The sequence below is a fragment of the Anas acuta genome, chromosome Z (assembly GCF_963932015.1).
Source record: "Anas acuta chromosome Z, bAnaAcu1.1, whole genome shotgun sequence".
NCBI classification, from domain to species: Eukaryota; Metazoa; Chordata; class Aves; order Anseriformes; family Anatidae; genus Anas; species Anas acuta.
Window position 1 is genome coordinate 33,614,786 of NC_089017.1, and position 119,437 is coordinate 33,734,222.

General features: G+C 37.0%; 1 protein-coding gene across 1 annotated transcript; it reads right to left on the reverse strand.

The window, feature by feature from the left end:
* Positions 1 to 22,606: 22,606 nt before the first annotated feature.
* Positions 22,607 to 90,113, reverse strand: TMC1 (transmembrane channel like 1). The gene is made up of 20 exons (XM_068667795.1): positions 90,065 to 90,113; positions 87,021 to 87,086; positions 86,524 to 86,896; positions 80,711 to 80,851; positions 72,480 to 72,570; positions 71,084 to 71,165; positions 65,361 to 65,467; positions 62,725 to 62,823; positions 56,709 to 56,851; positions 51,977 to 52,121; positions 49,748 to 49,942; positions 44,871 to 45,050; positions 44,524 to 44,676; positions 42,954 to 43,082; positions 31,640 to 31,707; positions 29,915 to 30,154; positions 29,046 to 29,171; positions 25,592 to 25,670; positions 25,360 to 25,495; positions 22,607 to 24,321 (listed from the first exon to the last, which is right to left on the reverse strand). The coding sequence occupies exons 1-20, from the start codon at positions 90,111 to 90,113 to the stop codon at positions 24,056 to 24,058; spliced, it is 2,868 nt and encodes a 955-aa protein (XP_068523896.1). The 3' UTR covers positions 22,607 to 24,055.
* Between the last annotated feature and the right edge of the window lie 29,324 nt (positions 90,114 to 119,437).

Here is a 119,437-nt window from a genome sequence, read left to right on the forward strand (position 1 = left end):
TCTAGTTCATTTTTTTCCCCTCATCTTTTTTCCTCAACCTTTTGCCTTTTTTTTTTTTTTTTCACATATATATAATTATCATTACATACATATATATTTTTACTTATTCTCATTAGTCCTTCTTCAGACATACGGATCTCAAGCTGATCAAAACTTCAAAAGGTCCTTCAGTCTGTGCAGTTTCAGTGTCCAGTAATTCTCTACTAGCTCAGCCATCAACACCCTCTGACAGCTGCTAACCATCAGCAGCAACCAGGAAAAAATCTGTCTGCAGACACCACCTACAGAAGTTGCATAGCCTGCTCCTCATTAAGTCATATTTTGTTTAAGCCTCACTGAAGTCCAGTTCACCTCTTGTTAGAGTCAGCCATGCATACAACCTTACAGACTTATTTACAGGCTCTGACCACTAGTAAGAATACAGCACACCACAAAGTGCCACATATCAGCAAGAAAAAATCTCATTAGTCATGGCAAATAAACACTCCTGATTCCATATCATGAAACAGGGAACAAAATAACAGAAAAAGAAAAGGAAATACTGAATCAAAAGTAAAAAATGTACTGTGTCAGTATGTGCTGTGTACTGATTAACAGAGATTTTTCAGCAAAGGAAAGCATAGAGAAAGACAGAAATCAAAATAAAAGCAAAATTAGGGGGAAAAAAAAAAAAAAAAGTAGGAAAAAAAAAAAAGAAGAAAGAAAAAAATCCTAAATAGATAAGATGCAGAGAAGGCAGAAAGAAAAAAAAAATGCAGAAACACTTTAAAAGCAACAAGGACCACAGTACTACATAACATATGGATTCAGTGAAAAATATTTGAAAGAAATATTTGAAAGAAATGGAAAACATAATGTAGAAGATGTACAGGGCTTTATAAATCTCTTGCTGTCCAAATTCTGCTTTTGCTGAAGTCAGTTATGGAAGTCCAAATGGGGGATAAATAAATCAAATGACAGTAAGTCTGCATATGTAGTTTGTTCTGGATCAACAGTGAATTTCTTAAGTGATTTTCCTGATTATGCCCACCTATCTTCTTTGGTTCACATGAAGGATCAATACAGGGTAACACAACTAGATGTCTATTGAATGACACTAAGCCAGAAAATGCTCACTTGTGTTATGTCTGACATAGCACTGTCATTCAAGCTCTAACATCCATTCAGCTCATAGAACCAGACTAGCACTAGTCTGAAGCAACTCATATCTGAATTTGTCTAGTGTGGGCAGTTTATCCTTACCCTCCAACAGGGTCGTTTGGCAGCATAAGACAGCAAATTCAGTCCTACTCGGCTAGGCTGTCTTCTATTGCAAGCACAGGCAAAGAATGACTTTGAAGTTGTGGAGTCACCATCCCTGGGGGTGTTTAAGGAAAGGCTGAACTTGATACTTAGGGATATGATTTAGTGAGTGAGAGTCCTCATATGGTGATGGTTGGACCATCTTGGATCTTGGAGGTCTTTTCCAACCCTAGTGATACTAGGGGGAGACAAGAGGAAGATGTATGAGGAGCAGCTAAGGTTACTTGGCCTGTTCAGCCTGGAAAAGAGGAGGCTGAGGGGAGACCTCATCACACTGTACAGCTTCCTCGCGAGGGGGAGTGGAGGGGCAGGCGCCAACCTATTCTCTTTAATCACCAGTGATAGGATCCACGGGAATGGTGTCAAGCTGAGGTAGGGGTGGTTTAGGCTAGATATCAGGAAGAGGTTCTTCACCGAGAGGGTGGTCACACACTGGAACAGGCTCCCCAGGGAAGTAGTCACTGCACCAAGCCTGTCTGAATTTAAGAACTGATTGGACTGTGCACTTAGTCACATGGTCTAAACTTTAGGGTAGACCTGTGTGGTGCCAGGAGTTGGACTCAATGACTCTTTATGGGTCCCTTCCAACTCAGGATATTCTATGATTCTATGATTCTATGAATATATGAAATGTAACCCAAGGAAAGGAAACAAACAAACAAACAAACAAACAAACAACAATAAAACAGATAAATACTGGGATATATGAAAAGTATCAACTCTGCCCTTGAATGCATGCATATTTTATTTCTTACAATGCCCAAACAATATATATATAGTTCTCCAAAATATTGAAAATCTGGTTTACTTCTTATTTGACAATCTCTCATTTATCTGCAGGCAAAAGAAAAATGGCGATGTTCCTGTTTTGTAAATCTAAATGGTTTAATATGATCAAAATGTAACATCTAATAATGTCTTTAAGTTCTCATTTTTTCAAAAGTATTGAGTAAAAGAAGTGTGTCCATGTGTATATTGTGCATGAAAATAAAGGCAAAAACTGCCATTCAACCAAGGTGAAACACCCAACTTTTTCATCAGAGCAAAGTATATCTTTGGGTTAATCTGATGACACACTGACATTTTTCCCAAGAGATGACAATGTAAAGAGATACACCTTTTGGCATCTGATAGGTTTCAAGAATTCAATATGTGCGTTTGTCTAAAGTACTTGAAATATGATTAGGGGAGGCACACCAAGGCCTCAATAAGTTGCATAGTCCTGTTTGCATAACAAGAGAAAATCAGTTCACAGTGCATGACAAGAATGTACAATCCAAAGAATTTCAGAAATATGGTCCCATTTTTTCCTCAACCACCTAGTTATTAACACATAGGACTGGAGTGGATTTCTCTCCACAATGCACACACTGTTAATACTAATACAATCTGTCTGTAAACACACTCACACACACACACAGACACACGCATTTAAATGTGTTTTACCAATGAGTCTTTTCACAATTAAGAGTGTTCATAGCAGGGGTTATAGCACTAAATATTTCATTTATCTCAAGGTGAAATATCATTTCTTTCTTTGCATCATGCATGCATATGGTATGAAGGTTTGTGATTACCCAGTCAGGAAAGGGATAAATAAGGTTTTAAACTCTGCAAATATTACACAGGTAATTAATGAGGCCCTTTCTTTCTGGGCTTGAATCACTATCATGTTACACTTCTAATATGCCAAAGCAGCACCATTCAAATTTACTAGGATGAAAGATGAGAACAGCAATAGTTGATCTCTCTACAAACATTGCTCATAATGTTAGTGAAATTGTGTTTAGCATTTCACAGAGAATAAAAATTAACAAGAGGGGTGAACTTGCTGCACTTTCTTCTAGAGCTTCTGAAAACTGACTCTTGCAGTCAGTAGAAACTACTAAAGATATGTTTTATGTTTGGATTGAAACAGTGATATTTTTAGTATAGTTCTCCAAAGCAGTGGGTGCCTAAGTAAAAAATCTACAATAAAATCCCAGAAGAACTGGATAGGATGACTTCATTCACAGATCAAAACTTTCTGTCCCATTAACACTATTGAATACACAGTTAATTCTGTGAGGAATTCAGGAAAATTGGAAGTATGACCAGGGACATGCTTTTGCAGATTTCTTGGAAAGTTATCAGATCCAGGCTACTTTACACCATGTCTTTACAGCAAGTCTTAGAAACATGAGGTCTATAAAGTCACTGTCTTGCCATGATGGAAGCCATCCCTCCCTGCTTCTCCTGCCCCCAGTGTGCTAATTTTAAAAAGGAGGAAGGCTATTCAACAACAACAGCAGGATAGAGAGACCCTTAGGCTATTTCAGTCAAAACAGTGAAGCTGTAAGGAATTCTCATTCTGTCTCAAGAAATAAAATTACTGATAATCCTTGACTGCCAGATATTCAGGTCTTAAGACAGTCAGGAGAAGATATGGAAAAAGTATTCAGAGCAAGAAAGGCATCTGGCTTGGATAAGGAGTGAAAATTCCCTGATGAAGTAGGTTTTAGGGAGGAATTTGAAAGATGTGAGACCTTGGCAAGTAATGAGTTTTGAGGGGAGGAGAGTAGGATCTGGGACACAAAAGATAAGTGCAGAAAACACAAGTGCAAAAAAAAGAGTGGGAAAGAAAGGGAGGAATGATAGAAATACAAGGAGTGCAAGAAGGATTGAAAGTAAAGTAAAGCTGCAGGACACCTTGAGATTTTGTAAGATCTCACTGTAATTCTGTAAGAGTTCATATGAAGAGCTTTAATGGATGAAGTTTTTCCTAAACCCCATCCACATGTCCCTGTCACCGTTTGCTGTCAGATTGTATTTGTACTGCCTGATCCTCCTGCTCTCCTTGTTATCATTCAAGTCATTTTCCATTTCTCTTAGTGTTAAAGCTGTCTTCCATTTATCTTTCTACTGAAAACTGAGATTTAAGAAACTCCTTATTAGGAAGGTCCCCTTAAAAATAAAGAGTCAAAGAAGAACCTCTGAAAAATTGGGAATAATAGTGTCTTGTGAACTTGGTGGGAGGCCTTAAGGACCCTTCTCAAGGCTGAATTATAACCTTCACTACACTGAGAGAAAAACAGTGCCTTGATGAATATACTTCTCTGGAAACAAAAGTTAAAGATCTGGAAGTACAACATAAACTGACTCAGACAAATAAAATGCTGCATAGTCTTGTAGGAAGGACATAAATCACTTATTGCATGAAATATTGGACAGGAATAGAGATCCAATAAACAGAACTGAGTATTAGGTGGTTTGACTGTTGAAATTCAAACTTGTGTAATAGTCCTCAAAGGGCAATGACAAAGATGATTCATACACAGAATAATAAACTGGACATGCAAGAGGAAAAGACCACAGCTGCTTTTATACATTGCTAGCTGGCATTGCAGAAAGATCTGGAAGATGCGTTAACCAAAATACAAGATTATTCAAAATATAAGAATGTTGTCCTGGATGGCAGCAGAATGTAAGTAGCAAACACTTCCAAGAAAAAAAAAAAAAAATGCCTAAGAGGCATTCAGAATCAAGAAATCCAGAAGAGACAGCAACAAGGAGGAGCTTTTGTTGTTGCTGTTGTTTAGTAGTTTAGCTTATACATATCATATTGCTTATAGTTCTATGTGGAGTGTAGGGTGATGTCTAAATAATAGCACTATTGCTTGACAGTTACAAATGTTCAATATACCCCTTGCCAAGATGGCTGAAGACATAAAGAGCAATTTGACAGCTTCTGGCAAACATTTAAAGTTTTTATATAAAACACTGCAACCGAGCACAACCCTCTCACTGTCAGTGCAGAAAAAAATCATAGCCATGAATACTTCTTTCATGGAATATTAAGAAACTTTGATAATATAACATGATCTACACAGCTCATATCCAGCAAACAGGATAATGTCTTTGTATCATTGTACCTTGCCAAATAAGTATAGGCTGTCAAAGCTTTACTTATTAGTTCCTAGAAGGATGTTGGTGACTCTTGTAATATAGATTTTATTTTCTTTCTGAATAAAGATCCTTATTAGACATAGCAACCATGCTAAGGACCAAGTAGCACACCATGTAGTGACAGTAAGAACAAGACTGCAAAATTTGAGCAAGACTAGCGGTTTATTGTCATTGAAAGAAAGGAATGTCTGACAAGAAAAGTGATCCAAACAGGAATAAACAAAGCTGTCTGCAAGTAGCTCTAATCAATAACTAAGAAAGACTTCATATGAGTGTGGAGAAAGAAAAGTGTTATGTGAACGTTGTGTTTGGACTCTAAATATGTCCAGTGCATAGACACATAGATACATGCTACAGAACACTGACTTTGGACAAGCAGCATATATTGCTGAAAATTGTGCTTATTAGAGATCTATCTATCTGTTACTGATCCTGCTTCTCTGATGTTGTGGTTTTAGGGATCTAAGAAAATAATAAAATAAAATAAAATAAAATAAAATAAAATAAAATAAAATAAAATAAAATAAAATAAAATAAAATAAAATAAAATAAAATAAAATAAAATAAAATAAAATAAAATAAAATAAAATAAAATTGTAAAAAAAAAAAATTAAAATATTCTACAAGATCAGGTTAAACAGCAGAACAATAAAGAAGCTTTTGGGAACATGCTCAGTTGGTAGAGCATGAGACTCTTAATCTCAGGGTCTTGGGTTCAAGTACCCACGTTGGTCCGCAAAGGACTGTTGTGGTTTAGTTTAACCCAGCCGGCAGCGAAACACCACACAGCCGTTCGCTTACCCTCCCCCATCCACGGGGGAGAGAAACGGGAAAGTGAAGCCTATGAGTTGAAATAAAGACAGTTTATTAAGACAGGAAAATAATAACAATAATAATGATAATAGTACTACTAATAATTATGTGCACAAAACAAGTGATGCACAATGCAATTGCTCACCACCCGCTGACCGATACCCAGCCTAACCCCAAGCAGTCCCGCCCCCCCACACCGGGGGTGTCCTGGGTTTGTCCCCTCCCAGCTCCTGCTGCACCCCCAGCCTGCCGATTGGCAGGACAGAATGAGAAGCTGAGACGTCCTTGGCTTAGTGTAAGCACTGCTCTGCAACAATTAAAACATCAGCATGTTATCAGGATTCTTCTCATCCTAAACCAGAACATAGCACCCTACCAACTACTAGGAAGAAAGATAACTCTGTCCTAACTGAAACCAGGACAAGTACAAAACCTCCTCTATATGTCAACTACTGTTCTCGAATGATCACAACAATACAGTCCTAAAAAACGTAAGAAGGCAGAGAAGAAAAGCACTTCCAGTTCACACACCTAAATTTAATCTCATTGAAATTCACATATAGTTTCTTTGCTAGTCTCCCCATAGGGCATCCAGCATGCAATGGGAAAAGCAGTTAGGTTTCTCCTACTTCAACCTGCTTTTCTTGATATACATATTTCCCTGTGCTGCATGCCTGTTTTCTCTGTTAACACCTCTATAATGAAGTCGTTTACTACAAAGTTAACTTTCACAATGAATGCCATAACTAATAACTTTAATACGATTGAGGAATACAATTGTGGAATTATTTACAGTCGTGGTATTATACAAATATTCAAAACAACCAGTCCTCTCTATAGACCTATAGAAACTTCACAGTCTGATAAACATCTTGTTTTGGTATCTTGTATTTTGCTGATGCTGATGGGGAGGTTGGGTTTCTTTATGTTTATCTCTCAGCAAACAATTATAAGGAAACAGCTGACACCATTAACACTAAGGAGAGGTTAATCTTCACAAGGAAACATCCTGGAAACCTAAATGTTATGATCTACAAAGTAAGGTGTCTTTAGGGTGTGTGTTTCATTCACAGTATGTTTCCACATTTTGTCACTGTACCCCTGTACAGAAAGGTCTTCATTATCCTTAACAAAAGGAAAAATGCCTATGGATTACTCCATTCCCTGATACAAGACTGATCATGTCAGACAATATGTTGCTTTTGGAAGAATCACATACTTTTTTTTTTTTTTTTTTCTGTATGTGATGTACTAGCCATCATTAAACAAGGGAGATCTTTCAAAACCTTCAGCATATTATCTGTCACTTCTCTCTGCCTCCATGAACATAGAGACCAAATTGTTAACTTCCACTGGTTTATTCACTGCAAGAAACTGAACTACTTATGTATATGGATTTATATATGTCAGTTTTCTAACCTTATTTAATCAAATGATTAAAATTTTATGAGACATTTTAATTGCACATATTTAGTACCTATTTTACTTTTTTTTCCTTGTTTTTCATATAAATACTTTGCTTACACACACACACACACACACAAAATATATATATATTTCAGTACTAATCCTGTGTCACTGACACATTATATTGAAGTCATTGTATTATGGAGTGTATTCACTAGAATAGAACACAGCAGAATTTTATTTCATAATGGAATGTTTTAAAAATTCAAAACCTTGACCTACTGGACAGATAAGAAAAAAATTACAAGTGTCTTATGAATGACTTCTAGGTGTGAGGACACCAAATGTACCTGTTAAAATCAACTTCATGGCAGCTTCACTGTTACCTTCTTTGTCTATTTCCCTAGTACACAATTATCTACCTGGTACAAAAGTGGGGTGAGTCAGTTTAACTTAGATTTTTGAGTGTTTTTATGTCACCACCACAGCTGGAGAAAAAAGATTCACAGTTCATTAGCAGTACTTTCATGACACACTGAGAGCTGCATGGGAGAAGCTATCTGTATACTAAAGTGATGAATTCCCCCTAACAGACTGAAACTTTCTATAATCACCAAATCTAATCAACTAATATTATTTTCAAAGGTTAAATTGGGTATTCTGCATTGTCCATGCTGGCACTGACTTGCATACAACAGAGACCACCCTAAACATTCTATAACCTTTATACAAATTTCAGTGTCATCCACATAAGCAGTCTTTAAAATGAAGATTTCTGTGGTGTGATCTGTTGCTAGCACTAATTTAGACAACCCCGGATATCCACGTAACTCAGGTAAACATCTTCTTTTAGCATTGCTATGCTCTGAACAGAAGAACCAGTTATTCATTGTGGTCTGGTCCTTTAGTGCCTCAGAATTGCTTGTGTGACATTACTGTTTTGACTTCCCAAAACATATTTTATCTGAAAGATGCATTTTAGCTCTTTAATTTTTAAACAAAACAAACGGACATCTTTAAAGCTAATCTTTCTCTTGAATGCTGCATAGAATAAATTATTTTGAAGGTGAGACTTTTAATAATGGCATTCAACCAGGGAAATGTATAACAAATGTGAGGACAGAAAGAAAAGCACACCAGTTGAGAGAATCCAGAAACAAGTTAAATATTTAAAACTAAAATTCTCATTGTATAAATAAGACATTACATGATTAAACAGAAAATATCTGTTTACTTTTTGGTCAATGTTCTCTCTGTGTGAAAACTTGCTGCTCTAAAGCACTGATGCACAAATCTGTGCATGTATATGCCAGTATAAGTCTGCACACGGACTACAACCGCCTAGCAAAATCCATAATATCAAGGTCAAGTTTTGTTCATAATAATTAAAGGCATGAGGATTTCTTGGATGAGCAAGGTGAAGAAGATTTTAAATTCCCAAAACTTTATTGGCTTAAGAAGTAAACATGGTAAAAATAAGCAGAAGTAAAGATATAAAGTAAATCAATAATCTCTCCCAAGGAGAAACTTTATGGTAGCAGAAAAGTTATCAAAGTTAATAATGAGTTGATGTAGAAAAATACATTGAATCTTTTGCAGAGACAGAAAGAAATGTCTCAAATGATGTAACAGGAAATAAAATCATCTATAATATTTTAGCATTTGAAAGACTGAAGTTTTCATTTCATCATCTGAAATTGTCATTTAACTAAACATTTCATTCCATTTCATTTCATTTCATATTATTATTATTGTTGTTGTTGTTGTTGTTATTATTATTATTATATTCATTGGTCATCTAATATGTCCAGCTCCTAAGCTTTTAACTCTTCCTTATATCTTTCCTTAAGGAATATATATACCAGGAGGCTAGAGATCCACATGGATATTAAAAAAAATCAATTCAGGAAAAAAAATGTATAGAAAAAACTCAGTATAATGGAGATTAAGAGAATTCTTAGATAAAATTAAAAAATCTAAAGGAAATGCAAGTACACATGGCAAAAAAGATATAGCGTGACACCCAAACTTCTGTAATTTTACAGTGGTGTTCTGTACTAAGCAAAGGAGAAGAAGCCATTTGAGAACCTATGTATCCAGGTTAGAGAAATGAGTTTATTGACATTTAAGTTCTATCTCATCTTCTTGTATTTTCTCCTTTCTTGTTGATAGTTAAGAAACAGCAGTATACAAGAGCAGAGTCGTCTGCAGGTAACCTACTAATGAGTAGGATGTCGTTCAGCTTAATCTTTGGTGTAGATATTAGTGAGGATTTCAAGAAGGCATTAAACTGTGAAAAACTGTGATAAACTGTGTTTATCTGTGAAATCTGGCTCTAATGCTGACATTTGTGACAGATGGGTCTTGTTTTATCTTCACAGTAAACATATTTTTCCTTTGCCATAGTGCAAATGTAAATACTTTCTCCCTCAACATATCTATATATATGAAGAAAAACCTTCTGCAAAAAGAATACCTGCAGAAGGTTTTGGACAAAGAAAATGTTCTAGCCTGAAGGAAGTGATGGCAGAACAATAATTTAACTTGCCTTGTCAGTCAGTGAAATAGAAACACATAAATGTACAATTATATAGTTATTCTAGAACCATGAAGATTTTTATTTATTTATTATTTATTTATTTATTATCCCAGGATTGAAATATTCTTTAATTATTTGTCTGAGAAAAAAAAAAAAAATCATGCTTTTTATACCACAATGCCACAGAAATTGTGTGTAGAGCTACAGTTAAATTAAATTAAAGCAGTAGACATTTTTTTTTTAATTTATTTATTCTTCAGTGAAATTCTTCCACAAACACACTTGAGAACTTCCAAGAGACTGGCAAAATTCCATGGAATTTTCCCTGCTCAAGCCTGAGGTTTCTAACTCGAAGGTGCTCTGCTGCCTATGAACATTTCCAAGAGGTACCCTGAGATCTCAGAATCCAAGCCAGCCTAATAAGTACATTGAACTTAAATCTGCAACTAAAAAATAAAAAATCAATTGTGAACTAATAATCAATTATAAAATAGTCAGGAGTAACATTGCAGCTAAACATGGCACAGACTAGAGATCAGCTTCTCACATAGGCCCTATAATCAATGGGCTCTGGAGTCATTTTGGCTCACACACTGGTGTGAGGACTGCTTTGTTGCAAGTGGAATAGGAGAAATGGAGAAAGAGCCATCTTCAGAGAAGGCTACTATACAAACATATCTTGAAGAGACAATGGTAAGAGTCTTGTACCAGAGATTTGGAACTGGAGTTACATACAACAAAACCCATTCACTATCAGAACTCTAGAACAGAAAAAAGGGAGTACTGCCCTGACCATTCACAGTTTTAGTCATGCTCTACAATACATACACACTTACAGCTAGTGGGTTTTAAGCCTGAATCTTACTTTTTTACTAACAAGATAATTTAGGTGTTGGAACAACTGAGTGAATTGGCATTTGACATTTGTATCAATCATGTCTTAATCATGTCTGCACATGCCCTAGTAGACCCAAATGTCAGGGAAACTTGCTGGTAGAAAGATCTTACACAGGAACTTCAAATAAATTCAGGAAAGGCAGCAAGAAAGAGAATACTCTTATTCTGAAATTCTCTCTATAAGCAATGGAAGTGGAAGTTAAATGCTTGTCTTTGTTGGTGGATACACCTCCTTAATTTGTATCTCTCAGCTAAAGTGTATCTGATACATGAAAGGTGTACTCTAAGTCCTTGGCCATTCTGCAGATAGGTCTGAACTGAATCACTTTGGATGGCCATGTATTCATTTACAGACAAACACTAGAAAAATAAGCCAAACTTCAATGGCAGTTTAAGCAGCACAATCTCCTGCAGTCTTGCTGGGGTAAAAGCAAAGTTCACCACATGTGCAGAGACATCACCTGACATGTAGAATTCTGCTATACATCTTTGGCACATCATAAAACACCACAGGGAAATAGACCCACATAAGTAATAAAATATTGCTAGGAATGAATACAGTGTAGAAAATTATCCTGGTAAAGGGCTTTTTTTGTATTTATATTTCCCTGGATTTTTTTTTCCTGTTTTTTTTTGATTTCTGGATTCCCACACTATTTTAGTTTGTTTGTGATTCTTAGGAGACAAAAAAATTCCACATTGTACAGTGGCAGCTGGAGTTAAGGTGATATTTGTCTTTTATAGAATCACAAAATTCTTTGGATTGGAATGAAACCTTAAAGATCATCATGTCCACACACACCCCACCATGGGTAGGGATGTACAATATGTCAGGTTACTCAAAATCCCATCCAACCTCAACACTTTCAATGATGAGGCATGCACAACTTCTCTGGGTAACCTGTTCCAGTGCCTCACTGCCTTCATAGTGAAGAATTTCTTCTTCTATCCATTCTAAACTTATACTATTGCAGTTTAGAACTATTGCTCCTTGCCATGTCACTACAAGCCCTAGTAAAAAGTCTTTCTCCATAATTCTTATAAGCCCTTTTTATGTATGGAAAAGACACAGTAAGATCTCCCTGGATCTTTCTCTTCTCCAAGATGAACAACCCCAGCTCTCACAACCCTTCCTAACATGAGAGGGGTTCCAGCCCTCTGTTCATTTTCTAGTGCAATGCTAGAGGTTGTCTATGGGAGAGTTATTTGTGACTGTATGTGTATTTGTTGTGGTTAAATGAAATACAGTGTAGGAATTAGATATGCCACTGCTCTGCATGACTGCACCTCTGCCATTCATTGCATTGGAAATAAGATCTCCACAGCTTCATACTCATGTTTTGTGTTAGAAGAGGAAAGAAGGGTATCAGAAAACAGAAAGATACTCTTGTTCCTGTTCACCCATGATATAGGAAAAAGAAAAGGTTGGGGCGGGAGGAGGAGGGGGGTTGAGATGTACCTTTAATTTCCCGCAGTGAAATTAAATCTCAATGTTTGAAGCTGTGCTTGACTTATCTTCAGCTTGTGTGAGGCTGAACCATCTCTCTTCCATCTTATTCTTTTGTACTTTGTAAAATCCGAGACTCTTTTCATTAGTTTCTCTGAGTGTGAACTGTCTTTATTGTGGTATTTGGACTATTACAGATAGTTCATGAGATGGAATACTGTTGAATTCCTTGTAGTTGCTATCTTCCCTACGGAGCTAACAGTTTGCAGTTTGACCAAATATCTTTGCTTAACAAAAACTTTTTCCAAATTATACTGGATAAGACTTTTCTCTGTTTGAATATTACCATATATCTCTGCATTCTACCAGCGAAATGTAAAATCATTGTTCAGTTACTTTACATATAACATGTTAATCAGAGGATTCTTCTTCTGACACAAAAACTAAAAAGAGTTTGCAGATTGGCTTCTTCATGTACTCATAAATAACGTTTAGAGCTGTTTTCTTGAATGATTGTTACATATTGTCATGTTTGAAATGAGGAAACAGATAGAATATTTTGGCTTGCAATATACATATACGTCAGAGTATGCTCATGATCTTTCCTTCAGCAATGCCATTTATAAAAACAGAAACAAATAAACTTATTCCCGAGTGGTTACACTAGAAGTTATTATATCTGAAATATACACAAATATTGCAAAGATTATTTTTTTTCTACAGAATTTTCCCATGATCTGTTTCAGACAACTTATTAAATTATTTGTTTCCTTTTAAATAACCCCAGCACAACAAAACTTGTACTATTGGCACTAATCCAAAATTCAATAAATTTCTGGCATTCCCGTCAATTCCTAATTGATCTGAACCTCTACCTCTTTCATTAACTTTTAGAGGATCAAATGGTAGTGATTTATCTTTTTCTAAAGCAGCTGTTCACAGATACAGGACAGTATGTTATGTTATGGTGACCTCTGCTGGAGAATAGATCAAGGTAGATGCATTTTTTATTATTTATTTATTAGGCAGAGAGAAAGTAAAAGAAACTTACAGCATTTTTATTAGCATTTCTTCTTATTCATTTGAATACTAAATTAATTAATATCTGATGACACATATGAATGTGAAACTAATGGTTAAGTATTCATTCACTCAGGCATTCACTTTACTAAGACTCAAATATCCGAGTCGGATTTGCAGTAGCTCTGCAGTGGGAATCAAGCAAGCACATGAAAACGTTATACAACTCCAAAGAGTTTACAAATAATGGTGCAGTCAGTAAGTCTGACCAGGAAAAATAGAAGAAAAGGAAGTAGATAGGCAGATGAAGCCAGTAGTAACAAAATTGCATATTTATTTATTTATCTGTTTGTTTGTTTGTTTGTTTGTTTATTTTCCCATAGGTTAACATTAATTTCACTTATGCGATTATAAAAGTGAGTACACAATGTTAAGCCATGATTCTGTAGTCATTGAATCTGTTTTATATATTCATGCTTAAATGCTAATTTATGATATATGTAGCTATAGTGCATAGTGATAAAGCAAACAGGGCAGAAGTCAAACTATGAGCAAAGTCCACCATTAGTAAGAAGGAAAAGGAAAGAGCAAGATCTCAGGGTAGGATTGAAGGCTGAAAGAAAGACATAAGAATTCAAGGACACAAATTCAATAAACTCAGATACTGGCATGAAAAACATTATATATTTATCTTTCTTGAGTTAAAGCTGATGAACCTAATTCAATTAGGCTCAGACGTACCTTCTAATTAAAAAAAAAAAAAAAAAAAAAAAAAAAAGTTAATCAAATCATTAATGAACGTTGTTCAGTAAGAATTAGAGTCATGCAGAACACAGCATATAGTCTATAAAGGTAAATCTACCCAACCTGGGCTTGTTTGAGTAAAAGGAGAAGTTGGTCCTTACTGCTTAATTAAATCTACTTTAAACCTGTGGTTTATTTTTATAATTATTATTATTTTGAATTTCTTAATATGTGAACTGTAAGACAGTGAGGTAAACTTATACCTTAAGCAAGGAAATATAATTCTAGTCTCTGACTCAATTCACTTCTGCTGTGAACTGTAACACAAAACAGCAGACAAGGAACAAAAACAAGACTACCATAGCTTATTTCAATTGTTCATTAAAACAACTGGATTCTCCCTCCTGATGATGAGCTGGGTACAAGTGCAGGGAAAGAAAACACTATCTGGATGTGGCGGTAATAATAACAATAATAAATATAATGATTATATAATAATCATTATGTTATTATTATATTTATAATATTATTGTTATTATTATTGTTGTTGTTTTTGTTGTTATTATTATTATTATATAAAGTCAGAGTTTCTTGGTCAAAAAAACAGTCCTAAGAACTTCATTTGTTAAAATCATACCAGCCTCCTCTTTTCCAGGCTGAACAGGCCCAGTGACCTCAGCCACTCCTTATATGTCTTCCCCTCTAATTTGGTTATATCAGGAGTGTAAGCCTATTTAAGGTCCATCAACAACTTTAATATCTGTGTTCATCAGAAATAATGTGCATGTGTGCTGTTGTTATAAACTGGTGACAAGGATATGTCCTTAGTGTAGAATAAGAAATTGTAGAGGCTTTCTGTATTAGTTGTTTACAAGCAAAATCAAAACTTACAAGGTATTTTGAAAATTATGCTGAAAGTTTTAACTATTATTTCTATAAATAAATGAATGTAGCACATAGACTTTCTAAAAATGTTATTTATGGAATGCATCTGAAGCTGTTCCTTTGTCTGTGGAGCATTTTTTTTGAGCAATTTTATGTATTTATTTATTTATCTTAAAGAAATCAGAAAGAAATGCTTTTCACAAAAAGTAGCACAACACTGAGAAAACATTTGCTTCATCCCTCTAGAGCAAAGGAAGAGAGAAGGAAAGGAAAATGTTTTGAAATATAACATTTCAAATGCTTCTAACCCAACGTCTTGTTGGGTTAGAAAGTGGCTAGATAGCCAGCCCAAAGAGTCATGGTGAATGGAGTCAAATTCAGTTGGAGTCACTAGTGGCATACCCCAGGGCTCGATACTAGGGCCAGTCCTCTTTAATATCTTTATCAATGATCTGGATGAGGGCATTGAGTGCACCCTCAGTAAGTTTGCAGATGACACCAAGTTAGGTGCATGTGTCGATCTGCTCGAGGGTAGGAAGGCTCTGCAGGAGGATCTGGATAGGCTGCACCGATGGGCTGAGGTCAACTGCATGAAGTTCAACAAGGCCAAGTGCCGGGTCCTGCACCTGGGGCACAATAACCCCAAGCAGCACTACAGGCTGGAAGATGAGTGGTTGGAAAGCTGCCTGGCAGAGAAGGACCTGGGAGTATTGGTTGATAGTCAGCTGAATATGAGCCAGCAGTGTGCTCAGGTGGCCAAGAAGGCCAACAGCATCCTGGCTTGTATAAGAAGCAGTGTGGCCAGCAGGACTAGGGAAGTGATTGTCCCCCTGTATTCAGCTCTGTTGAGGCTGCACCTCTAGTACTGTGTTCAGTTTTGGGCCCCTCGCTACAAGAGGGATATGGAGGTGCTCGAGCGAGTCCAGAGAAGGGCGACAAAACTGGTGAGAGGTCTGAAGAACAAGTCCTACGAGGAGCGGCTGAAGGAGCTGGGATTGTTCAGCCTGGAGAAGAGGAGGCTCAGGGGCGACATTATCGACCTTATCCTTAAAGGAGGCTGTAGCAAGGTGGGGGTTGGTCTGTTCTCCCACGTGCCTGGTGACAGGACGAGGGGGAATGGGCTAAAGTTGTGCCAGGGGAGGTTTAGGTTGGATGTTAGGAAGAACTTCTTTACTGAGAGGGTTGTTATGCATTGGAACAGGCTGCCCAGGGAAGTGGTGGAGTCACAATCCCTGGAAGTCTTTAAAAGACGTTTAGATGTAGAGCTTAGTGATATGGTTTAGTGGAGGACTTGTTAGTGTTAGGTCAGAGCTTGGACTCGATGATCTTGAGGTCTCTTCCAACCTAGAAATTCTGTGATTCTGTGATTTATCTTCAGCTGAAAAGAATCTCACGTTAATTATACAAAACTGTGCTTCGTATTCTCACAGTGTAGAGACTGAAATACTATTTTTCATAAAACAGACATTAGCTTGAGAGCATCCTGATTGGGGGGTTTTGGTGAAGCTGAGGCTGAAGATTTAGCTTTTGTGCTTTGAGAACCCCAGGAAGGATTTTTAGAAGTTGTTTCCTTAAAATTAATACTTTTTTTTTTTTTATTTTTTTTTTTCACATTCATTTTCCAAGTCTTGTAAATGTTTTATCTAGTGGAAAAACAGAAACTCACTCCTTATCAGAGGTGCAAAGTAATGATTTTGATGTTCAGTTACACGTCTGACTCTCTTTTGATTAAATCATTGCATGAAAATGGCTTTGAGATTGTGGAGTCCATCACTTCTGATCAGCACAAGTATGTACAGTTTTGTAGTGAGAAAAATCAAAATATTATATTAACAGCCATAGTAAAGAGAATTTATATTGACTCTAAATTGTGTGGTCTAAGAAATCTGCAATTTAATTTTGTCCAATATAAATATTTTGCTTTCTGCTCCAGTGTTTTGTGATAATTTTTCATTATCAGTATTGACTACAGATTACATATTCGATTATTTTTTTCTGATCTAATTCCAAGAAAGAGAGAATAATTTAAGAGAGAAAGTTCTTCCTGCAGCCTCAGAGATCTGGCAAGAACACAGACAAAAGAGTCTTTAATTGATAAACCTAATCTATTGTAAACCTCATTAGCTATTGTATAATAGAAAGGCACATATGATAAGAAAGGCCTTAAGGTTAAAAATTTAAAAAAAAAAAATCAACCACAGTGTTACAGTGTTTTGAAATTTTTCTTTCTTGAGGACCTTCCAAATTAAATAGGCAATATTTTTGAAATGTAAATAACTGTGACAAGCACACAGTGTAGTATGTACAAAGACACAAAATATCTTCCAACTTCTTCCAACTGGGAAGGAAAAAAAAAAAAAGCCTTAGACAAAGTGTGCAATGCTCTTTTTTATTATTTTGTCAACACTTCTGCAAGACATGATTCACAGCATTCTGTGACAATGCACTGCAGCTGAGATGTTGTGCCTCAAAGGAAAGAAAAAAAATCCAATGTGGTGAGTTCCTTTTTCAGATCTTCATACAAAGCAGGACAAATGAATCAGAGAATGGAGCACAGGTCAGATGTTCAGATGTACAGCTCCTTACATAAGAGCCGAGATCTTCTAACAACATAAGTAGAAGCAAATATTACCAAATATATAAATATTGAGAATGTTTATACCCAAATATAATACTTCTGAGCTCTTAACCTTAGCAAAATTTCTATTTGCAAGCTGCCAACAGGGTCTGTAATCTATGATACATCCTTCCCACTATGTTTAGGAAATAAGACAAACACTGTCATAAAAATATTTTGTTGTTCTGTCTTTTGTTAATACAGATATGTGAATTTTCAGCATAACATTGTTATTTAGGGAAATGGTTATTTGTCATGTACAATACGTATACGGAAACTGTATTTGGCATCTGCATGTGATGGAGTGTGACCATGGGGAGAAAGCTTCTTGCTCATGGTACTGGGAGGATGAATATGAGGCCCCTGTGGAAGAGGCCTGCTGCTGAAATCACTCCTGCACTCTCTTAAGCCAATGGGCTGAGCCACAGCAGGGTTGCCAGGGAGACATGATCCTTCTGTTTAGGTTTGGTGTGGCCTCACTTTGAATATTGTGTGCAGTTCTGGTCTCCACAAAATAAAAAAAAAAAAAAAAAAAAAGGTGTTAAGATACATGAAAGCACCCAGGGGAGGGCAAAAAATCTGGAAAGCATGTCCTATGAGGAGAGGCTAAGAGTACTTGTGTTTTCCAGTTTGGAGAAGAGAAGGCTGAGAGGCGACCTCATTACTCTCTGCAATTTCCTGAGGAGAAGTAGCGATTGAGGTGCTGGTCTCTTCTCCTTGGTAGCTGATGACATTATGCACAGGAAAGACATAAACCTACACCCAGGGAGTTTCAGACTAGTTTATTAGTAAAAATTTCTTTACTGTGATTGTGGTCAAACACTGTTTTCTATTCTGTTCTGTTCTGTTCTGTTCTATTCTATTCTATTCTGCTATGCTACACTATACTATGCTGTGCTATGCTATGCTATGCTATGCTAATGCTGACAGATGACAAGTTATATGGCATGTACAGCACAAAGTTTATAGTGAATTCATAAGACCTAACTTTTTCACTAAAAGACAAACACAAAACAGATGTTACCTGCTTTTGAGTTACCCTTTAGTCACAATGTGTTTTACAGACAGCTTGTTCACAGAAGGCTAGAAAACCAAGAAAAGGATTATGCATAGATAAAAACTCCACCCAATTTTCCAGTGAGCATTTTGTGACTATTTTTATCAAGGTAGTGTAACAAAATGATTCCTTGTATTTAAAACTCTTTTAACTTTATATCTGTTCTAAATTTCCACAAATCTCCGTTGCTGTTATTACTGTATGCATTATGTATGCTACTTCCAGGTTCTGACTATCACTAATCTCGTGATGAAAAGGATATGTTATGAAAAGTCCTATCCCCCACTTTCTGTGAATTGTCTGAATTCATTCAACAGAAAAAAAAAAAAAAAGAAAAAAAAAAAAGAAAAAAAAAAGACAAATAGAAGGGAGATATAGTCAATAATTATATAGTCAATAATTATATTTTACAGTAATTATAATTTGCAGTCAGTGAGAAATTACATCTTTGGCAGTGACTTCAAGATGTTTTGAAAGCTGCTCTGTAATACAGTAGGAAAAATTTATTATACAGAAAATTATATGAAATGCTCAGCCAAAGTGCTGTGAAAACAGCATGTAAATTGTGCAGAGGAAGACATGGGGTGTGGGAATATGCACCGAGCCCTGACTTCACTGAAAGTAATTTGATAATAGAGCTCTGAGGTATCGTTAGCACAATTTGCTGATTGTTAGCACAATTTGCTAGTCTGACAACATAAAAGAAAGAAAATGTTATGTGTTTCAACTGAAAACAAAATATATTCTGTCTCTACAAGCAAGATCATTGTGCAGTATTTGAATCATAGTATTATTCATGTTGTTAAGAGTATTTGTTACCTGTTCAGCACAGTACAAGACTCAGAGGACTAGAACTGTAAGAGGATGGACGTTGCATAAGGTGTTTTTAAAATAAAAATAAAAATAAAAATAAAAATAAAAATAAAAATAAAAATAAAAATAAAAATAAAAATAAAAATAAAATCATAATAATAATATGAAGATAATGTAGTTGAATTGAAAGACGATATATAGAAGGGATGCACCTTGAATACTCTGTTTAGTTTTTGACACCTCACCACAAGTTCATTGAGGTACTGGAGTGTGTCCAAAGAATGGCAATGAAGTTGGTGAGTGTCTTGAGAACAAGTCTTATGAAGGAGATGCAGTTGTATTGATTGGAAGAAAGAAGGCTCAGAGGTACCTTACCATACTTTACCTTGAAGGAGATTGTAGCAAGGTGGGGATTGGGTTCTTCTCCTAAGCACAGAGTGCTTAGGAGGGGAGAGGAAATGGACTCATGTGCAAGGTGAGGTTTAGGTTAGATATTAGGATAAGTTTATTTACTGAAATGGTTGTGTTATATATGAAGTGGTAATTCATGTCCAGAAAAAGGTTGATATTAATCAAGAAGGGGGAGATGTGGGAGTGTGGCCATAGGGGTCAGAAAGCCCTGTGGTTGATGGTAACATTGGAATCTTAACGAGGAGGCCATCAGGAATGTAAAAGAGTTTAGAGGGAACAAAGAAGGGTGATTCAGGAGACTCCACGCAGTGTCAGGTTTCTTGTTCTCCAGCCCTTAAGACATGGAAGTTTCTGGGTGTTTGCTGTTGCTGTTATATGGAAAGTTGTTTGACCAATGAAAAGTTTGAAAAGAACTGCTGTGGGGAAAAGGGTATAAGAGGGGAGCCTGCCCTCAAGATGAACAAAGGCAACACGATAAAGTTATGTCATCAACAAGGAAGCAGAAAGAAGGAATGAAAAAGAACAGGCTAGAAGAACGGAGACCGGGATGGGAATAGGCACATTGATCGCCTCATGAAGATGGGCTCTGCCAGACTCAGCAAACCGCTCAGAGAAGCTCATACAGAAAGTCGCTGGAAATAGGTGCACCAGAGCTGGGAAGAAGCTTAAGCGGAGAGAAGCGGACCCGTGCACACAGCTCCCCTCGCTGCTAAGCAGCTGCGCATTATGGAGAATCATACGTCCTTAGAAACAAAGACTGTCCTGGTAACCTTACAGCTTATTCTCCTTATTAACAATCAGACAGTTTATGATCCTGAAACATGGAACCAAACTGATGTCAAGGTGTGGGACTCAGCAACTAAAAACAACAAGGTTGCAGTGGAATTGCTTGGCACCTGGCGAGCGATTTCTGAGGCCTTAAAGAGCCATGTGGGACCACAGTCAGAAACGTGTAGTGAGGGAACTGCGGGCTCGTTTACTGATCCTTCTGCTACACCACCGCTACTGCCATCTGAGGCCTTTGCCCCCTGGTGACCTGGACGTGCCTTTTGACCTAGGCCTTATTGGCTTTGAAAAGGAGACGGATATGTTTTTCTTCAATCCAGGAAGAATAAGATACATAAGGCCCAAAGGCCAAGTTGCTTGACAACTTAAAGCGAGACATATTGTTCCCACGACTAGCCCTGGAATTCTCCGGTGTTTGTAATCAAGAAAAGGAATGGAAAATGGAGACTGTTACAAGTCATGGAAGATATTGGAGCACTTCAACCAGGCCAACTATGCTACCCCAGTCATGGACATTAATGGTAATAGACTTACTTAAAGGATTGTTTGTTCTGATTGTACATGTGTATATGCATACTTGGGTTTAGTATGTAAAAGCACTTTCATGGAAGACATTGATAGTAATAAACTTAAAGGATTGTTTGTTACCTTTTCTGATTGTACATATGTATAGGTGTACTTGGGTTTAGTATGTAAAAGCAATGTTCTGTATATTTAGAAAGTTGATGTTCATGTGTGCATGTAGGTAGAGCATAGATTCCCCACGCACCCAGCACTGTTTACTTGTCTTTTATAAATATTACTAAATTCGGATTGAGGTAAGACTTCATTTATAACAACATTTGATGCTGATTACCAGACATGAGCAACATCTATCCATGTTATTGTTATACATGTTAGAGCTATCACATGCTAATTGCTGCTTACACAGGTGCATTCCAAGAATACATTTATTGTTGAAAATCAATACAGCATACAGGTCTAACAGAAAGTTCTCCAGAATAATTTCAACTGTTAGATTCTTGTCTGTGTTTCTTTCCCATTCATGATACAAAACAATTCTGCAGAATAAAATACCAAGCCAACTAATACTGATGAAGCCTTTAATGCCCACAGAAAATTTTAACTCCTAAAAGAACTAGGAATCCTTATTAAGGCCAGTGTATGTGGAATAAACCTCTCCTTATGTTTCATGGAACCAGACTTCATCATAACTAGTTTGCTGCTGTAATTTATTCCAGCAACTTTGAAAAACTTAGTTCTATCTTTTCTTCTCTTGATGGATCACCAGGCCACAGTGTCTTTAAAATTAGTTTCTTCACTCATTCTACAAAGCAGGATGCAATCCATGGTCTTGATTTAAGCCAGCATCTCCTTTTTTCTAAGCAATATCCAGTATTTTCTTATGAAATGTATGTTGCTGTTAACAAAGACTCTCTAAGCTAATTAGTGTCTCATTACAGACATTTCCCAGTTTGTAGGGAAATAATGTGTCTTAAACCCATGGATGAAGCAGAGTCCTAAAGCACTGGGGTAGTGTTACTTTGATGAAACTACTCACAATCTTATATGTTTCTAGGCTAAAAATACACTGTTTAAATGTTAGACATATCGGAAAAAAATATTTTAATATTCCACTTTAAAACTGCTTGAATTACTGTACCTTTTCAACCTATCTTATCAAACCTCATCTTCAAAAGATGAAACGATTTGCACTGCTCTTAGCTACACTTTGTCTAATTTACATTACAATACTCACCGCACCACAGATGCAGACAATTTAGGATCCAGTTTTAACCCATTTGTCCATTCATTTAGTAGCCATGTACTTCTGGTCTGTTTACTAAGAAAAACCTTCTCTTGTAGTTGCAATGCACTTATCTCTTGATTTGGCTAGCAGTACTTTGTATTGATATGCAGAGTAGTAGTTCTGGTACTGGCTAAAGGTCTGGCTGATCTATTATCTTATCTACAGCTGTTAGCAGATGCTTTTGGAGGCAGTACAAGAGTCAAGTCAAGTATAAAGTTAATTTTCCCTTGGTATATCCTCCTAGTATTTGGCAATTGATTTAAAGACTGCTTAAGCTGGAAATTGTATCTGGATGACTGTGTTTTATACACAGTTTATACTGATTTAAAATAAACCTTTCTCAATAGGTCCTATAATCCGATTACTTGGACTTTTTTTTTGTTTATTTTTGTGACATCACAGACTTGCTGTATACTGAGGTAAGATTATTTTTTTCTGCTGTTCAAAATGGACATGTATTATATAGAAGGAATTACATATAGAAGGAATTATATAGAATGGAATTACATTTCTTTTTTATAAGACAGTCTGTTGGCTGCTTTGTTGTTATTCGTCTTGTGAGTCTTAAAATAAATATCAAGTCACAATTTCTGGACAATGAACATAAAAATAAAGATGTCTCATTGGAATTAGTAATAACAGCACATGAACTTGTATTTATTCTGTGTTTCCACTAGACCTATTGTACGATGGATCTGTTCCATTCTGAACTCTATAGAGGTCAATACAAAATGACACCAATAAAACCACAGAACAGATTATATAGCACGTGTTCTTCTGCAGTAATCGGTAACTCTGTTTAATAGCAAATCCTGGTGAGTGTTTAGGAAAAAATATTGCATAACATTATTACCTCTATTCCTCAAATTCACTTTTTGCATAAAAATATCTTCACCACTTTGATTATTATTTTTATTTATTTATTTGTAGTCCTTCTGAATATAGGAAAATTCATTATTGTTGTATTGACTAAAAGCAGTACTATAATAGCAGTAAAATTTTCTTCATAGTAACAAGCAAAATACTGCTTTTCTTTTACCTTTAAAATACTTTCCCAAGGACTTTAGAAGTAATCATCCATGTTTTGAAGAAATGCCAGTTTTTCCATGCAAAACCTGAACTCTTTGGGAAAGCTTATCACACCTGCAGAAGACAAGCTATACAGTTTTTAAATACAACTGTCTCCAATATACTGTAAGAACTTATGTTTTCAGTGAACGCTTCTGAGGAAAAGGAAAATCTGTTAGGCACACACTTTCAAGCTTTTAAGAAAATAAGCAACTAAATACAAAATAAGTTTCGTTCTTCTAACAAATATCTCCCAGTAAATATCCTTCAGAATAGTAACGTAGCAATACAGATAACACATTTTTGCAATGTATTCAAACACAAGCAGAAAGATGTAATGTTTTCTCATGGAAGCTTTTATGCAGATGAAGATTTATAATGAACATAATGGAGTTCTGCACTTTAAGGAGTTTGTTTGGGGAAACACCACTCTTGCCTTCCTCAGCGTCCTTTACCATATCACAAAACACAAAGAAGAATTATGGACAGCCTCCTTATCTGAAGTGGGGCGGGCCCCTGGGCATTCCTGGCTGGACCCCTGGAAAGTGTGGGTGTCCAAGTGGATAGCCTGGTGTTGCAACCCCACGAGGTCCTGGTGGCCGTGTCACAGCAATGGGTGGGGGAAGGTTTCCTCCTCTGTTCTGCATGGGATGGTGGCCATTTGGGGCAGAGCCTGGATTCTGGAGTGTCTGAGAAGAACTTGCTTCCTGTGGCTGACCCATTTTCTTTCCTTCATTGCCACTCTGTCCTTGATTGTTATCTGAAATGTGTTAGGAGAACAGAGTTACAGAATGAAAATGCAAAACAGAAATTCTCTATGAGGGAAAGGCTGAAGCACCTTGTCCACTCCAGCATAAGATGGAAGGTCTGGGAGCTACCACACCAACAGTCTGAAAAAAGGGACAATGTGACTTCATGATCTTTGCACCATATTTTCTCCCCAGTTCTTCCTGAAAGGCTACAACAAAGGGAATCAGAAGTATTTCCCAAGTAGTTAAATTCACTGGCAAGAATATATCATCTATAAATGGTGATGAAGCTCAGCAGTTCAAAGCAGGCAGGTTTTGAGGCTGTAGACATGCCTTCCATGTGGTTCTTCCCCAAGTCGTCATCCCTAATCTGCATTTCTCTGCTAGGCTTAGTCTATATTGATTGCATGGCATGCATGATGGGGAAAGACTAGCAATATTCAGAGGGGAGGAAACAGTCTGTAAAATCCTTATGGACCAACTGAAACCTGCCTGACCAAGTTAGGTGTTCTGATGAGGGTCATTACCTCTTTTCACTACACCTTCTGCCATTGAACCTTGGCACAGAAGGCATATGCTGTTCTCAGCTGTCCAGGATGAAAGAAATATCAAGATGAAAGAAATATCAGCAGGATTTATTTATTATTATTATTATTATTATTATTATTATTATTATTATTATTATTATTATTATTATTATTATTATTATTATTATTATTATTATTATTATTATTATTATTATTATTATTATTATATTTAATGATTTATTGGATAAGTTGGATCTCTGACATTCAGAGAAGGTTGTGCCACATGTTTTACTAGTTTTATTACTTCGGTAAAAGGTGTTGCCTATTGTGGAGTGATGCTACAGCATTTCTGAAATTAGCCAAAGGAAGACAAATGGACTGGATATTAGGCTAATACTTGTCATTCAGTATTGTGAACATCTTTCAAGAAATTATTACAAAGGAAGCAGATAAGGCAGTGAACAACACTGTGGTATGGAATACAAATATTTCTCATCTTGAGAAATTCAAAACTGTCTTTACCTTTACTTGGAGTAGATTCATCTTGCTTGCTCCCTTTTTGCTTTGTCTGTGGTGGTTCTGTCTCAAATGGATTTTCCTCTTGTTCATTTGATTTTTGTGCCTTTTGTTTGTTTCTTCTTTTATTTTCTTCTGCTTGCTAACAATGGTGAAATAGAGAAGGCGTCTTTCAGTAACCTGAATGTCTTAGCTAATAATTAGTAAAGCCAAAAATCAACAATTCTTTATTCCTTACACTTTGTAGCTTCTTTTTAAGTTCCAAGTTAGCTTCCTTGTAGGATTTGGATGTAGCATTGAGATAATAAATACTCAGGCTAAATTTCAAGAAAAAGAATGCATCTTGTTAGATAATAATTTAAAGACTCTTCCTATAGCAATAACTACAGCTGTGCTAATATCAAATCTGTATTTTTCCTTGTTCAACATGCTTAAGCACTAGTAGTATTTTGACAGTGAGTGGACAGTGTTTCCTCAGAGTATGAAGAAGGTACTCATTTCAAGGTGTGTGTGGGGAGGAACAGAAATAAATTATTCTGTCTTTTATACTCTACATTCACTCTTATGGTAGTAAAGGAAGATGCTCAATTAAGGTATGTATGCATTGCTATGACGGGCGTTTCATTTAATAGTTTATAAATGTTAATTAAGTTGTATGACACACTTTAAAAATTAGTAAACTATATTTATAAAATCTTTTGAAGTAATACAAAATTCACAGACAGAGACATAGGTCAAAACAGAGATGTTGAATGCTTTCTTTTTCTCCATCTTCAGCACTGATGATGGGCTTTGGGACCCAGGGTGCCCTAAGCTGGAGACCATGATGGTAGGAATGATAAACTCCCAACCAACCCTGAATGTGTACAGGATTTGCTGCTCCACCAGGATCCATACAAGTCCATGGGTCCGGATGGGATTCATCCCAGGGTACTTAAAGAGCTGGCTGATGTCTTCACGGGACCTCTCTCAATTATTTCTCAACAGTCCTGGGAATCTAGAGACATCCCAGTAGACTGGAAGCTGGCAAATGTTGTACCAACTTTCAAGAAGGGAAGGAAAGAAGACCCCAGCAATTACAGGGTTATCAGTCTCATGTCAGTGCCTGGTAAAATTATGGAGAAGATAATCCTTGAAGTTATCGAACTGCACCCGCGGGACAATGCAGTTGTTGTTCCCAGCCAATATGGGTTAATGAGGGGTAGGTCCTGCATTTCCTTTTATGATAAAATCACCCATCTAGTTGATCAAGGGAAACAGAAACCAGCTGATAGGATCTTTTTGGACATCAGCAAAGTTTTGACACAGTTTCCCATAGGATCCTACTGGACAAAATGTCCAGCGTACATCTAGACAAAAACATCATCCAATGAGTGGCCAATTGGCTGATGGGCAGGGCTCAAAGGGTTTTGGTAAATGGGGCCATACCAGGCTGGCAGATGGTCACTAGTGGGGTCCCCAAAAGCTCCATTTTAGGGCCAGTCCTCTTCAATGTTTTCATAAATGATTTGAATGTAGGACTAGAATGTGTTTTGGGCAAATTTGCTGACACCAGACTTGGAGGAGTTGTGGACTCTGTTGAGAGTGGAAAGGTCTTGCAGAGAGATCTAGACAGACTGGAGAGCTGGGCAATCACCAACTGCATAAATTTTAATAAAAGCAAGTACTGGATCCTGCACCTGGGACAGGGCAACCCTGGCTATACATACAGACTGGGCAATGCTCTCTGCAGGACTGCAGAACAGCCCTGCAGAGAGGGATCTGGTGGTTGTGGTTGACAGCAAGTTGAATGTGAGCCAGCAGTGTGCCCTGACAGCCAGGAGGGCCAACCGTATCACTAGTCGGTTGAGGGAAGTGATTGTCCCACTCTACTCTGCACCAGTGAGGCCTCACCTCAAGTACTGTGGGCAGTTCTGGGCACCACAGTACAAAAAGGACATTAAACTGTTGGAGAGTGTCCAGAGGAGAGCAATGAAGATGGTGATGGGCCTAGAGGGGAAGACATACAAGGAGAGGCTGAAGTCATTTGGCCTGTTCAGCCTGGAAAAGAGGAGGCTGAGGGGAGACCTTATCACGGTCTTCCTCAAGATGGAGAGTGAAGGGGCAGGCGCCGACCTATTCTCTTTAATCACCAGTAATATGATCCACGGGAATGGTGTCAAGCTGAGGCAGGGGTGGTTTAGGCTAGATATCAGGAAGAGGTTCTTCACCGAGAGGGTGGTCACACACTGGAACAGGCTCCCCAGGGAAGTAGTCACTGCACCAAGCCTGTCTGAATTTAAGAACTGATTGGACTGTGCACTTAGTCACATGGTCTAAACTTTAGGGTAGACCTGTGTGGTGCCAGGAGTTGGACTTGATGATCCTTACGGGTTCCTTCCAACTCAGGATATTCTATGAATCTATGATTTTATGAATAGGCAAAGCCAAATACTTGTAGGAAAATAGCCAAAACGATAAGTTTTAATTTTTGTTCTAAATTTGGTTACACTTTTCAATGTATTGCATTATTTTTGTGATAACTCTATGAAATTAGTATTTTTTACTCTCATGATTTAATTAGAGAAATTCTCATATGAAACCCTTTATAAAAGTAATCAGTAAGTAATTAATCTTCATTTGCTGTTCACTCTGCTTTGCCAGATTTTGCCTTGCATTTTCCTTTTTTTTTTTTTTTTTCTTTCTCATTTATATTTTGGTGTCTTTGTCTTGGATCCTTGCAGAATAGGAATCCTGCTCAGAAAAAAAAAAATAAGTAGGAGCTAACCACATATTTCAGAGGACATTCTAGTCTTTTTGTTTTTCTAGCCAACAGTTAAATGGAACAAATTGTTAAGTGAATCTTGGTAAAACTTAATCTCAGAATTTCATTTTGCTCACATAAAGTACTTTGCAATTTCCATTATATTCTGTAATCTTCTCTATATTTTTGGCAATTCTACAATGCAGGGTTAAGTCCCAGCTCATCTATATATAGAATTTGCTTTTAGTTCAGCATTATGCAAAAATTATGATATATTTTAACACTAGTTTAAAATGTCTTTATGAAGGACTGAATACAGTTTTTGAGAAAGACTATTCAGGGGTCATTATTCTTTAACTGACTTATGAAAAATCCCACTAGCCCTGTTCTATAAGAAGGAACAGGACTCGAGGTGATTTAAGGCAGTTGAGACTGGAACATCTCCATGGTACATTTCTAGCACCCTTTCTCCCTCTAGTCCCGACAACATAAGGTACATCAAGGAAAGGTATGGGTACTCAAGATCAGACTCACTGAAGTTAATGAGAAATAGCTCTGCTTCATGGCAGTCACTGTTCTAGTTTCCTATTGAACTTGCTAAGGATTTATGCTGTTCTGTCTACTGAACAAACTGATCAAGGTCACAACAACATCAGATCCCATAGACTTTTCAATTTTAATAGTGTCATCGTTATGGTAGCAAGAGAAAAAAATTGTAAAAAAAAAAAAAAAAAAAAAAGCTGAAAACAGCTGAACAAAAGAGAGATCACCTTTTGTGAGAGTCACATTAATTATGTTCAACTAAAAGACCTGAATTCTTAAAGTCCCTCATCATGGGGGAATCAATACCATATTTAATTAGATATTCAGGCAATAAAGATTCAGAGGGAAAGAAACTTATCAGACCTTTCAGTAAGGATTAAGGTTTCAGTTAGTATTCTATACGTACACCATCAGTAATATAAAAGGTAGGATAAGTCCAGGGTTAGAGGCATAGCCAAATACCTTCCCAAACCAAGAAGGGAAGTCATGCTCCAGAGTTTCTGATATGACTTCAAACATTCTAGTTTTCCCACTGTTAAACAGAAAATGTGACAATATATAATATACAAATATTTTAGCAATGTCAATTCAGTACTCTGAATATATAAGTTAATAACATCACACCAAACCAGGGAAAAGTAAAAAAATAAAAATAAAAATAAAATAAAATAAAATAAAATAAAATAAAATAAAATAAAATAAAATAAAATAAAATAAAATAAAATAAAATAAAATAAAATAAAATAAAATAAAATAAAATAAAATAAATAAAATAAAATAAAATAAAATAAAATAAAATAAATGTTAGCATTCATTATTTAAAACATAAAACTCTGAAACTAGCTTTCATTAAAACAGAATTTATGTATTTTAAGGAGAAAAATAGACACCAACATTTTAATCTCAGCAGTCTGTAGAGGCATAATAAAGCACTGATATACTCCTTAAGAATTTCTAATTTAGAGAATTAGTAACAAATGTTTACATCACTAATGAAAAGGTTATCAAATCACTAATCAAATGAAAAGGTGTTCTGTTCTACAATTCAGAAAATTAAAAAAAAAAAAAAAAATCCTGGAAACTTTTTAAAGTAATTAACCAGTTTTATAGGATTCCAACTTTAATGATTACCCATAATGAGAAATGTCGTATAATTAAACAGTCAGCATATCTTATAAATATAATACTTATAAAGGAAGATCCTTTTCATTACTGGATTATTCACTAGATTTGATATGATATTAACATGTATGGTGGATGTAAAATGTAAAATACCTGAAAGGACCACAGTCAAAAGATGGTGGGATGGAGACTATGGTGTACACAGCAGGCAGCGTGGAGAGAAAGAGAATGAAAAGCAACATGGCCATGTAGAAGTTGTTTGATCTGGAAGCTTTGAAGACCCTCTCCTGGGGGACATTGCAACACATCACTGCCCAGCACTGCAGGTACATTGAAGTGTGGAGGCGGAACACATTAATTGCTGGAAGACATGGAGCGTAAAAAGACCCCATCCTAGAAAAACAAATAAACAAATAAACACTTTGGAGTAGGACTTCTGCCTAGATACAATACCTATTTCCCTTATTTCCCATTCTGATGTGCTTTGCAACATCACTGTATGCACTGTTTCTCTTATTTTTTTTATTTTTATTTTTTTACTATTGTTGCCTCTTGCTTTTAGAAGAACTGGAAGCACATAGAAAGAATTCTCCATATGTACTTTTTGTTTCAAAGCTCCAAAATTCTCTTTCTCTGTGAATGAGATAATAACAAAACATTACTCCCTCTTACTTTGTACCATTAGTTCATGCAGTATCTGTCGTGTTTCATTTAAAAAAAAAAAAAAAAAAAAAAAAAGAAAAGTAACCCAAAATCTAGGTGTTATAGAAATAATCTAGATTATTCTTTATTATTTTTCTATGTATGTTAGTAACATTTTAGGAAGAATATTTTTGCTAAATTGACATTTATTTTACTTCTGTTACTATGGTTATTTACTGCCTTATTCCAATGAACGTATTGATTCTGCTAAATGTCATTTTTTTCCTTATTTTCTACAGTTGTGTGGTTATGACACAGATGCAGTTGGGACCATTTTATTTGTATCTGACCATGTTTCCTGTGCCATGCTGACTGAAGAGCAGTTATTTTTAACTGCCTGGCCAAATGGTACAGATAGCTGGAATCTACTTTTTCCTTTATCATTGTTCAACTGATCATGGCTGAGTCACCTTGCTTTTGGGTGACTCTGTTTTTCTCTTTATGAAATAGCAAAAAAAAAAATAAATCTATGTGGTTGGAAACATCCCTATAAGTATAGAGATGTCATGTCAGAGTATATGATATTAATATCTCTTCTTCCTCTTTCCACGTGTCTTCAATTAAAAGAGATGGAAAAGGATTGGTGGTCTATGAAAGCAGAGAGCACCTAATGGCCCTATTTCTTAACCACATGGAAATCAGTTGTAAAATACTCTACAAGTTCAACAAGTTCAATCTCTAGGTAGTTTATGGATATTGCCAAAATTTGTACGTATAACTTAAAAAACATGGTAGACAAATTTTTGCCAATAGCTTATCAATATGGAGACTTGCAAATGAATTGCATTTCAGTCACTTTGTGAGAACAAATAAAGAAAGAGCCTTTCTAAGTGTACTCTCTCTCTCATCTCACAAAACAAATGCACACATACATACCTCTCATTCTTTCTAGTTCCGTGGCTGTGCCAACTCACCAGCTGCAACTAAAACTCTTTTCGTTCTGTTTCAGATCTGTGAAATCTGATGTTTCTGATCCCATAATCTTAGCTCAGAACTAGTTTAGAAATTGTCCCATTGATTCCACTTTACCAGAATGTGATATATATTGCTTCACACTGTCATCAGACTAAAACAATGAGACAGGATCCTCATTTCACAGATGCTGATAAATCCTGCAGACCTGGGGAGAATGCTGACACACAAGGGAACACAAGAGACACACTTTGCCACACCTACCAGATCATGCCCTGGTTAAAGATCAGCCCCAGTACATTCCCACTTATATCAAACTCTGAATATGATGGCTGAAAGAAATAACACAAATTATTTCATTAGACTTGCACCAAAGGTTTTAAGATGACTTATGCTACATTAAAATTGTCACTTCCAACAGCAGCAGAATAATGGTATTGTACTGTAAAGGCTCTTGTTACATATTATCAGTGAATCATGAAATAAACAAATAAGACTCAAGGCCAACAGATAGACTTTAATACTGGTTGCAGAATTTTCCTGAGAACACCGAATTTGAGCAATGACTGAAATGCACACGTTATTTTGTAGGCATGTTTGTGTGCATATGCACCAGAATAAAAATTTCTGGTAAGAAACTGGCTCCAAAATTTTTGTTTATATTAAAAATTTATGATTCAAACATATTATCCATTGAGTTTTACATTGTCACAATGTTTTGTTTAATAAACTGTCTTGGAAGAAAGTTATACTACAACATAGCTGGTGACCTGCATGATTCACCATAGTGGATGGTCAAAAAGATCATGAATGACGATCCAAGTATTAATTACAGGGACAACTGACATGGTGAATAATGGGCTTCAGATACAAAAACAACTATTTCCTTGAGTCTGAATCAAAACGTAGATATTCTGTTAAAACTGACAAATTAAAGTCACAATTTCAAATTATAATATGTTGGGATATTTGGAGCTTCTACAGTATTTCTGCCTAGTTATATATATACACACATGTATATACAGATATATGCATGTATGTCTACAACAAAATGCTATATTTATGTTGTGTGTACTTATTAATTGTCTTCTATACAGGAAAGATTAAATAGACCTTCAACTAAGTATTAATTACTAATTATTAATAAAGTAAGATTAAATAGTATTCAACCTGAAAAACAGTTGAATAAGGGGAGCTCTTTAGAACCATTCTTACATAATGCCAAATAAAAGTTTAACTGTTTTATTAACAGTTAAGTGCAGCAGCAATGGTATCTATCAGATAAGCTGTCTTTGAAGAAAATGAAGGAAAGCTCAAGATAATCTTTCAAATTAAAGACTATCAATAATATGGAAATTTTGGGTATGGCTCATTGAAAGATTCCTTGTTCATTATAAGCTCTAATGGTGTAAAGAGTTTGGAAAATTGGTACAAGTAGTTCTGTAAGATCAACTTCCTTTCTTTTATTTATTTTTGTTTTGCATGGAAATCAGCGCAAAGCTTCTAGGCTGTAGCACGAACTATGATTCCTTATATATCTTCACACCCTTTCCTTGAGCTTCTAGTAGCCCTTTTTCTGTACAATGACAATATGTCCAAAGTGTCAGTGGCACTTTGAGAATGGTAATATAACTGTATTATAAGGAATAAGTACTGTATTAACAGTAATATAAAATAAGGTGTCCCCTCACTGCTGACCAATCATTCCATGGCTTCTCTTAACCGTGGTTAAACCCTTGTGTGCAGGCTGTATGGTTTAACAGTGGTTAAACCCTTGTGTATGGGCTGTAAGCTTCACACTCACTACTTAACACTTTGTACATTCTTTACTCTGTGTAGAATCATAGAATCATATAAAAATTAAGATTGGAAAAGACCTCCAAGATCATCTGGTCCAACCAACACCCTACTACTACTGTCACTCACTAAATTATGTCTCTAAGCACCAGGTACAACCTTTCCCTGAACACCCCCAGAGATGGTGACTTGACCACTTCCCTGGACAACCTGTTCCAATGCCTGACCACTCTTTCTGGGAAGAAATATCTCCTAATTATTTTAATTGTTGAGTAGAGTAGTGCTCTTTGTTTAATTCTTTGTTTTAATTGTTGAAAGTAGGGACATGACGTTTCCATTTTTCCACTCACAGGGACATCACTTGAATGCCAGGACTTTTCAAGTCTGATGGAGAGAGGCTTGGCAACTACATCAGCCAGTTCCCTCAGGACCCTGGGATTCATGTCATGAGGTCCCATAGACTTGTATCTGTATAGATTCGCCAGGTGGTGTCGAACCTGCTCTTCACTTACAGTGTGTGGGACTTTGATCCCCCAGCCTCCATCTATGGGTTCAGAGAAATTAAGAACTTGGGAAGCCCATCTACCAGTGCAGACAGAGGCTTAGAAGTTATTGAGTACCTCAGCCTTCTCCATGTCTGTCGCTACCAATTACTCAAAAAATTACTCATTCCTGATATAAGAAATTAGCCACCTATAACTGCTTACACACTCCTATTTTCACCCCTCAGTCTATTTTCAAAAATGTGGAAGGTGCATGGTGGCCTCCTCCTGTCACCCCAGTACAGCAGCCCAAAGGAAGCTGGGTCCTCTCTTGTGCTCTTCCTCGAGGTTCTGTGCAGAAGGGATACCACCTCTCACACAAGGGCTGGGGGATGGAAAAGAAGCGTTCACACAACCCCTGAGAATTGGCAACAGAGTTCTTCATTGCTGGGACACCTTGTAGATAAGCCTGCAGGATGTTCATGGTGTTTGGCAGCTCCAACCTAGTGCTTGAGATGGAGCCTGAGAGATGAGTAGGGAGCTTACCAGGCACTCCTGTGACGCTGTTGGTATGCTCTGATGGCACAGAGCAAAGACATGCCACAGTAGTCACAGGTCTGATCTGGTGGGGGTGGATCCACTTCCATCAGTCCCTCCACATCTGGTGGATCCAGTTCCGTGGGCTCCATGGTGTTAGGCAGAATGATAAGCCACTCCTTGCCCAGAACTGGCCAAATGGGATGCCTTTCATCCAGAATGTTTTGAGGCCAGGGTGCCAAACCAGGGGTTGTCCAGTTCTAACCCTGGATCCCATGCCTCTGTCTGGTTGATTTCCATCCATGGATTCAATGCTGATGTCTGTTTTAGGGCCATGGCTGGGTCCCACACTGTGTTCCAGATTATGGGCATGCCTCTGCCCCACACAGCTGTCTGCCTAATCCTCCTGCCTTCTCCCCATGCCACCACTGCACCAACGGGAAGGCCCAGGCCCCCTGTCATTGTATGGCTGAGGGGATGGCTTACTTCCCACATTGTTGCAGTGCCAGTGGTACCGCCTGTGTCTGTGGGCTGGGTGCCAGAGGTTTCCTGAGCACTGGTGTCTGTTGTGCCACAGATGTTACCTCTCTGCCCATGACACCTCTCCTTCTTGTTAGGTGCCTTCCTTCTCGGTGCTTCTTGGGATTGCATCACTGTCCTCTCACACTGAGGAGGGCTGCTGAACGCCTTCCTGCTTCTGTTTTTCTTGCTGCCACATAAACTGGCTGTCAGAGGGTCTAGAAGTTCTGCAAATGGTGGGCCACCTGCAGGGGTCCTGTTTTATAGGGCCTGGAGCAAAGGCAGGGCAGCGCTGTGACCTCAGCAAGCCTCTGCGATAAGTTATCCATGTGTGCCCAAAGGTACTGTGTTGGGAGTGGCCTGGAAGATGACCTCATGTGGAAGAAGAAGGAGGGCTGGGGGGGCTGAGGGCCCCTTTTCTGGGGCCGGCTCCCCCCGGTCAATATGGATGGATGGGTGGCTAGAAAGAAGGATGGTATCTGCACAGCTCTTCAGTCCGGTCACTTAATTAAGGCTTTCTTGTATTGGCCTTGTTCTATTGATTAAATAACTGTATTATACTCCATTAACTCCCCTAACAATTACAAAAGAAAATAAAGAGAAAAAAAAAAAAGTCTGAAGTGTTAATGGCAGAATGATTGCCTCACCAAGGAGATCAGCTCCGGGACAGACACATTCTGCTGTGAAGTGGGGGATCACAACATGCAGGGGGGTTTCTGCATTGAGATTGCTCGAAAGAGTTGCCAGGACCTTGGAAAGGTGTCCCTTGGAAAGATGTTGAAGAGATTGGGCACACAAGTAGTGTTCTCTGTCCTCCCAGTTGACAACTGGAACCCAGGAAGAAGGAGATGAACGGACTGTCTGAATGATTGGCTGTGAGGCTGGTGCCATGCCCAAGGTTTTGGGTTCTACAACCTTGAACACAGTTTTGAGAGACCAGGAATGCTGATACTGAACAGGGGAGAGTTTATCGGGTGGGTCAAGAGTGTTCTGGGCAGTAAGCTGGCTGGGCTTCTCAGGAGACCCATGAAACTAGATGCAGTGGGGGAAGGAGATGCAGCTCTGAGTGAAGAAAGAATACCTGAGAACACTATCACTCTAAGTAACAACAGGGAAATACTCACGAACTCTCCCAGTACAATTGGGAAGGGTTCTAAAAATATGATATGACCAATAGCACAGCTGAAGTGCCTTGACACCTATGAAAGCAGCATGGGAAACAAATAGAAAGAGTTGGAAACCATGGTGCAATTAGACAAATATGAGATGATTGCTAGCACAGAAACATGATGGAAAGGATCACATAACTGGAACATTGGAATAGAGGGTTACAAACACTTCAGAAGAGATAGACAGGGAAGGAAGGGAGTGGATGTTGCCCTCTACATTAGGGAAGGGATTGTTTGTGAAGAGATGCCCCTGGGAAACAGCCAAGGACAGGCTGAAAGCTTGTGGATGAGAGTTAAGGACCACACCAATAAAGGACAGCTTGTGGTTGGGTCTACTACAGGCCACTTAATCAAGGGGAGCCTGTGGATGAGGCATTCTTGCTTCAACTACAAGAAGCATTGCATTTGTACACTCTCATCCTGACGGGACCAGTAGTGTTCCCCAGGGTTCAGTGTTGAGGCCCATTCTCTTTAATATCCTTATTGATTATTTGGAGGAGGGAACTGAGTACAACCTCAGTAAGTTTGCAGACACCAAGTTGGGAGGAAGTGTCAATCTGCTGGAAGGTAGGAAGACCCTGCAGATGGACCTGGACAGGTTGGGTGAATGGGAAGAGGCCAGTGGGATGAGGTTCAACAAGGCTAAGCACTGGGTCCTGCACTTTGGCCACAACAACCTATGCAGCACTACAGGTTTGGGGAACTTTGGTTGGAAAGCTGTGCAGAGGAAAAAGATCTGGGGGTGCTGATTGGTGCTCACCTGAACATGAGCTGGCAGTGTGCCCAGGTGGCCAAGAAAGCTAACGGCATCCTGCCTTGTATCAGGAATAGTGTAGCTTGCAGGACGAGGGAGGTGATCATTCCCCTGTACTCTGCTCTCGTGAGGCTGCTCCTCAAGTATTGCATTCAGGTTTGGGCTCCTCAGTACAGGACAGACATTGAGGCCCTGGAACATGTCCAGGGAAGGGCTAAGGAGCTGGTTAAGGTCTGGAACACAAGTCCTGTGAGGAGCAGCTGAGGGAACTGGGGTTGTTTAGTCTGGAGACGAGGAGGCATAAGGGAGACCATATTGCTCTCTAGAACTACCTGAAAGAAGGGTGTGAGGAGCTGGGGGTCAGACTCTTCTCACAGAAAACCAGTGGTGAGACTAGAGTGAATGGCCTCAAGTTGCTCCAGGAGAGGTTAAGGTTGGAAATTAGGAGATATTTCTTCTCAAAAAGAGTAGTCAGGCATTGGAACAGGTTGCCCAGGGAAGTCATGGAGTCACCATCCCTGGGGGTGCTTAAGGAAAGGTTGGACTTGGTGTTTAGGAACATGTTTTAGAGGGGGCCATTGGTGGTAGGATGATGGTTGGACCAGATGACCTTGGAGGTCTTTTCCAATCCTAATGATGTTAGGACTTCTTCCACCTGGAATTCTGCTGGGAAAACTACACAGCAGGCTGCAAACAATCCAGGACATTCCTAGAGTAGGTTGAGGATAACTTACTTGTCCAGGTATTAGACAAACCAGAGGAGAAGTGTTACCTGACCTGGTGCTCACCAACACCAAAGAGTTCATAAAAGAGGTCAAGATTGCAGGCAATCTGGGCTGCAGTGGCCACACACTGGTTGAGTTTGTGGTCTTGAGGAATACGGGCATGGCAAAGAGCAAAGTCAGGACGCTGAACTTCCAAGGAGTGAAATTCAAACTAACTAAAGACCTAGAATATGAGATCCCCTGGAACACTGTCCTTATGGACAAAGGAGCTGAACAGAGCTGACAACTCTTTAAGGATGTTTTCCTTAGAGAGCAAGAGCTCTCTATCCCCTGTGTAAAAAAAAAAGCAGGCAGGGAGGGCAGACAACTGAGATAGCAGACCAAAGACCTGCTGGTCAAACTGAAATGCAAGAGGGGAATATGCAGTTATTGGAAGCAGGGACACATGGCCTGAAAGAGTATAGGGTTGCAATCCCACGTGAACCTAATGAAGTTCAACAAGTCCAAGTGCAAGGTGCTGCACCTGGGCTGGGCAATCCCGGACAGGAGTATAGAGTGGTAGAAGAAGGTTTGTTCAGTCTTGGGACCAATGCTCTTCAACATCTTTATCAATGACATACATGATGGAATCGAGCGCACCCTCAGCAAGTTTGCAGATGACACCAAGATGAGCAGTTGATACAATAGAGGGAAGGGATGCCAACCAGAGGGACCAGGACAGGCTGGAGAAGCGGGCCCATGAGAACCAAACGAGGTTCAAGAAGTCCAAGTGCAAGGTAATCCTAGGCAATCCCAGGTATTTATTTAGACTGGGAGAATAAGAACTTGAGAGCAGCCCTGCAAAGAAGGACTTGGGGGTCCTGATGGAAGAGAAGCTGGACATGAGCCGCAATGTGCGCTTGCAGCCTGGAAGACCAACTGTGTCCTGGGCTGCATTAAAAAAAGGGTGGCCAGCAGGGAGAGGAAGGTGATTGTCCCCCTCTACTCTGCCCTTGTGAGGCCCCACCCAGAATACTGCATGCAGGCCTGGGGCACCCAGCACAAGAAGGATGTGAAGTTCTGGGAATGGCTCCAGAGGAGGGTCACTAAGATGTCAGAGGGCTGGAGCATCTCTCTTATGCTGAAAGGTTGAGGGAACTGGGATTGTTTAGCTTGGAGAAGAGAAGGCTCCAGGAAGACCTCAATGCAGCCTTCCAATACTTGAAGGTAGCGTATAAACAGGAGGGGGAACACTTGTTTACACATGTTGGTAGTGATAGGACAAGGGGGAATGATTTTAAACCAGGAGATTTAGGTTAGATATTAGGAGGAAGATTTCCACTCAGAGGGTGGTGAGGCACAGGAACAGGTTGCCCAGAGAGACTGTGGATGCCCCATCCCTGGCAGTGTTCAAGACCAGGTTAGATGAGGCCATGGTCAACCTTATCTAGTGGGTGGCATCTCTGCCAATGACAGGGGGAGTTGGAACTAGATGATCTTTAAGGTCCCTTCCAACCCACGCCATTCTATGATTCTATGTGTTTCCAGTTGGCAACTGGCACTCTCTATTCATGTCAAGCTGTCTTACAATGTGCAACATGGCTTCCAGCAGTGGAAGACTGCAGGAATTTAACAAACCTTCTTAAATCCAGTAGCACCACCCAAGGTCACATCAAACAGCACTAGGGCAGCTCTTGTGACAAAAAAGTCCCTGCATAAAGAGCAGATGATTCACAGTAAATGACAGAAAAGTCTTCAGGAAGACCAAATAGAAGCCAGATCATAGAATCATAAAATCATAGAATATCCTTCTTGAATCACAGAATCAAAGAATTGAAGGGGTTGGAAGGGACCTCAAAATATCATCGGGTCCAACCCCCCTGCCAAAGCAGGTTCCCTAGAGCAGGATGCCCAGGTAGGTGTCCAGACAGGCCTTAAATATCTCCAGAGAAGGAGACTCAACAACCTCCCTGGGCAGCCTGTTCCAGTGCTCCATCAACCTCACCGTGAAGAAGTTCTTTCGCATGTTGGTGTGGAACTTCCTGTGCTCTATCTTGTGGCCATTACTCCTTGTCCTGTCCCTGCAAACCACTGAAAAGAGGCTGGCCAAATCCCTCTGTCTCCCACACCTCAGGTATTTATACACATTGAAGAGATCCCCTCTCAGTCTTCTATTCTCCAGGCTGAACAGACCCAGGTCTCTCAGCCTTTCCTCATAAGGAAGATGCTCCAGGCCCCGTATCATCTTTGTGGCCCTCTGCTGGACTCTTTCCAGGAGATCCCTGTCTTTTTTGTACCAGGGAGCCCAGAACTGGTACTCCAGCTGAGGCCTGACCAGAGCAGAGTAGAGGGGGAGGATCACTTTGACCTGCTGGCCACGCTCCTTTTAATGCACGTCAGGACCCCATTGACCCTCTTGGCCACAAGGGCACACTGCTGGCTCATGGTCAACCTGTCATCCACCAGGACCCCCAGACCCTTCTCCTCAGAGCTCCTCTCCAGCAGGTCATCCCCCAGCCTGTAATGATACATATGGTTGTTCCTTCCCAGGTGCAGGACTTTACACTTGCTCTTATTAAACCTCATTTCATTTCTTGGATGGTTGGTGTGGGAGTGTGGCCATGAGGGTGGACCAGCCCCGTGGTTGGTGATAACATCAGGCTCTTAACGATGAGGCCATCAGGAATGTAAAGATTTCAGAGGGAACAAAGAAGGGTGATTCAAGAGATGCCTTGCCATCTTGGGTTGCTTGTTCTCCAGCATTTAATACATGGAAGTTGCTGGGTGTTTGCGGTTGCCAGGCAAAGTTGTTTACCAATGAACAGTTAGTGGAAGAGGACTGTTGTGGGGCAAATGGCATAAGAAGGGAGCCTCAATATGGGGATGCAACAAGGATAATGAATTTATGCCCTCAATATGAGAGATGAAGTTAGGCCCTCAGTGTAAGAGATGTCATCAATAAAGTAGTACCAGTTACTGATCCTAAAAGAACCCTGGTGCCCGTGTGGTCATTATGCCACAAGTTGGAAGGGACCCACAGGGATCATTGAGTCCAACTGGGTTCCCAAAGGACCACCCAGAAAATCAGACCATGTGTCTGACAGCATTTTCCAAATGTTTCTTGACCTCTGGCACATTTGGTGCTGTGACCACTGCCCTGCGGAGCCTGTTCCAGTACCTGGCCACCCTGTCTGTGAAAAACTTTTTCCTCTCAGTAAAAAACTTTTTCCTGATATCCGGCCTGAACAGCTGTAGCAGCTTCAAGACATTTCCTCGTGTTGTATCGCTGATCACCTGAGAGAAGCGATACTCCCCTCATGATGAAGATGTAGACTGTGATGAGGCCTCCCCTCAGACTTCTCCAAGATGAATAAACCAAGTGACTTCAGTTACTCATACTTCTTGCCCTCCAGACCCTTCACTATCTTTGTTGCCTTCCTTTGGACACTCTCTAACAGCTTGATATCTCCTGTACTGTGGTGCCTAGAACTGCACTTGATAACTACTTGAGGTGAGGCTGCACCAGTGCAGAGCAGAGCAGAACAATCACTTACCTCGACCAACTAGCAATGCTGTGCTTGATGCACCCCAGGATATGGCTGCCAAGATGCCAAGGCACACTGCTGGCTCATGTTCAACTTGCTGCCAAACAAAACCCCCAGTTCCCTTTCTACAGGGCTAATTTCCAGCCTCTCATCCCCCAGTCTGTATTAATAGCCAGGGTTACCCCTTCCCAGGTGCAGAATCCAGAATTTGTTCTTGTTAAACTTTATATTGTTGGTGATTGCTAAGCTCTCTAATTCGTCCAGATCTCTCTCCGAGGCCTCACCACCCTTGACAGAGTCAGCAGCTCTACCCAGTTTGGTATCATCCACAAACTCACTCAAAAAACCTGCAAGTTCAACAACCAAATCGTTTACGAAAACACTGAAGAAGACTGGTCCTAAAATGGAGCCATGGAAAACCCCAGTAGTGACAGGTTGTGATCATCCTAGGTAACAAATCCATGTTGTAGTCCTCAGATTAGCTTTCAGACTTGCATTCATTCATACTCTTTCATCCTGAAAATCCTAATAGGGAAAAGTTCCAGGATATCTTTAAAAAGGATATCTTTTAAAGGACATCCACTTTAATATCTTTGGAAAACATGAAGTCTGAGCTATTTCCTGTAAGATACAGTACTGGACACAGCAATTCATGTGTTCCCCGTATTCATTCTCAGTTATTAAAATAGCTGTGACAAGTATGAAAATGTGAGGAAGTTCCAGATGCCATTTAAGCATATGAAAATACACTGTTCCACAAGCTGTGCTGTTTCTCTGTGCATACTGTATTTAAATCCTTGCAATTGATATTGTTATTGCAAAGGTTGTATCTTGGTTCTTCACAAACTGGCTGGCTCGTGATCTCTGTATCCAGTCCTACCCCAGTCCTTTTAGATATACACAGGAGAATTAACAGGGAGAAATTGAACCTTGCTATACAGGCTGAAGTTTCATAGGAGCCAGCCAACATGAATGACATTGCTACAACAAATATATACATACATACATACATATATATATGTATATATATATAACACCGTACTTTCTGTCTCTGGAAAATTATAATTTGCTGAAAGGTGGCTCATGGTAAACAAACAACAACAACAACAAAAATGTGCATACATTAAGCTAATATTTTGAGGAAAGAAGGAAAAGGTATAGTGGCTGTTCAAGCAGATGTACCCTAGATAACTTTAAATGATATAGCTCTCTCTCTACTGTTCAGTAAGTACACAAGAAGCTACAGAAGAAAGTTCACCTTTCCCTGTATCCTGACTGCAACTTAAGAGGTGAAAACTACATCAGTCCTTACACTGCAGGTATCTTAGCTGGCTAATTTAATCTAGCACAGATCCATATAAAAGAATGAATGTCTCAAATCCCAAGTGCAGAGCTGGCATACCTACTTGTGCTTATGTTAATGGAACTCGTATATTTTATTTCACACAATTGTAAAATCATTTAGGTTTGAAAAGACCCTAAGATCATTAAGTCCACCATCAACAAAACACTAGCAAGTCCACTAAACCATTTCCATAAGCACTGTGTCCACAAATGTGGTACTATAAAGACTTACCAAACACTTTACAAGACTAGGAAGAAAAATGAAAATGAATGAAATGAATGTACTTGATTTGTAATGTAGCATTAATGTATCTTATAAGGTTTCTGGGAAAAAAAAAAAAAAAGTCTTTTGTATTTTTCTTCACAAACACTGTCTGTTTCATTATGTTAGAAGACCCTATGGGAAAGTTCATAGAAATCAGTGAGAGAAATCTGCAGACCTGGGAGTGTCTTTAAAATTGAAATGTGTGAAAAATGTGTAGCTAGCTTTTTTACACAATGAAATTAATAAAATAATGTTTTCAAAGGTTATTGAAGCCTGAAGAATAAGATAAATATTAAGACAAAAGCAAATTCTGAGACAAAGCAAAATGTTGTTCAGGAATTTTGAAGGTGATATGCCTAGGCAACTGTAAACTCTGTATGATTAAAAGAAAAATGCAATTTACTATAAAAACATGAAGTGATGATCTGAAAAAAAAAATAAAATAGCAAATAGTATACTTACAAATCCATACTCCAAGTCCCAGCACCAGCAGTAATTGAAAAACCTAACAAAGACTGCTCTCAAGAAATCGCCGATTAGAATTGTGATATAAGTTGTCATCGTGTCAGAGACTGTCAGCCGCACAAATTCCTGGTAAAGCAATATATTATTTTTTTTTTTTTTTTGAGAGAAAGAATATATTTAAGCAATTTATAGTTACAATAGTGATGAAGTACTATATTAGGATGTTCTTACCCTGCTACAACTTGGTAAAAACTCTCAGCTCCTCCTGATTCACTGATTCTGAGAAATGCCAGGAGGAAAACTGCCCCTCATTTGTTAGAGATACCTGCTGCTTTTATTTATGTTCATAGCAGATCAGACTTTCAGGGTATGATTAGTCGGGGAAAGGTTTCCAGCTAAGACTGCCACTATAGCAGAACTCCACATCGATATCTCAACCTCTCTTTTGGCTTTTTTCCTAAATGAGCACCAGTTCCCACTGAATATAGAAAAAGAAAAAAATAATAATCCAAAAATCCTTGTTCCTCTACTTTTGTTTCAGTAAGTCCCATCAATCCCACTAAACCCTGCTGTACCAGGCCTTACCCCATTTGCCCAAAAGACTTATTATTCTCTCTGATTTCAAATTATGGAGAAAATCAGCACAGTGGGGAAACAATAAAAAAAAAAACAGGGTCTGTTTTTTCCTGTCCATCGTCTGGATAAGTGACCAGGACAGGTCACAGTATCCAGTCAGGAGTGGAGACAATCAGGTACTGAGACTGTCAAAATGATGGAACAATACCAAAAGTTGTGATTCAAGGGTGGTTTTAATATTGTGGACAAAACAATAAGGTATGATCAAACAGAGAAAAAAGGGATGTTGGCAAATTCTTTGGAAGTGTCTTATTATATGAATGTCAATAGCTATGAATATTCAATTGAATCAAATAAAATGACTGATCAGATTTACTGTTAAACTACTGATGTTCTTTTGCATGATGTTACTTGGTTAAGGATAAAAATGGTTTCTGAGATGCACATGCACACTGCTAGCATGAGTTGATCATATAAAATTTTTCTTGTTGTTGTTGAGCTACTTATCTTTTCAATATACTGGTAATTGTGAAAAACTGATCTTTGCTTGATTAAAAATTTATTCAGAATTATTACTTTTATTTATTTTTGTGACCAATCCAACTTTGCATAATTGTTAAACAGGCTTTGCAAGACAGATGAGGTGAGGAAAAAGAATCAGGAGAATAGTGAGGAAAAAAGAAAAAAAAAATAAAAATGAATGCTTTGAATTCTCTCAGGTACCAGAAGGGGGACCTCCCTAACAAATAGGATTCAAATAAATTACAATAGCTGTTTTTAAGCTTTGTAGCTTGGAGGAAAAAATAAATAAATAAATAAATAAATAAATAAATAAATAAATAATCCTTCATTATCTTGTCCAACATCTGCATTTTCTCATGCTCTAACACCTTAATATCTCTAGTCAGCAGAAATTAAGAGGGGTTTAGTATGATATCTTGTAACACACTATGATCTATTTTCAAATATGAACTCAAATAAGTTATATTACCTGGCCTACCATTGTTTCCCAACATGGGCCTCTGGGGACATCTGCAGGGTCTACCTGTATTGGAGGAGCAGTTGAATTTTCTGGAATAGTACCATTGTATAGACTGGCCTCCCATATTGTCATGTTATACTTGACAATCTTCTCTTCTTCCAACTAAATAAATAGAGGATTAAAAATAAATAAATAAATAAAATAAAGTAACATGAACTTAAATTGCCAATATTCAACCTTTTCTTTTCTACTCCAAGACTTTTCCATCTTTCCCTGACATGTCTATGACATGATTGGAAATATACATCCTTACGCTGATACATATTAAAATTAATAAAAGGAGGTAAACAGCTTGCCTTGAGATTGATTTCATCCATTAGGGCAATGATGAAAGTGTAGAGATTGCCAAGAAAAAGAGCAAAGATGCGTCCCAGCTGCCATCTTAGAGCTATTCGAGGGTGGTAGTTTTCCAGAGAACTTATTACATCAAATAAAGTTGGACAGAACATTCCTAAAAGTGACATGACCATGTTCACCTAGGGGGAAAGAAAAAAAGAAAAAAAAAAAAAAAGGAAAGAAAGAAAAAAGAGTTTACTGTGAAATCTTAGAGGCAAGATTGATTTTGATGACGAATGTATTTCTATTGCTACTTGTTATTTGGTATTTGATTTAATGAAAAGCAAAATCCACCCTGGGAGTCACAAGGTGCTTTTGCAAAGATGCAAAGAAACAATGAGGTGAAAACTTATTTTTATTCTCCTGTAAATAGATACTTTGAATTTTTTTTTCATTTTTTCAATTCACTTTAACATCAGAAAAAAAAGTCAAGTATTAGCTGTTTTAAGTACAACCTACATTTTAGAAAAAAATGTCATAGAACTTAGCAAAAACTATTTCCAATACTGTTTCATCCTAAATCTCTTCCTTGTTTTCCCAATAGACACATACATATTCTATATAAAGCATTTCTCTAAAAATTCTGTGCTAAATTAAAATTATCTGACATCTCACCCAAAGCTAATTCTTAATGCATAAGCAAAGCAAATTCAAATCAATCCTGATACTGTCTGCCTGTTTTTCTGAAGACTCTAACAAGATTAACTCACATCACAGAAGGATGGAAAAGGAACAAGTTCACTGACAGCAAAATGACAAAATTAAGCTTTCATAAACAGTTTGAAATTCAATATAGGCAATATATGCTACTTTTTGTTATTATTGCTATATATTGCTACATATTGAATACACATTTTTATTCTAAGTGAGACATTCTAAGAATTCAGCATGTGTAAGTGATTGCTAAAATTTGTTGCAAGTATGCTTAAACCTTTTGGTGAAATAGTACAAAATCTAATCAACTGTGTCAGCCAAAAATGAAAGTAATTGAAAAAGTTTTAAAGTGCATTTTTTATTTCAGTTTCAAATAAAATTTCCTTACAATTAGTTCATCTTTAAAGTACTAAAAAACAAGCAACAGATAACATTGTCTCCAGTTAAGTCACAAAACAAAAAGATGCTTATTTAAGATGACTCATACTGAAACAATGAAGTAAAAGTTATAAAATAATAACTATAATAATAACAATAACAATAATAATAATTGTCTTTCAGTTGTTCTGAATTTAGCAACTCTCAGTCATCCTGGAATCCATTTTGATAGAACTATTGCAAATTTTAACACTTTCCTAACTTTCTGCTATCAAGGAATAGAAGATTGGTCTTGGTTCTCAGAAATAATATGACATCAGAAAAGCACTATGCCAAAAAAAAAAAATAAAAAAATCACTCTCTATTAAATAAGTACATTCCCACTCTAAAAATTCTCACCCAGTTCTTCTAATGGAAGACATGGCTCTTTAGAAGGAAGGGCATGTCCTTTAGGCAGGTTTAAATATAGTACTTGCTAACTACATCAAATGTTTCTTTGTTGCTTCACTATGGGAAAAGCAGAAAACAACTATTCTTCTTTATCATTAAATGTTTTCTATATTTTTCTTAAGTTCTTTTTTATCGTTTATCTGAAGTAAGAATATTCTTTCTCATTTGCTTTCTATCTGCATTTTGCCATGCCTTCACTATGCTCCCATCTCAAAGAGATTTCCAGTTCAAGATTAAATATATATATATATGTATCATGCATGTAAGCATGATACAGTTACAGTTCATAATCGGTATGGTCTTATCTTCAGTGTCTGCTGAGTGAATCTCAAAAACCACTCCCTGACCTACCGTAATAGCATTTCTGAGTAAGAAAGGAACAGCAATGAAGATATATATACTAATCAGTGAAAACCCTGGTTCAAAACAAAGTTCTTCATCTCTCTAGAACATTAACTACTCTAGACACCAAGAGTATGACACTCTGAAAGCTAGAAAATTACTGCTTACACAAGCTTTTCAAGGTGCTATGAATTGGATAAGAAATTCTGTGGCTGCATTTACATCTAAACACCAGCTTCCTCTGCATATGAAAGTGTGCCAGACATTAAATAGTGAATTCTGACTGCTTGCTTGTTAAAGGATAAGTTCATTAAAGGTAAGTAGTCTAGTGAATATAAGTCATATCTTCTACCAACAATTGCAGTAGTCACAGATTTTTCTAGCATCTGCTGCAGAAAGCAGTAATAAACAACTATTTTTCTAGTTAATAGAGTTTAATTTTTAAAAATACAATTAGAAGTAAAATTTATATTTCATAACAATAAAAGCCACCTGACGATTTCTCTTATTTACACAGAGTATTGAAAACATGGCTTAATAACCGCAGTGAAAGTCTGCTCCATAGATACTACCAGAAACATTAAAGTAAATATCAGGAAGCTTTTGGCAAAAGTTCTAAGGGGTTGTTTCACCTTGCAAAATAAATAAAAAAATAAATTAAAATGTGTAGGCCCTAAGCCATATCTCCTCTTTGCCCAAATGTTTTAATAATCGTGACACAGAGAAATCAGTCTGACTTCCCATAAGTTCATTCTGCTTTGAAGTATTTTTATCTTTAAACAGTACATTTGAGAAAACAAGTACCAATGTACTGGAGAGATGTTCACCATATAATGCAGTTCTACAAATTATCTTTTGTCAAATGAGAAAAGTCAATTCCTATTCAGTACTTTTCATCTTATTTCAGAGTACTGCAACAAGGAAATCAGTAGAATTATTCTTTATTTTATCCACAGTCATGGGGAAATTGTTATAAGAATCAAATAGTTACAGAATCATTGTTCATCCATGACCAACCACCTGGCCACAACCACATGTGAGAAGAGATGCAAAGGCTGATGAGGTACCTTAACAGTCGTAGTCTGCCTCTTTGCACTAATTTCCTACTCTTTGTGATGGGCTAGATAGTTTCAACTGAACTGTGACCCTGAAGGACTAGATACTGCTGAGATGAAGTTCAGGTTCACAGAATCCAGTTTTGAATTGATTTGCAATAATATGGCAGAGGACAACAATCAGAGAGAAAAATAGGCCTTGTCCACAAAGTCACCAGTGGCACTTTAGTAGGTCATGAGCTTCAGGAACAGAATATATGAAAAATATTTATCCCAGATTGCTCCAAGGACACCATGAATATGTGTAAACACTTTCTAACCCCCTAATGCATCTATTGTGAAAATAAATTCTTACAACAGTAGCTGAATATTTTTATGAAGAAAGTTGCTTGAGTTATATGTAAAAGCTGCACTTTTCCTTGCTTTAAATAGTACACAAAGTGTTTATAATCTTATTCTGATCAAAATCTCAGTTCATTTATTCATGACACAAATGTAAGAGTTAAACTAGAAAATAAGAAAAAAAATAACAAAAAAAGAAAAATATTTAAATGGCTGTTAAGAAGAAGCCAAATATACGTATTTAATTAAATACTATTACCTAATCAAAGGTAATATTTTGTACCTCACAAATATGTTCATTGATTGTCAACAGGGAAAAATTTGTAGTTAAGTAACAGCAACACTGCCACTCTCATTTAGCAACACCTGCTCTAAGTCTCTGTGATACAGTGCCTCCTTAGCAGTGTTCTTTTGTACAGTAAACAAAAAATAAAATGTAAACATGCATATGCTTAAGTAATTTCCAGATTGCAACATAAGCTAATGTAACAGCTTTCAGTAGTACTGTCCATGTTAGAACAAATCTGTTACCACACCTTTCAACTGAGAAAACTGAATTCCTTCTGAACAGCCTTCATCTGCTAGTCTGTTGTCACATTTAGAGCTTGTGTTGCTTTAAGCCAAGTAGTTGTTACAATAATTCTTTCCCAACCAGAGTAAAATGAAGTAATTTTTATCAAATAATTTAATCCAATACTTAGCTGACTTATTTCTCTGGACTCCAAAGGTGGATTGCTGGAGTTTGCATGGTACTTTCCATGACAGATTTTGGTGTTCAAAGTTAAGGACTGACTTTCTTCATTTTATCATCATCCATGCCATTAGCTTTGTGAGGCTGGCATCTTTTTCCCTTACTTTAATTCAGATATCAGCTTCACTCTCTAGATCAGAATATGAGCTTTAAATAATGAACAGCTAGTTTTACAATATGCACAATAGTGTGTCTGTTAAATAAAAAACAGTCTGTTCAGGTTTTTATACAGCAATGTTGAATTCAAGTGCCTACTACATACAGTTACAGCAAACACAATCACTTTCACTATATACCTCTATAAGTCAGGACTGGACTTACTCTAGAAGAAAACAGATTAAACAGAGAAAAAAAAAAAAAAAAGAAAAAAAAAAAGATATTGTGTTCTTGGACTGGGCAGGTGAAGCTGGAAGGCTTAAGCTTCATACTGTTGCTGTACTGCAGAGTGGTATCTCTGAGGTCCCAAATAACTTTGGACATGGCTGTATACTAGTCACTTTCCTTGGACCAGTCTCTACAGGAAAGTAACAAGAGAGTAGGCACCTTGAGTAGATCTTGTGAGTCCACAGAGTGGCTGGAAAAACAGTTTTAGGGGCTCAAAAGAGAAAAGGTGAAGGTCTTAAAGGAAAACTGAATATAAAAGGACAATAATATATATATATATATATATATATATATATATATATATATGCCTTTTAATGAAGCACAAAGCAGAAAGACAATAAGAGTTCTTTTGCTGCACATTTACCACCCACACTCAAAGTGCTTAAATTCTCAGGGTAAAAAGAAAAAAAAAAAAAGTCAACATGCAGAGTAGAGAGAAAGTTTGAAACCACATCTATTTTAGAAATGTGCTAGCACGAACTTCATTTCTTTCCCACCACCCGTAGTTCTCCAGACCTTCCAGGGCAAATTTCTGTGATCTTCTCACAACAAAAAAGATGAGGTAGCCACTCCCAGCAAGTGTGCATAGGGCTAAGAAGTTAGCAAGAACTCTCAGGAATCGAGTCAAGTGAATGTTTTCCTCTTTTCGGCTCTCCTGCTCCTCCACAATAGCTTCCTGCACTTGTTAGAAACAAAAGAATATTATCAGTACTTTAATGGTCAAGACTCTACATTGCTTAGTCAGTAGTTAGAATTCAGTTAAATCAGTTGTGATGATGCAAATGCACACCTGGACATCATGTTTCAAGATAAGATTATATTGTTTCATAAAATCTGTTTTGGACCTTGAAAAATTTCAGGGATTTGGCTGCCCAGAGTTCACTTTTTTTTCCATTGAGTGTACCACTCATTACACCTCTACTAATATGTCAAGAAGAAACCAGCACAGTCTGTCATCTTGAAAGGTGGTGTGAGACGCTGGGGGTCACCCAACAAAACACATGTGATTAACTGCCAGCAAATGAACTGTCACAATCAAAAAATGCACATTTGTAAAAAATTGCAAAAAAGATTTATTTTGAGTCATTGATTAAGGAAGAATGAAAAGATTGTTTACATATAAGACTGTCCATCCCCTGTCCGCCCCCCAAAAATAAATAAATGAATATGATAAGCAGTGCACAGCTTTGAACTGCAAAATAAAATGCTTGCCCCACATTTATCCTTGGCCATGAGTTGCCATATATTAGAACTCTGGTGCAAATAAAATCTTCAGCTCCTGCTTTTTCAAGCAGAAAGAGCTGTCTCTCTGAACTATGTTCATGAAAAGGAAGTTAGGTTGCAGTTTTTTTACTAAAGTAAGGAAATCAGTTGTACAAAAGGGAAGCTGAAGTACTGTATTGTAGTAATTAATTATAATAATATTTTTAAAAATAAATCATGGCTTTATTTTTCTTACCACTTGTTTGTTACAAAAATGAAAGGAGACTGCAGCAGCTCTTGAGCAAAACTCCCATGATGTCTCCCAAACCAAGGCTTCATTCTTTCTCTCCTTGCTCATTTGCAAAGGTCACAGAAAAGGTTCAGCAGTTTATTTCTCAAAAATGTCTCCAGCTGATTTATGTTCTTGTCTAGATACCATTTAGCAACTGACCTTAGCAGGTAGGCAGAGAAATCTCTCAGACTTTGAGTACGTCCAGTTAGTATTTTACTTTTTTTTTTTTTTTTTTTTTTTTAAGACCTTTTCTTTCCACTGACCTTGAGTGCAACTATTCTTGTGTTTGTAGTTTTAAGGTGGTCATATGTTGGTTATATCACTACTGCAGAAAGGAGAGGTGTATGTGATTTTATAGGGTAGCTAATGGTTGGTCCTCCAGGTCCCATGCCATATAAAATCAGTGATTGAAAGAATAGCAACTTGTTCCTGGTAACACCTTGCCAGTGTATTCCCCCAGATTATTACGCTGAAAAATGTTTTTTCTTTTACCTACTCCACAGGCATGCCCATGTATAGCAGCACTTTCTTTAACATTCAATACATAGAATACCTCCTGTCCACTGTTTTTGCAGAAGTGCATCTCACATCTTGCCCCAGATTTCTCACAGAATGACTGGTGAAATAATCATAGCCTACAGAGGTCTATTGTATTGCATTGCAAATTGGGCTATGTTTCATAATTGATTTCAAAATAAAAACTTTCTGTTATGCAAAGAAAGCAGTCTTTTTTATCTTTTCTTATTGAAAAACAAGTAGACACTCAGAAGTCTGACACAAATTCTTATGTGGTGAAGAATTCTTTTTAGATGATGTTATTGCTATCTTATGGTACCTCTCATGGTAGCAAGAGAACAAGAAAAAGTCAGGTTGGCAAACTGTCAGCGACCTTTTAAAAAAAGTTTTTCAGACACAAGCATCAGAGAAACTGGAAGACATCAGAGACAAGGAAAAAGAAAAGATTATTTTTACAGTAGAATCATTTTGCTAAAACTAGTACTGCAGTCACAGAAGACATAAATGATGCTACATTTTTATCTTCCACAATGAAAAGGAAAAAAATAGGATGGAAAGGCATAAAGACCCAGACCAGAAGGGTACAGAGCTGCCCACTAAAGTTTAAGCCTAATGGCCTAGTAATGTGTTAATTCCACCTGGTTCACACCAGTGTGAAAGACAAGTCAGATTACATCTCTTTAGAGAGTTTTGTTTTACCTTAAAGCTTGTAGTGATTGAAGCAAACTTATTATCTGCTGTCTCAGGATTGCCAATCAGGTAGTCCCAGCTTGTGAACATTTTCCAGCTGAAATTAAAACTAGTGTCATCTCCACCACCATCTTCATTTGCATTCCTTGCCATTCTGCAAAAGTCAAAAAGACACAGAAAGGTCCTATTAGAAGCAGTTTTGCTATGTGAGCATGTTGTTTGTTTGTTTTAATTCTTCCTAAAGTTCTAACATTATTCTGAAAAATATATATACGTATTATCAATGCAATCAGTCATGTTGCAATCAGTTGAGTATAGAAAAATCTGCTTGAAACAAGGGAGAAGGACAGAGATTTGAAGTTCTTAGCTGTTTCTATTTATTAGCTTGCAACACATTTTTATGAGAAAGAAAGAATTTATTTCATTAACATCTCAGAGAACTTCCACTGGTTAAGAAACTCAATAGTGAACACAATATCAAGAAGATCACTTAAATAGAAAGGTGCAGAAAAAAACTGAAGTAGATTTGATTATAGACCTCATTAAGAGGAAAAAAAGAATTCTAAAATAATCAACCAGAATAAAGTCTGTTTTTACCAAATAAATAAATCTTTCTATCTTGCCTCTCATCTTCTATGCACTTATAAATGAGATTTATAACAGTATCCACAAACATCAAATTATTTCTTCAGTGATTTGGTTTCATCTTGACTAGTAACTTTTCTTTTTCAAAAAATATTGTCATTCATGTAATAAAAGTGGTCTTGCTTTTGCCTACTTCATCTCTTAATTCAACTCATTAAGCACAAGTATGGATTATATTGGTGGGGAACAAGCCATTTGACCTTGGATACAGTATTAATTTCTTGGACAAAAAATTGCACCCCTTAAAGCTGACTAATGCAATTGTATTATGTTATTAGTATCCATACATTCGATGTATCACATTTATAATGGTCCAGTGAAATGCATACTCTTATAAGAGAAGAGAAACATAAGTAAATAATACGGCAAATAGTTCTGAGCTGGCATAAACTAAAGCCATTGGGGGAAGGAGGGATTGGTTGGTTGGTTCGGGTAGTTTTTGTTGTTGTTTGGTTTGATTTTTGATTGTTTCTTTTAGTTGTTCTTGCTTGGTTGGTTCGTTGTTTTTTTGGTATGTTTTTTAAAGGTTATATACGTAAGAGACAGACTTTATGTAATTTAATTTATTATGTAATGTAATTTATTTAATTCTCTTGGTGAGAATTTGCTCTGCTGCTGGCTTCTAGACTAAGATCATTCCTTCTCAAGAATTCCTAACAAAACAGTGAATGTGGTTGAGATATTATTTCCATGAGACCAAAAATGTTTCTGTTTAGTGGAAGAGCTGAAGAGTGGAACCATAATTCTAGATATTTCTCCTAAATACTTACTACCTCTTTCACACATGAACACTCTTTCCCAGATCTCTGTTAACAGGATAATAACAGTAGCACTTCCCATTATATTGCTTTCTGGAGAAACAGCAAAGAGGACTGCAAAAACTGTCCTGAAGATCAACTAATTATAGATCAGCGTTAGTGTCACATGACCAGATGGGTCACGTGTACTAGATACAGTGTAGCTTTCCTCTTTGGTCTTCCTTTGTTTTATTCTGAGGGATTCTCTGATATATTCTCTGAGACTAAGACTTTTCTAATTTTCACAGGTACATTATCAAATAAATATTTTAAAAGACAGTTTCCAGCTATACCAATGACTTCTTTATTGAATTACTTTGCATTCTCAAAAAAAAAAAAAAAAAAAAAAAAAAAAGTGCAATTGATGTTTTTATTTTTTTTTTATTATGAAATTCTTTTGCCCTGTGCAGGAAATGATATAATATTAGAAGAACAGATCATGATTTAATCTAGTGCTCATGAAAGTGAAAAATTCTTACCTCAGCATGAAACATTAAAAACAAATTAACTGTGATCTTTTCAAAAGTGTCCTTGAATCTTGACCTGCAAAGCTCCACTTTTCACCCTTACTAACTTTTAAAGATGCATTACAAGCTAACGGCATTTATTGCAGTAGGTGATCGTGTTGCTGGAATCAAGGGTATTAAATATTGTATCTACTAGCAGCTAATCTCCTTTGAAAATATTAAAATTATCACAGTTTATTCTAATAGTTTGGCTATAAAATAATAATAAATGAGTATTCATTTTAATTCTGATCCTAGGACAAAATTCAAGTCTGAAACTTGAAAGCCAAAAATGTCTCACTAATTGTACTGCATAGGCCCAATTTCACTTACCCATATGCTTCCTACTGATTTAGTGTTATGTTTTTAACATTATATTAAGCATAATTTTCCTGGGGAAAACACTGCTGGAGATAATTTTTTATGCAATAGGACATTAAACCTTTACTATGATCAGTGGTATTAATTCTTTACCACTGTGCAAATGTGACCTAACCACCATAGTCTTGCTGAGAGTCATTTACTGCTGTGAATTACACAGAGAATTATTTGCCATATGTTTCTTTCTTGTCTTCCTCCTTCTTAAAAGAAAGTAACACACATAACGTATCACTGAAGGAAGAACAGTTGAATTTCCTGAATGTTAGTTGACATTATGCTAGATGCAGAGCATAATGAAAAGAAGGGCTGACAGCTCTGTTCCTTGCTTTATGCATTTATTTTACACTTTGAAGTTGCAGGAGGGAAAAACTGTTATTTCAGTAAGGATTTTTTCCACTTCCACAACAGACAACAAGGAATCTTATATGACTTTGACATGCAAAAGAGGCATCAAGGGCAATAAGGAAGGGTTCCATAGGTACCTCACTGTTAAAAGGAAGACTAGATGAATTATGGGCCCTCTCCAGAAAGAAACAGGAGATCCAGTCACCCAGGATATGGAGAAGGCTGAGGTACTAAATAACTATTTTGCCTGTCTTCACTGACAGGAGCTCCAGTCATATGGCCTGGTTCCCAGAAGGCAAAGGCAGGGACTGGAAGAATGATGTACCACCCGTTGTATTAGGATTATGCAGCACGGTTTTGGTAGCAAGGGGCTGTAGGGGCAGCTGCTGCGAGAAGAATCCAGAAGCTGCCCCATATTAGAAAAGAGCCAGTTTCAGCCAGCTCCAAAGGGGCTCACCACTGGCCAGAGCTGAGCCAATAAGCAATGTTGTTTGTGCCTCTGGGAGAGCAGATTGAAGAAAGGGAAAAACAGTGCTGCAAAATAGCAGCTGGAAGAGAGGAGTGAGGAACAGCCCTTCAGACCCCATAGTCAGTGCAGCAAGAGGGCAGGAGGTGCTCCAGGCATGGAGCAGAAGTTCCCCTGCAGCCTGTGGAGAGTTCCCTGGTGGAGCAGGCTGTCTATCTCCCTGCATCCCATGAGTCCTATGGCAGCGCAGATCTCCATGCTGCAACCCATGGAAGTGCCCCTGGCAGAGCAGGTGGCTGTGGCCTGGAGGAGTCTGCAGCACATGGACAGCCCTCACAGGAGCAGGCTCCAGGCCGGAGCTGCAGCCTGTGGAGAGGAGCCCACGCAAGAGTAGAGGGTCTGGGGGGAGCTGCTACCTGTGGGGGACCCATGCTGGAGCAGTTTGCTCCTGGGGGATGGATGGACACCGTCATATGGAGCTGTGTGGACAGTTCCTGAAGAGCTGCTGTCCGTGGGCAGCCCCCTCAGGATAAGTTCAGGAAGGACGGCATCCCGTGGGAGGGATCCTACATGGAGCAGGGGCAGAGAGGGACCATTAAGGAGTGGCAGAGACAAAGCATCAGGGACTGACCACAGTCCCCATTCCCCGTTCCCCAGTACTGCTCAGGATTAGGACATAGAAGATGGTGGAGGTTTTTATTTTGTTTTTGGTTTCTCACCTCTCTAGCTTGTTGGTAATAGGTAACATATTTTACTAATCTCTCTGTGCTGGGTTTGTTTTGCCCATGATGGTAAATGGGCAAGGATCTTGCTGTCCTTATCTCAAACCTTGAGGCCTTTCCATCATATTTTCACCCCCTTTCTTTTGATGAGTGGGGGAGAGAGAGAGTGGTTGTGGTGGAGTTCAGATGGGTAGCTTGGTAAAAATACCACACCAGTGTTGGAAAAGATCAGGTTCGAGACCATCTATATAAGGAACCTGAACGTGCACAAGTCCATGGGATCTTATCCATGGGTCCTGGAGGTAACTGGCGGATATAGTTGCTAAGTCACTGTCCAGCATATTTGGGAAGTTTTGGCAGTCTGGTTAGGTTCTCAGTGACTGGGAGAGGGAAAACCCCCATTTTTAAAAAAGGAAAAAAAGGATGACCCGTGGAACTACAAGCTAGTCAGTCTCACCTCTGTGTCTGGCAAGATTATGTAGCATATCCTGCTGGAAACCATGCTAAGGGACATGGAAAATAAGAAGGTGATTGGTAACAGCCAAAATGACTTCACGAAGGGAAGATCTGCCCAGAGAAGTTGCGGATGCCACATCCCTGGAAATATTGAAGGCCAGGTTGGATGGGGCTCTGAGAAACCTGGTCTGTTGGGAGGTGTCCCTGCCCATGGCAGGAGGTTTGGAATTCAATGATCTTTAAGGTCCCTTCCTACCCAAGCCGGTTTATGATTCTGTGACAGAAATCAGCCTTTCTTTGCATTTTAGCTCCATTACTGTATTCCAAAGAGTGTTTTTTTTAAAAAAAGGTAGACTTAGTGATCAACATTGATATTACCTGTCTTTCAAAATGTACTTCACTCCAAAGCCAAACAGAACTTACGTTCGAATGACAATCATAAAGCTGTAGCCAATAGTCCCAACTCCAACAAGGAAATAGGAAAGAGGCATCCTGAACTTGAGCCATCCAATTGTCCTCTGGTTATTGTAATAACCATAAAAGAGAACAGAATACTGTGCAAAGCCCTGAAAATTCAATAACAATTGTAACATCACAAGTCTGTTAGCTATGCACTTAATTAGAATGCTATCAATAGCAACATACCAAAACATTAATTTTAATGCATTCAAAACAGTTATAAGCATCACTATAGTAAATCTCACAGGATTGACAAACCCTCCTTTTGTAATTTTTAGAAAGACAGAATATTTCATGTCAATTTGCGAATATTCTATCTTTAAAACTTTACAAGGACGGTCTATCTATTGCAAAAAAATAAAAATAAAAAATCACATACTCAGTTTTACAAATTACTTTCAGTAAAAATACAATATTTTTTACTTCATTTCCACATTTCTTATATATTCTTATTCATATAAAATTCTTATACACATTCTTTGCCTAACATTGTTTGCTGTTCACTGGGTGATCATTCAGTATATGTTAGTCAATACATAGCTGCATTTTATTGAATAATTATTCAGTGTTCAGGGTTTGTTAACACTTTGACTCCAAGGTTATAAGGAATGCAATGTAAATGTATCTTCTTTTCAGCAGTTCAAAGTTTATCTATTTTTCTAAAAACCGTAATGAGAATCCCTTTCTCTTCTACAAGTCATATTCCTGATTTTTCAAAGTAATTTAATAATAAATGGTTAACAGTAAAAAGAAAAGTAAAAAAAAAAGAAAAATAAAAATGCTGGTATCTAAAATGTTCTAAATACCTGAAGTTTCCTGATAATCCTAGTTAGAGCAAGAAATCTCCTCCTAGAAGACTGTACATAGAAACTTTCAAATGACAACTCTCCATGGCCACACCTCCAGCTGACTGCATGAATTCAAGGCAAATATAGAGTTCAGTGAAAATGTAATTGGATCATGCATTATTTTGACACTGATACAGTAAACTGATATTTTTGTGAGTTAAAGAAGCTATTTACTTCCATTCTTCTGTTCAGGAGCTCATATGATTTAAAATAAATAATATCTCTCCTTTATATATTATCTTGCAATATGTACAGTTATTAGAGCTCTCTCTACATCTGTCACAGAGTTAATTGAAAAATTTTGTTTGCAATTCTAATGTAAAAATGAAATATTAATGTATCATTAAAATATTATTTAAAATTTCTTGATGTAAGAATCATTTTACATATCTCTTTACATCATATCAGACTGGTTTTCAGAAATATGTATACATAGAAGAGTAATAATATTTTATTTTCTGATAAGGTAAATATTGTTATTGTTACTAGTAAAACTTTCACACTATTGGGCCATATTGAAATTCAATAGTTGGTCTTTTGCATCTTTATGCTCATTACAACATCGTATAATTCCATGTTATCATAGCTTTCTTTCAGCTTTCTTTACAGCCTGACACAGTTCTAGAGAGTCTTTTGTATCCTTCAGAATATAAAAACCTCTCATAAGTCATTGTTCTGCAAAGTCTGTGATAATTCCTCCATTATGTGTAATGTGTAATTCAGTAAGGTTTTTTGTTTGTTTGTTTGTTTGCTTTTGTTTTTGTTTTTTCTGGACTTTGCCTACAGCATTTCACCATGAAACCTGAAATATTTTTAGCTGTGTAGGCATTCATGGGAGACATCTTTTGCAATTTCCTTACCCAAATGTAAAAGAAGGGTAAGATAAGAATATTGGTCCAATGTGTTATTATAATGAAGCTTGAGAGTCTGATTCCTTTAGGTCTGGATTATTTTCTGAACTGTAGATTATACAGTGTTAAAACCGAATGCCAAGTTAAAAAAAAAAAAACTGCCTCTATTTGTCAAGGAAATAATATATATATATATATATTAACATATTAAACTAATCTTTTCTTCACCAAAGAATGGTGGTTTTTTTTATTTTTATTTTTTTTGAGTATGAAGTAAAGTTTGTTGACACGGGTTCACTTCTTTGTAACTTTGTGACATACAAGAACTGCTATTGGATGAAAGGTACTATTTCCTACACTGCTTAATTAAACATGTCAAAATCTTCAGGGAATATTTTTTGATTTGACATGCTTCAAGAAAATTCTTTTTTGCCCTGAATATTTCAGGGAATCCATCTTTTCCATGGTCGTGTTCCATGTTTATTTCTGTTGCGTTTGCTCCTGGTGTTAACTGCTGCTGTAATTCACTAGACTTTCTTCTTCAGATATGTCAGGTCTTGTTTCTCTCAGCTATTATAAACTTTCCCCTCCTTTCACCATCTGTCTTCATTCATCTTTTCTCAAATCCATTTCTTTTAAAAACTCTTTTCCCTTTTCCATTTGCTATATGAACCTCCTTTAGTCGCCGGTCTCTTTACAATCTCCAAGTCACTATACAATCCATTTTTCTTCACTATCTCTCCGATGTTTAAATTTCTCGGTTTAAAATGTCATAATCACTTAATTTCCCACCTACATGTCTAGACATACTTTTCCTGTCATTCAAATGTGTAACCCTGATGAACCAGACACAATGTCATTTTATGCAGCAGTCATTGCAAAATGATGCAAAATGCAAAATGGCTTTTCAGAAAGGTCAAGATCCCTTTTATCCATTTTTATCCAAGGAGAGATAATCACTTTTTGAGACAAAATAGAGCAGAAATCATCTGATCACTTTATGCATATTTATAGTGAAAAGACGGGCAATCATTGTACTTTCTACCTATTACATTACTTTTAAATGTAGTATTTTACAACAAATATATGTAAGCCTGAAAGATTTTACTTGTAAATGAGAAAATTATTTTATCAAGTCTTTTCATACGTTCTGTGGTGTTACAACCAGATTCTCCCTACACTGATGTCTGATGACTGAAAATAAATCCAAGAACCAGCCAACATATTAAATCAGGTGAGGCTCTACATTAGGGTATTGAGCCACAAAACAAAAGACTCTACCTGAGACATATACGTCACAAGATTAGATTTTGACTAGCTATAGTCAAAAATGTCAATATTAATGAGATGCATAAGCACTGTACCTTAAAATGGTATTTTTGTTGTTGTTGTTTCTTTGTTTCTTTGTTTGCTTGCTTGCTTGTTTTGTCTTCAAGGGAAGTCAGAGCCATTTTTACTCTCGAAAGGGGAGGAGTATGAAATCTGTCTGTGCCCTAATGGAAATACTCTTGCAAACTCAGCAGCCTGCACTGTTTTCTGTACCAACACAATGGGACAGGGCCTCAAAGGTTTCAAATCCACACAGACAGGCCACTTATAGACAAGCCATCCTGCTAAAAGGTGGAGACACTGAGCTGTAAACTGGAAGAGCCTGCACCTGAGTTTATTTTATCTGAGAAATGTGTCTGCTTCCAACATCATGCCAATCAGTCCAACTTCATGTCTAACCAATCTGCCTTCTATGATGGAGTGACTACATCAGTCAGTATACAAGGCAAGACTGACCAATGCCATCTACCTGGACTTCTGCAAGGCCATTGTCACAGTCCCATATGACATCTTGATCTCCAGACTCAGATGTCAGTGGATAAGAAATTGGCTGGATGGCCACACACAGAGAGTGGTGGACAATGGCTCTATGTCCAAGTGTAGTCCAGTGACAAGTGGTGTCCCTCAGGGGTCTGTCCTGAGACTGGTACTATTTAATATCTTTATCAATGTCATAAAACAGAGAGATTGAGTGCACCCTCAGCAAGTTTCCAGATTACACCAAGCTGAGTGGTGCATTTGATACAACAGGAGAAAGGGTTGCTATCCAAAGGGACCTGGACAAGCTTGAGTAGTGGGCTCTTGTGAAACTAATGAGGTTCAAGTCCAAGCGCAAGGTGCTGCACCTGGGTCGGGGCAATCCTGGGCACGAGTAAAGACTGGCAGAAGAACTCATGGACAGCAGCCCTGCAGAGAAGGACTTAGGAGTTGGGGTGGATGAAAAGCTCAACATGAGCCAGCAGCGAGCATTTGCAGCCTGGAAGACCAACTATATCCTGGGCTGCATCAAAATAGGATTGGGCAGCAGGTGGAGAGGTGATTGTGCCCCTCTGCTCTGCCCTTGTGAGGCCCCACTTTGAGTGCTGCATCCAGGTCTGGGGCCCTCAGCACACGAAGGATGTGGGTCTGTTAGAATGGGTCCGGAGGAAGGCCACAAAAGCGATTAAAGGGCTGGAGTACCTCTCCTGTGAAGAAATGCTGAGAGCGCTGTGGGTGTTCAGCCTAGAGAAGAGAAGGGTCTAGGGTGACCTTATTGCAGCTGTTCAAAACTTAAAGGGAGTTTTTGAAAAAGATGGAGAGCAACTTTTTGCAGTGGGTAAACAATAACAGCACAAGGGAGGGATTGGTTCTAAAATAAAAGAATGGAGATTTAGATTAGAGATTAGGAGGAAATTCTTCACTGTGAGGGTGGTGAGGCACTGGAACAGGTTGCGTAGAGAGTTTGCAGATTCACCATCCCTCAAGCTGTTCAAGACCATGTTGGATGAGACCATGGGCAACCTGATCTAGTGGGTGGCATTCCTACACATAGCAAGAGGGTTGGAACTGGGTGATCTTTAAGGTCCCTCCAACTCAAGCTGTTCTATGAAGTATATTCATGCTTCTTGCTGCTAAAATAATTTAAGTGCCAGAATATAGTTATATGCATAAGTCCCTAAGTTTTGATGTTCCTTATAGAAAAGAAAGAATGCAGTAGACTGAGGTAGAAATCACTCTTATCTCAGTGGATGCTGCTTTCATTAATCTGAAGGAAAATCTTAATTAGACGGTTGCACTGTTTCACAGGTGAAAAGTACCTTTTGATAACGTTGACCATGGCCCATAGAGAATTATAAAAACCTTCTAAACAATTTATTGCAATACTGAATTTATCATCAGTCTACAACTTCCTCGTAAGGGGGTGTCAAGAGGCAGGAGACCTTTTCTCCATTAACACCAGCGACAGGACCCACGGGAACGGGGTTAAGCTGAGGCAGGGGAAGTTTAGGCTTGACATCAGGAGGGGGTTCTTCACAGAGAGAGTGGTTGCACACTGGAACAGGCTCCCCAGGGAAGTGGTCACTGCACCGAGCCTGTCTGAATTTAAGAAGAGATTGGACTGTGCACTTAGTCACATGGTCTGAACTTTTGGGTAGACCTGTGTGGTGTCAAGAGTTGGACTTGATGATCCTTAAGGGTCGCTTCCAACTCAGGATATTCTATGATTCTATGATTCTATGATCAGCTAGCCTTATACAAAGTTGGATCATCCGTATATACATGTATAATGAGATCAACTGCAGAGGAATGCCGCATGCAAAATTAGGTTAGTTGTTTTCAGGAAGAAAAAGCTGAATGACATATTTAGGAATAGTCTGTCAGTATAGGAGGTATAGAACCTTAGGTTCGGCTGGGCATCGCATCAACTGTAAAGAATTAAAACATCCTTATTAATCCAGCTAAAATATTTATATATTATATAAGTTATAAAAACTAAAAACAACATTCAATTTTAGAGGAAAAAAAAAAAACAAACTACAGAGCACATTATTGGATTATGTTTTTTTTTGTTTGTTTGTTTGTTTTTTTATCCATTCTGCATCCTCCAGTGTGGAATCCTAATATCGTAAATACAGAGGACTGAATTCATCCTTAAGTAATGTACAGACTGCACCCAGGCTTATGAATCCAACTTTGAAACTTTTTCCCATAAGCCTTTGTATTGCTTCAGATACTGAGATGTGCGTGTAGACACTGAGTTTGGTACGTTTTACCTGAAATAAATATCTATACATAGAAATTACTTTTTTTTTTTTTTTTTTTGGGGGGGGGGGGGGAAGAGCAAATTAATTCTACTTCTATTTTCTCCTGAAATATTCCATATTAAATTTATGATTATTAAATAATGAAGCCAAAGTCCATAATGATGAAAAGGTCATGTGAATATGCAATATTGCAAAATTATGCACTTACACTAAAATCCCAGAGGGTAGCAAAGTTCATAGCACTGGCTTCTTCAGCTCTTGGGACGGTTTTTCTAGGTAGAGAGCCATATGGCTTCCCCATCAAAGCCTGGAACCAAGAAATAAGAGCAATTTACATTTTAAAGCAAAATACCAACAAAAGGAAGGGATAGTGATCTGTCACTTTTTAGTAAGTCTTATTTTGTGCTCCTTAGTTCCCTAGTGAGAATGACCTACTTCTCCACTTCTTTTCATTGCTTCTGACATTTAAGATTGAAACTATGCCTAAAGTATTCATTAACAGTCTTTTCTAAATTTAAAGTGACATTTCACTAGCAACAAAGTGCTATCAAGTTGTGTCACCTACATTCAAAGGCAACAAAGAATTTCAAATTGATGAGTGGTCTGTGTCTTACAGACAAGACCAGAAGATTCATTTTTCTTGCATAATGAATTGTGTTGTTTTTTTAACTGAAATGTGTGGGAAAATACTACGATTCAGTTTGGATTTTGAGTCCCACTGCTCTGGCAAGATACTTGCCTAGCCACAGTACATGTCCTTACAGCACCCTTTCTAAGCCTCACCCTGTTTGTCATTTTCTCTGTTTTGGCCTCAGTGTTAGATGAATCACATTACTGAAATGGTGTACTAGGAAACTGATGGAAATTCCTAACTTATAGTTTCCCATCTGCTGACTAGAAAGTGTGAGAAATGTGAAAGAGTGAAATCAGAGAGATGGCAAAACACTTTTAATACCAAATAAGCCTTCTTCTTAAGAAGGTAATAGAGTGCCTTAAAGGTGCTAGATAAATATTTATTTTTATTTTATTTTATTTTTATTTTTTTTTATTTTTATTTTTATTTTACAGATAAAATTTTATTTTACAAAAGTGGTTTCTGCTTGAAGTACATATTCTGGGCACAGTTTTTAACTTGTCCCTCTCTTGTGACTTTGCAGCCTGTTCAGCTTTCTTAACATGTGAGTACAAAGGCTACTGAAAAGGGTCCAGGGTGCCTCAGCACCTTGGAATATATGTTTGTCTTTGCAATGCACATTTTAATACACGACTCAACTGCTTCTTTGCCTGAGCTCCTCTACTTACTTCTCTATTTAAAAAATAATAATAATAATAAAATAAAATAAAATAAAATAAAATAAAATAAAATAAAATAAAATAAAATAAAATAAAATAAAATAAAATAAAATAAAATAAAATAAAATAATAAAATAAAATAATAAAATAAAATAAAATAAAATAAAATAAAATAAAATAAAATAAAATAAAATAATAAAATAAAATAAAATAAAATAAAATAAAATAAAATAAAATAAAATAAAATAAAATAAAATAAAATAAAATAAAATAATAAAATAAAATAAAATAAAAAATGTAAAAATAAAAAATAAAAAGTAGTTTAACACCATCCCAGTCTCTGCAAAAACACTTTTGAGACACATCCTCACATACATGTAGTAGGTTTACGTGGCAAGGTTTTGGTAGCAGGGGGCCATAGGGGTGGTTTCTGTTAGAAGGACCTAGAAGCTGCCCCATGTTTGGGAAGGGCTGCATTGTTTTCCAGAGCTGAGCCAATAAGCGATGTTGTTTTGCGCCTCTGTGAGAGCATATTTAAGACAGAGAAAAAAATGCTGTGCCACACAGCAGCTGGGAGAGTGAAAGGAGTGAGGCACAACCTTGCAGGTGCCAAGACCAGTGAAGAAGGAAGGGGAGAGGTGCTCCAGGCGCCGGAGCAGAAGTCCCCTGTGGCCTGTGGAGAGGACCATGGTGAAGCAGGATGTCCCCCTGCAGCCCATGGAGTACCACGGTGGAGCAGGGTTCCACGCTGCAGCCCGTGGAGGACACCACGCAGGAGAAAGTGACCTGGCAGGAGCTGCTGCCCGTGGGGGCGCCAGGTTGGAGCAGTTTTCTCCTGAGGGATGGACCCCGTGGTACGGACCCATATCTGGAGCAGTTCTGGAAGAGCTGCTGCCTGTGGGAAGCCCATGCCGGATCAGTTCATCAAGGACTGTGTCCCGTGGGTGGGACCCCACAGCACAGGGGACGAGAGTGACCGAGAAGGAGCGGCAGAGAAGAAGTGCTGTAGACTGACCATAACCCCCATTCCCCCGTTCCCCCATGCTGCTCGGGGGGAGGAGGTGGAAGAGGGTGGATGATGGGGGAAGGTGTTTTTGGTTTCTTTCCTTTGTTTCTCACTTCTCTAGCTTGTTAGTGATGAGCAATAAATCTTATTATCTCCCTATGCAGAGTCTGTTTTGCCTGTTACAATACTTACTGTGTGATCTTCTTGTCCTTATCTCAACCTTTGAGCCCTTTTCATAGTATTTTCTCCCCGTTCCTCTTTGAGGAGGGGGAGTGAGAGAGCAGCTGTGGTGGAGCTCAGCTGCCGACTCAAGCGGAACCATGACAATGCATTTTTCTCATAGGTCTACTCCAAGACACTTCTCTAAAGACAACATTCCATGAAGTACACCTTCATGGCCTTAGTACACCTTAATGCTTTTTAACATTAACATGGAGCATAAAGAGGTTAGAAATTTGTCTGAAGGTCCAGTCCTATGAAATGTCACAGCAAAGACAGAAATTCTCAATGACAATTTAAAAAATGATAATTAAAAAAATTCCCACCTCAGGCACCATTACAAGCCCAAAGGTCAGTCCAAAGAGAATCATGTTTATTCCATACATCCAGCGTAAGAATATGAAGTAAGAGGCTACTGATGAACCAAAGTGACCTATGAAAACATAAGATGTGAAAAAAGTTAACTTTATATGATACTTTACCTTAAAATGAAGTTGTTCAAAGCATAGTTAAAATAAACTAAATATGGCAGAGTTTTTCAACTTCTTCACTACTACAATTCTAATAACTTTTTTTTTCCAATTTACATACTAGCATTCACTGACCTGGTAGAGAAAACAGAAACAACAAAAAGAAAAAGCAAAAATATTACTTGGATGAAGTACTTGCGTTCATGTAAATACTATGGTGTTTAATTGTATGAAATCCTCTAATGTCAGGAATCAAAGTAAGTCACACTTTTTTCTCTCTGCTCTCTCTCTCTTTTTTTTTTTTTTTTTTTTTGTTGTTTAAATACATGTGTATTTTGAGCATTTTTGACATGTAAGCTAGTACCACCTCAGTGTTAATAGGAAGTACCACAGAATTAGCCAGTGGGAGTAGTCTTTCCAAGGACATAGAGTAGTTGAAAGTGCTCTTTTAAGCTAGCTATTGGAGATAGAGTTGTTCACCAGGGAAGAACAAAAAGATCTGCAAGTGTTTTATTCTTTCTTTCTCTTAATTTGCTATCTATGTATTTTCCTCAAACCCATGTGCAAAGGCTAACCCATCAAACCAGACACTGGACCTTCCCCACTCCAGACCACTGACCCAAATGTACGTGAAGAGGAGGTTGCAGGAGAATCAGAGAGCACTAAGTGCCTGATTTTACCAATACCTCTGCAAATCAGGCCAATCAGAAATAACAGATCAAACTAAACTCAAGCTGCTACAGCACCACTCTGCTAGATAGAGAACAGATGGCAGTCTTGCTCATCTGAGCTAGAAAATACCAGATTTCACATGGAAAAGCAGACCTTTCCCCAGGTTTTCTCACACACAGTCTAGCTAAGGAGCCTGATGCACTGTTACAACAAACAATAAGCTAATCACTGTGCAAAGGAGTTTACACTGGTATTTGCAGACTGTTTTGCAAAGCAGGCAACAATTCTTCCATAGTTTAAAATTAGGTTAACGTGGTTGGTACTATTTGCAGCTAATCAATGCATGTTCTATTATTTTAAAAATAAATAAATAAATAAATAAATAAATAAAATAAATGATTTAACATGCTTAAACTGGCATAATCCCAGAGTGAAAACAGAGATCTATTGATAAGAGATATTTATTTGGGCTATGAAAAGGGAAGAAGAAACAACGATGACAAAAACACTCTGTTAAGGATTTCAGCATTTCAAAATCTACTTCACAGTTCAGAATGAAACTACAATTTTGAAATTCTGCATGAAAAAGTAGCTAATCTTATCAGTGTTCTACCTGCTGAAAGGTCTATGTGCAAACATGTTTTGGTCAGCTTGGTTTGTCATGAGCCATTTTTGTCCGGTTACAAGCCACTACAGCTTTTGGTGATGCTATGGACTAAAAAATAATAAATAAATAAATAAATAAAATAATCTAATTATGCTGGATGTGTTCTTCCTGGTCAATATTAATATCCTTATTCTTCTTTTAGGAATGGTTTCTTTTCATTAATCTATTTACAGCTTTTCATCATTTATCTTGATGAAACCACAGTTATCCAATTGGAACATGTGTATTAAGGCAGTGCATTGGAATTGCACGCCTCCATACAGGTATTGCAAGTCACGCTGCACAGACTGCTTATGGTCTTTATTGATTTTATGGTAAAACGAGAAATCTCTAACTAATGAAAAGGTTAGCTGGGGGTAAGGATAATTTTGCTATGGATGCCTCTAACTAGATGTCTGAAGTAGGCAGGTCAAAACAGAGAGCAACAGGGATCATGGAAAACTACAAACAGTGTGAACCAGCCATGAACAAAAACAGTCCTAGTTTCACCAGCATTTTAATTTTGTTCTGATGTACAACAAGTTCCAGGTACATATGAAAGTGTAATACTTTATTTATACTATGCATTGGAATGAATCATGTGAATTACAGCTGTGGAACAGAGAAGCTTCCCCTGTCCCAATATAGCAATGTGTTTCCCATTGAGTCTTATTGCAAAGATACTACTGAATGTCTCTTCTGTAAGGAAAATATTAATTATTTAATTAATAGTGTCATTGTAATAAAAGTGCCTCTTTTTCAACTATAAGCATTTCATATGTTTAATTATCAACTTATCAACTTCTACTTCTCCTGCTTGTGGAAAAAAAAAAAAAAAAAAAAAAAAAAAAAACTTGATGTATGTTATTTTGAAGCTGGGCTCCCTTTGCTAGAAAGGACTCTGAGCTTGAAGCAGAGAGCTTATCTGAGGTAACACAACACTTCAAGCTGATACTCAGTCTTTCTAGATAGCTGGCAGCCTGAAAGAGTCAGACCCGATGGAAGAGTGCTGAGAACAAGGTCCCTATTCATTATACTGGTCAATATTACAAAACTAAGTGGAAGGTTAAAGATAAAAGTTTGCTTGTTAGGGCTTAAAAATAGTTAGTAATTCCTTTTTTCTTCTTTATCCTGTTTACTTATTTCATTTACTATTATTAAATAATATTGTAGATTACAGTTATTGCAGAAAGGAAAATTCGAGAATTTTAGTGTCTAAAAATTAGCAATCCCACTGCTTCTGTTCCATAGGCACAGCAGAGCTTGCTTAGCATGAATGATTTTCTTCTTAGATCTTTCTAGTGTACAAGCAATGTCCCAAAGAATTTTTCAGTTCAGTAGTACTCCTAGGCACAGGCATGGTGCAGCACTTGCACCAGTACAACCCATTCTTCATTTGACTTCTTTTACATAAAGCTATACTATTTCTACTGACTTCATGTGATTTTTAACGGTTCTATTGCTCTCATGAAGTGTTTTTATTATAATGTTTTTCCACCAGCTTTACAGCATCATTCGGTGATGGTAGGGCAGCATAGCTACCTATGATTTTACATTTGCATGAAAGAAAGCATTTTTTTTTCTTTTAACATTGTTTTACTGGTACACTATTTCTTGCTACGTCAAAGCAATCTTACCCAGTAGTGTCTAACTGACCTTTCACCATCGTGTAGGACATGCTTAATTTACATTTCATTTGCTACCTCTCTGCAACCATGCCTGCTTTTGACAATGAAGAAGAAATATGCCAGATACCCTTCTGTGTCCTGGTGGTAAAAAATTATCACACGCACACACACAAAATATTTTGCACATGCTGTACTGTGTAGCAATATGGAAAGCAGTTGTAGAGACACAGTTCTGTAGCAGTGAACTGTGCCAGAGCGATTTGTATCACTAGATTTCCAAGACTAGTCTAAACAGTCTACTTTACACACTGTGATATAATTTACAGTTTATTTCATTGTACTGTCTCCTCTGTAAATGAACTGTTGTGTAGACTGTGTTCAATTTCCTTCATGCAACTGTACTTTACCATGAGAGTACAACCTACAGGAACTAACGTGACCAAGAATTCACAAACATAATGCTGTCTAATAGCAGTATCTATTTTTTAAATATTGATCCTGGTGTCCAATCCCAGTGTTCAATCAATTTCTTCAATCTCTCTTCAGTCTTTTGGGTGTACAGGAGGATTGAGTGGTTACATGTGTGGTGTTACCTGTGCCAACAAGATACTCTCAGATGTTCAATGTTCTGCAGGTCCCAAGGGAATTTTAAGCAACCAAAGTTCTATTATTGTTGAATTCTTCATAAATAGTATCAGACACATCCTGTTCATTGTCTGATACTACATGCTTAAGGCAGTAGCATTACTGTCATTTTACAAAGCACTGAACTTAAAAGAGAAAGCCATTGGCTCAGTGACCTAGGAGTCAAAAGTTAATCGGGTTTATTATTAAGAACACATCCATTTACTAAGCTTGTTAGAGTATTACCAATACTATAATACTGATATATATCCTATCTATGTATACATTAAGATGACAATCAGGTCAAAGTTGAAGCAGACTTTTTTCAGTCTGTTCTCTATGTCTCAATGTATCTTAATATTTACTATTTCCTTATACTCTTTACTTACACACTGACTGGCTTTCTTCAATTTCAGTTTCTCTCACTTATTTTTTAATATCTTTTTAATATGTTTTTCATCTGTGAGTTGGCAATTTCATCAGTGTCATCATTAAGATTACCTTGATCTCAGTACTCTATATTTGTTAATATGATGTCCATGCTAAGAGCTACTGTTTGGGTTAACCAGAATCATATAAATTGTGATTTAAAATGTATTTTTATGCAGTATTTCAGAGCTTTCCTTGAAGTCTTTTTTCTAGACTACAGAATTTTGTACTCAACTGTACGCTAAGTGTACTTCTTAACTCACTAGTATTCAGACAGAAGATTGTTTCTACAAATAAAAACAATTTGCATTAGCAATGAGATGAACAAATCTAATAATAAATATAATAGAAAAAGAGTAAACTTCGCAATCCTACCTCTTGAGATTATGAAAAAGTATTATCCTGCTATGTTTTTTTCCAGGTGAAAGCAAGACTGAAATAAACATCTACTTCACTTTTTGCATTCATATTTTACAAAGAAATAGAAGTGTCTGTTGAAAGTCATTACTAAAAGAACGGCTTGTGCCAGGACTACTTTTTTTGTGGAAACTAGCAGAAACATGATTCCCACGCATCCTCAAGATGTCTACTGTGTGCCCATACCAATAAACTACCATGTTCATCCTGCTGCTGAATTTGATTTTAACTATTTTAAAAGCAGTTTCTCCTAAACTTCACCCTAAGTATACAGATAATCTGTTCAGCAATCCATAGACCATATGTTTAAGGACATTATATAAGTTCTCCTCAAGGGTAGTCCAAAACTCCACAGAATTCACAATTTATCATTTTCCTGCTCTTCTGACTATTGCACTTTGACGCAACCCACAGCTTCTCCAAAAGACAACTCCTTTAAAGTCAGGCACTATTGCATTCTCAGCTGCATTCATCAGTGGCAGAACCTCAGTAAGGTACCTATGAAGGTAAGCCAAATTTCTTTCAAAGAGAGACATGCAGTTTAAATTCATCCATGGAACTGACAAATAAAACCTATGCCAAAAACTTACTCTGAAACATATCCATAGGACTAACTACATTCTTCTCTTTATTTTTATGTCTAATATGTGGTGATGTCCAAGACCACTAATTTTTGCTCCATGTTGTATTATATGATTAAAAACGAGAGAACTTTGTAAGTTCCTCTAACATTAACTTTGTAAGACAACACTTAACTTTGTAAGACCTCTAACATTAGGCTCAAGATAATGAAGAGAAAAAATAAATAAATAAACACCAAGAACAACAACAAAAGTCACAGAAATTATTATAATACAAATACAAGCAAAGTAAATGTAGACAACAGCTAATCCCAATATCTGTTTTCCAGGATTAAATTCAACACTGGTTCCCAATTGTTCACTGTTCATAGTTGCTTAAATTGGCTAACACTCTCTCAAGGAACTTTTCAACAAGCTATTATATAAAGCTTAATAAGTATTAATGAAAGAAGAAATACTCATTGCATTTATACCACACATTGATAGATATTTCTAAAACACTGAAAAGTAATTTAAAATTTTGACACACATCAGAAATACAATAACAGATATTATTCTTTATTACGTTTCACAAGTACTTACTCTCAATCTCCTTAATTTTCATTTCCCAGGGTATGCAGGCTGTCTTAAAATTCTCAAAATCTCTTTGAAATTTCATCCATTTCTGAAAAGGGTTACATATTAAAAACATACCAAAAAAAAACACCATATAATCTGTGACCCCAGATGTGCATTTTCCACTTGAGCTAATGAAAACCCTTAATCATGCAGAGCATCCTTTGGCAGAGCCCACTGCAACAGGAACACTAGATAAAAGAAGTATCTTCTTTTATTTCCTCTGAGTATGTTTCCTACTGGCTTTGTATGAAGTCCCTATGTCTTCCACAAGAAAAATGATTAAAGAATCCATTCCTTTCATGCCATTTTTTTTGTATTTTTTTCTTTTTTCCTTTTTTTTTTAATATTGTTTCTGAGAATTTAATTTGTTCTTTCCTTTGATATTCAAAATTCAGATTTGGAGCTCAAACTCTGTCATTTAATTGCAATTACTCTACTCAGTATTTTATCTAATGGATAACTATAACTTCTGTAATTGAGCTTCTGATGCACATCTGTGTTTGAAATCCTAATTATTTATTTGTGTGAATATTAATGCTAATAAGATTTGACTACACATCTGCCTGCAGAAAAGCCAGTCTACCTAAAGATGATGCTGGGCAGATTAAAATGTGTCTTGCCAAATGTGATTATAGTTATTCTGCATCATCATTTTAGTTTAGATCAGGAATGTGTTTTTTGTTTGTTTGTTTTGCTTTATTGTTGTTTGTTGTTTTTTTGTTTTGTTTTGTTTTTTTTCCCAGTGAATCGCCAAAATCATCCCAATTTACAGCACTTATCTTTGCACTTTAAAGCTGTGTCAGAGCATAAAACCAAGCTTTTTAAGCATAAAACTTAGCTGTAGTCTAGAAGTGGATATTTAGTCCATGGCACCATATAAGACTTAAGCCAAAGTAAATCCTGCCAGAACACATATAATGTGGACCGGCAACCACCATTCAGCCTTTCAGTCACAATTCTACAGAGCTGTATTGCTTTCTGTAATATATCTAGGATATAGCTCTTGGCTTAGTGGAGATGCCCCAGTATTTTGTCTGTGGGACAAAAAACCACTTTCTGATCTTTCACAAGATCAAGAGAAAGACAGGTCTTAAGATCCAGTCAACAGACAAACATAATTTATGCCAAGAAAAAAATAACTTTTACTGAATACATGACCAGATAAGTGCAGGTCTTGAAAGACAGTTCATTTTTGTCTTGATATATGTCTCAATCAAATTGTGAGCTTGCATTTGAAATTGTTACATGTAAGAACGGTGCAAACAGAAGTGTTAAATTTCAAATAAAGTAGATGGGTACACGTGGCAGTAATCTTCAAAAGTCTCCCCTTCTGCATTACAGAAAGCTAGTTCATACTTACCTTGGTCATCATCACTTTGTATGCATAGAACTTTTTTCCTTTTCCTTTTCCAAGAGCACCTTCAAACTTTTCAACAAAAAGCTGGGCTTCCCTGGAAAATAAGTGCAAATGAGAGATATAAATGATGCTGCAGTAAACTTAAGATTGTCTTTACCACAATAATGTAGTTTTTCTAGTCTTCATAGAGTTTTGTGTGAACTTGTTCCCTTAGTAAAGCTTAGAAAGAAAAGCTCTGAGATTCTGTTGTCCATCTGCCTAAGAAAAAAATTATTTTCATATTTTAATTCAGAGATATATATATGCTAGAGCTTTGGTTCCCCTGTGCCTGTCTTTCCCAAGACTATGTTTAATTCAGCTATTCAGAATTTCTGCATATATCATCTTTGACTATAAAGAAAAATTTCGTAGAGGTCCCCAAAAGACTGAAATTTTGCTTATAAAGATATAGAACACAAATTGATGACACAAATTTGGAAAGATTTTTAAAATTGTTTTAAAAGGTATGGTGTCCATGGATTAAAATAATAAACATGTAAGGCCAATAATGTACTAGTATTTCTTCCATTTCATCTCATCTTCATTTATAAGCATGACTTTCATGTATCTCTCCATTGACAAAATATGCCCTAAAAGTCACTTATCCTTCCCTAAAACAAATGGAGTAGGAATTCTTAGCTGTCATTGTATTCTCGCTGTACAACTACTGTATCATCATACTGGACAACTGCAGAGCACTCTATATTATACTACGCTAAGCATTTGGGAAAAAAATATTGAGAAAATGTTAATTGGGATGTACATTCCTCTAGAGATGCTTCTTTAGACACTGAGTGAAAATAATTATCATGTTTATATCTGCTGCTCACAGATTTTACGCATATGAGCAAGCAAAAAGATTGTGGCAAACTGCAAAATCTGACATTGGCTTTGCAGTACAGTGGTGTTGCTGTGATAAAAGAAAATGAAAGTAATATGTGAAGAATGCTATTAGCCGCATCAAAATTCCTCTCAACTCATGGCTAAAATTTCTGCATCTTATAAAATACTATGTTTTTTACTGTATAATACTGTAAATTTAGTAACTACAGATGCTTAGGGTAAGTTTTTATTTTCTTTTGAAGACCTGTAAAAACTAGACACCCATCACACTACTCTCTTTACCAAGGCTGCCAATAAATTGTTGTTTTCCAGATGATTCAGATTGAATTACTGAATTCAACTTTCACTCTTTGATAGCTCTCTGAGCACTCTCACCTTCCCACTCACACCTAAACCTAAATGGTGGGGCATCAGGACAAGGACAAGTGTCAGTTCTCCTGACAGCCACAGGATTACAGTATGATTTTTTTCACCAATTTTCTAGTTTTCTCCTTTAAGGATTCAGGCTCCACACACACACACACACAAAAAAAAAAAAAAAAAAAAAAAAAAAAAAAAAAAAAAAGTTGTGACATGGGTTCCAAGATAGTCAGTCCTTTTTTATTATTTTTATTTTTGTATTCTTTCCCTGTGGCAAAAAGAATGCACACTCTCAGATTAAAAATGAAAAAATCACACAGCTACCCTTTCAGACATGCACATGTCTGAAGTACATGTATGTACTATCTCCTCCTCACCACTTCCAATTGCTCCTCAGAAATATAGTCAGAGTCTTTTTAAGGCTCTTGAGATCTCTTACTTTGTGTTTCTGCATCACATTATACTTATTCTGTGATTCTGGATAACATTCGTATTCTGGTTCTCTGACTCTGATTTTTCAGTACTTAGCTAACATTGACAGTGATTGAGACCCTAGCATTTTCCAAGTCACTCAAGTTTTTCAGAGATATTCTGGCTTACATCTCATTCTTTCACTTTGACTTGCAAAATAATTCTACTTTTACATTCTAGCCATCTCAAATAAATGAGAGAAAATAGATTCTTCCATCTTCACGTGTCCAAGAGTCGTAATTAAATCTATGCCTTCATGATTTAAAATCTTACTGCACTGTCTGGAGAGATATAAGGCAATCTTAACAGTAGGTGGCAGCGTCCTCATAAACTCCACAGTCACTGCTGGAGCCATACGATAACATCAACCAGTATCAATAAACTGGGTATGTAGCAAGCTAAGTCACCACATCATATTTTTGCTTAAAAGAAAAGCTTTATACCACCACTTCTATCACCATGTAATGCAAGCTAGTTCAATAAAAGTTACTGAAATCAAAGTCTGCAGAACTTTAGAAAGCATACATGTATGTTTTCAGTCACTAACTATATATAGTTAAGCTGCAGAACATTAAGATTCCAAAATGTAGGTTTTGGGGTTGTTGGGTTTTTGTTTGGTTGGTTTGTTTTGTTTCAAGTGAAGCAATAAATTTGAAAATTAAGGGGATAATATAAAAACAACCATTAAGTCACTTAAAATTCTCCATGGTGGATGTGAACGCAGTTTGCCTCTGTGGCTGAACACAGTTCTCCACAAACTTGTTGTATGGTAAAATTATTCTAAGCCAGAACTAAAAAGAAATTTTCCACAGTGAAAGTCATAAAAGAATTTATTCCAAATTCTCAATCTAAGCTTTGTGTTTGCTTGTTTGAAATGCCTTTTTACAAGTTTTTGTACATAAAAACAAACAAACAAAAACCAGTATTTCTTTTACTTTCCTGACTCCAAGTTAGATTTTAGTAATATTTAAGCTTTTACTCAGTTTTCTGGCTTTCTACAACAAACCAAAATATTGCTTTTTGAAGGTAGTGATCCAGATTCCCATGGTTAATGCTGATAACTTTCCTGATGCTTCCTTTGGTTTTGCCCCACCAGTGTCTGTAGTTTCCTTTCTCCCTCTCTTCCAACGCTACCCTGTTCTAGTGTGCACTGTTAACAGAACTATTATAAGCCTCTTCTAAATGTGACTGATTTATAATCCATTTTTCTCATATTTTCACTCCATTGTCCTGCACAAGACTAAATACATCATTACAAAACAGCCAAACCAGACAACTGTCTGATAGTAGTTCAAATTCCCACTGGGTATTTATACATGCAGTTAACTGACTTACACACAGAAGACTGGAGCACAAAAATGGTTGTAACCATGCATGAAATAAGTTTGCAAAGCTTCTTTTTATTTCATGAATGAAATGTGAGGCAACACCTTTCACGCTTTTATATATTGTTTGGTCTGTACTTAAAAATTTTTATTTATGTAACTATTTTTTTAAAAACTATTATTTTATTTATGTACTTATAAATTTTTTATTGTATAAACCACAAAAGATTCAATTAACTCCAAATGGTGGATTTATAGAATTATTTTAATTTTCCATTTTGACTGTATTTACCTTCTAATCCAGTTACAAAACAGCATGGCTTTTGGTATTAGTATAACTCTTAGTGTATATTTCACAATGACTATAATAAGAAGATATTTCAAACATGCATAAAAAATGTGGATATTAATATTTCTTATTCATGTGAAATAATAGCCAAATAGTTAATAAATAAATAAATAAATAGCCAATAGTTAATAGAGTAGCACATGTAAATAAGGTGGAACATGCTATATTGCATTATTATGCAGTTGAAATAAATGAAATTCTTTTTATTTTTTTTTTTAAGAGAGAATGAAAGTCTTCTTGCAATTGAAATAAGTGAAATCAAGTTATCTTTGATTATCTTCAAGCATGTCTTACCTTTTTGTGTACGTGGTAGATTTTTCTTTACCAATACTATTTTAAAGAACATTTTTGTACTGCTTATTTAGAGAGATTAGGTCTTAATAAGGGAATGTCATCACTTGCAGACATATAGAGGAGTTATGTGCCTCATAGCAAATTATCTGTTAGCTGCATCCATGAATATCTGAATGACTAATATAAAGAACATATGTAATTGGCAATTAAAAGCAAATCTCAATAACAATATGATTCTATGTGAAATTCCAATCAGAATTTTAAAGAAATATCTGAAAAAGCAAATTCAGTGCAGAGGCAGAGCTTGAAAGACAGCCTGTAGCTGAAGGAGGCAGAGAAGGTGTATGCAGTTATGTACAAGAAAACAACAACAACAAAAAAAAAAAAAAAAAAAAAAAAAAAAAAAACACTATATGATTTTGCTGGAGATATCAAACAAAACAAGTTTTCCTTCTTCCCTCATCAATTCTTCCCTCAACCCCAGTGTCTACTTCCTGGCTTTAAAAGGTCAGCAATAACATGACAGCATTCAGTCAGGGATTGTCCTTTCCAGTCAGTGTCTGTGACACATGCTCATCTCTGTTAAATATAATTCAATATTTTATTTAGTTCAGCTTTCTGCCCTGACGTCCAGTCCACCTCAGAAAAAAAAAAAAAAAAAAAAAAAAAAAAAAGAATATTTGTACATCCCAACAGAGTTTTTCCACATTTTGCCCTTTTCTCCATTTCTTTTGTTCTAAAAATAAAATATGAAGACAGGTAGAATGATCAACAAATAAAAATTAATCTTAAATCAGTACAACTATTTTAGAAACCTCAGCAATGACCAAAAACCACACGCAAATATGCACACAACCACTTGGAAATAGTGCAACTTCACCAACATGAGGACGTGTCAAAAGCAACACAGGGTGACAAAACTGAGCTTTGTAATCGCTGGTATCATGTGTTATAGGTAAATTATCTATATCACAAGACAGGCCAAAGTGTGCCCCGTTAGCTAACTGTGAATTTAAAGAGGCTTCAGAGAAACCTTATTAATTGAATTACAGACAAAAGGAACTAGTAAATGTTGCATGCGGCCCAGCATTATTGTCCCAGAGAAGTCTGAGTTAATTATTAATACTAGGTGTGGAGTTACAGCTCACAAAGTGCTAGGTGTACAGTACTTTGGGCACTTCAGTGTTGCACAGAACGGATGAATTACAGCTCTCGGAGGTTGCTGTTAATGAACAGGATTCAAGTGGATTGCTCACATTTTTCAGTAACAGTTCAGGAAGGTTTCAGTGACCAAGATCAAAAAACTCATTAAAAACAAATGTTGTATCAATATTGATCACCCAGGACTTTTCCAAATCTTAAAAATATTGGCTAAAAGCTGACTGCAAAACAGCTGTTGCCAGGCATAGCTCACTTGAGAGCAGTTCAGCAATAATGATGGGCAAATTACAGTGTTATTCAATACCCAGCCAACCTTCAGGACAGCCAGGCTGGCCTCCAGGACTGCTAGTAAAAAACCTGAAATGCCCATGTCAACAAACTTGAAACCCAAATTCATTGGAGTTTAGACATCCCATTCAAAGATGAGAAATTTCTGTCATTTTACACATTCACTTTACGTATATGGATACCTTTGGATTTTGTATACATATAAAGTATTTCCTTTCTACTGATCTGTCTCATTGGATTCTTTGATAAAATAAATTACTTGGAAAAAAAAAAAAAAAAAAAAAAAGTAAAAGAGAATCATAGAATCATAGAATATCCTGAGTTGGAAGGGACCCTTAAGGATCATCAAGTCCAACCCTTGACAGCGCACAGGTCTACCCAAGAAGAAAGATTTGTCCTTGGTATATGAAGAGATTGCTGTGCTCCTTGGATTATTTATAAAAACTAGTAAGTTTTCATTGTTGTCTTTACAGCCTATATTTAATTGGAATTCCTTTGAAAGGCCAAAACCTGAGAATTGTCTGCTGTTTTGTTGTTGTTGTTTTGCTTTGTTTCCTATCATCATCTTGTTTTGATAGTTTGTTAATTGTCTTGTGGTATAGTCTTAAACTGAGACCACAGTTGGCTTGTTTCTGGATTCTTATGTAAAATTGCCTGATTATATGAACTTCAATAAAATTCTCTAGCAGAGGTAAACTACATAGCTATTAATAGTCTTTCTATTATGGAGCACAAACCCTTATCTATCCAATAATTAGGTTAGTATTCCAGATCCAAACACAGCAGCACAGCTTTTGAACCTTCCCTTTAGCTTCATATCTATGCAAAAAACAATCAAGAATGCATAGACAGTGATGCAGTCCCCCGAATCAAGCATTTAGCTGTGAATTGTGATAACTTTCCCCAGAGTTTCTCCAACTTGCAACAATCCCATGAGATTTTTCTTTTGTGTCTTTTTCTAATTCAAAAATCTTTTCAATATTTTAACCCTCTCTCTCTTAATTTCAGTGTTGTAAATAATGACTGATGGTCATTACTATCAGATGGCTCTTAAGTTAATTTCATGCTGTCCTAAGTAGCACGTGTCAAGGGGAAAAGTGCATGATTATCATCTCCTATAGAAAAGGCACAATAACGGTGCTCACAAACAATTCAAATCAGCAAAAGGAAAATGAGAAATGCCAGAAAGCTCTTTTGAACAAGGATATTTTTCTCTGAAATGAGGCAAAAGTCTAGGCTCCAGCCATTCACAGGCTCTCAACAGCAGGGACTGCAATACTCTCTGTTTACAGCCATGTCTACTTGTTAGGGGAGAGAAGCAATGGTGTTTGTCACATAACATCTTTTCATTCCTTTCAGTGGTTTCTTTCTACCTCTTTTCATGTCTTCAGACCAATAGAGACCTGACCATGTCTGAAGCTGAGATGAGAGTCTGAAGGTACAGCTCCAAAATGCAGAGGAACACTCTGAATCACACTTCTACAGAAAATAACCAGGGGGGCTAATGAAATGCATCTTTCTAGACATGGGGATACAAATTAGAAATTAGATCTGGTCTAATTTTATAGTACATCTCAATTAAGAATTCCATTTCAACAGACAGGGTTTCAGTCAGGTTTTGACAGAAGGCATTTTCTACAAAGTGACCAGTTCTGTGACAAATTTTTAAAATTAATTACTCGTCCATGTATTTTCAGAAAAAAAAAATGAAGGAAAAGATTAATCTTCCACAGAATTGCCACTAGACCTAAGTAGAAAATGTGTGTCCCATCCCATACATTTTAATTTCAAAGCTTACTTCTTTAAAATATGCATATATTATAATTAGTTTGCGTTTGGAAAAGAAACTGTATTTGAATCAACCCACAGAATACATTATCCACTGAAAATTCCTAAAGAAAATTTTAGAAATGTTTTAAAAACATTTCATTTTTGTCACTTTTTAGAAGCAAGCAAATTGGTGAAAATTAAATCTTCCCCCCCAAAAATGTTGTTCTAACAAATTAGCTTTTCTTTCAAAAAACGTAAAGAACAAAAAGTCATATACAACCTTAATATCTGCTTTTCAAAATAGTGCAAAAAAAGTATTTTTCATATTTTGTCATGAAAATGTAAAAAGTTTTTGAGCATTCACAGGGAAACATTTTTTTGTTTGTTTGTTTGTTTGTTTTTTTGGAGTACCTTGGAGTACCTTGGTGCATAGCTTTCCTTTTGCAACCGTATCCTCCCCAAGCTCATCTTACTTTCTAGAAAAAAGCAATCATAGACGTTCCACACCATATTTCATATGCTGTCTCCTTCCATTATATCCATGTTTCCTTGCCAAACAAAAAACTGTCTGTATGAGAACTCATCTTTTCCCTGATACTTGTGCCTAACCGTATATTTTGCTGTTGCTTGGTTAGTACCACAGTGGATGAGCTACTTAAAACACAAAAGCATAACAGCTTTGGCAAAAATAATAATAATAATAACCCAATTTCTTGTGATTGGTGGAAATTTAACTGATAATTTAACTGAAATGTATTTTTTTTAATAATGAAAATGTATTGATAGATTTCCTAGATTTATATGTAGCTTGACTAATAATATATGGAAATTCAAGCTCACATTCCAATCATGTTTTCTTTTTGATAAGTTTAAAAAAAAAAAAAAATCTGTTCTTCCATGAAAGTTATGATAGAAAGAAAAAATCTCTCTCTTCGCTCATGTAATGTTGGGGTATTTATGAAATTGGATCATTTTTCCTTAGACATTAAGTCTAAGGAAATTTCCTAAGACATTAAACACAGCAGTAGAAGAAGCTACCAACATAAATTTGACAACAAAAAAGATTTTACAGGAGGTCGTAATGGAAACTTAAAAAAAAAAAAAAGACAAACAAAAAAAGACTTTAGTTTTTCATATCCGACAGACACAAGAAAGCACTGGTCTGCAATGTCATTTACCTATACTTTATCTGAAAGCACAGCCTGGAAAGGAGATACCAGAGATAATTTGAGGTAAATTTGTCTGTAGGTGTTGAAACAAAGTGAAAGTTTAGAAAAAATATTGCGCAGTAAAAAGCAGGGTTGCAGATATTCATTACGAAAGTCAAACCATACTTCAGAACTGCCAACTTCTTTTTCATCTTCCATGGCTTGTTTCGCAATGTTGCAATTAGCTTCTTTTTTTCTTCTACCTCTTCTTTCAGCTTGGCCAATTCTTCCTCTGTAATTGGCTCCTCCTCAGAGTCAGAATCAGAGCTTCAGATAAAAGTGAGAATAAAAACCATCACCAAAACTCAGGAGAGAAAAAAGTTTTCAGTGAAGTGCATACATGGTGTTAATTTTTGTAAACTCTGACACCTAGAAAATGCCTTCTCTGTTGCAGTGAAGGTTTTGCCTACACTTTATCAAAGGCAAAACTTGCACATGAAGTGCAGAGCCAAAGCTGAACCAACACTACATCCAGAACAATGAAACTACAGATGAAGAATGACTTTTCCTTTGGTGTAAGTGTCCTGCAGGAGTAACAAGCCTCCTCAAAGTCCAACCCAAACTTGCAATACCTAATAGAATATTTTTATATATTTTTGAAGTTTTAAAACAAATACAATAAAAGCAAATTTTTTTGGCAACATATCAAAATAAAAATTTCTTATTATTCATCCACCTCTAGGTTTTATGAAATACACAACATTGTAGCAAAAGCTACAATGGAGCAGTTTAAGATCTCCAAACATACAGGAGTAAGCCAACATAGGAAAGAAACTCTCAGAGTAATCAGATGACCCACTATTAAAGACTTAAATACTGAGAATATTATAAAATTAAAAAGTTGAATTCACTAGGCATAAAATTTCAGGCTCATGTGATAAAAAAATAAAAAAAATTAAAAAAAATAGTGCCACATAAAACATCAATCTAGAGAAAGCAAAATTGGTCCTGAAATATTTTTGAGCCAAACATATTTATTGTTATTATGATATTATTAGGGCAGGTGAAGAACTATTTGAAGGATTAGGTCAAATGGAGAAAAGTCAATAAAAAGATTGGTACATATGATTCTGATGCATTATAAAGAAAATAAAAATTCATGTCAAAGGATGAAAAAACAAAAGATTTTAAAAAATTGTTTTAGTGGGAGCTTCAAATCCTCATTTGTTACATTCAGCTGCTTTGCATTATAGAAAGCTGACAGCAATATACCCAATAGTGGGGATTTCCTTTGACAGAAAAAAAAAATAAATAAATAAAAATAAAAATAATTGTGCTGTGCACAGTTGAAATAGGCATAGTTACAAGGCTGCAATGATAGTGGTAAGAAATGAGTGGCAGGTCATTTCTTAGTAATCTTACTGAGAAGAAGAAGCTGTGCAGAACACAAGAGGTAAAGTAAGGATAAAAATGATTTTTGTGCCATTGCCCACTAAAAGTTTATTTATCTTTGCAAGTACAATTTATATTTCATTTTTATTTTTCCTTTGGCACCAGAAAAAATAACCAAATTTCCAAATTTCTAAACATCTTTAACAAATAAAATTGTTTTGTTTCTTTTTTTTTTTTTCCATAACTGCTTACACTACACAGTCAAACATTGTGCTGTTGCAGCAGTTTTTTCCTTTAGTTCAACTGGTTGAACACTCAGAGAGTCAAGCCAGAAAAACAGAATTTTGCCTTCTACAAGAAAAAAAACCGTAGACATTCTTGAAAAGTGTGATTCTCAAATTTGAAGACCAGAAATTGTCTTTCTGGCTTTCACGCTAACATAGATCATAAAACATCATTCAGTAATTTCACAGCAAGCACTGTGTTCCTTGATTTCAATTCAATACACAAAATGTATCTTTTCTTAAGTCAGTAGAACTCTTGAAATCAATGGCATTTCCTTAAATCACATATGTAATGAACTTGTTCATACTATTTATTTGTGTTCTGGTTTTAGTTTTATCTACTTTATACTGATTTAATTATATTTTTGTTTGTGTATGTGTGTGTCTGTTGTTTTTTTTAATGTCATTTTACAGAGGTGAAAATTAAGAAGAAAATATTTTCTTGGAGTTTGGATGTTGTCAGGGGAAAGACTGAAAATATCAGTGGTGTCCAGTGATAAGACAAAAAAACAACAAACATAAACACAGGAAGTTCCATCTGAATATGAGGAAAAACTTCTTTATTGTGAGGGTGACAGAGCACCAGAACAGGCTGCTCAGAGAGGCTGTGGTGTTTCCTTCTCTGGAGATATTCAAAACCTGCCTGGATGCCATCCTGCCCCATGTGCTCTGGGTGATCCTAATTGGCGGGGGGTTGGACCAGATGATACCCAGAGGTTCCTTCCCACTTCAGTCATTCTGTGATGCTGTGACAAGTAGGACTTTAGGACACTAGAGAGGTGAGTGAATAAATTTGACTACATTTTTCCTGTACTTTTTGTGTGAAAATTCTATTGGTCATTGATAATCTCCATAACATCTCCTGTCATTTAGTGCTCTTCAGCTCTTTTCTTACCAGCAAAAAAGTGCATGTACTGCGTTTATCTTCCATGTTGCTCTAGACTTTTGCAAAAGCTCTATATCCTTTAATAATTCTTCTAAAATCAATTGATTAACTTATATCAGAGCCAAACATTAAAAAGAGAAATGCACATACGAGACAGAACATAAGAGGCTCTAGCTCAAGTGATGATTGCTATCAAGTACAGTTACTATACTTTACTATATAATATATAATTTTGACCTATCGGTCAAAATTAAGCCATTAAAGAACAAAATAGCTTCTGAACATAGCCATTGAACCTAGGAATACTGCAGGAACCTAAGAATATCACAGATATTCACAGTAAGACTATATGGAGCAATTTATCATAAATGTTTAGGAGGTTATGATTATAAACAGTATGGAGAGGTCCTTTTCACTACTTTACAGGTATCAATCATATTTAAGAGCAGGAAGTATTAAAGTAACCCAAATACAGCTCCTTTGCATGGGATTACCCTGTGAAACTCACTAGCAGAAGACAGCAGAGATCAAAATCCCAAGCAGGTTTAAATGATGATGATGATGATAATAATAATAATAATAACAACAACAACTGTATGAACACATAATTCATCTAGAAATTATTTATGCAGAATTATCAGTTATAAAGAGGTTTCCCTGGTTTAGATGAAAAGCGGGAGGTAAGAAGAAGGTAGCAACAGTAAATCTGCTGACTTTCAGTGTTACCTAGGCAAAAAGTAAATATGCACTGTTTGTGAACAACAAAATTCATAATACCATCAGCAAAAACAACCTAATTTCCCTGTGGAATAATATCACATTTAATATATCATCTATATTATTATTATTTTTTTTTATTATTATTTTTTTTTTTCCCCCATTACCAAAGTACATTAATAAGATATAATTTGAAACAATACATAGTCTTTTCTATGGTAGGCTCTAAAAGACTTGCTAGACAGGCTTAATTTCTGTGTTCAAGCCATTCTTTTCTGTTCTGAAGGTTTGCAAATCCTTTATGTGACTCATAGTTAAACTGATCACTACCATATTTTCCTTTGATTTGTTTTTTTCTTTTCGTCTTTTGAAAACTATTTTAAGTATTCTGCTATTCATTCCTATGTAACCTTGTCAGCTAGTCCCCTAAATGTCTAAAAATATAATGTTTTCAAATTATCTTCCAAAGCATCATCAGTTTTTCCTCAAGTGTGATTTCTACATCAAGAGCAATGTCCTGAGCTGGGTAGCGATTTCAAAATATTTAGCCTATGCATTTTAATAGTTGGAACTTTGTAAGACAATGAAAAGCATTATGCCCTCATTCAATTTTTCATACTTTTAGTGGTCTCTTTAAATTAGTGCTCAGTAAATATTTACAATAGATTATTGGCAATAAGCAAAGGAATGTGGATTGGCAGATTCAGATCTGTTGCTTATATGAGTAGAGGAAAACGCACTGGAATATAATTGGCTTAACAGTGAATAGTCATCAGTAAGGAAGATTTTAGGCATTCTCACGGGGAAAGGAAATGAGGTAGATGCATACTGAAATGGAATCATGAAAAAATTAAATACCCCAGCATGTCTTACTGTATTTTGTTCTTCTTTTGACTCCTCTTGTGTTCTCCAGTGATTCATTTGGGAACATGGTGTAAGCAGTACTGAATGAGAGAAGGGGAATTTCTGTCCCTCTCCACTGAGATAAGCATATCTAGCTCCATTTTCTTCATTGTACACTATTCCCAGGGGCTATTTACTCTCAATAATATGAAACAAACAAACAAACAAAAACAAACAAACAAAAAAAAAAAACACAGGATGCAAGAAAACACCAGGATGAAGATATAGAATAAAAAGAATTTTCAGGAGTTCTCTGTGCCAGTGCAAAGACCCCAGGTCTTAAATGCTTTGGGAAAGTTACTGATAATATTTCAATGGGAGTAACCATGAGACTTGGAACTTTGGAAAGTCCCATCTCAGTTCTTGGCTCTGAGCTTTGTTTTGGCATCAGTCTTCTAGAAAAGTTGGCTTGAACATGGCTGAGAAACAAGAAATTAATTTTCTGAACAGTGTCAAGACAGGAGTTCTGCACTAGAAATAAAGCTAGACTCTGGAGTTTGGAAGGGTTATCAGCTTTGAGTTTAGGAGCTTTATGTTTTGTCTTTTGTTTTGTTGTTGTAGCTTTTGCTTGTTTGTTTGTTTTAGGAAAAAGCAGTAGAATCATAGAATCATAGAATATCCTGAGTTGGAAGGGACCCTTAAGGATCATCAAGTCCAACTCTTGACACCGCACAGGTCTACCCAAAAGTTCAGACCATGTGACTAAGTGCACAGTCCAATCTCTTCTTAATTTCAGACAGGCTCAGTGCAGTGACCACTTCCCTGGGGAGCCTGTTCCAGTGTGCAACCACTCTCTCTGTGAAGAACCCCCTCCTGATGTCAAGCCTAAATTTCCCCTGCCTCAGCTTAACCCCGTTCCCGCGGGTCCTGTCGCTGGTGTTAATGGAGAAAAGGTCTCCTGCCTCTCGACACCCCCTTATGAGGAAGTTGTAGAGTGCGATGAGGTCTCCCCTCAGCCTTCTCTTCTCCAGGCTGAACAGGCCCAGTACCCTCAGCCGTTCCTCGTACGTCTTCCCCTCCAGGCCTTTCACCATCTTCGTAGCCCTCCTCTGGACACTCTCCAACAGTTTCATGTCCTTTTTATACTGTGGTGCCCAGAACTGCACACAGTACTCGAGGTGAGGCCTCACCAGCACAGAGTAGAGCGGGACAATCACCTCCCTTGACCTACTAGCGATGCCGTGCTTGATGCACCCCAGGACACGGTTGGCCCTCCTGGCTGCCAGGGCACACTGCCGGCTCATATTCAACTTGCTGTCTACCACGACCCCCAGATCCCTCTCTTCTAGGCTGCTCTCCAGCATCTCATCGCCCAGTCTGTATGTGCAGCCAGGGTTTCCCTGTCCCAGGTGCAGAACCCGGCACTTGCTCTTATTGAACTTCATGCAGTTGGTGATCGCCCAGCTCTCCAACCTATCCAGATCCCTCTGCAAGGCCTTTCCACCCTCATTCGAGTAAATCTCACTCTTTTTCAACTCTTTGTCATTTATTCCCCTCCTCTGTCACTCCAGAGAACAGCTCAAGAGCTTGTGACATTTTACAACAGTTAGGGGACCCTGGCTCAAGTTCCTGTTCTGACCAAACAGATTTGTCTCTAATCCTCAGGCTACCAGAAGTGTCTGGTTGGTCATTTCCCCAAGTTCCACCCTGTACCTGTGACAGCCTCCTCACCATGTTCCACTATAGTGGACTTGAGTCTCTGTGTTCTAATGAATAAGGGAGTCATACTAACACTTGATATTTCACGGCTATAAATGAAATCAGGATTTACATAAAATAATTGATTTATATTAAAAAATAATAATTCACTGAATTACCCAGATCCTGATTTCTTTTTGTCTTTTTTCTTCTTGTTGGCCTTCTCTTTTTTTCCTTTCTTATCAGCCTTTTTGTCCTGTTTCTTCTCATTTTTGCCTTTCCCACTTTTATCACCTTTACCATCTTCTTCTTCTTCACCATCTTCCTTGGATTTCTGATTTGCCTTGTTCTTCTTCACTTTTGCAGGATCCCCATCAGAATCACTGCCCTCATTTCCACCTGCCCGTCCCCGTCCTCTCCGGTTTCTGTGCCTGCGATGCCCAGGTCTCCTTGGTTCATCTTCATCATCTCCATCCTCCTCACCACCACGTCTGGCTCTCCCTCTAGCATGTCCCCTTCTGGTTCTCGGTGTTGCTCTCTTCACCTCTTTATCTATGACAGAAACAAAAACATGAGAGAAGGCAGTATGTTAGAGGGAGGTGTTCCCTCTTGCTTGTTTCATATAGATAATCAAAAATACCTGAGTGTGGCCTCAAAGTTATCCACACCCACTAACCTGTTCCTTTGACATTTTCTTCATTCTCAGCTGCACTGCCTTCCTCATTGTCAACATCACTGCCATCTGTGGAATGGAAACAAAGGCCGGTGCATGTGAAATGTGGATTAGTCACTAGAAATTCAGGAGTTTTAGCCAATTGTTAGCATTTGACACATTGTGCCCCCTTACAATATTTGACAAACCCAGCTGTTTGGAACATGGAGAATAGCTTTCAAGAAATAAGATGAAGACAGAAAACAACAGTTATTCTTTCTTTCAGCACTCCTAGGTGCTGAGGCACCTAGAAGAGTGATTTTAGACTTACCTAGTAGATTAGGTAAGTCTGAAAATGATGACATAAAAAAAAACTTTCTCTCACAGAGGAAATATATAGGACAGGAGAATCATAAAACAGAAACAGCAAGCAGCACCCTGAAATTGGAAGAAGAAAAGAGGAGTATTAATATGATTCTCAGGCAATTCTCATATTTTCTTGAAGATGTGAAAGATAAGCACTGGCTGAAATTAAAGAAGATTAAAAGAGTCATTTTCTCATTTGACTGACTGGAGGGCATGAAGCTTCATAGTTAGAGCATTGCTGAAGAGAACACAATCCCAGAGGAAAAGGAAACCTACTCCCAAATCTTCGGTTCTAGTAAACATATCTCTAAACATCTGACAAAAGTTCTCAAAAGCACCTCAGCTCTCTTTTATGCTCTACCACAGTACTCCTTTGCCCCTCAAGAGTTGATGAAAACTTTGGAGATTCTAGAGGGAGATCCTGTTCAGAGAAGCCAGGAGTATTTCTACATAGAAACATTTTTAATTTGGTGTGGATCTCTTCCTTGTGTGCTCTCCATAAGTGCAATAAGAGGCGTTGCTTCTGCTTCCCATCAATAACCAGGAAACAATCCAGTTCATTTACCTTGTACACACTGAGCTGAGGATTATGTATATATGGAAAAGAAAAACAGTCCCTTCTTTCATGTGCATTATATCATCATACTGTATATTCATGAGATGTTCTTCTGAAATACTTACATAAAGCACTCTCTGGAAATATTGATATGAACATATTACATACCATGTCACCACTGAAACTGTTAGTATTGTTTGTCAGCAATGTTTCTTCAGAAGCAGTCTAACTAATACCTGAGAGCTAATAGGTTCTCTTTCAGGTATCCTTGTTGCAGTTTGTGGATGTCGGACATCACTTGAGACATGCCAATGTAATATTGAAAGATACATGGTAGTAAGGGGTTAATGACTAAGAAATATTACCTTGAATGGAAGCTGTCATTAGGCTCATACATAGCATGTATTTTCAGACATATGTTGTCTAACTTCCTCTTTGTACAGACGAGACAGGTGACATGTCATTATCTTTATGCTGTATTTTTCAGGCAAGAGGAAACTACAATTATCTTTGGTGTACTCATCCATAATTCTTCTGAGCTTTTCTTTCCACTCATTCCACTCATTCCCTTGTTACTTTCATGGATTTTATTAACCCACAAGAGATTCACTGAAAATTTATATACACACAGATTTATCAAGGGACTATTGTAGCTGTCAGGCACAACTTAGTCCTACCCAGTACCAAAGAACAGTAAAATACATAAGGCTGCAAACAAGAAGGAATCTTGTGTCTTTTTTCACTGCATACAATAATGTACAAAGTACTTTTATCCAAAATTTGACAGACGTTTTAAAAATAGGACATATGTAGGGATTTATGTTCCCTCTACAAAACATTTCATTGAAATTGCGATTTCTATCAATTCCACAGCATCTGCACACTTTTTTTAACTGTACAAAAATGTTATCACAATATCATCAGTGGAATGTGAAAATAAGTGCTCCTTTGTTCTCTCTGGACGTATGCCTTCTGTTGCTGACAGTAACTGGATCTGCATTTGACAAAGATCATTACGTTGCTATTGAAAGCCTGCAAAGATGACGACAGGCAACTCTGAAGAGATACTTTGCATGTAACAATAGAGCATGGTCTTTTATTTGCAACTAATGCTTTTGCTGATTCCCTCTAGCCAAACAGAAAATCCCAGGGAAGTACTTAATGATACAAGATTGGCCTCACTGGAAATTCTGATGAGTATATACAATAAGAAAGCAGTTGGAGGTTTATTACATATACTGAAACGTGCATTACCAGTGAAAGTGCATCATGCTGGAATTAGCATCATATTGACATAGTCATGAAAGTAACCATGGACTATGAAACACAGGATTAAAGAAAGCAGAATGTTGCTGTTGGGGTTTAGTTAATTTTAATAGCATAAGGGTAACAAATGTGTTAATCTGAATCCAATATTTCAGGCAAAATGTTGTGTTAAACTAATAGATTTCAGGCTGCTTGAAGAAAGTACTAGGAATGTTGTTAGAGGAGAGTGTATGTGAATAGCGATTCCTGTGTGTTTATTTTTTTTTTTTTTCACAGAATTGTTCAGGCACACAAGTGATAACAAGTTTTTTTAAGCAATTAAGGAAAAAACAAACAAACAACAAAATAGAAGAATAGAATGGAATCATGCAGCTAGAGGAAGGGCACATGCATTCCAAAGAGATACAAGTCCATCTTCAAAAAATGATTTCTTTAAAAAATTAAAATTATAACTCCAAAGTGAACTTCAGACCATTCCTGCCTCTGCAGTCTCATGTTCACCTAAAGATATAAAACATGCCCATTTTGTTTCTGAGATTGCACTTTGAAAATAAAATAAAACAAATCAAAACTTTACCACCACCACCACCCAAAAAACACCACCTTGTTCTATTACTTTTATGTTTTATTGTTAAATAGACAATTACTGCGTTTGCTTAAGGCTCACTGTCATGCACTTTGCTGACATTCATTCAAAGAGCACCTCAGCCTTCCCTGTACTGCATCCATCAAAACTCAGTCAGACCTGCAGAATAAAGAATGTTGGGGATTTGTCTTTCTGCTGCGTCCACAGAAAGAGATCTCTCCCAGGTCTTGGGATGTGATGCAGAAATCATTGCACTATAGTTTATTTTTAAAAGATAGAAGCCACACAACACACCAGATCCTCTAATTTCATTGAATACACTGTACTTTTTGTCATGATCCATGTTACTAGAAACTCTAAAGCTCAAGGTAGAACTAGAAATCATTCATTGTGTCAGCTGTAATAGCTGTTGGTGTTAGGAGAAGCAAAGTCACTGAGGTCTGTCCTGAATAACACATATATGTGCATTCATACATTCATAAATTTGTGCATTCATACCCAGCTACGTACCCACACTATAGCTATTCCTGTAATTCAGACAACATGTATCAATAATCAACTTTTTATGTTTGGGGATTTTGTTCACATCATGCAAAGAACAATCTTGTTAATTGGGTAGATATTTGAGTAATGAGAGATAAATAATTATAAATTTATTCAACAGTATTATTATTAGAAAGCTATGTCAGATCATTAAGAGTGTAATGTTTTTCAAAGAGGAAAGCAAGAGGCTAGGCAGCTCATAACTCAGCACTTTAGTTGCTTGTGGCAAACTGTGTCTTACTGAATAACCAGAGAAGTACTTCAACTATACACAAATTACATTTCATGGTGACACTAAATCCAAATGCAGTTTAGCAATAAATTTAAATGTTCTTCCACAAAACACAGCACAGAGAAACAGTAGAGAGGCATTCTGCAGGTAGTGCATTGCCATTCTGTATGAAAATTGAAGAGCATTTTTGATTCTCTTGCTTATTAAAGTAGAAATGTATAGTCTTTATTGTAGGCAAAAAATAATCACTATTCTTTTAGGTCTATAACTTTTCTTCTTTTTTAACCAGATCTTCATGTGATCCTACTTATCAAAAGCTCAGCAAAGCCTTGGTTGAAAGCAAGTCTCAATACAGTGCTCTCTAGAATTACACAATGTTCCAGAAGAGACCTCATTTCTTCACATTATTAGCACTCACAGGGCTAATTTCAGGTAATGAGGCTTTGAGTCAAATAATGTGAATTTATGTGACCTCAGCACAAATTATTTCTCAGCTGTTACTTCTTCCAGAATACTGCATCTGGCCCTAATTATACAGATATTATTAGAAATATCTGAAACTATAGCCTCTAACTCCTATGTTCTAGGAAAACCAATTATTTCCTGCTTTGTTTACTTATTTTTCCCTGGTAGTTTAAGGGAAACTTTATTATATTTCTAGACTAAAGGCAACAAAGGTGTAAAAGGTGTAATTTGAATAAGCTGTCATATCACTTGAAGTCTTATTTATGTTTAGAAACGTATATGCCAGCTAGGCTAAAGAAAGGTAGACTGGGCTCAAGCCAGAGACAAAATGAAAAATGTCAGCATACAGCTCAGGAGGAGTTCAAAATATCGACATGTTGGCTGGTGAGGAAATTGAGCACAGAACAAAATTTATAAAACTATAGAAGTCTTTGCTATGAAGTGGTCATGTAGCAGAGTGGGGGTTGGATTTAATTTGTTTTGTTTTGTTTTATGCCAATAAAGTTACCTTATTTTTTCAGTGTGGGGGGGATAATGATTCTTGGAACTAACCCAGAAAATACGTCCCATTGTAATATTACTGCCCACACTGCTACTACTAAAAACCAATTGCTAGTAAGAGCAATTCTATGTTCCCATGCTTTGGAAAAAATAAATAATAATAATAATTAAAAAAAAAAATGATTTGTATATGATTCAAACATGTTCAAATATGATTCAAAATTGACTTTTTGTCTATTCTAAGTTACAAATTTAATTTGTATCAATTAATTATTAATACAATGAATTTGATCGTCTACAGATAGTGATCTGCAAGGAATTAAGAATGGATTTATTTTTTTCCAGTGCCAGAAAGGTGTTAGCCTAGACAGCTAATAAACCAGGTGCCCAAAATACAGAAACAACCATATAAGGTCATATGAGATAACAAATGCATGTGAAGTCTCAGTCAAAAAGAATAACAAGAGATATATATTATCTATTTCTAGGTATTTGCATGCATTCTCGTAATATTATTTCTAATCACATAAATACAACGGTGTCTCAGAACATTGTGTGAGGAAAAATATCACTAAAAATAACTATCAAACACACCAGAAATAACATACCACGAATTCAACAAAAGTCTACAGCAGAAGAGTGAAATTGTACAGAGTTAATTATCTAGGATTTGAGACTTTAACAATTGAAAGCTCATACTCTTTGTGTATTTCTAAGCAGTGGAGAAAACAGCTTACCCAGTGGTGGGCATTGGAGGAGGGGACTGGAGCAGTGGGGTTAGAGTGGATGTTGCCTGCAATATAAGGCAATATAAAGCCTGACATACTTGCTGTCCCCATGAATGACTTTCCCACCACTGAGATGTAGGGCACCTATGACTTACTACAGTACACTTTTGCCACAAATCCAGTTCCCCTTCTGGAACACAAAAATGCGGTAAAACTTGACACTGAATACATGTTTCACCCTATTATTCCATCTTTCATGTGGTCACACAAACTTTTTATATGTCCCCAGGAAAAGGTTTATATACAAACAAGATTTATGCTTGAGTAAGAGCCGAGTCCCACACTTGAAACACCAGGTAAATGTAACTTGCACAGACAGAAGGAGAAAAGGAAGGTTAACAGATCTCCACCATGATTTGTAAAAAAAAAAAAAAAAAGTTATTAATGGAAGTACAGATGTTCAACAACGATGAACTAGTTATCTGCAAAGACTTTGGCCTAAGTCCCTCTGCTTTTCCAGAACTGACAAGGAGATTTTTTTTCCTAACATCTTTGTGCTCTTGTGCTATTAAAAAAAAAAAAAAAAAAAAAGCCTACAAAAGCTACTTGATCTTATAAACACTTCTGATTTTTTTTTCTTATACTGCAACATCTCCTCAAAATTTTAAACAAGATCCAGAGCTGATGGAATAGAAAAGCATTGGGAAAGCTGAGATTTAAAAAAAAATGACAACACTGATACCAAGAACTGAAGGCTGCTGACACGTAATTACATTTCCAGAGTAACCTGGAGAGTTTGGAAGAAATAGAAAAATTTAAAAGTGATCTAAGGAAAGAAAGCATAAGAGTATTCCAAATCCTCACGCATGTAATTTCTTTCCATCATTGACCCTGTTCCAGATATAGAAGCATAAAATTTTATCTTCTATGAAAAAACAGAGTAGGTGTCCCAAGTCCCAAATCCAAAAATCTGATTATTTCTTTCTTGTCTAATAAATATATTTTTTTCCTGTACTTTTGTTTTCAGACCTGCACTATGAATATGATGCAAAATTAACATTGTAGTTTTATTTCCAGATTTATGGCCTCCTTTGCACAACATTTACATACAAACCTGATGGCTCAAAATTGCTTTCTCCTCAGCTTTAGTGAAAATAAATGTGATATATATATATATATATATATATATATATATATATATATATATAAGCCAAGTAGATTATTTATATCTTTCCAAAATGTCTTAAATTTATGCCTTTTTAATGATGTTCTGCTTGACTCTAACAACTAGGCTAAAGATCGCTCCTCTCCCCAGTCCCTATCCTCAATAAAAGTTTCCATGTTTCATAATGAGTTACATGAGATACATTTTTGTTATCTAGATTCAGAATACTATTTTGAGAAATTATCATTAGGTAAACAAAGTACCAAAAGCAAACAAATAGAAACAGACTGCATAGATTTTGTTTGGCCAGTTTCCAGTTGTTTTTTTTCATTAAATTATTTTTCATTAAATATCAGAGCCATCAAAGTGATCAGTCTTCCCACTACAAGATGTGAAATTATTTATTGAACTGTTTAGAGATTCAAACTGATCTGTCAAAACCCAAAGCCTTCTATTTATATTCTTAATTCTTGGAAGCAAAAAAGATACTAGCTATGCACTGCATATAGCTAAGTACTAAAATTTAAACTGAAGGTTACAGGATGACTTCAGAAATGCAGTAGAGAGAATTTCACCTTGAATAGGCTAAACGCCAGATACACAGCTCATACAAAGTGTCCTACATGGGCAGAGGCTAAAACCCATCACTGAAAATAACTTTCCCGGCCTTCAGTGTTTGAGAATTCATCTCTTCCCTCAGCTTTCCAGTAATTTCATTAAAGAAGAAAAAATAATTTCATAGCCATAATAATGGAAAGAACACCTTCATAGCTGCCCTTGAATGTGTCCTAGATTATTATTATTATTGAAATATAAATTGAAAAACAAAAATAATAAATAAGAATTTCATTTCTGGGATTAGTAGAACTACAGATATTTGAGACCATACTTTTTTGTGGTTTTCCAAGTTTGTGTTGCATGTTTTAGTTCCTATGAACAGAAATAGTAGTTGCAACTTAAATATATATTTATATAACCTGTTCAGCATTAGCTATAAATTTATGAAGTAAAATCATTCATATTCAGTTACACTCACACAAGCAAATAAAGTGCTTATTCTTCCGCACCTAAACTGGCAATGATGTAAATACTAAACTAGCCAGAATATTTGTACTATGATGTCATGAAGCCACCAATGTGTCCCTTAAGAATTAGTGGTGGGCTGTAGCCTGCAGACCACTGCAGCAAAAGAGGTTCAAGACGTTGCTAGAGGGGGCAATATGCTTTTCTACTGTGCTACTAAAGAGAATTTGCCCAAAATCGTAGCCTAGTCAATATTTGAAAATTACCATATGAAACAAATGTAGGAGAAATATAATTTAATTTCAATTCACATCCGTAAATTGATCATTGTTTTTCCACTGGTAAGAAAAAATGACATGTCTGCTAAATATTCTACTAAACAACAGACTGAGCCATAGCAGATCCAGCAGGCACTGGGGCTAACAGTGGGGATTCCATCTGATTACAGTCTCCTCTTCTAGTTTCCTTCCAGGGTGTATTTACACACCCCAAGGTGTGAGTGTTGTTTCTCACAAAAGGCAGAGGAGAAAGATAATTCCACAAGGAACTCCTCAGAATTTCAGCCCCTTCATGAAAGAATAGATAATATTTTACAGGTCATTGGCTATTCCACTTCGTATACTAAATAGACACCTAAACATGTAGTGCTTGGCCTACCCAAGATTACACCTCTGACAAGCTTCCAAACCCATTGCTAACCGTAATAAAGCAACAGGGAGAAGCTGCATTTACATTTTCTCTTCATCACACAGTTAGCTTGATGGTGGGCAATTTTTCATTTTCATTGCAGTTTTTACTGCAAAAATTAGGATCAGAATATTAAATGTCCAATGCATTCTAGAAAGCTTGAGATGTCAGTAAATCATACCAATCTGACCTTTTCAGGTTTGAAATGTGATTTATTTAGCTTATTCTCATTCACTCATAGTGGTGTTAACATGGGAGGAACAAAAGTTTATATATATAAAAAAAAAAAAAGATACAGCCTATGTTCAAGCTACAAATGCAGCATTCTTGGTTGATCTTAGCCCAGTTGCATTTTTTACTATCTTGTGGGGAAACAGCTCTTCTAAGATAGTCTAAGTATCTACAGCTGACATTTTTATGCTGATTTTATTGTTGTTATAGGCTCTTTTCTTTTGGTCTCTTTTAAACAACCACTCTGAAGATTTGCGCGGTAAGTCATTTTCTTTATGGGAAGCCTAGGAGAGTTAATTCACATTCATGATCTTAGTGAAATAGACCATACAACTTCTACCATTCCAGATTTTGTAGAAAACATGCTATGAAACAAGAAGAAAGGCCAAAACAAGGCTTCACTAGAGCAGAAGATATAAAAAATCTGTGGCCTTAAACTGTGTTTCTGCAACTCTTCTGCAGTCCAATCTTTGAAAAAATACTCCTCAAAACTGTCAGCAATGATGAAGCAAAAGATACTGTACCAAAATTGTAAAAAGTTTAGTGTCTGAGCTCTGTGCTGACTAATTCTAGTCAAAAGACTCAGTCCAATATATGAGACTAGAAGGCAGATGATTACAGAAAACTTAGGACCTTGATAACATAAGAAATCATTCATTAGAAACGTTAATAAAAACATGTATGTTCTAAGATCATGCCCATTTTCTTATTATTCAGATAAAATTCTACATATGCTACATTAAATTGTGTGTTTCCCTCATGCTAAAATGAGATCCAACAGCATGTACTTATTAAAAAATAAATTTATCAGTATCAATATTTGTAGGAAAAGAAGCAGGAAGGAGGTAGGGAGGGATGAAGATGTTCAAACAAGAGGAAACAAAATTTTATCGACACTAAAATGCACTAAGGTTTATATTCTGCTAGAATGTTAAGCAATCCCTTATGATATTTTCAACAGAAGTGATTACTATTACTCTTACTATTATTTTACATTATAAGTATGGATTAAAAAACACAGAAACACTTTTTCATAGTAACAGCCTTGGTACTTAGCGAGGCTTAACAAGAATTAATACATTCAGAAACCATTTCAGAATAACATACACGAAAATTTCCTTCTGTGATGAAGATTATTAATTTTATGTTTGTCACAAATCAAAAATATCAATATTTTGGTAATAGTAATATTGTTCATACCATACATACAGTTCATATAATACTGTTGTTTTGCATTTTGCCAGAACAAGAAATGTCATTATTTATAATCCTAGAAATCATTTACTAGCATCCAGAACAGAGAAGCATCAGTGCAGAAATATTGTTAATGCTTCATGAAGCATTTATGCTACTACGAAGAATATGATAGAATTTAATACTAAATACTGAAAGCAATAAACAATGGAAAAGTTGTGCACCTTACAGAGGCCACATAAAATCCTAATTTTCTTAAGGATCCTCGTAGAGTACAACAGGTAACAGGGCTGTGGTTGCATGCTTTTGATTTATGAACTAGTAGAGAACCACACAGATATCCTACAGCTAGCAAACTTACAGCAAAGTTGCTTTCAACAACCAACTAAAATACATTTCTGAACAAAGGATAAATTAAAATAAAGGAACATTTATATCAAATGGAATGACAAGAAGACAAAATTTGCACATTGTTGAGCTACATGCAGAAAAATAAAAGTTTAAGATGTATAATTATAGTTGTAATTACCATTTCCTTCAATGTTTGTTGGGTTTTCATGTTTAGACATTGTGACTTATTTCTCAGGTCTGCTCCAGCTGCTACCTAAATAGGAGATTGTCTGAAGGTTGAGTGGTTCACGATAAATTCAACATCGTCCTCCTGTCTGTCACTGAACGGATGGCACTGGTGAAGTTTCACCGACTGAAATATAAGAAGATACTAATTTCCTAAGTAATTAATCTTTCATGAATGTTTAGTTTGCTACTTAGGGTTTGCAAGCTAGGGTCAAAAGAATGGAAGGAGTTGTTCACCTTCTTTACAATTGTTAGCAAAAAAAATAAAAATTTCCCACAACGTACTCATCTATGACTAATACTAATGTTTAAATGCTTAAGTGCCCTACTGTACAAGGATGTTGCATGGTGTCCTCACAAGGACACTTAGGTGAATACAGGTCTACATTTCTACTGTGTTGTATGTAGAGGATTTTTATTTTTATTTTTTTCTCATGAAAGACAGCTATTATCTTAGAGTTACGTTTAAATGGCATTTAAATAGCTTTAACAAACAAAAACACCCTAACACTGATTTAAGATACCTTAGCAAAAGAAGCCTGACACTGATATATCTGCTGGTTTATATTTGCTTCACTGGAGGTGGCAGTTCCCTTAAAATTCCTTGCTTCTGTATTTATGCAAATATTGTGTGTTATGTCTGTAGTAAGAGCTCTACCCTGATTCACTTTGCATTTACAACATTGGACAAGGTTAACGGTGAAACAGAGCATAGATTTTATTAACAAGACAGAAGTCAGGATTGGAATTAAAATATTAAAAAAAACATGCTATAAGAAAAAGCTCAAGTTAAAAATTAATTAATATAAAATGCAATTATTGCTGGGTATTTAACTACTAGAATCCCTCAGTGTGACCCAGCCTGAAAAAAAAAAAAAAAAAAAAAAAAGGTGGTAAGGATTTGAACAATACACTTCTTGAAATGCTCTGGAATGTGTTCTGGATCCTCTTATCCATACTGCTTATGTTTTTCTTTGTTTTTCTTTGGAGCTGTCACTCAAATGCCTGAAGAAAGTTTATTTTTTATGTATATCCAGTGATTCTGGGTGCCTTACTTTCGTTTCCAAATTTTATCATTGGGATTTATTTTTTATTTTTATTTTTTTGATATTTCGAAAATATTTGGGAGTGTTTTTTTGGTCTGACTTGAAATTCACTTTACAGACAAAAATATAGCCAGGTATCCAGTCCTGTTTCTGTTACAATATTGACATTCTATGCTTCAAATATGCCCAAAAAGATTATATCCACATATACAACAGGCGTTTATTTTCATGCAAGTTGGGAGATACTCTTTTATCTACAAAACATGTTTTATGAACTATTTTGTGCTTCCTTTACTGAAAACTCATATTACTTATTAAACAAACACCCAGTTTCTATGCTTTTATATATGTGGGAATGGCTTATAATTCAAAATAAATAAATAAATACAGGGAAAAATTCAAATAATCTCTGTAAATACAAAGTTAGACCATGCTCAATAAGTTATGATTTTAAGAACTCAGATAGTTAATAATTATGTTCTAAAACTCCATTTCACTACTTCTTTAATAAAAAGAATATCTCAGGAGGAATAATTAATATAACATTCAAGTTTATGATTCTGCAAGGACTTGTAAAAAGAAGCAGTGAAAGAACTCTAACATGTTTGGCAGTTGTAGTTAAATTGGGAGCTTCTTAATGAAGCTGCCTGTCTTCTTCAGAAATTCAAGTTAATAATAGCTCACTTTAGTTTATTAACTACACTGGAAAATCCTTGATATACGAAGAGAGACATATATTGAGTGTTAATTTATTAATCATTGCCAATAAAAAAAGTTATATTAATACCAAAAAATGTGATAGTAGTATTCAAAAAGAACTAAAAGAATTGCAGATATAAATGTAGCCTGAATGTGGTCTCTGGGCCACATCTGTATTCGGTATGATATAGATGAATTGCACACACCTTTTTTTTTTTTTTCTCAAGGTCCACATTATACCACAATGCAACTTCTTAGTGTAGACAAGCCAAATCCAGTCTTATCTGTGGTTTACTTTTGTGGATGCAGGAGTCTGTGTTTCCAAGAGTTCACAGAATCACAGAATCACAGAATCACAGAGTGGCTGAGGTTGGAAGGGATCTCTGGAGATCATCTGCCCAGCAGGGTCACCCAGAGCACATCACACAGGATGACATCCAGGTGGGTTTTGAATATCTTCAGAGAAGGAGACTCCACAACCTCTGTGGGCAACCTGTTCCAGTGCTCTGTTACCCTCACAGTAAAGAAGTACCCTCTCATATTCAGGTGGAACTTCCTGTATGTCAGTTTGTGTCCATTGCCTCTCGTCTTCTTTCTGGGCACAACTGAAAAGAGACTGGTTCCAAACTGATTCCACTGCTTCCTGCCCTCTCTGGTGTACCTTTAAAATGGGGGCTGCCCATTATTTAGTGTTAGTGACTAAGTCACTATTTTATTAAGATAGCTTAGTGCAGAGCTCTTATCTATAGATAAGATATAGCACAGTTCCACAAACAATTGTGACAGCACAGAATGAGGAGTCAAATTGTGACGTGATGTGGGAAAGGTCAGCAGCAGAAATAGGATGCAAGCATTTGAAAGCAGCCTTGCCACTGGAGATAAGATAGCATGCAGCTACATCCTATGTTTCTGCTTACCCTCAGAGACCAAGTGTTAAGCAGGTATTGAGGACAAACTGTATCAATTTAATCTGGTACCATTCTGCTGCTACTCTAGCACATAAATGAACAGCATAAATGAATGACTGAACACATAGCACAAATAAATGACTGCATAGACAGCATGTTCAGTTTTACAGCACACCAATATTGCAAAAAATGTTTTTTAATATAGTCTGTCTTTATATAATAGCAATACAATCTGAACAATACTGAGTGGTTTTAATATGTAATAGATGACAAAAATACACCCAGTACAGACAGGTTCGGAGAACTTAGCCTGTTCCTAAATGAATTTGTTCAGCATAACAAATTTTTTTTGTTAACAAATACGCCTTTTTTTTTTTTTTAACATAGTTCCAATCTGTATCTCCTTGTCAGCGACACTTACTACAGATTCAAAGTGTTGAAGCATGCATGGTACACAAAGGTTGAAGATCAAACTAATTATCCCTTTACCACATCTGAAACTGATGGAACAACCTGCAGCAAAGTAAGTGAAAAGTATTGGTCCACATATTCATATCACTAAGTTGATAGACCATTTGATAGCTGTCTGCCCATCAATCTATCTAAAAAGATCTATCAATATATCCAAAAGAAATAAAGATGAAATTAAAGAACAGTGATATCATTATGTTTGGTACAAATACTAGTGCCTCAGTTAATTTGCAAGGTTCAATTTTGCTTGCAATTAACATTTAAATACAGTGCCACAACCCATTAATGATCAAATAATCACTGCAATTTCTTTCCTGACAATGTTGCACATCAGCTGCACTCAGATTCTAACAAGATTAAATGTTCTATTTGTTGATTTTCCATGGTTCGAGGTGCATTTCCATTGGTTTCCGAATATACTCTAAAACTTAAGGCAATAAATGATCTTTTAGCAGACCTTTTTTGCCAAGGTGACTCTTTTCAGCATGGACTTTTTTACTTTCAGGTACACAAAATTCATATCCTGCTCTACTGAATCATATGGTAAAATCAGGTAGTTCTGGATGAGGGTGTGAAAGCAAGCAGAAATCATGGAACTGTAGCTGTGCTACTGAAGGGGCCTTTTTCTATGTAATACAATACTTATGTCAGCCCTCCCCTAACCTGCTGCATCCAAATGAGTCAGATGAGCCTGAACTGCATTAATAGTAAGTCTGTACCTAACATCCTCATTATCTCACATCCTTTCACAGCTCAGTGAATGGTTACGCTGATCATGTCTGGGAGCAGCAGGAGGTCACACCAGGAGGGATCAGGGCAGGATGAGGGCAGCCCCAGGAGGGTCAAAACTGCCCCGAGGGGCATGAACCTTCATCAGGGCAAGATCAGGGCAGTGACAGAGACATCAAAGAGTCCCTGGCTGGGCAGCCACTTTCAGGTGACAAATATCATAAATTAATTTTGTGTAAAAAAAATAAAAGTTGACTTGCATCACTTTTGCTTATTGACTTCCAAAGTAACATGGTCAGCTCCTGAACAGTGATTAGACACTACCTTGTAACAGAAAGGCAAATAACCTTGTGCTGATGTCACACAGGTAAACATTGTTCAAAAAAAAAAAAAAAATCTTGCCTGGGTAGAAGTCTATGGGCAGCAAATTAAAAGGCAAATCTAACAGCTAAGTCAAGAACCTTCATGAAATTCCTTTCGTGAAATGAGCTTTTCAAGGATTGTTTCTGGTGCTACCTGAGGCTTTTCTGGCGTTTCTGAAATAATGTCTTTTAAGATTCACTTAAAACCTGGAATTTAAGTGAAAAGTAATGCAAGGTGTATTTTTATTTCTACTTATCTGCTTTATGCTCTACTGGCAAATATGATTATCTGGTTCAGTGGAAAAGCATCAGAAGTCTCATGAAGAATCCATGTTTAAAGATTTTCATGTCTATCATTGTACATCACAAGGAATTTGGGTAGCATATATGGTTTAAAGGAACTTATCTGAACTGTTCTTGATCACTGAATCTGTGATGTTCCATCACATATATTCTGGTTTTTAGATTAGGTCTGATTTGAAGCCACAGGCATTTGGAAGTTTATATGAAAGTGTGTGTATATATATTTCTTTTAATTATGATGCTCTTTTCTACTTGGAATCATAATCTCAGCATTATCCTACCTAAAATGAATGGCTGGCTACATGAATACAGCTGTTTTCTTTAATGGCAACATCTGATATCATGCACTGTCTGCTATTCTGACTGCTCATATCACTTGCTATGCTGATGAATGGACACAGTGCTCAGATAATTGTACTTGCTGCCTAGCTATGGCTTCACTCCAGATTTACACCTCAGTGCAACCTTATTGCATGTTTTGTCTGAGATGAGAATTAAAAAAAAAAAAAAAAAAATGTTTCTTACATGATTGTTGCAGGCCTTGAAGTACTTATTACTATAGTAAGTACGGCTGGAGAGATTAAAAGGCATGACCAGAAGTCTTAGCCTGCACTGTTTTAGACAGAATGCACTTGTGAGCACTAAAATCTTCAGAATTTGTAATTCCACAGCCTTCAATGTCCCATGTAAAACACATACCAAGTCCTCCTAAATGCTATATCCACTTTAATGTACTCAATCTGCAATAAACACCCTACACTATATAACACTCCATCAAAGAAAGTAGCATTCAGTTTTGTCTGCTTTCCACACAAAGTTTCATTACATTTTTCAGGCTGCTTGTTTGCAAAGGATTTAGCAGGCACAGGTGGCAGAGCTCAAAATTCTCCTCACCATTGTGCATGCCAGAAAAATAGAAAAGGTTGTAATCACCTTCAGTCGTTCCCCTCTGTGGACTTTGACCATTGCATATTCTTGGAGCATTAGGATCAGAGCAAAACAAGCCCTCCATATTCCCCAACTCAGATTTGTACTCCAGTCTGGTTCCTCCACTGACTTGCTAAGTGGTAAGCACTATAAAACTAACAATAACCCATCTTTTTCTGTAGGGAAAAACATAGACTGAAAGCTTCTAGAAGCTTATTTCATCATGATCAGGAGACAGAATTTAAAACCTTGAATATGAAGCTTCAGCAAAATACTAAAACCCTGAGGTACAAAAGCAAATTCTGTGGAATAACTGAGGGCATGTTGCCTTCAGCAAAACAAATAGGTCTATTAATACCTCTGTGCTTCACAGTGCCTGTAAAATCAAGTGGATATAATACAAACAAAGGGCAGTAATCTAGAACAGTGCTAGTAGTAGTCAACTCAGTGACAAATTCCTCAGCTGCTAAATTAAAGATTATTCATAACACTGCCCATGTACTTGATCAGTGCCTGCTCCTAGGAGCTAAAAGAATCCCAAGAGGATAAGGTTAAACAACTGAAGAATACCAAAAACTTTTTTGAAGTATTGGCTGGAAATCTATGCAGAGGAAAAGGATCTGGGGATGCTGATTGATGCTCACCTGAACATGAGCTGGCAGTGTGCTCAGGTGGCCAAGAACGCCAACGGCATCCTGGCTTGTATCAGGAATATTGTAGCCAGCAGGACCAGGGAGGTGGTCATCCCCCTGTACTCTGCTCTGCTGAGGCCGCACCTTGAGTGCTGTGTTAAGTTTTGGGCCCCTCAGTACAAGAAGGACATTGAAACCCCTGAGTGTGTCAAGGGAAGGGCTAAGGAGCTGACAAAGGGCCTGGAACACAAGTCTTATGAGATGCAGATGAGGAAACTGGGGTTGTTTAGTCTGGGGAAGAAACAGCTCAGGGGAGACCTCATTGCTCTCTACAACTACCTGAAAGGAAGCTGTGGGGAGCTAAGGGTCGGCCTCTTCTCACAGGTAACTAGTAATAGGACTAAATGGAATGGCCTCAAGTTGTACCAGGGGAGGTCTAAGTTGGAAATTTGGAAACATTTCTTCTCAGAAAGAGTAGTCAGGCATTGGAACAGGTTGCCCAGGGAGGTGGTGGTGGTTGCCCAGGGAGGTGGCCCCTGGGGGTGTTTATGGAAATGTGGGACCTAGAACTTAGGGACATGGGTTAGTGGGTGATATAGTTGGATTATATGATCTTGGAGATCTTTTCTAACCTTGATGATTCTATGATTGGGAAAAGTTTAATACTAGAACAAATCTTTTTCATGCAGTAGACACTATAAAAATATATGTATAACTACATAAAAAGGCAATTTGGGCATCAAGAAAAATGTTTTCATGAGAAAAAAAAAAAAAAAAAGAACAGAAACACACTATTTAGAATCTTTTCAACTACTGATATGGCAGATTTCTCGTAAGACCCATTTGACTGAGGTTTGTTATGAAAACTCTACAGTAAAGAAAACTTACTTTAACTTCCATATACTTTCAGCCTTAGTTTATTGAACTAATATGGTGGAAGCCAAGTAGTGTCAATGATAGTATCAGTCTTTGATATGTGAATATCCCTTCATTGGCAAAAACTTTGATACTATTAGTTCATTCTCTGCTCAACACCTGAGCAGCTCCTTAACAGAAATAATTTTTATTATTTGGCAGCCCTGGACAAACTCGTACAATATGTTAATTTTTTGCAAGTCAACTGCAGGTTGAGTCTCCTACGTTATTCCCGGTCTCTTCAGAATATCCAACAATTCATTTGATAAGGGAAATAAATATACTTGTATCAAATACACAGAACAAGTCAAGATAAAATTTTAAAAAGCCTGTCTCCAAATTAATATGAGCTGGAAAAAATGCAGATCATCAGCTACTGAATAAATTACAGAAAACTCTAAAGCTATGACTTGTCAGTGAGCTTTTCATTGCATAGGCTTAAATCATTGCTGAAAAACAAAGGCAATCTTGGAAGAGCTTTTTCAGAGTACCCTCAACCTTGTCCGTAAACACAGCAGCTTTCTGTCATCATTTATTGAGATAAGATCCTTGGAAAAAAACAGACTCACATTCCTGGCTCTAGCATTGCCATGATATGATGCCATAATCAAAGGTTTAATACTAGTGGTGGTCCTGGTACTCTAAATCCTGTGTCTACTTTAGAGCCATCCACAAAATGAGGCAAGGCGATTGAACACAAGGCATGGAGAGGGTTTTCATTTCTTTTTCTTCTAATGTTTCCTAATTCTTCCTGAGGCTTTGGAGGCTTCACTGTCCACTTTCTGTGCCTGATATGCTGTGTCACACATTCCTAACCAAGACAATTGATTCAAATTCAGGGAGAGAATATTAGTTTTGTTATCATATACATATTTTTCTATTTGGTGCAAAATTCACACATAAATTCGAGCTCTCCATGCATATCTGTCAAAGTACATAAATTGACTTCATACTTCTAACTTCTGAAAAAGTATGGAAGACTATTATTTTTTTATTTATGTTATATTTTGACCATCCCAATAACGAAAAGTGTCACAAAAGTTTCTTCATACATCTAGCATGTCACTCAATCTGTAAAAATGCGCAAAGTTAGAAATATAAGCAGTGCTGATGAATGTTGTCATACCACTAGCTTCTAGGTCTTTCACTCTACACAAGGATGGAGTCTTTGTTAAACTATATGAATTATCATTCGTTGTTAGAAACTCCAGGCAATGAAAACACTTCTTGTGAAGCTGCAGTTTTAGCTGCTATCAGCAGAGGGCAATACATGTGATTTAATCATATGTTAATGCAAGATCTCCATTTACAACAAAATCTGTGAAGTATCACGGTCTCATTAATTTCAAAAGCAGAGGACCAACCAACAGACATTTTCCTTAGAAACAGCAAAAAAAATAGAGTGGCTGACTCACCAGAGAGTCATTCTGCCATTGAGAGGGACCTCAGCAGGTTGGAGAAATGGTCTGACAAGAACCTCATGAAGTTCTACAAGGAAAAGTGCAGAGTCCTGCACATCGGGATGAACAATCCCAGACACCAGTACATGCTGAGGGTCAGCCAGCTAGAAATCAGACTTGCAGAAAAGGACCTGGGGGTCCTGGTGGACACCAAGTTGAACTATGAGACAGCAATGTGCCCCTGTCCCTACAAAAGATAATGGTATCCTGGGCTGTATTAGGCAAAGTATTAACAGCAGGTGGAGGGATGTCATCCTTCCCCTCTACTCGGTGACAAGACCGCACTTGGAGTGGTGTGTCCAATTCTGGGCTCCTGGTATAGGAGGGACATGGATATACTGGCAAGCACTGGAGGGACGCTGCAGCCTCTATGCTGAATCCCCAGGGCAAGATGCAGAAGTCAGTTAGTCAAATTCAACAGGAAAATCAGAGAGGTCATGTAGGTGTTAACACAGGAAAGCGTTTTAGAAAAATAACCAGAAGAGGATAACTGTCATTTGAATGCACAGACCCTTGCCTGTCTTCTGACAGAATTCCAGCTTTCTAAGACTTCTTCATTAAAATGTTCTAACAACAGCAATGCATTCAAAACTACAGCTGACAATGCTTTTGTGTTTGTTTAATTATTTGTTTTCCTTTGGGTTGAGCTAAACCAAAATGGTTCAATGTCCAACAGTGATGCGGGAAGGTGGGGAGGCAGCACTGGAACAATCCCAGACTGCACTGAAACCTGCTGATGAGCCCTGTCAACTTTAGTGAAGAAACTGACACTAAAATGCTCATGAAATCCAAATATTTCCTTAGTTTTGTGCTTCATGTAGTAGCTAAATCCAAAAATTGGGGGATCACTTTTTTCTGTCAAGCATCAAGTCTCTTCCATAGGCTACTTTATAAAACATTTCAAACCTTGGACTGTTTGTTGGCTTGTTGCATTTTTTTTCTTTTTTATTTTTTCTTTTTTCTTTTTTCTTTTTTCCTGTCAGTGAGGTTTTGTTGGAGATTTAATTTTCCTTTTAGTTTTCATCTTGTTCTAATTATGAAGAATATGTTCCATTGTATTCATGTAAACACAATACATGAATTTAAGTTGGAGAAACTGAGCAGTGGTGTAGAGAAAAAGTTTTTTTTTCTGAAGCCTTCTGAGAAGGTTCTAACAGTAAAACATGATTAAATCATCCTTTCTTCTAACACGGAGTAGCAAAGAATTTAGATTAGTCATTGTTTGGAGCAGGTTCTAAATCTTTCAGAGATGCAAGATATTAGATCTAGGAAACTTAATTGTATTTTCACCACTGTAAATCATACAGACCCTAAAGAACATACTCTCAAAAACTGTGCAAATGAGATCAGACTTTTGTCATACAAAGGAAAGACATGAAGTTCATTACCCCATCTGAGCCTAACTAACATTTGTATGATGTTCAGATTCAGAATTCTCATTTATGTCTTCCTTGGGCATATGAAAATATATTTATGAGCCATATTTTGATTTCTGTAGTATCATTCATATGCTAAGCAGTCTTCAATTTCATTAGTATAAATGAAAACATAAGTAACGTGGATGATACTCTCACAGTTCTTTTCATACTGACATACCAGTACCCACCAAATGTAGCTGTTTTAAGTCAGTTTGTCAGTTGGCAAACAACCTTTTCCTTAGCTATGTCAGCAACAAACATGGTCAGTTTTAGGCACTTCAAACTCACTTAGTGATTATTATGTGAGAGTATTCTTCTAGTAAGTCACAAATGATTTTTCCATTGAGGAATTTCAGCACACCTGTACTTCTAACAGATCATGATCAATTTTTTAAAAATTTTTTCTGAACTTTTCAAAAGACACAGGTTTCATTTGCCCCTTTTGTAGAATAGAACCAGAGACCAAGCAGAGATAACAGTGAGGCTGACATTACACCCTGACATAAGCTGACATTACCTCGCTGACATTACAACCACTCTTCAAACTCAGCAGCAGTACTACAGGACATAAGTCAAAATAATGCATTTTTTTTTGAACTACACAAACTCCTCACATCAACAAAGAAACCTTAAGTGTTACAAAAGCACATGAATTAATAAGGTCCTCAGTTCTTCAAGCGAGGCCAGAAAAAATGTGGTTCTACTTCTACTATATTAACATCCTGATCAGGACAAGACAGGACTGCAAATAAAACTCAATAGCATGATATATTTTAGAAATCAGAAGATATATACATTTGTTTCAATTTTGACACAGACAATTAAAAAAAAAACCCTCTTCTTTCTCCATCCGTACTTTTTATTGGTAGTCAACAATAATATTGCTAAATTAGCAACTTAAGTTTCACACTATTCAGTGCTCTTAAAATCATTGATTATCTACCATGCAAATATAGCATCTGCTTTGAAAGGATAGACCTCAGACAAATATATTCTTGAAGCTTCAAGTGATAAAATATGTATGTAAACATTTTATATATTGGAACTCCGACTTAAGATTTCAGAACGGTTGCTTCTTATACACATTAATGAGATGATGATGGCTTTTTTTTTTTTTTCTGTATTAATTTAGAGTACTTCAGATTCTGAGCTCCCAAAAGTTCTGCATGTCTCTGAGTTATCACTTCTACTATTTTTCCCTCCCCTTAATACAATTCATTGCTTCTTACTCTTTCTTATATCCATACTTAGCACAGTGAGCCAAAAATGTAGTTTTTTTGTAATTTGTAAGCAAATTTCCAGCAGACATTTGGGCTCTGCTCTTCACCTTCAGTCAGAAAGAGAAGTTCAAAGACAAGCTGAAGTAAAAAAAAATGCAGAAAAGTGAGATAAAACAATTCATAGGAATAGATAGAAAAATGGAAGTCAGCTCTGTTTCAGTCTTTGAGAAATCCTGTTAGGTTATTTGTCTAAAGAGCCCCCTTGAATGTATTTGAGAGTACTCAGGCCTGCTGCATTGAGAAGGGACTGCTACTACTTAGGAGACTTGGGTCTAACATGTTGGGTGAATTTAGATAGAACACTTCAACTCTCTGTACTCTTGTTACCTCATCTGCTATATATTACTGCAATATATTCTGCCATATATTATTGCAAATATTACTACCTTGAGACCCACAAATGGAAAAATCTACATCAAGCTGTATTGTATCTTCATCTTCTATTACTATTTCACAGTGTTTTTCAGGAATTCATCAAAGCATACAGTATGGTAATATTTTTTTCTGAGATTTTGTGAGTGTGAAATTAAACCTTCAGAAGATGTAGGCTCTTGTGGGCTACAAAGAGCCACCAACAAAAACAACCAGCAAACTGCAGTAGAGGCTGTGCAAATGACCAGTGGAAACTTTGGATCAGGTGAACATCAAAGTGCATGCTTGCCCTTATACACATGAACAGTCTCACCCATCAAAACACTTAACCATTAGATGTTTGACTAATCTTGTTCCTGCTCACCAAATGCCATAAACATGAGGTGTTTCATTTTCAGCAAGTTCAATGTCAAACCCTTTGTGAAGAACAGACCATGTCAAGGCAAGTGACTAGAGCCCAACCACATGCCCCAGAGAGTCCACAGATCAGACAGTAAAGGTTTAAGGGAATCTTCCCACAGATGGCAGGGCACCATTTAATTATTCTGGTTTTGGACATGAAAACTAGTTTCATGTCTATAAAAGTAATGTACTACAGAATTGAGAAATTCTCAGCTCTTTTGTGGATTTTCTTTTCCTTAATGTTCTACTTGATTAAAATTAATGATGAACCTATTATAAACATCTCTTACCTTCTTTTCAGCTTACTCTCTTCTAAGAGAGTGTTTTCTGTTCTTCCACTTTGGTTCTTGTTTCTTTTTCTTGCCCTGATAATCTAATTTTAAAATATATGAGTTATATATTTTCAATGAAAAAGTCAGATTACTTTTTAATAAGATGAAATATGAATAGATTTCATTACTGAAAGACCTGGAGAAGTTTCACGGGAGAGCTTATTAAATCATAGAGTGCAAGAGGAGAATCTTGCAAATTTGTAGTTCTGTGTTTTAGTTATAAAACCTAGAACATTTGCTCAGGCAGAACAATGGACTTAGACAATTAACCAAGAAAAGAGTACCACTATATCAGATGATTTTCACAGCGAGGGTTTTAAACCGATCTAAATTAATACTCCTCTGAAAAGTTACTTTTATACTAACATGCTGCTTTTTCATTGGAATTAAGCTGTAAATTCAAAATTAAATTGTAATTCAAATTAAATATGTAATGCAGAAGAGAGAAAAATTATATAAAATCCAATTTTTGTTGATGAAACTTTGTATGACATAGGTATATTTCTCCTCCAGTTTTCACTGCCTACATTAATGAACTAACATGATCTGTTATCTTCCTAGCTTCTTTCAGAATTAGAGAACTGAGATGGTTCCCCATAAGTAGAAGCTTACTCAGCATGCTCTGACTTGGTCAAATTTCCCATTACAACTGGGAAATGTTTTTCTTAGTTTTCTATTAGTTTGTTTTACAGTAACCACTAAAAAGTAACTCATTCATGTACTCATATCAATTACAAGGCTATGCAACTGGATTCTGTGTCTCTCAGGGTAATTAAATTACTACTATCAGCAAGTAAATCAAACAAGTGCAAGGTACAGAGAAAGTGCAATATTGCCAGTGGTGGACTTCTGTAAGGCCTTTGTTATGGTTCCCCACAATGCTCTTTCCTCTACATTGGAGAGATATAGATTTGATGGATGGCTTATTCAATGGATAAATAAATAATTGGTTAGATATACAAAGAATTTCAATCAATGGCTCAATGTCCAAATGGAAACCTATAATGAGTGGTGTCTTTCAGGGTCTGTACTGGGACCAGTACTGTTTAATATTTTATTACTGAAATAGACAGTGGGATTGAGTGCTCCCTTGCAGGCTTGTGGACAGCACCAAACTGAGTAATGCAGTTGCTACAATAGAAGGAAGGGAGGGCCTTAAGAGGGAAAAAAGGCCTTAAGAGGTAGAATCATGTAAACCTTTTGAAGTTCAGTAAGGCCAACAAGTTGCTGCAGCTGGGTCAGAGCGACCCCTAATATCAGTACAGTTTGGGTGATGAATTGAAGAGAACGATTTGGGGATATTCACGGATGACAAATTGGACGTAAGTTGGCAATATGTGTTTGCAGCCCAGAGAGCCAATTATATCCTGGGCTGCATCAAGGGAGGTGATTCTCCCCCTGCTCTACTCCATTTTCATGAGGCCCCACCTGGAGTCTGGCCCGCCAGGATGTGGACCTGTTAGAGCAGGTCCAGAGAAGGGTCATGAGAATGATCAGAGGGCTGGAGCACCTCTCCTCTGAAGACAGACTGAGAAAGATTGGGCTGTTTAGTCTGGAGAAGAGAAGGTTCTGGGGAACCTTACTGAAGTTTTTCATTATTTTATAAAAGGTGGCTTTTACAAAGATGAAGAAAAGCTTTTTACCAGGACCTGTAGTTATGGAACAATTAGTAATGGTTATAAACTGAAACAGGAGAGATTTATATTCTATAAAAGAAAGAAATATTTTACAATGAGAGTGATGAGACACTGGAAAACATTGTGCAAAGCTGTGGATTCCCTGTCTGAAAGTGTTAAAGCCAGGTTGGATGGGATTTTGGGCAATCTGTTCTAGTGGAAGATGTTCCTGTCCATGGCAGAGGGGTTGAAACCAGGTCATATTTAAGGTCCCTTCACCCATACCATGCTATTATTCTATGATAACATACCAATTCTCACAATTCTCAGTTACTTTTATAGAAATCATGATCACAAAAAAAAAAAAAAAAAAAAAAAAAAAAAAAAAAAAAAAGCTAGTTCGACATTGTGCTCTGCCTTCACTTTCTTATGAGTTAGACAGCAAACAAATTCAACATGTGAGTTATATATATATAATATATGTACAATAATAATATATAATAAAATATAATAATATATATGTTTTATATATATATATGTATACATATACACACATCATGGCTCTCCCATTATTTTCCGTGTTTTATTGTGAGCCAACATAAAGTGTGTTGACAACAAAATGTGCTCCAGGTTAATTACAAACTTGTGACATTATGCCAGTTACAGTAATTAACTGCACTGATCAGTGCTTGTTGTAAAAATTCACGTGTGCTACTGTTTATACAACAGGCCATGACTTAAGAATGGAAGTCATCCTTCCTGGTTTTAACCTTGCTGATCTGTCTTATGAAAGTTATTTTACTCTTGAAGACCATGCCAAGTCTACCTTCGTTACTCATTGCCTCGTGAGTTAAGAAAACATTGCTCTGGACTACTAACGCTCTCCCAAAAAATCACAGAATCGCAGAATGGACAGGGTTGGAAGAGGCTTCTGAAGATCACCTAGTCCACCCTCCTTGCCAAGCAGGATCACCTAGAGCAAAGGATGGCAGCCAGGTGGGTTTTAAATATCTCCAGAGAAGAAGTCTCCACAATCTCTGTGGGCAACCTGTTCCAGTACTCTGTCACCCTCACAGTAAAATGCCCCCTCATATTCAGCTGGAACCTCCTATGCTTCAGTTTGTGCCTGTTGCCTCCCATCCTGTCACTGGGCACAACTGAAAAGAGACTGGCTCCATTCTCTCTACACCCTCCCCTCAGATATTTATACACATTGATGAGGTCTCCCCTCAGTCTTCTCTTTTCCAGGCTAAACAGGCCCAGCTCTCTCAGCCAGTCCTAGTACGACAGGTGCTCCAGTCCCCTCATTATCTTCGTAGCCTTTCTGTGAACTCCCTTCAGTAGCTCCACATCCCTCTTTTGCTGGGGAGCCCAGAAAAAGATAAGCCATCACAAAGGATGCTTATGTAATTGGGCAGTTACACACACCGAAGTTAGTGGGACTTAGTTAGAAGCAGTTACCAATGACATCTTCCTTTGAGCACCCAAACACTCAGCCACTAATTCAATGGGCAGTCATGAAAGCATTGGTACTATCAATTAATATCAGCCTCCATGGTGAGTCACAGGTACTAAAATGTGTGTGGGAAAGCTTGTAAAGGCAGAAACTGCCTCTAGAAATCATTCCACCTACAGTTTGTATGGCATTTTCCTTCTTACTCCATACAATTCCTAAAAAAAGTATATATACTACTGATCACTTACAACTTATGTTAAAGGACTATACAAAATTTCTGAGTTTAAGTTTTCACCCATGATAAAGGCCAGTCCCAATTCATGATAGACCCACCAGCAATGTCATTATTCATTACCTAAATATACACACTTTAGAAAGCTTGCTCCACTCTCCCTCTGCAGTTATTTGTTTCCTTTGTGATAGTCTCCATTTGCTCAAAGAGTCACAATTCAGAGACAATCAGTTTAAAGCTACACAACAATGGGCAGGGCCATGCTTGTCCTAGAACTGCAGATACACCACTACAGCTGGTGAGATGGTCTTTTGTTTTGCAGATATTTAAACACATTACTAGTTTGTGAGAAGTTAGTGAAAGAGCAATATTTTATTAAAAAGTTATAAACAAAAAATAAATAAATAAATAGATATGCAAGTGGGAAAATTGAGATCCTCTGCCACTTCTGTCATCTTCAAAAATATTCCTAAGGTATTTTTTCAAAGGAACATTCTATGTCTTGTTATTTCAAAATAGGTTATGTACTTTTGCATCTGTATAAATAAAAAGAGCATTTCTGGACCAAAGCAGAGGTCTACCTAGCCTAATATCCTGCCTCGTAGTGGGGCATCAACACAAACTGAGGAAGACCAGCATCTTTGACTCTTCCTTCTAGAACCCTTCTTGAAGCTTCTAACTCTCTTCTGTTCCCAGAACTCCTGATTCTGTCATGGTTTCTATGTATTAACTGTTCCTCTGGGGTTTTCCATAAATTTATTATTTCCATGAATTAATCCTTCAGCCCATACATTATCTTGGCACCCTTCCACACCCTGACCATTCCCTGCTTAATGGAGCTCAGCTCCTTTGTGCTGAATCCAGCCCTATTTTGGCTCTCCCTAACTCTCATATTGGAAGGAATGACAAAGAACCCTTCCTGGCTCATTACATTCATAATTTTATAGATCCTCCAGGACATCCACACTGGCCAAAGCTCTCAGGCTTGGCCTGCCTCTACCTAGTGCCACCGTGTACACATCACACAATGCCAGGAACATGTGAGGAACATATTTACCTGCCTACAGAATGTTTTCATGGAGTTGCTGTAGAGCTCAGTGACAACACAGATATTGTGAGTGCTCTTCTACCCTTTCCACAAGGATCAGCTTTTTGACAGTCTTTTATTTTCTAAGCAATTCATTTAATTTGCATGTAGATTTGGTAAGAGCTAGATAATAGCCATCAGCATAGATGTGAAAAAAATTCAAATGCTTGATTTTCAGAAAGTTCAATTTCAACTAATTTTATGTGCTGGGCAGTGAACCAACAAAATGATTTTTATCAGTAGCATAAATATTTTGAATCCAGACCTTTTATGAGCCAGATATCACAGACATAATGCCATGGTTTGAGGAGAAAGAATCTCCTGATAACTTCTTCTGAGACAGTAACAGACAGATCTGGTGGGGGCACACTCGCAGAAGACACCACAAGTTAAAATCAGAGATGCCCATGGAACATGGGAGATTTGGACCCTTGAGATCTCTGTGCAGAAGTAAAAGTGATTCATAGTGTAAAAGCCACAACACTGGGAATTAGAAGGCTGTATTTAAGTATTGTTTATTTATTTATTCGTTCACATTGCATTTTTTCTTTTACTGATTGCTCAAAAGGGAAGAAAAAACATCATCTACTGATCCTAATGAACAATATTTTTTTTATATAAAGGGAGAGGGGGAGTTTGGATGTTTATGTGCCAAAAAGGTGACTAAAGCAATCTGTTTCACACTGTGACATTCATCTGTGCTGGCAGTGTGGCTTTTTAAAGCTCCTTTTCAAAGCCCTGAGCCAGAGCAAGCATGTTGGAAACACTATCTGCTTCCTAGGGTGCTCTTGCTCCTGCCTCCTCTCCCCACACCCTGTGGTCCTTCAGGTTGTGGCTTGAAAGGACACACACATCATCTCTGGATTGGGTGGGCAGCTTGTGAAGTCTTGCTTACTCAAAGGAGTGAGGCTCTGATCTGCACACATCCAAATCCAGCTCACCTGGACAGTGTTTTTTTGTTGCTGTTGTTGTTGTGTGTTTGTTTGTTTGTTTGTTTTATGTTAAGATATGTGAGGATAGAGACAGGAGATACTGGAGGTACTCTGTTCACTCAGGAAACATCAGTGATCATTTGCTGTAGGAAGCCTCTAAGGAAAGATGAATTCTCCAGTCTAAGGCCATATTCCAGGACATGTACTCACTTTCTGTTTGCAGACTATGAAACCTTTCAAGATGCAATATAACTAGCAAAATGCAGAAATCTGAAGTTTTAAACAGGGCCCCTCTACCTTTCAAGTACATTCACCCAACCATGATAAATGAAGCTGGAAGCAGCAGAGACCATGCTAAAATGGTCTCAAACACTACCATACATACCAGAGAGGTTTCTCTTCCTAATGGAAGCTACAGGTACTGATCGGGGTAATTAGAAAACACCAGTTCACTGTAAGCTAAATACAGTCAAAACCACATGACTGAATGCTTTTTTTTCTTTTTTTTCTTTTTTCTCTTTTCTTTTTTCTTTTTTCTTTTTTCTTTCTTCTTTTTTTTTTCTTTTTTCTTTTTTTTTTTTTTTTTTTTTCTTTTTTCTTGTGGGATCAAGCACATTTTGTAGATGGGGCAGATTTTGTGTTTCGGTGTGAGCCTCCATCACTCACAGGGACAGTTTTTGGAAACAACAAAGCATTACCCAGCTGTCCTGAGCTGCCACAGTCCAGCAGGACAAAGTAGACCTAGCAAGTTTAACAACAGAGAAAGCCTTGTTGTTCTTAATGGTCACAGACACCTGTCTTTCCCCTAATCCACTTCCCTGGGGCTGCCAGGACTTGCTTCAGAGCATTGAAAGGAGGATGGTGGCAGCTGGCCCTGCTGCCCCCTCCTCAGGTCCATGCAAGACAGCACGTGGCAGATGCCAGACAGCTGCAAGGGAGTCCTGAACTGAACAAGTCAGCTGTGACTTTCTGTGACTTTCAAATCCATTATCTAGTGTCACCTGCTTGTAGCACAATCAGGGGGGAGAGTGAAGGGAAGCAATTTGAGATGGAGCAGTAGGCGCAGAGAAAGCTCAGGAGACGAGGAGAAAAAGGTTGTCCTGTTCTGTAGATGTTCAAAGCATCTCTTTCTGAGCACAACTCCATCTTTACCACAGCCTTTGTGCACAGTAGGTTAAAATCTACTCCTTTCCCTGCTGTGTAGAAAGGAGGTAGGTCACCCTGAGGACTTGGATTTGAAACTTTGCAATGCTTCCAAATGCACATGCTGATGCCTATTTTAAGAAAGCACTTGTTGCAACTGCCTAAGTAGGTACATGCTTGTGTACAAAAATAAGTTTATTGCTTGTTTTTGTGCATGGGTGTAGCTCTGTGTGAATCAAGGCTTCAGAACTCTTTCTTCTGAGAGTCTGGCCTGAGCATCACTCCAGTGAACAGGGCACTGCACACAAATAGTCTTTGAGTCGTGACAGAGACTAGCCCTGCTCTCAAATACACAGATACATGTTCCTGTTTGATCAAGGTTGTTTCCTGCTGCAACTTCTCAAAACAGGTGTTTAGCAGTTCTGCATTAGTTTTTACAACCAAATCATCATGGAAGAAGGAGTAGCCTAATGCTCAGATCTGCCTTAGGATTTCAAAACAGTTTGAGGCATGACTCATTCATGTTATTACAGTGTTTTTTTTCACTGGTGCAGCTGGAAGAAAAGATTGAAAATAGAAAAAGAAACACAAGCTGCCTTTGTATGACTTATTAAACCCAGTTACAATAGGAGCTTCTGCTGAATCACCTGAGCACTGCCGTGGCAGCCACACCTTGCACCGTCTCCCCAGCCATCTCAAAGGAGTCTTCTCCCACCAGCTGCTTCCCCTCACTACTCTGGTTTACTCAATAAATTAATCAGACCCTTACAACACTGTGTCTGCAAACCTGAGTGTCATTTGTTCTGAGCAGAAAGCCAAAACCCGTAAATGACTTTAGCAGAGAGAGTACTGTCATTCCCTTTGCCAGTATTTTGTTCTCATTCCCAGAAGATATTCTGAGTAAGGCTGCCTGGGCTGGTGAACACAGCAGCCAGGTAGACAAGGAGATGTCAGGTTTCCTCCTGACCTATTTTCAAAGGAGGAAAATGTCTCTCCTTGGAGTTGATATCAGATGATGCTCCTAATTAGCCTGCACATTAAGTAAGCAAGGCAGGGCGTTGGGACTGGTTCTGGAACTCAAAGTGTCTCCTTTCCAGTCTGCCATGCCTTTTCAATCATTTTACCTTAGCATCAAATCTGAAGAGCTCCTATTCATGAATGACTACAAAAGCAATATGCTAGTATTCCCCTCTAGAGCAGCTATATATTACTTTAAAGAGCAGGCCTGATTCTCCTTTTCACTAAACCTTTTTTACATCTCTGTCATTCTGCTGATTTTAGTCAAGACTACAATATGATTCTTAGTTTCAGCAAGAAAAATCTTTGCTAGAGCACATCCTCTTGTGTGCTGTTATAACAGCTGAGCTCAGTGTTTATCCTGAGGAATTATGTGGCAACCAGTGTTCGAAGCACGTATCCTACCAGACCTCCCTACCTCTCCACACCATGTCACACAGGCAGCGGACAAGTTGAGAACACTAACAAAAGGCAGTACTGACTAACAGGGCAAGGCAAAGACACACAGCAGGCCATAGACTGGTCCCCTGCTCCTTATCAGGCAGCAGAGTTGAGTGATGAATGCAGATCTCCCTCCAAAATAGTTACTGATCAGTAGCTGAAATAAAGGAAAAGGTTAAGACCTTTTAAGGTCTTTTTTAAAGACTAAGTAGGTACACTATTACATGGACATGAAGAATGCTCTGTTGAACACTGCTGAAAAATGGCTTGGGGTTATTTAGATGAGCTGAAAAACAAGTCTGGCTGAATTCAGCAAAGCTAAGTCATTTTGCAGAAGCTGAAGATGCCATGCATACTCTTCAATGTCTCCCATTCCAGGAGCTGAAGATGCCCTTGTCACTCATTATGCAGATGCCATATATGAAGATTCCCATTTAATGTCACCCATTCCACTAAGCCTGGTATGACTGGACAGGACAACACAGGTGAGCAGGGTCCTCCTCAGGCACTGGGACTCACCACTGTGAATGGTACAACAGTGCTGGACAAGTCTGCACTGTGTAAAGCCTATTTTCAGTTCCCTCCTTTCTGAGCATTGATACTGAATAAGACTGATACCTCTGTGTTTATGTGATATATGTTTTGGGTTTTGTGCCCTATTTCGTAGGGACTTTTTAGATTAATAATTTTGATTTGGAGGAATGATGCTATTTATGCTTTTGGCTCTCTTCAGTAGATATTCAGCTATCTAATTTAGGCTTTACTCTTTCTTTAAGTAATGTGCCTAATGTTAGGAAACAAAATATCAAAGTGCCTGAAGAGAACCCTCTTGTAACATTCTTAGAACATGCTGTGGTTTAACCTGGCAGGCAGCTCAGCCCCACAGGACTGTTCATTCTCTCCCAAATCCCAGACACAGTGCTGTGGGGGAAAGAACCAGGAAAAAAAAAAAAAAAAGTAAAAACTTGTGTGTTGAGGTACAGACAGTTTGATAGGACAGAAAAGGAAGGGAAAATAATAATAATAATAATAATAATAATAATAATAATAGAATGTAGAAAGCAAATGATGCAATATGCAGTTGTTCACCACCTGTTGTCCAATGCCATCCCTGAGCAGTACCCCATACCCTGGACAGCCACCCCACTTCAGCATGATGCCATATGGTACAAGATACCTTTTTGACCAGGCTGGGCCAGCTCTCCTGGTTCTGTTCTTCTTTAGGAAGAAGATTCTTAGGCAGAAGACTGAATGCTGAGGTTTTGAATTGTATTCTTACACCAGAGAAATCCCTACATACATGCAAGATTTAACAAAGAAACAAACAAATAAGAGACATGTATTGCATTGTTTAGATATTGTCCTGATGGGAAAGGTAACTGAAAAATATAGCAAATGGTGTATGGTGTTCAGGCGCAGGAGTGAGGGACTTACAGATATGTGTCATTGCACACTACAGCTCTGAATCTACTTTGTCCTTCAAACAGTTCCAGTTGTCCCTGCAGTGTGGAAAGAGTTGACACAGCATGGTTGACATCCCTGAGCCTGGAGAAAACATCATTAAGAGTCTTACCTCACAATGTCTTCTAACTTCCCTATCAATAAATGCAAGAATATATGGAAATGATCAAACCATACTGCTTCACAGGTTCAAATTCATAAAGAGTTTCCACTAGTAAAGAGGATACTGCTTTCCTTTTACTCACTCACATCATTTTTGTGAGAAAAGAATTCCTCCTACTAGTCCAAAACCATTTAAATTTTTGTGTCATGTCCTTAAATAAAATATTCTACCTATATAAAAACTGCGCCATTGACTGACTCAGATATCACAGAACAACTTTATATCTATCATTTCTAGCTCTTGCCAAGTCTAAGTTATGCAGGTGCAAATGGCATGAAATAGTAAGCCAGTTTTAAGACTGGTTACAGGTGGAGGTCATGGAAGTGTCCAGTGTGAAAATATTCATGCAAAAAAGTCACCATCTACCAACATGGTATGACACTCAGATGGCTGTTTGAAGCAACTTCCTTTGGCTGTCCTTCCTCAGAACAGTTTCTGATTACAATTGTTGGAATTACTTAGCAATATCATTTATTACAAAAATTGGGTACAGATTTGTATGTCTCTCTCCACATATA

Bases quoted from the DNA above. Each gene is read 5' to 3' on its own strand.
- TMC1 (XM_068667795.1), bottom strand. From the start codon at position 90,113: ATGGATCATGACAAAAAGTACAGTGTATTCAATGAAATTAGAGGATCT. The intron at 86,897-87,020 runs GTTAGTGGGTGT...TTTCTGTCATAG, and splicing joins AGAAAATGTCAAAGGAACAG to ATAAAGAGGTGAAGAGAGCA. The intron at 44,677-44,870 runs GCAAGCTGTTTA...CTATTTATTTAG, and splicing joins TGGATGAAATCAATCTCAAG to TTGGAAGAAGAGAAGATTGT.